This window comes from Pinus tabuliformis, chromosome 1_2, assembly GCF_031772625.1.
Source record: "Pinus tabuliformis cultivar Carrire ecotype Pingquan chromosome 1_2, CPIR1, whole genome shotgun sequence".
Taxonomy (NCBI): Eukaryota; Viridiplantae; Streptophyta; class Pinopsida; order Pinales; family Pinaceae; genus Pinus; species Pinus tabuliformis.
In genome coordinates, this window is record NC_142298.1 from 964,873,757 (window position 1) to 965,017,935 (window position 144,179).

A 144,179-nucleotide genomic window follows, 5' to 3' on the forward strand; every position below is an offset into this window, starting at 1 on the left:
CTGGAGGAAGGATGATGCTACTTCAGGAGAGGTAGTGGAAGTTATTGCAGTTTGTGGGTTGACTCATATACCTTGTGAACACATGACCAGATTTATGCTATGTAGTTGACCAGTTGAATCAAGCGATGGTTAGGCCTACCAAGTTGTATTGGAAGGCTGCAAAGCATGTATTGAGATATGTCAAGGCCACTACTCAATGTGTATTATGGTACAGACGGACAGAGGGAGTAAAGTTTTAAGGCTTCATAGATGCAGATTGGGCAAGGATTCCATCCGACCAGAAAATCACATCAAGAGGGATTTTCAGTATTGGGTTAGTGATAGTTTCTTGGTACAACAGGAAACAGAGGTTGGTTGCACTCAATTCGGTATAGGCAGAGTACATGGATGCAAGTCAGTCAACATGTGAGGCCATCTCGATGAGGAAGATCCTGGTTGGTCAGTTTGGTCAACAAAAGGATCTGACAGTAATTTACTACAATAATTAGATTTGTATCAAACTCTCTAAAAATCCAGTTTTTCATGATAGGTCCAAGCACATTGATATCCGATATCATCATCTACGAGATTGTGTATTGAGGCAGATCATGTTGTTAGAGTACATTCCCATGGAGGAGCAAGATGCTAACATTTTGACAAAGGCATTGTCAAGATGTAAATTCAAGTTTCAAAGAGACAAGATCAGGGTAGAAGATAATCCCTTTCTTGTTGACAGGGAGTGTTGAGAAATGGCAACAAGAAATGTGAATTAATTTGTCCTTGAAATAAAATGTGAATTAAAATCAGATTCTATTCTCATAGCAACTTGTAAATAGTTAATTAAGTTTAATTAACTCAATTAGCATAGGAATTTTGAGTTGGAAGTCTTTTGGAAGTCATGTAAGTGTTCTCCCTGAATTTTAGGGGTCCAATATGAGTTTAGATTCAGTTGTAATCAGTTAACTCAATTTACTGAGTTATAGTTAGTTAAACTAGTTCTAACTATTTGTTGAACTAGTAGACGATTAGTGGTCAGTTAGTGCACTGGTGCATCCACAAGTGCTACTCCAGATAATTGAAGATTCACTCATCAAAAACTCATGCATGTCAGTTCTGAGAAAGAACCAGTTGAGACTAGAGTACAAGGGCAATAAACTTCAGTTGTATGATTTACTGAGTTGTAAATATCATGCATGCAATCAGGAAGAGGACCTAATTAGGATTGTGTATTTTTGGAAGCATGAATTCCCTTTAAATACAGGCTATTTATCCTAGGAATTGTGCAAGGAAATAAGGGCTTGGAATGTAGTGGAAATTGGCTAAGTGTTGGCTAATATCTGGCTTGTGAGGTGGAGAGTTGAGCATACTTGTGCAAAATTTTTCTAGTGAGAACAAGCTTTTTATCTTCACTCATACTTTCTAATTAATGCAAAACAGATAGGTGAGGTTTTGAGTAGTGGATTTCCCTAGGAAAACTTATTGTGTTATGTTCCTTTGCTTGGTCTTATTCTTATTCATATTGTTTTCATCAATCTATTGGCTTCCGATGGTTGAAAGTAAAAGTAGATTCTTGTCTCTTGTTTTAGTAGATTACATGAGCTTGTGAATAGGTAGGAAAATCTAAAAATTGGCCTAGAGGAATTATACTTGAAGGCAGGGTTGAGTTAGTGGTAGGAGGTTGTAGAGGAGCTGGCTACTGTGAAGGAATACCAGACCATTTGTGGGCATCCCATGATGCCTGAAGCATGCAAACACTGGATGAGCGAGGCTCAGAGGGATAAGTGGTGGGCCATAATAAGCCTTAAGAAATGTGAAATATTTATAAACTCCAGTAGACACATCGATAATTGAAGTGATAGTCTTATTTCGAGTCAATGATGAGATAGTGTTCTGAGGAGATGTGTGAGACTGAGGTTCATAGTAATTCAATTGATCAATGGTGACAATCTTTCCATTATGAAGAAAGCACATCTTGTAAAACACAACAAATGCGACAACAAACATGGCATAGATGTAACTACAATCCAACAAGATGTTATAATCTAAATTGGAATCAATTACTTCGATATCAATCAAGACAATCTTGCCGGCAACAGTGAAGGGACAATTGTGATACAAACTGAGGGGCTATGAGGGGCGACCATCCTAAGCACAAAGAATGATATTGGATGGGGACAGGTCAGGGGATCCAAGTTGCTTCCGAACAATAGTGGTCATCACGCTGGTGGAGGTGCCTTCGTCTATGATACACTGTTGGACCATGGCGTTATTTATGGAGACCGATCTTTGAAAATAAATTAATGAAGGAAGGGGGGATGTTCCACTTTGTCAACATCAAAGACAATGAGATGATCATTAGAAGGACTCACAATGCCTAAAGTAGATAGTAGAGCTTTCTGTTTAGATGGGAATATTTGGAGAACTTCCAAGGTTGACATGGCCGCAGGGTACTGCGCCAAGTCATCTGCTATGTTATAGGTATGGGTAGATTTAGAAGAAGCAACATTTTGATGTAATGGAACTTTGGGGATCTTGGGGGCAACCTCAACTTTAGGTGCCTGACATGGTAGCAGTATGGATTTGGGAAAACACAAAATCAAAGGAAGAACTGTAAGAATTAGGAGAACCAAAGTCAGAATGAGGACTTAATGGAGGACTAGGAGGATGGACTTTAACTCAACAAGGAGGAGTAAGATGTCCTAAAGGAAACTAGGAGCGAAGGCCTTGAAGTCTCTATGAAAAATTCATAGGGGGCGTAATGATTTCAAGAAAAATATTATCAATAGAATAAAAGGGAATGATAGGAGAAAAAGAGCGACAAACAACAAGAAAGCACCTAGTGTAGTGGTGTGAAGTGTAAAGTAACTATATTAATATGCTACTATAATTCAAACAAACATGTCCTATCAAAGAAAAATAACCTCTATCCTATAGGTAATCTATATCCTCAAACAAGTCCTAAATCTACTATATTAGATGGCCTTCCAAAATAATTCTTACCTCATGGAATATTATCCCCACAAGCAGTGTTGTCTAGAGAAAGGTGGAGTAGAGAACCAATTGATGCCCACATCCAGTCCTATAGAGTGTTTTCCTACGATTGGTCACTACGATTACCTTCATCCCACAGGGGTGGTCGAGTCTTGAGCTTCTTGGTGATCAACCACTACACAGTATTCCCTACCATGGGTTGGGTAGCCCTAAGGAGAACCACTCACACGATGACCTAGCCTAAACCCCTCTAAATCGGGTTTTTGATGCACTCCATATTTCGACCATGGGATGTTGAAGGATTCTAAGCTCCTTAATATTCCAACTTCTATGTCTCAATGTAAGTGATCGATTGGTGTTACTGGAAGCCTATCCCACCGATCCTACACCTAACTACACAAATTGTTTTGGTCCTAGTGCCCAAGTGGACTTACTCTATGTGTGTTGAATTATTAAGGTGTAGTGTTTCAAGTCTTGGCTTGCCAGTGTTAACCAAACTCACGTTTTCTTAGAGTGTGTGTGTGTGAAAATAATGTTTCAAGTGGATTATTTAATTGAGCAGGTTTTATCATATCATGTGCTGTTGAAAATAAAGTGCTGAAAAATTGTAAATAATGCTAAAAATGGACATGAAAATGAACAACAAATCCAAGCACAAAAGCACCTACCCAAGAAGGCTATCAATTATCTAAAAGAGAGGTAGAAAACAAGCTACTCAAAGACACATAAATGGCCAAATGATCTAATATCTAAGGGAATGTGATCTAAAGGCACTAATCTAATATAAATGGTGCAGACAAATAACCAAAATTAGAGGTGAAAATGCTAAAATGGATAGGTAAGAAGCTCCAAAAACCTAGGAAACACAAGGGTATCCTAAGGGGGAAAGGCAACAACAAACTCTAAATGGAGTAAAATGATGAAGAAAACTATCCAAGAGGGTTGTAAAATAGTGGACAAAACCTTAGAAATCAGTGGTTGAAAGTGTTGCACCCTAGACTCCTCAACTCAAGACATCTCTTTCTAAATGATGGATGTGTACTCTAAACCCTAAGGGGATTTTTTATTCCTCAATGAGAAATTACTAAGAGAATATAGGCCTAGGGGTGGCTTAGGAATGAATAGAAACCCTTCCCAGTACACATGCAACAGAGTCAGTAAATTTTAAAAATAAAAAAAATGACAAAATGTGGATTTTGACTTGAAAAGTGTGTTGGAATACAAAAAATGGGCCAAAAGTGCGTTCCAGAATGTAGATAATGGGCCAAAAAGTTCGTTTTTCTCCTGTAACTCTCACTTGGCAAATTTCACCTAGATTTTTTTCGTCTCCTACTTGGTTGGTAACTCTGACCTGCAGAAAGATGCAGAAAACCAACATAAACCAAAAACATTTCCAAAAAACAAATTGGATCTAAAAATAGAAATTGAGAGGCTGAAAATAAATGGAAAACATTGAAGAAAACTAAAATGACAGTCACCAATAAAAGAAGACTTTAAATGAATAATCTCTTTATTATAAAATACCTGGTGAGGGAGGTTTACAACAAGGGTCTGCAAATGCCCCTCTGTGGGATGGGTCTTTTGATGTCCGTGTGCTTCAACAATATGTTTCTCTCTCTCAAAATGTAGAAAAACCCAAAAGCAAGATGGAACTCAAATGGGAGCTCAAATGTGATTAGACAATAATGGTGATGATGATAATGATCATGGTGAAGAATGAATGGAAAACCCTCTTATTTATAACAAAATATTAGGCTAAACTAGAAATTGGAAAATAATAAAATATTATTGACCAAATCAAGATCTAACCATTAGGAATACTTTAGTATATTTTTTGGAGAGGAAAAATATATTCAAAATAGTCAAATATATTTATTTATAACATGGTTGAAGTAATTAACAAATAAAATGATTTATTAATCACTTTGTGAGGATTAAGAAATGTGTGAATTTGATATAATTATTAAATGGTGATTTAACAAATATTCCAAAAATAAAATTAAGGAATAATAAATAAACAGTGATTTATTTAATTATTCTCATGTGTTTTTTTTTTTTTTTTTAAACAAAAATAATTTAATAAAAATTGTTTACTAAATTATTTCTAATGGTGAAAGTGATTTTACTATGGTAAAATTAATCCTACATGGTGTATTTTGATTCACCTAATAAGAAATGGCTAGGTGATCACTTTTTAGGTGATAACAACTACAATGCTCAAATTCTAGAAAGATGCCCGAGGAATAACTACACATGCCCAAGGAGAAATGTTAGCTACCGCTGGAAGGCAATTGGAGGAACTTATTTGAAGAGGGCCTATAATGAGATGAAACTTTGATGGTGGCCTCCTCACTAGATACGCATCAAGACCAATAAATATCTCATGAATCCAAGTGGTGTAAATGGTATTAGGGTGAACTTCCCCCTCCAATAACTATTGTTGTTGGATGTTGGATGGAACTAGGAATTCTTCCCTCATAATTTCTCAAAATATTCTACAAAATTAATCGTAGCCCCCTTTCACCAAACCCACAAAAGCCTGAAATGGATTTAGTCTAGATCCATAAGTCACCCGTGCCCCCAAAATGGTGCGGTCTCATCTCTCTGTTAGACAATACACATTGTTGGAAATAGCTTAGCCAATACATGACACAATCCTCATCGGAATGCCTCCCAAATTCCTGCAAATATCCCTAAGAAAACCACCTTCTATTCCCTGCCCATATCTCTCCACAAATTCTTCTCCCTTCTTCCCTTGCATAGGCTAATCCAAAAACCCCTATGCTATGCTCAAAGTGAGAGAAATTTATCCTAAAAATCCCTGCCTCATAGCTCAACAAATTCGCTACAAAATCTCTGGCTATTTGCACGAAAAAATCCTGCAAATCCTTCGCAACTCTAGAAATCTATAACTAATCTCAATTGGGGTGCTTTTAACAACTTTTGTGTCCAAGGAAAATACACACCAGTGAGAAATGATCTACAATGTAGCTCCTTTAGAAGTTCTGAGTTATAATTCTCTCTACTCTCCTAGGGTGGCACTCAAATTTCACCAAATGTAGAAGTGGAATTCACACTTGGGAAACCCTCATGCTAAACAACACCGATTGAATTGACTAAAAAACTCAAGAAAGTTTATGTTCAGAAGTTAAATTTTCAAAAGATGCAAATGGAGCCCTCTTCTCCATTTAATAATTGATGGCTTCCTTCTCTCCCTTGGTGGCCCCCACTCTTTCTCTCTCCTAATTCACACCCCTCCTCTTTTCTCTCTCCTACAAGAGTGTAATTTCCCTTCTTGGGACAAATTTCTCTCTCTTATGGGTCCCATGTTGTACTAGAGTTTCAATTTCCCTTTTTCCTCCTAAGTGCAAGTGTAGGAATTTCCTCTTCCAAAAATATTCTCTGATGCAAAAAATCAAAATTAGGGATATTACTAAGGAAAACACAACACCAAATTTTGGAGGTAGTGACGAAGGTGACCCTATTGATGACACTATGGGTTGATTTCCTAGATCGTCACGTGGTATTAGCATGAGGACAATTGTGTGCACATTTTTTGGTGAATGAGGAAGGAATTCCAATAAAAACACCAAAAATATCGATAATTTTTTAATGTTTTAACTATTTCATGTTGTCTATCTCAAACAAAAATCACATAGATTATTATTTTCAAACTAATCATCATATATTTTTCCATGTAGGAAGAAAATTGTTTTATAAACACATGAATGACAAATTGTTCTTGATTTTTGGGACCACCATATGCACTAGGTGGAAATCCAAAAATTCCAACCTGAAGAAAGTGCTTATGGACTACCCTAAACGTCTATTTGGGGTATATACCTTCAATAAAAGTGCATTCACCTCTACAGTCAGAAACTATTTAAAATATATACAAGACATGTATAGGGGTCAGCTAGAAAAGAACTCTAGGTATGAGAATATCTTATCACCTAAAAATAATCAGCTAGCCATTTCTTACTAGGTTGATCAAAGAACACCATGTAGGATGGGTTTTTACACATTAAAACCCACTTTCACCTGAGGAAATAATTTAGAGAACTATTTTCCTAAATTACTCGTTATTAAAACCCAAAAAACCCTTGAGAATAATTAAATAAATCGTTATTTATTTATTATTCCATATTTATCCCCTATTTCTCTCATGATATAATAATTAAATCATTATTTAATAATTATTTCTAATTTATCTTTGACTTTATCCACATAAAGTAATTAATAAAATTTTTTGTTAATTACTTTAACCATTTTCTAAATTAACTCAATAAATCATTAATTTTTTTGTTAGTTTACTTAATAAAGATATTTGGCCATTTCAAATAATCTTTCCCTCTCTAAAATATAATAAAATATTCGTAACATCTAGATCTTGATTTTGTCTAATAATTTTTTATTGTTTTCTAGATCTAGATCTATCATAATATTTTATTATAAATAGAGTGGTTTTCTCCTCATTCTCTACACTACCATTTCATCATCATCACTATCGTATTATAACATTTGAGCTCCCATTTTTGAGTTCAAGGCACCATCACTTCCTTCTTCCCACTAAATCCATTAAGAGAGAGTTGAAGCTGAAGCGTAGGGTATCAAAAAACCTATCCCATGGAGGGGGATATTGTAGATCTGAGTCTACATATTCTCCTCATCGGGTGTAATCTACTTTATTTTAATAACAATATTATTTTATGTCCATTGGTTTTACACTGCTATTTTTTTGTTGTCTACTTTTCCATTTTGCATAACTATTCTTTGCGGGGTATTCTAATGGGTGTTTTACAGATTAAAAAAGTGTTAGAAACTTCTTCACTTATTTTTGTTGTTGTTAGGGTTATTTTTTACCAGTAAATAAAGCGAGGGTTTTTGGTACACCTTCTAAACACTTTCATACTAACAAATGGAGACTCCATTGGGCCTTTAGTCATCAACAAATGGTGACTCCGCTGGGTCTTTAATTGTCAACAAATGGCGAATCAACTAGTTTAAAATTTAGAGCCTTGGTGCCTATTGTTTCAACTTTTTTTAGAATTTTTTTCCTCTCACTTTCTATTTCCATTTTTAGCTTTTTAGTCCTTTCTAGAAAAAAACATTGTACTTCTACATTTTCGTTTCTTTTTGCAAGTCACATGTACTAGTCAAGAAAGAGTTAGCATTGTCTATAATAAATCTATGAAGTGAGAGCTTCAGGGACCCAAAAAACCATTTGGATTATTATATACCATGTACATTAAGCAGCACAGAATTTTGGCTAGAAGCTATGCTACTGTGCAGGAAATAGGTCAAAAACTGCCTCCCTCCCTTTTCCAAATTTCTGCATTTTTCAAGATTTTTTTCGAGGGTTATGTCTACACGTTGGGAAGGATTTTATTTACTTTTCCTATTCATCCCAAGGCCTAGATTCTCTTAGTATTTTTTTCTTTAAGAGGAAGGAAACAACCCCTTAGGGTTTAGAGTACACCTCTGCCATTTAGTAAGAAAGTTGTTAAGTTGAGGAGTCTTGTTTTCATAACTTTTAGCCACTATTTTCTAGCTTTGTTTCCTTTTATTGTTCAATATTTTTAGGCCATATTTGCATCAAGATGTTTCCCCTTGAGACTTGTGTTTCATTTCTTCTTTAGGGTCCTCTTAAGTTTCCTTGTTTTTTGCAGTTTGTTTTATGTTATCTTCCAACACTTATCATATTGTTTTTGCTAGTTTTTATTGCACCATTTCAGTAGCTTTCGACATAGATCCTAGTCACAATAGAAATTTGATATTTTGAGTCATTTAGGTCTTTGGGTTGCTTGTTTTTTCATCATTTTTTTTATTGCTTCATAGCCTTTTTGGGTGGGGAATCGTGTGTTTAAGGTTGCTATTATATTATTGTTCATTTTCAGTATCATTTGTAGTTTTTACACTTGATTTCTCAGTAACATTGGCATCCTAAAACATGCTTTAAATTAACCCATTGAAATACACATTTCTAAACACACACTCACACCCTAAGTGAATGAGATATTGGTTAGCACTCCTAAGCCAAGACTTTTCAACACTCCACATTAATAACTTAACAACACACATAGATTTAAGCCCACTTGCGTAGTAGGGAAAAAAATCTATTAGTTAGGGTAGAATCAGTGGGATAGGATTCCAATAACAGCCATAAATAAATTATGTTATGACATATATGCTTTTCTTATAGGGAGCTTGAAAATCCTCCACCAGCCCATGGTCAAAACCAAAGCACATCAGAAACCCGTTTGAGAGGGGTTAGGTTTAGGTCACACTGCATCTGGTTCTTCTTGAGGCTACCCAACATGTAGGAAGGGAATCCTGTGCTTATGGCCGACTACCCAAAAGCCCAAGATTTGTGCAGCCCCATGATATGGAGGTAACATAGTTACCAATGCATTGGGATCATCAGGAGAATAAGCCATTTGATCAATCGTAATAATTATCCCTTCATTGGGGAAGCATAGGACATGAAACAATGATGAAACAATAGCATCCATTACATAAACCCAATTGATGAGCCTCATCATTAGGTAATTATATGGGCCTTAATTCACCTCCTAGCTTAGTCAAACCAACTATTCTCATAACTTATTGCATACTTTTGATTATATTTTGTTTATGAGATGAGTTAGAGTTGGATATTTTGCTTTGTGGTCTAATGTGAATTTAATGCAGGATTAAAGGAGAAAATCAAGGAATTTTGGCAAAGACCAAGGTCAAAACTCGAATGGGACAAGGGAGAGGGATTATAGGAGGTAAATCCTCCTCATTTACTACCCCTCCATTTGAATATTCCTCCATCAGCTTAGAGTGCAAATAGCCAAATCATGAGGACTAGAAGGCAGCCGAGAAAGTGAAATAAAAAGCACCAGTTTATCTCAAGTTTGGGAGCCGAGCCTCCCTAATTGTAAGGAAGTCGTTGGAGACTTCAGATGTATAAGCAAAGAGGCCTAGGACCTCAATAAGATTCAGATTTTCATTGTAAAACTCTACTCTATTTTAGAGTTGCAAGACTTGTGACAGTTCTTTTGATGTAATATGTTGTTTTGGTAATAAGAATGAGTTTTGTTTTGAGCCAGCACTAAGTTAACTCAGAGGGCTAAAGCTCTTGGGTTAGGGCCCAACCCTAGCAGCCAAGGCTCCTCTTTATTGTACATGTATACTTAGTGTATATTCATAGCTTAATTGTTAATTTGCTTAGTAGATGAATTTCCATTACAAGTAGTGTAGATTAGATTGGGTTTGTGATAGTTTTCTTCCATTTGTGCCTTCTTTCAAGTAGCAGGTTAGCAAGTATAAAAAACATCACCACAAGGTTGTTAGCAGGTGTCTCGGCATCACTTTCTCCCTTTGGAACCATGACTTGAGGAAGGGACCCTTCAGTAGCCCCAAAAACACAGATTTCTAGTTCTTTTATGAGCTTTGGAGTTTGTTGTCTTTAATTCAGTAGTTGGTTAATGTTGCAAGGCAGATTTCATTGTCATCTTTTTCCATCTCCATTTCTGCAATAAGATCTCACTCATGCTTTCATTCCCTTCAACAACTTTCTTCATGTATAATATAGGCAGTTGATTCATGCTTTTCTAGTTTATGAAAATGTATCTTGTTGCATAGTTCTTTTTGGAAGACACACATGTTTTATGCAGAGCAAGTACGTCAGGAGTAGACCAAGACTTCATAACCAGCAGTCACCTTCCACTTCATCCACCTTAGCCATCCCTTGTTTCACCATCACCCTCACTAGTTTTTCATCATTTTTCATTGAAATTCTCCTAAACATATTGAGTGAATCTAGCCATCTCTTATCTTGGATATTGAGTCCTGAGTGATCCTAGACCTTCTAACACTCCATTCCACTTATCACACACCTTTCCTAAACTTCCCAACACCTCCAACACCTCACAATTAGCTCTCAGTTGTATCCTGTAGGTTTCCTGTAATTCCTACACGATCATCCTGTAGGTTTCTAGTACATCCTGTAGATTTTCCTAAAACGGCCTCTTTTGAGGCCGAATTGATGGGAAACCTCTAGGAAGTCACAAAAATCCTCCTAGGACCACTCCAAACCATCCAAAAACTTCATAAACCTTATAGCCATCCTCAAACACCTTCCATTAACTTTTCACATCCACAAGGACAATTAGTTTGCATACTTGATTTTGCCTAAAAAAACCAAAAAAGTGAAAATAGATTTAGTTTAGTTTCTTTGCTTGCACATTAGTATTGTTTGATGCTTTTTGTTAGGTCTTGGATCTACCTCAGGCTAAAGGAAGGCAGGTCTAGGGTAACATCAAACCACGCTTAACCTGGTAGCTAGCCCTACCAGGTCGGGAGAGGGCTCTCTCCTTGTCAATCTCAATTAGAATATTGGCAACTAGGGCTTGAGATGACTGAAATGAATACTAATTTTAGGCTAGGTATATTAGGTCAGAGGATTTTGTTTGATTTTGATGGTTGGTTGCTGGATCAAATGAAGAAGGCAGCTTTGGGTCCGGGAAATCAACTCAGATTTGTAGGATGTTCTGTGGGGCGAGGTAGGTAGGTGTTTTGGCACTTTGAATTGAGTGTGATGGTAATTCTAATACCAATGAGGAATTAGAGAGGGCATGCAAAGTTCATGAGTCCTCTTCAAATAGTAGAAAACATTAAAAACTAAATGTATCCTCAAGGCAGAGCACTAAATATCAATGGATTCCACCTATTTATCTTGATTCATTTAGTTATGAAGAAAGAAATAGATGCTGGCACATATACACATAAGAGAAACTAAATAACAAAGGAAGAAACAATGCCAAGACACATTACCACAAGAATCCCACAAAATGCTGCAAAACCCTAGTTCATTTCCTTGCCAAACTGTAGAAGTGATTTAAAATAAAGCTCAAAGCATCCACAAGAGTCCAACCTTTACAAATGACTAAGAAATTACATAAGATAGGCATCAAACCACCTATACTAGCCATCAAGGGTCGAATCTACGAGTCAAGGAGCTATTTCAACAACATCTAAACTAGGACCTAGAAAATAGGCAATGGAACAGCTTGCCTCTAAAACTATGGAAATTGATTCATTCACCCTCAAACCACCTCTAATTGATGTATCTACCCCCTCAAGTAATTTTTCATCAAATTTACATCATATTACATCATTTACCATCACAAATTTACCAAGGAGAAGAGAAAAAGTCAACTGATAGTCAAACTGGGCGAAATTCTGAGTTTTAGGCAAAATTGGCAAAAACTTGCCTGATGTGCAATGCCCTCAGCTTGATACGTAGCACCGCTTCAAGGCTGCTTGTGGAGGCCTTCCACTTCACCAAATTAGGCCCACAATAGCTTGTTGGAAAGCTTTGCTTGTCTAGTTTCTGGAACACTTTGAATTTTCTGATTTGGAGTTGATTTTCCCCTTCAAAAATCATTTCTCCCAAGACTGGTTCCTGTGGGTCCAAAAAGTGGCAGAGAGGGCATTTTTTAGGGTTTTTTTGCCCTTTAGGTGACCCAGATCTCCTCCAAATTTTATGAAACTTTCTAGGTTTCATTGTTTTTTCATGAGGAATCCAAAACTACAAGCCATTTGGCAAAATATTGATCCAACTCAATGCGCAGCGCCGGTGGTGCTACGCATCAGCTGAAATTTCCTGTGTTTTTATTTACAAAATTGCAAAATGACAAAAATTTCCCAAAATTTCTTCAAATTTGGCAAGAAGCAACCATATTAAGAGCTTTGCTGAGCTAATGAAGCTTCAACCAAAATTTTGAGTTTATCATGCTCTTTCTTGACCCTCAAGGCTCTCCTTAACTTAGCTTTTAGCCTCTTTACCCTTGTTTTGCAAATCTTGTTCCGGGTTAGGTAGTGATAGGCCATATGGTGCAGCATTTTCTTCTCTTTGTTGGCTTTCTCAAGCATCTTCTCAAGGTGAATGTTCACCCTTTCCAACCATGATTCTCGGTCAGCCTCAATTTCTTGCTCAAGGGATGTCATCTTGATTTTTCTTCTCTTTGCCACTTGCCTATTTTCTCTAATCATTTGCAGCTCCATAATAGCTTGCTTATCTTCCAGTTGCTTGTTTTCCTGCTCAAGAAAGTTGATGATCCATTTGGCCCTCTCAAGGTCAAGTGATAAGGCTTGTATTTCAACCTCCTTCTCTTTGATAATCATGTCCTTGAGTCTTGATCTTTGAGAGCCCAAATCAGTGACATCCTCCTCAATCAAAACAAAATCCCTATCTTGCCCTTTAGTAGGGCCTTCTTCATGCATCTTTTGCTTTCCTTTGTCTCTACCCTGTACCTGTTTAGCTGGAGAAGAAGGCAAAGCCCCTTTCACCCCCGGTGAAGATAGCATTTTCCTATGGTCCGGTGAAGAAAATGAGACCCCTTCCACCCCTGGTGGAGATAGTACTCGCTTGGAAGCTACAAAAAGCATCCTAGTGCCTCTTTCATAAGTAACAAACACAGGAACATGAGCCTCATCTGTTTTAATTCCTGGCTCTTTTTGTTGCCCAAAAGGTTCACTTTCCTCTTGAGGATCTGAAAATATTTGAGGCCCCTTGAACCATTCATGGGCAATGAAAGTTTCCCATGACACTCCCAACTGAGTGAGCTGATGCAAAACAACAATTTTGATGACAGAAAAATGATAAATACTATTGAGCTGCTATGGATATGGTTTTCTTTTTGCAATCACTGTCATCCTCTCTATGTTTTTACATATGAAATAAGGAATGCTCATCATTTTGACCCTGGTGAAGTGCATAAGCAATCTGATGTGGTAGGCATAAAGTCTGGAGAACCTACCCTCACATGTAAAGTATTTGATGATAAGCTTCATGAGTGAAACATACCGGTCCTCCAATAATTTGAAAGGAAACACCCTGTTAAGTTTACGATGGTATTTGGCCTTGATATAAGGTTCATAATGCTGCTTACTAATATTTTGCCTTTTGTTCCACTTTTCCCCTACATCTAGCATTCTTGTAGCCTCTGCAATGATAGCTGGTGAAAGAGTGAAATTGACCCCAGCAAGATGCACCATATTATTATCCATGTTTATCACAAACTGCCTTGCTAACTCATGGTGATATTTGACCCTCTCAACCATTTCACAAAACTCAAAATAGGACTGATATCTGAAACATGTGGTGGCTAGAGGGCAAGCAAGGAGTTCACTCATGCTAATAGGTTCCTCCCTAATGATTTTTCCACCCTTGTGAGGTTTCTTGGACTGCACATTTCTTTCCCTTGAGCTATCACTAAGTGTTTCTTCTTCAAAACTTGATTCACTACTTCTTTCCATGATGCTTGTCATAGTGATGTGATGTGATGATGGTATGGTGAACAATGAAAAATGGGTGAGAACAAAGAAGATTAGTATGAAGAGATTTTTCAAATGTGAAGTGGAGTAGGGGAATGAAGGGACAGATTTAGGAAATTAGGGTTTTGACTTATGAGGGACTTAGGGTTTAATGAAGGGAATTAGTTTCTTAGGGGAATAGGGAAAGGGAAAATGGAATTAATGGGTAGATTAAGGGCAATGAAGTTTGGGAAAAGGGAAAAAGATGTTGGTTTTGTAATGCAGTGAAAGTTTTGCAATGAGATGAAAATGTATGAAGGCAAGCTAGGGTTTTGATTTTAAGAAGCAAAACTCATGAAGAAAACATGAAGAAGACTAATTTCAGCTCAAGATCAATGAAAACTTACTTGTAGGAGTGAAATGCAGCGTTTGGGAGAGTTTAGGATGAATTTGAGTGATTTTGGAACCTCCTTGGCCAATGCGCAGTGCATTGGGCCCAATGCGCAACACCTGTGTATTTTTACACTGGCAGAAACTGTCTGATGCACAGTGCTGGTCTGATGCATAGTGCCAACCCTCTGATGTGCAGTGCCAGGCAAATTTGCTGCAAATGTTGGGTTTTCTTCCTCCTTTGCTCAATTTCCCTTCAAATCACAATTTTGGCTCTCCACTTGATGTTTTGCACAATGAAATGAATAGCTAGCATGAATTCACTTTATAAATGATGCACTTTAATTTTTCCTCATTGCAAACCCACTTTTATAAAGTCTTAGTCACTTTTTCTCAAAAACTTTGTTTTTCATTTGAGGTTTGACGTTTTCTTAACAATTAGATGGACTGATGCCCTAGTGCTTTTGTTTTTGCAGTGGCAGGAATTGGCAAGTTGACCAGGAATAGTTGCTGAGCTTATTACATATAGAAACACTTAAATTACATGAAATTTGTATAGAAAATGAAAAAAACTTTGTTTTCACCTCAAAACAAAGTTTTGAGGTACAAAATATTTATTGAGCATATCAAAAGTAAATTTATGTTTCTATGAACTTATTTATCCTCCTCATGTCCCTGTTGACCTTTTTATTCAATTTTGGATGACCATGATGACAAACCCTAGACCTAGTGAAACTAAACCCTAAACTGAATGAAATGAACTGAAATGACTATAAATGACTGAAAATAGGTTTTGAATGAGCCAACAGGTATATGACATGAGGGAAACTGAAATGAAACCACTACCATCAGTTGATCCATGACCTAATGGAATGCAGTTGATCAAATGAGACACCTAATATGCATGCAAAAGAGCAATTTGATCACTGATGGAAGTGTGAAGACACTGACACTAACAATTTTTACTTCTACAACTTAGATAGTAGCATTTGTTTATTGTTGGTTTAGCAATTCTACTTAGCATAGCTTCTTAAATGGTTAATTAGGGTATGGTGTGGTTTAGCATTACATGTTGGCTTTTTCCATTACTGTGGTAAAGTAACTCTCTTAGAGTAGATTTTCCCTTCTTACATCAAAGAATCAAGCTTCTTCTAACTCTATATAAGTCCGGCTTGGAACCCTAGTGGTCTCTCGCCAGCTGAACAGTGACAACAGGCAAAACCATTACTTTTACTTGTGCATACGGCACTGCCACCTCCAAGTTTTTACGAACCCCGGGTTGATAAGTAAAGCTGGTAGCCCAGGAGTTGCAGCATCCTTGCTGCAATACTGGCACTCACCACTTTTTGGCGCCATTGTCAGGGTGGTGTCTGAGTAGAATTTGATTACTGCTTTCTCTTCTTCTACTTCTTGTCTTCAATATTCTGCCATTAGTTTATTTCTGCAAAAGTAATCTAGTTGTTTCCTTTCTTTCATTTTTCATTATCTGCTTTCCTTTCCATTCTGCAAGTAGGATTTCAATTCAGCAAGTAGCTTTTTCATTCTATCAGTAATTTTCATTCAATCAGAAATTTCAATTCTGCAAGTACTTTCCAAGTTTTAAAAAGAATACAAAACCAACCCAAAAATATTTCCTTTCATGCCTCGTAGGAATAGGGACAACTTAGGGAAATTTTTGCCAAATACCCCCACTGCACCCAACAGCCAACCTTCTCTCTTCTTCAGTGGTTGTGAACTGGAGGAACCCTTAGGTGAGCAACTTGACATATTTGAAGAACCTACAGGGGAAGAATAAGAAGAGGAACCCATTCCTACTGAACCAATGGCTGTAAACCGAAATGACGGAGAGAATAGAGAAAAAGTGTAGGGTGCCTTCCCCATCAGGGAAATCAATGGGGACACTAATATGAAAAATATAAGCCCCTCTGCCCTACCTCAATTTGATGGCCTGGCCACAGAGGACCCCATCTTCCTATTTGATTTTGTTGTTATAACTTATATGTCAAACCTATGACTATATAGATGATGAGAAAAAGTTAAAACTACTTCCATCCACCCTCAAGGATGCAACATTGCGCTGGTTCATGGGTTTACCTGGAGATAGCATCACAACTTGGGCTCATATGTAGAAGGCCTTTAACAAAAAATATTGGGACTACTGTCAGTAAAAGGATACTAGAGAAGAAATTTTCAGGATGACCATAGGCCATGATGAATCCTTAGAAGACTATGAAGAAAGATTCCAGCTTCGTTACAAAAGGGCCAGGTGCACACCTAACCCTGAGTCACTAAAGTTGGTCCTGCTTAGGGGAGTAAGAGAAGATCTTCTGGATACCTTACATTTGTTAGCAGGAGGAGATATCTACCAATTACCCTATGAGGATATCAAGACTGTCTTTAGAAACCATTCTAGGGCAACCAGGAAAAAGGGTAAGGGTAGTCAACCTATAGCCAGTACATCGTCTTCCAACTCATCCATCAAGGGTGAAATTGGAAACATGCTGGAAGATTTCAAAAGTGAGATGTTGCAAACCCTTGCCTTGAAAATGGACACCATGAACATTAAAAGGAAGCAGGAGGAAGCAGAGAGAGCCTTGGTCATATTTTGTCCTAGATGCACTAGGAGGCATCCTAGGAATGAATGCCCATTGAACTCTATTGAAATTTGCTCGGTTTGTGAAGAAAACCACTCCACAGACAAGTGTCCTTCTTTACCTAGACTCAAAGTTGTATATCAAGGAGATGAAGGGGTCACTGAGCAGCTTTGCTACATTAACCAAAGGAGACCTCATGGGCCTAGACCATACCAACAAGGCATGCAAGGGTCATCCCATGCATATTACAACCCCAACCAAACCACAACTATACCTTCTTAGGGACCCCCTGCTCATCCTTCCTGGTCTACACCCCCTCCTTGGTCTTATGCATCTCAGTATCATTCCTAGCCATCCAGCCAGTCATTTCAACCTTATGCTCTACCACAACCTCAGTGGAATACACCACCCCAGGGGTGGAGTCCGCAGTACAACAATGCTCTAGCTCTATTGCCTCCACCACCTACCCAACCACAACTCCTACACTCTGCTCCACCCAAGCAACCCCAGATGTCTGCCCAACCAAATCCGAACCTGAACAATAGGTAGGCTCAGCAAGTATACAGTGCAGAGACATCATGTCTAGCTTATGTTGTGGAAATTCAGGAGATTAACCTAAGATCTAGGAGAGTTCTCCCAGATAACAACCTCCCCCTCCACCTAGGGAGGTTGAGGAAGAAAGAGAGGAAAGCAACCTTAAAATAAATCCACCATTTCCTGAGAGATTAGCCCAACCACTCCAGCCTACCCCAGAAGAGACTGAACTTCTAGGAGAATTGAAAAATCCATGTGTAAAGATCCCCCTTCTCTAGGCAATAAAAGATGTTCCCATTTACAATAAGTTGATTAAGGAGAAATTCTTCAAGCATCCAGGGAGGTGAAAAAGGGATGCCCCTACCATTAATGTCATTGGGAAGCTATCTGACTTAATGCTAGGGCAGGTAATTTGTCCAAAATATTTGGACCCTGGAAGCCCTGTAGTAGATGTGCAAATCAATGGCACCATTGTCCCACACACTCTAATCAATCTTGGGGCTGCCATTAATGTGATGACCAAGGACACCATGCTCAAGCTCAACCTCCAAGGGTCATTGAGGAAGACCACAATAGTTCTACAACTTGCAGACCATTCCATAGTAACCCCTGAGGGAATTGTGGAGGATGTGATGGTCTCCATTGACTCCTGGGAGTACCCTGCAGATTTCCTAGTTCTCCAGCCTAAGGCTAAGCTTATTGGTTATCCTCTCATCCTTGGGAGGCCATGGTTGGCCACTTCCGATGCTTACATTAGCTGCAGAGCTGGGAATATGACCATCAAGAATGGGCATATGTCCAAGCAGTTAGTCCTATACCCTCCTGCTCAACCTTCTCTAGAGCATGATTTACCTTTATGGTTGGAGGAGGAGGAAGAAGATGAAGTTTATTCCACCCAACTTTATGCTTTGGAAGCAACCATGGGAGGAGGACAGCAATATGAGGATGAATTGATTGAACACTTGCTCCAAAGTCCAACTCCCGGTTCATTACCTTTAGAAGAAGTAGTAAAGGAAACCCAAAACAATCATCCAATTGACTTATGCTTGGCCGATTCCAACCCACTCCATGTCAAAACCATAGAATTCGGCCCAGAGAGAACCTTGAAAATCAATCCATCTCTTTCTTCTCTCAAAGAGGAGAAGCTATGCAACATGTTAAAGGAAAATCTAGAAGCCTTCGCTTGGAGTTACAAGGAAATGAAGGGAGTACACCCCTCAGTGTGTACTCACCACATATACATCAAAGAAGGTTGCAAGCCAGTCTGGCAACCACAAAGGAGGATGAATCCAACTCTTAAAGATATAGTCAAATAAGAACTGCAAAAACTGCTAGATGCAAGATTCATTTACCCTATCTCCGACAGTGAGTGGGTCTCTCCTTTGGTGTTAGTTCCCAAGAAAAATGGTAAGTGGAGGATTTGTGTCGATTACAAGGAGTTGAACAAAGCCACAAAGAAGGATCATTTTCCTCTACCCTTCATTGACCAAGTGCTAGATGGCCTGGTAGGGAAAAGGTTTTTCTCTTTCCTAGATGGATTCAGTGGGTACAACCAAATCTAGATCTGCCCAGAAGACTAGGATAAGACCACATTCACCTATCCTTGGGGTACTTTTTCCTATAGGGTCCTTCCTTTTGGCCTATGCAATGCTCCTACGACTTTCTAGAAAGCAGTATTGAGTGTTTTCATCGAATTATTCCATGATGCGGTGGAGATTTATATGGATGATTTTACACCTTATGGCTGTGATTTTCAAGAAGCCCTGTCTAACCTAGGAAAAGTACTACACAAATGCATTGAAATGAACCTGTCTCTCAGTCCTAAAAAATGTGAATTCTTAATGACTACAGGGACCATGCTAGGTCATTCAATATCTCAGCAAGGACTGCAGGTGGACCCAAACAAAATAGCTATCATCCAAAGGGTCCCACCTCCTCAAAAGCAAAGAGATGTCAGAAGTTTCCTAGGGTTAGTTGGATACTACCGAAGGTTCATAAAGGACTTCAGCAAGTTGGCCTCTCCTTTATTTGGTTTGTTGGCCAAAGATTCTGAGTTTATATGGTCAAAAAGTTGTCAAGAGGCCTTAGACATCCTAAAGGATAAGTTAACCACTGCACCAATTCTCCGAGGCCCAAACTGGACCCTCCCCTTTCATATTCATGCTGATGCATCACACAAAGCCATAGGAGTAGACCTAGGTCAAATAGATGAAAAACTTCCTTATGCTATCTATTTTATCAATAAGAACTTATCAAAGGCTGAACTAAATTATACAGCAACCGAAAAGGAACTCCTGGATGTTGTGCATTCATTAAACAAATTCAGCCATTACATTACAGGCTATCAAACATTTGTGCATATTGACTATGCTGTAATCAAATATTTAATGAACAAACTAGATGTGAATGCTCCAATTATAAGATGGTTATTTTTATTACAGTAGTTTGATCTAACGATTGTTGATAAGCTTGGTAAGGAAAATGTTGTTGCAGACTTTTTATCTAGGGTAAATTTGCCTGCAGGTGAAGAAGGAATGGTGGATGATCAATTACCAGACAAGCACTTATTTTCTATTTCAGTTCTCTCTCCATGGTTTGTGGATATAGCAAACTATTTGGTATCAGCACAGTTCCCACCAAACTTGTCCTCCAAAAAAAAGTGCAAGATAGTCAGGAAAACCGCCCCCTTCACTTGGATTGGGGGAAATCTTTTCAAACTTGGCCTAGATCAAATCTTGAGAAGGTGTGTCAGGGAAGAGGAAGTCTTTGACATCCTTCTAACCTGTCATGATGGGCCTTGTGGAGGTCACTTTGCAGCAAAGAGGATAGCATTCAAAGTGTTACAAGCAGGCTATTATTAGCCCACTCTTCATCAGGATGTGAAAAAATACACTAGTCAGTGTGATCGGTGCTAGAGGATGGGAAGGCCTACTCCAAGAGATGAAATGCCTCTGCAACCTCAAGTGACTTTCGAGCCATTTGACAAGTGGGGCATGGACTTCATTGGGCCTATTGACCCTCCTTCAAAGAAAAAATAGTACATTATTGTGTGCACTAATTATTTGACTAAGTGGGCTAAAACCAAGGCAATTAAGGCAACAACAGAAGAGAAGGTGGCTGAGTTCCTAAGGGAGAATGTATTCTACAAATTTGGGTACCCTAGAGAGCTGGTCACAAACCAAGGTAGCCAGTTTACCTCCAACATGATTGAAGAACTACTCAGCCATCACAAGATCAAGCATAGGACCTCCACTCCCTATCATACACAAATTAATGGGCAAGTGGAGGTGACCAACAAAGCACTAGAGAGCATCTTAACCAAGGTGGTAAGTAGTAGAAGGAAGGATTAGGCAGAAAGGCTAGTTGAGGCCACATGGGCCTATAATACCACATGGAAGACCACCACTAGATTCACACCCTATGAGCTGGTCTATGGGAAAAAGGCCTTGTTGTCCATTGAATTTGAATATAACACATTAAGGATGGCAGCCCAACTAGATTTGGATCTCAGCAGTGCACAAAAAGAGAGATTGTTCCAATTGAATGGTTTGGATGAATTCAGAATGTAGGCCCTCCTACATACAGAGGTAGTTCAACTTCAGAGGAAGATCTGGCATGATAAAAATATTAAGGAGAAGAAATTTCAAGAAGGCGATTGGGCATTTTTATATGATTCTAGGTATAAAGACTTCAAGGGAAAGTTAACGACAAGATGGATCAGACCTTATGTTGTGGAAAGATGCCATGATAATGATTCAGTGCAAATCAAAACCATAGATGAAGAAGCCATTCCTTTGCTTCTTAAAGGACACTGATTGAAAATGTACAAGAGACCTTTATCAAAACAAGAGTTCATTGATGATATCAATAAAATAGTGATGATAGTGGAGCAAGTTCTAGCTCCTCCCTCATCAAATCACTGAGAAAAAAGAAAAAAGAATAAGGACTCAGGTGAAAACCTCCATGAGGTGCCTGAGTCCCATATTTGGGTTGAAAACCTCTTGAGGCGGCCCAGTGATGACAAAAAAATAGAGAGAGAGAAAAAACAAAAACAAAAAGAGAATAAGAAGATCCCTGGGTGAAAACCTTTCTTGAGGCACCCAGGGCAAACAACTAGGGTGAAAACCTCTCTGAGGCAGCCTAGTTGTTCTTCAAAAAAATAATATCATGAAATTTCCATTTGCAGGTGGGCGAGAAGGACAGTTAAGGAGCAAAAGAGGATCCCAAGGAGACCCCTGCCACTCACATATTCATTTTTTCACTCCTTACCATGCATCCCTCCATCATTTTTGTCATTTTTCCACTCCATTGCTTCGATTTATACAAAGACTGTGTTTTCTACAGGATCCCCTGTATTCCTACAAGATCCCCTGAAAGAATTATAGTGACCCAAGAATCCTACAGGAAGAAATCCAAAGGAAAATGATGGACTTGTTAGGTCCCTAAAATTCACCCTCTTCATGATCTAGCACCTCACCTCGTCCACCATCATCATCCCTACACTCACCATTCAAAAAAAAAAGATCAGTTTCAACAGTTTTTCTAGTCTTCAAAGAAAAAAGGGAAACAGAGAGGAGTAAAGAGCATCACCTGAGTATCCTTTGCTCTCCACACTCCCACTCCTTCTTTCCATCCATGTCACCATCCTCATAGCCCCAATAAGAAAAATTATTAAAGAATTCTGAGGGAGAAGCAGCTACAGGACATCCTATAGCAACCTATCCCACAGAATACCAATCACACTTGGAACAAATCTTCACCAGATGATCTAGAAGCTCCAAAGCAGCGTCATCAGATCCTCAACCACAGATACCTGCAAAAAAAGAGAAGTCATTAGTAGACAGTAAGAGGAGGAAGAAGAATGGCATGCAGCAAATATACACAGCAACACATCTGGTCTTCGATAACTGCAGCATAGCATTGAAACCATAGGTAAGTATCCCGCTCGCTCTCTCATATGCATCATGTAGTCAAAAATTGTAAGGGTTACGAGATAGTTGGTTTATAAGTGAAAAGGTGGCCAGTTAACTTGGCCACCTTCGTTCAATCAGCACATGCACAACCGGGTGTCCTCTCACACGTGGCTGCAGTCAACTCAAATACAGAGAAGGAGTAGGACAAAAAGTAGTTAAACTATGTATCTACGAGGTGGGAACTGATTATGAGGAGTGGGAAATGATGAGGTAGTAGTGGGGACCAACAGTCCAAAAATGGCAATGTACCTTTGCTTCCAGCACACCACCTCACCTCGAATCACCATAAGAGGAAATAAAACATCGTTCCCATGCACTCATGCATTTCACCTCCTCAAAACTCCCTCACTCAAGTCACTCTCATAACCCAGGCCACCCACCAAAAGCAAAGATCCATCGTTCACTGCATAGGAATTCCTACAGGATACAGAGACTGTCTACAGGATACATAGAGATTTTCTACAGGATTGGTAGAGAAGAGTTCAGAAGGGATATCACGGGAGTTTGCCACTACAACCAATCTAAAGAGGTAGGCTCTAAAATTACATTCCCCTTTGCAAGTAAATGAACCAAGGATACTCTAAATTTGAGTGAATTTAGCAACTGTGTGAAGGAATTAATTACACAGTCATCTCTATTTTTCTCCTGCATTTGAAAAATTGTTTCAACCCTCTCACTTTCTCCTCAAGATTCACCAGCAAGATGACAAGAGGGTTTAATAGGAGAGAGCCCAAAAACACTGTGAGAATCCAACAACACCCCCAAGTGCTTGAAATATTCACAAGACATAACTGGATGGGGTTTTTCGAAAAATTCAGAGGGTATGATGATAAGGTGGCTCAAGAATTTTCTCTCTCCCTCACTCCACACACCAAAATCCTTGCCACTGTTATAATAAGGAGCCTCACTATAGATCTCACCCCTGATCTCATGAACAGGGTCTCACCCTTGATCTAATCAGCAGGGTCACCACACTTCCCCTAGGAATCCCATGGAGAAAAGAAGACAAAGGAGATAGCCAGGTTGCCAAAAGAAAATTCTTTTTAGAAGGTGAGGAACCCACTGAGGACAAAAATGGAGTAAGAAGGGAAATTATGCCATATCCATGAAGTGAGGTAGGCTACCAACTAATCAAATACATCTCATGTGAGGGTAGATATAGTTTTCTCTATGGCTATCATTTCCCTGATCCTTAAAGAATTAAGATTTGGAGTGGAAACACCCCCTCACCAAAGGCTCAACATACCATATTTCTTGCTTAAATCACTCATAGACTCAAGCATTAAAGTGAAGGAGGGGAATTCCCAAAAATTAGCACACCATGGGTTAATTAGGATCCTCATTGAAGATTCCCTTTAAAACCTTAGAACCCCTATAACATGGTTAGTTTTCAGAGACATGCTAGCAGAGGATGACATCAAAGCTCTCACTTATGATGTTAGTCCTAGTGTTAATGAAGAGGAAGATACAGAAGGAGATGAGGATGAGATGGATGAAGAAGGAGTTGACACAGAGGAACATGATGAAGATGAAGAAGAAGAGGGAGAAGAGAAGGAGGATGATGAAGAAATAGACGAAGAAATTAAGGAGGAAACTGATAGAGATGATGAAGATCTACAAGAAGAAGAAGACAGGAAAGACAGGGAGGAAGAACGCAATAGAATAGAGGGGACATAACATAATGAGGAGTCACCTAGGGTGTTTCCAGAGACCACTGAGAGAGAGGCAGCAGCTGCCATCACTGCTCTCAGCACCCCAATCAAGAATAAAGGAAAAAGGCATAGGCAGACCCCACAAAACCAGGGAAGCCACAAACATCAACCAAAATTCCTATTGAGATTGAAGATTCCCCTACAAAAAAAGACAAAATGCCTTCCCCTAAGTCCCCTAACACCTATGTAAGGAGGCCTACTACTAGATCAACTTCCTTAGAGGGTAAGGCAATCCTACAGGATCCACAGAAAAATCTACAGGAAGCAAAAACAGTCCTATAGGATACTCTACTGAATCTACAGGAGGCGCAGAAATTGGAAAGAAAGGTAGGGGAGCAGCAAGAAGCTACAGAGGAGGACCCAGAGACAAAAGAGCCCAGCCCCCAACCTAACCTGGACTCATATTACCAGTTTATTGAAGGAGTCAGGGTCATACCTCAAACATTTTCCATCCCACTGTTCTTCGAGCTTGAGAAGGAGAGGACTAGAACTCACTGATGGATGCAGATCGCAAAATCAAAGGGGGTGGAAGACATAGGCACATGGAGGAGAAACTCAAAGAAATGGGTAGAGAGTTAAGTAGCTTAAGGGATAGAGAATCTATAATGAGAAATCAACTAGAGACAGAAAATGCATGGCTGAGGGGACAACTGCAGGAAAGAGAGAACCAACTAGCATGTATGGCCAACCTCTCCTTGGAGCAATCCAGTGTAGGATGCCAGCTAAATTCTATGCTCTCTACCTTAAAGAACAATGGTTGCAGTTTCAGAATAAAGCACTAGCACATAGGGGAACCATGCCATTCCAAGACTACAGGCAATTTATTGATATTTGTGATCAAAGTACACTAGAGGATAAGGCCAAAATGGCTGAGTTTTATTTGCACAACATGGCCCTCACAGACATGAATGTATGGGACCCTAAAGCTAAGCTAGGAGATCTACAATTAATGGCTTTGGCATCATGGATGAACCATGAGGAGTCAAGGGTTGTAGAGATGAAAGGGATATTGGCAAGGGAGAAAATTGAACCTCTTTTGGTCAGAGCTGAACAATAAAATCCCATGGCCCTCATCAGTACCCATAATTTTATTGAAAATGATCCGTAGCTGGCACCTATATATCTCACTACCCAAGAGCAAGCAATTTCACATTTTGAGGACATGTTTAGGCTGCTAGGAGATGATAGTATACATGCTTGCCTAAGGAGATGGAACAGATTGCCATACAACTTAAAGATAAGAGAATATCACTCCCCTCAAAGGTTGAGAGAGGCACTGAACAAGACACTTTTGTATAAGAAATCTATGCAAAGGTTGAAGGTCAATTGGATAGGCCTAAAACTTAGTCCACCACTACTCTGAGGGATGCTAGAAGGGAGAAAAGAAGAAGAAGAAAAGAGGCAGTGGGAAGAGGTAGAAAAGAAAGCAGGATTCTATGAACAAGAAGAGGAGACCACAACAGAGGCATGGGATGTTAGAGAGGCTACCAGAGCCTTGAAGGATATGGATATTGACTAAGTTGCTCAGAGGAGGAACAAAACTTTCAGTAGGGGGTGATGATGAGCCTCATCATTGGGTAATTATATGAGCCTTAATTCACCTCCTAGATTAGTCAAACCAACTATTCTCATAACTTATTACATACTTTTGATTATATTTTGTTTATGAGATGAGTTGGAGTTGGATATTTTTCGTTGTGGTCTAATGTGCATTTAATGCAGGATTAAAGGAGAAAAGCAAGGAATTTTGGCAATGACCAAGGTCAAAAATCGAATGGGACAAGGGAGAGGGATTATAGGAGGTAAATCCTCCTCATTTACTAACCCTCCATTCGAATATTCCTCCATCAGCTTGGAGTGCAAATAGCCAAATCATGAGGACTAGAAGGTAGCCGAGCAAGTGAAAGACAAAGCACCAGTTTATCTCGAGTTTGGGAGTCAAGCCTCCCTAATCATAAGGAAGTCGTTGGAGACTTCAGATGTATAAGTAGAGAGGCTTAGAACCTCAGTAGGATTTGGATTTTCATTGTAAAACTCTACCCTATTTTCAAGCTGCAAGACTTGTAGAGTTTGAAGATTGTCCTACCATGACATCCTTTTTGCCTAAAGATCCTCTCTTTTTCATATATATTTACCACTTAAATAAAGGCATATCTACCATGTTTTGATGAAGTTATGAATTAGTATGTTTTCTTGTTCATATTCAACTGTAGACCCTATTGTTTTAATTAAAGTTACAATTGGCTATCGAATCAGTCTATTTCCGCAGCTCGTCCAGGATCCTATAGTTGTCTTCATTGTCTGCGAGGTTCTAGAGCTCCAGGTCAATAGAAGAAGGTGTAGATGGATAGAGGATGACTCCCTCATGGATACCTTCCTATCCACTCGAAACTTTTTTCCAAAAGAAGCACAGGAGATCACGATCAAACTACAAGTCAACCGCCGATTAACACATAATAGAACCCGAGACCAACTGAAACCTTATCATTTTGCTTTCAGAATAGTAAAACAATGGTTTCACAATATAAGTTTAGATAGGATTAAGATATATTAGGCTTTAAATATTCATACAGTTATTCCAAGAGACCTGCTATAAAGCTAATGGTCGCACTGTTATTTGGGTGTGTGCTAAATGATGTGTTTATGAACAAGTCTGTGAATTTTGTGTGAATGAAATTGGTTTTTGTGTGCAAGCATTGTGTTTATTTGAAGCTCTGAACTGCTATGTGGAGGGCCCCTACAAACAGTGGCAGGTTTTTAATCAAATACAATCTGATTTCATTTAATTCTTCAATTGCTCTGTTTTATGTAACAATGTTGCATAATGATCTAGCCAGCGAATTGTTATCTGCATAAGAACTTTAATTTTCTTTATACCTAGTTTAGACTACTATCTAATTTTCTTTATACCTGGTACTGCACAGTTCTTTCCTTTTCTTATTATCCAGAGTAATTTAAGTGTGTTCAAGTCACAATATAGATGTTGCTTGGGTTACTTTGTTTGAGCAGAAATTGAACAAGTGAGAGGACCTCTCCTAAAACAATTGAGTTCAACGGTATTCCTTCATAGATGATAAAATAGGTTTCTTTTTGCACTTAAGAGAATTAGGAGCTGTAGCATAGAGATTTAAGGTAAAAAATCCCAAACAATCTAACATAAGAAAAATCACTCTCACATCATCCATGAACTAATTGGATAGAGATTAATTCCTAGGAAACTTAATCAACATCCCTAAGAATTACAACACTAATACAATTGACAAACACCACCCCATATTGAGTTTAGATCTTAACAAATACATAATGACCTAATGAATAACTTCTAAGCACATATTGTGCACCCATACTTCATTAGTCTATGCACCCTGGTTGACAATTTATGATTGCCAATTCAAGGACATTGAATTGACCAAACATTTTGGTGCCGTTGCCGGGGAAGTACAATTAGAAGTAAAAAAAAAAAAAACCATCATTAATTTAAAACATGACATGCATAGGGATAGAGACTCTAGGGGTAGATTTGTAGGACGAGGAAGAAGTTTAATTCCCACAAATCCACTCACTCCACCACGATTTTGAGATTCCACACCACCTACTCAAACCCGAATTCCATTTGGAGGTTGAAAAAGACTTCCTGAAGTATCAAGATCAGAAATTCAATCTAGAACTTCACCTACTTCTTCTACTAAAGCTATAATTGAAGAAAATCCTACATCACCAACCACAAGAATAGTCTTTCTATCCCCCACTGGTGAACAAATTGTGGGAGAAAAATTAGAAATTCCTAGTGAAGAAGAGGAATTGGAAACTTATTCTGAACAACCATTGATAGAGGAACCAGAAAGATTATAAGAACATTATCTTAGCTCTGAAGAATCTATCATGGCTAAAGAAGGGGAAGGAGAAGTACACAATGTCCATGGCGAAGAAGATAGGATTGGAGGTAGAGGAAGAGGAAGAGGTAGAGGTAGAGGAGGGGGTAGAGGCAGAGGAAATCAAGATCCTTCGGGATTCCCTATTCTTGATGAAGATACAACCCTCACAATGAAAAATATATCACCCTCGATTCTTCCTAATTTCCATGGTAAAAGAAACGAAGATCCGGAGACATTTCTCTTCGAATTTGAAGTATTATGCAGATCATATGACTATCTACATGATGCTCAAAAGTTGAAATTGTTCCCTGCCACATTAAAATACTCAACATTAAAACGGTTCATGAGTCTAGGAGTGCATTCCATAACAACGTGGGCACAGATGAAAGAGGCTTTCTTAGGCAAGTATGGAGATTATTGTATGCCTAGTAACCTTAAAGATGAAGTCTTAAAAATGACACAAAAAGAATATGAGAATCTTGAAGACCTGGTAGAAAGATTTGTTTATAATGTTAAAAGAGAAAAAATGGATAATTTTGATGAAGAAACCTTAAAATCTCTTTTACTTAGAGCCGTTAAAGATGAATAGATCGTTCTCCTTAACCTAACTAGAAAAGGAGATATTTCCCAACTACCATTTGCAAATATTTGTGATTTATGTGTACATATCTCAAGGGGCAAAGCAAGAGTTGGAAAGAGTCCTAGGGACCCTCTCTTATCAAGAATAAACAAGTCTGCAACTGGGACAGTTAGTAGGGTAGAAATAGGAAATCTGCTTGACACCTTTAAAACAGATATTTTAGGGAGCCTAAGTGAACAAATAGACACCCTTAAAATACAAAACAAGCAAAATTCCAAAAATGTTGCATTATCCATCTTCTGTCCCAAATGTCGGAAAAAACATGCTCTGAGAGAGTGTCCCTTAGACTCAAAATCCATAGAAACCTATGTCATATGTGCAGATAATCATGATACAAAGGAATGTCCATCCTTACCAGGTCTTAAGGTTGTATTCAATGAGGAAGGAATCTCAGAACCAATAGACCCTCTCTACTTTATAGCCAAAAGACCATGGAAAAACCCCCAACCAAATCAATCACAAGGATTTAGACCACAACAATTTGCCCAGTCTTCACAAAGTAATTGGAATTTAGCCTGGCAGCCTTGGGCTTTGCCACAATCACAACCTTGGAATCAAGGATGGCAAAATCCTTATGGAGCCTATGCTCAATATCAACAATACTCGCCATCCTACCTTCCACCACAATTCTTAACCCCGTCCAATCAAATTCCTCAAGCTAATCAATTGCCACAAGTCCCAGTTCAGAATCAAAACCCACAACTTTCCCTACCATTTCCACAAAAATCAAATCAATTACCCGCTCAACCACTTCCAAATCCTAATAATAAGATACCACAACAACTAGTATACAACATGGAGGGTCAGAATCCTCAAATTTATGTGATGTGCTAGACCTAAACAATGTCCAATTAAGGTCTAGAAGAGTATTACCAAAAAACCCTCATATTGTCATTCAAAAAACAAAATTTGATCTTCAAAAACATAAGAATCAATCAGAAGAAGGGGGGACTTCTCTTCCTCAAAAAGAAAATAAACAAACAGAAGAAATTCCAATAGATGCTCCTATCATAGAACAACCTTCAATATCAGTTAAACCACCTTTACCAAAAAGGTTGAAAATCGATGAAGGAGTAGAGCAACAAATTATCTTGCCTGATTACAATATGATGGATGAATTGAGAAATGTTTGTATTAAGATTCCTTTATTGCAAGCCATAAAAGAAATACTAATTTTTGCAAAAACAATTAAGGAATTAAGTACACAACGATCAGGAAGAAGAATAAAAGATATAAAAAAAAATCAGTTAGTCAGAAAAATTGTAGACATTATGATGGGAAAGACAACAATTCAAAAACATTTAGACCCAGGAAGCCCCATTGTAAAAATTCACATCAATGGAGCTAAAATACCAAACACATTGATTGACCTAGGAGCAGCCATAAACATAATGAGAAAACAAGTTATGGACACACTTAGGCTTCCTAACCTTCAATACACATCAACCTTATTGCAATTAGCAGATAGATCTGTCATTAAACCATATGGTGAGTTAGAATATGTTTGTGTATCTTTAGATTCTTTGGAATATCCTGTTGATTTCATGGACTTAACACCCAAGAACAATCTACAAGGACATCCATTAATTCTAGGAAGGCCTTGGTTGGCTACAGCAAACACTTTTATCGGCTATAGGTCAAGTGATAGGTTTATCTCAGATGGAAATTCTACAAAGAAATTTACATTATACCCCCTTGCAAGAATAACAATAGATATAGAAACTGAAGAATGGATAGAAGATGGGGAAGATATACAACCTATTTTTTTCACTGAACAAGTAAAAGAGGAAGAGAAAATTTTGAATTTACTAGAAAATAATGAATCTTCCTCACATTACGAGTGTAGTCGAAATGAATATCTCACCTCTAAACAAGTATCATTGTTGTCCATGGAAAAATTTGGGAATTGCTCGATAGAAATCTTTCCAGGAAAAACCTTGAATATCAATGAAAATTTGGGAGACATGCAAAAGACATAATTGATAGAAATTTTACAGAAACATTCTTCTGCTTTTGCATGGGAATACACTGACATGAGAGGGATTGATCCTAAAACTTGCATACATCATATCTACATTGAACAAATGCAAGACCAGTTAGACAACCTCAACGAAGAATGAACCCAAATCTAAAAGATGTTAAGGAAGAATTGCAGAAATTATTAAATGTAAATTTCATCTATCCAATATCTTATAGCCAGTGGGCTTCACCCCTAGTAATCCTCCCTAAAAATAATGGAAAATGGTGAGTATGCATCGATTACAGGGAGTTGAATAAAGCAACATTAAAAGACCACTTTTCGTTACATTTCATAGACCAGGTCTTAGATACTTCAGCAAGGAAAAAATATTTTTCCTTCTTGGATGGGTTCAATGGATACAACCAAATTCAGGTGGCCTTTGAAGATCAGGATAAAACCACATTCACTTGTCCACGGGGAACTTATGCTTACCAGGTACTTCCCTTTGGGTTATGTAATGCTCCAGCAACATTCCAAAGGGCAGTCCTTGGCATTTTCTCTGACCTTATCCATGATTGTGTGGAGGTGTACATGGATGATTTCACAGTCTATGGGGATTCTTTCAATGAAGCACTAGAAAACTTGGAGAAAGTCTTAATAAGATGTTAAGAAATGAACCTCTCATTAAGCCATGAAAAATGTTTCATGATGTTTAACGAGGGAATTGTTTTAGGTCGCCATATTTCCAGAGATGGAATTAAGGTAGACTCATCTAGGGTGGAAGTCATTTCCAAGGTATCAGTGCCAAGTTGTCAAAAGGATGTTAGAAGTTTTCTCAGTTTTACCGGATACTATAGGAGATTTATAGAAAAATTCACAAAAATTTCATCCCCGCTTTTTAAATTACTCACCAAAGACTGTGAATTCAGTTGGGATTCAGAATGTCAAGTTGCCTTTGAAACATTGAAAAAGAGAATTTTTGAAGCACTGATCTTAAAAGGACCTAACTAGAAATTGCCTTTCCATATCTCAACAGATGCTTCAGATTCATCCTTAGGAGTTGTTTTAGGACAAAAATATCTCACTCCTTATTCCATTTATTATATTAGTAAAAACTTAACCCCTACAGAGTTAAATTATACTGTAACCTAAAAGGAGTTCTTAGCTGTAATTCATGCCATTAATAAATTTAGACATTATATAATTGGCTATGAAACCTTTGTCCACACATACCATTCTGCCATTAGATACCTAATGAATAAACCAGTCACTAATGGAAGAATAACTAGATGGCTCCTACTTTTACAAGAATTCAACATAACCATTCTAGATAGACCAGGAAAATAGAACACAATTGCCGATTTTCTATCTAGAATACAAAATGAAAACAATGATCGACCCGTAGAAGATAAATTTCCTGATGAATATCTCTTTGCAGTATCTACTAAATCACCTTGGTATGCAGATATTGCTAACTATTTGGCCACAAGAAAAATGCCATTTCATTTATCTCTTAGAGAAAAAAGAAGAATAGTCCACAATAGCACATCCTATTCATGGATAAATAATGAATTATATAAAACGGGACCAGACCTCATCATCAGAAGATGTGTTCGGGAGGACGAAATACCAAAGATACTAAAAGCTTGTCACGATGAGCCATGTGGAGGAAATTTTTCTGACAAGAGAACTGCTTACAAAATCCTGCTTTTAGGATATTATTGGCCTTCCATTTTTAGGGACACCAAGGAATATGTTAAGAGATGTGACAGTTGTCAGAGAATGGGCAAACCTACTCTTTCAAATGAGATGCCACTACAACCACAGGTACTTATCGAACCATTTGAAAAATGGGCACTAGATTTTGTTGTACTAATCAGCCCACCTTCAAAACAAAAGAAGTATATTCTAGTGTGTACTGATTATGTCACTAAATGGGTAGAATCTAAAGCACTTCCTTTTGCTACTGAAAATACCGTAGTTTCATTTCTTTTTGAGGATATTTTTACTCGTTATGGTGTTCCAAGAGAAATTGTAACAGATCAAGGGACACAGTTCACATCTAGACTAGTGCAGAAGCTAGTGGACTAATACAAGATAAAACATCGGAGGTAAAATCCATACCATCCATAAGACAATGGACAAGTTGAGTCCACAAATAAGGTGATCGAGGCTATCCTTACAAAGACTGTACATCTACACAGGAAAGACTGGGTGGAAAAGCTTCTAGAAGCCTTATGGGCCTATAGGACTACATGGAGGAATACTACAGGACATACTCCCTATGAACTTGTTTATGGGAAGCAAGTCTTACTTCCAATAGAATTCTAGATCCAGACCTATAAGACAACAGTCCAGTTAGATATTGACTTGTCAGAAGCCTAGAAGCAAAGGATGACACAATTAAATGAGCTCGATGAAATCAGACAAGAAGCCCTCCAGAGGACCAGCCCTGCGCAACAACAAAGGTCAAGATGGCATGATAAGTACATTAAAGAAAGGAAGTTTCATCCAAGAGATTGGGCAATCATCTTTGATTCAAAATTCAAAAATTTTCAAGGAAAATTCCAAACCCATTGGCAATGGTGCAGTTAGAATCAAGACTATTGACGAAGAAAGAACTCCTATATTAGTAAATGGGCATCGACTCAAGCTTTACCAGAAACCATTAACAAGAGAGGAATTTGTTAAAATATTTCAGGATAATTCAGAACTAAAGATGGTCAAGAAGAATTCCTCTTCTTTTCCACCTTAGAAATTTTCATTCAGTTTGTTCTTCAAATAAAATAAAATAAAATAAAAGAAAAAAAAAAAGAAAAAGGAAAAAAAGAAGAAAAAAAATATAATAAAAATATAATAAATAAATTATATGTGTATATATGCATATATATACATATAATAATATATTAAAAAAAAAAAAAAAAAATAGTAATAAATTTTGTATAAACATGAAAACCAACATGTTGTTGGCATGTTTATACAGAAAATTTAAAGTGAAAACCAACTTGTTGGCACTTCAAATTTTCTTTTCAAAAGAAAAAAAAACAACAATAAAGTTCATCTACTAAAGCTTTCTTTCTCTTAAGCTGTAGAAACAACAACTTTTCATAGCTTGGACAACTTTCTGCAGCTTGAACAACTTTCCGCAGCTTGGACAAGTTTCCATAGCTAAACAAATTTCTGCAACCTAAAAATTTTGAAGTCTACAAGAATACTTGGTGATCTGGATTAAAGGACAGTTGACAACAAGGCACCTGTAGGAGATTAAAGGACAACAAATAAGGTTAGCAACAGAAAATTAAAAGGTACGTGCTACTTTAATTTAACAATAGGGAAGGTTATATAGCATGTATGAGTAAGAAAATATAGTACTAAAGTGCAATCATTATAACCTAAGGGTAATGGCCGCCTAACGAAATATCATATGCCACAACTCTAAAAGTCATATCACGACCTTGTGCCAAATCTGCCAAATTAAATACCAAATCATAAGTTTGAATGCGCCTAACGGTCGAATTCATTCCCATAATCCTTTTGATAATCCATCTATTCTTCCCTATTCTTACACTCCTCTGTTCTTTCACAGTCATTCCATCTTTTCACTAGCTAGCAAACCCTACCAGTCCCATTTTCCTGTCAAGGTAGCCAATCTTCAAGGCAAATCATCCTTTGGCATGGGGGTAATTGTTTGAACTGAGCTAGCAGGGAAGCAATTCCTAGAGGGGTACCCACAAACTAGGGAGCTACTACAAAGAAGACAATGGCTGCAGTTCATTGAGAAATTTAACAGCTTCCACAAAGAGGTAACCAAGACATTTGCGTGCTCATTTGATGGAATGGAGGCCAAAATTGGGGACATAAAACTCACAGTAACAGAGTCTATGATCGCTGAGGCCACCGAGTTGCCAAGACATGGAGAAAAATGGTTTAAAAACAGAGGGATTGATAGCGAGGACTGGAAGGTTTTCCTCAAGAATCTGAACATGGACACCACGGTCTACAAAAAAGGTATTCCAAGCTCTTCTCTTAAAAACAAATGGAGAAACTTATTACTTGTGCTTCAAAAGTTTATCACTTGTGAGGGTAGGTTTGGGCAAATGTATTTTTATCATGTTAGAATGATGATGCACTTCCTTGAGGATCATCAGATGAACCTCCCTTATTTCCTCTTGAATAACCTCAGGAAAATGGCTACAAATGTTCAAAAAAAAATTCAATGCATAGAAAACACCATGTATCATCATGGTTTGGTGAAAATATTGGTCGAATTTCATCTCCGAAGTATAGGAGATGACTGGGAGAGTTTCCTAATAAGAAACCATTTTGAGGAAAAATCCCCAGAAAAACCAAGTAGCAGCAGGGCCCTCAGAGGGAGAAAGAGAACCATAGAAATGATAAAGGAATAGGCACCTCAAACTTAGACAGAGGTAACAGAAGAAGAGCTACCTATAGTAAAAATTTTGCAGAGAATGAAGAGGGGAAACCCTAGAAGAAAGAAAGCTAGCCCAAGTAAAGAAGAATTCTCACAAACTAAAACCTCTCCTCTAAAAGAAAAATCAGAGAATAAGAAGAGGAAAGTGCAGAAAACACAAACCCAAGGGTTAAGAAGGAGCACGAGGTTGAGCACGATTCCACAAATAACCTCAAAGACTACAGACTACATTAACCTTGAGGAAAATGAGCCAAATGAAAAGGAGCCAACTGAAGAGGAGCCAATAGAGAACACTCCAACAGAGATTGAGCCAACAGAGAATACTCCAACAGAGATTGAGCCAATAGAGGATGAGTCAATTGAAATCCCTGGGAATTCTCCAAAAGGGTCACCAAGATCACCACCATAGCCTTACAACTCACCTTTAGAAAGCCCGATACAGAGTCCAGGAATTGACCCCGCACAGCAGGAAATCTATGACTACATAGAGTCACTGGAAAGGAAGGTGACAACAACAAAGGAAACAATACAGAGCCCTGGAGAAGGAAGCAACCAGGTGAATGAACAATTGGCCTCAAACATCTTGAAGCAGGAAATATTTGAACTAGAAACACTGAATCGGTATCTTAAAAATGAAATTCAATCCCTGAAGACACAGAGTGAGATACAGGTTGCCAAGAGTGACAATCTGATCCTACATCTAAGCTTGTGGTATAAGAAAAACAAGAAGCTAAAGAAAGAGAATAGAATTATGCAAAGAGAGATAATCAGTTTAAAGTACAAAATTCTAATGAGGAAGCCTAGAATGCCAATCTCTGCCAAAAAGAAGAAAACAATGAAGCAGGGAGATGACAAACAAGAGGTACAAGCAAAAGACAAGGAAGAAGTGTATGAGGACATACAACATCTCCAGTCTAGGGGAATGTAGAGTCTGAAGATTTTCCTACCATGACATCCTTTTTGCCTAAAGATCCTCTCTTTTTCATATATATTTACCACTTAAATAAAGCCATATCTACCAGGTTTTGATGAAGGTATGCATTAGTATGTTTTCTTGTTCATATTCAACTATATACCCTATTGTTTTAATTAAAGTTACAATTGGCTACCGAATCAGTCTATTTCTGCAGCTAGTCCAGGATTTCGTAGCTGTCTTCATTGTTCATGAGGTTCCAGAGCTCTAGGTCAGTAGCGAAAGGTGCAAATGGATAGAGGATGACTCCCTCATGGATACCTTCCTATCCACTCGAAATTGTTTTCCAAAAGAAGCACAGGAGATCACGGTCAAACTCCAAGTCAACCGCTGGATTAACGCAGAACAGAACCCGAGATCAGTTGAAACCTTATCATTTTGCTTTCAGAATAGCAAAATGACAGTTTCATGATATAAGTTTAGATAGGATTAAGAGATATTAGGCTTAAAATCTTCATACATTTATGCCAAGAGACCTGCTATAAAGCTAATGGTCGCACTATTATTTGGGTGCGCGCCGAATGATGTGTTTATGAACAAGTCTATGAATTTCGTGTGAATGAAATTGGTTTTTGTGTGCAAGCGTTGTGTTGATTTGAAGCTCTGAACTGCTATGTGGAGGGCCCCTACAAACAATGGCAGGTTTTTAATCAAATACAATCTGATTTCCTTTAATTCTTCAATTGCTTTGTTTTGTGTGACAATGCTGCATAATGATCTCGCCAGCGAATTGTTATCTGCATAAGAACTTTAATTTGCTTTATACCTAGTTTAGACTACTATCTAATTTTCTTTATACCTGGTACTGCACAGTTCTTTCCTTTGCTTATTATCCAGAGTAATTTAAGTGTGTTCAAGTCACAATATAGATGTTGCTTGGGTTACTTTGTTTGAGCAGAAATTGAACAAGCGAGAGGACCTCTCCTAAAACAATTGAGTTCAACGATATTCCTTCATAGCTGATAAAATAGGTTTCTTTTTGCACTTAAGAGAATTAGGAGCTGCAACATAGAGATTTAAGGTAAAAAATCCCAAACAATCTAACATAATAAAAATCACTCTCACATCACCCACGAACTAATTCGATAGAGATTAATTCCTAGGAAACTTAATTAACATCCCTAAGAATTACAACACTAATACAATTGACAAACACCGCCCCATCTTGAGTTTAGATCTTAACAAATACATAATGACCTAATGAATAACTTCTAAGCACATATTGTGCACCCATACTTCATTAGTCTATGCACCCTGGTTGACAATTTATGATTGCCAATTCAAGGACATTGAATTGACTGAACAAGACTTGTGACAATTCTTTTATTGTAATATGTTGTTTTGGTAATAAGAATGAGTTTTGTTTTGAGCCACAATTGAGTTAAATCAGAGGGCTAAATCTCTTGGGTTAGGGCCCAACCCTAGTAGCCAAGGCTCCTCTTTATTGTACATGTATGCTTAGTGTAGATTCATAGCTTAATTGTTAATTTGCTTAGTAGATGCATTTCCATTACAAGTAGTGTAGATTAGATTGGTTATGTGATAGTTTTCTTCCATTTGTGCCTTCTTTCAAGTAGCAGGTTAACAAGGAGAAAAGGGATCACCACAAGGTTGTTAGCAAGTGTCTTGGCCTCACTTCCTCCCTTTGGGACCATGACTTGAGGAAGGGACCTTGAGCAGCCCCAAAAACACATATTTCTAGTTCTTTTATGAGCTTTGGAGTTTATTGTCTTTAATTCAATAGTTGGTTAATGTTGCAAGTTAGATTTCATTGTCATCTTTTTCCATCTCCATTTCTGCAATAAGATCTCACTCATGCTTTCATTCCCTTTAAAAACTTTCTTCATGCATAATATAGGCAGTTGATTCATTCTTTTCTAGTTTATGAAAATGTATCTTGTTGCATAGTTCCTTTTGGAAGACACGCATGTTTTATGCAGAGAAGGTACTTCAGGAGGAGACAAAAACTTCATAACCAGCAGCCACCTTCCACTTCATCCACCTTAGCCATTCCTTGTTTCACCATCACCCTCACTAGATTTTCATCATATTTCATTGAAATTCTCCTAAACACATTGAGTGAGTCTAGCCATCTCTTATCTTGGATATTGACTCCTAAGTGCTCCTAGACCTTCTGACACTCCATTCCACCTATCATACACTTTTCCTAAGATTCCCAACACCTCCAACACCTCACAATTAGCTCTCAGTTGTATCCTGTAGGTTTCCTGTAATTCCTACAGGATCATCTTGTAGGTTTCTAGTACATCCTATAGGTTTTCTTGAAATGCCTTTTTTTGAGGCCGCATTGATGGGAAACCTCTAGGAAGTCACAAAAAGCCTCCTAGGACCCCTCCACACCATCAAACCACTTCATAAACCTTCTATCCATCCTCAAACACCTTCCATCCACCTGTCACATCCACAAGAACAATTAGTTTGCATACTTGATTTTGCCTAAAAAAACCAAAAAAGTGAAAACAGATTTAGTTTAGTTTCTTTGTCTGCACATTAGTATTGTTTGATGCTTTTTACCTCTGCAACTTAGATAGTAGCATTTTTTTATTGTTGGTTTAGCAATTCTGCTTAGCATAGCTTCTTAAATGGTTAATTAGGGTATGTTCTAGTTTAGCATTACATGTTGGCTTTCTCCATTACTACAATAGAGTAACTCTCTTAGAGTAGATTTTCCCTTCTTCCATCAAAGGATCAAGCTTCTTCTAACTCTATAGAAGTCTAGCTTGGAACCCCAGTGGTTTCTTGCCAGCTGAACAGTGACAACAGGCAGAACCATCACTTTTACTTGTGCATACAACATTGTCACCTCCAAGTTTGTACGAACCTCGGGTTGATAAGTAAATCTGGTAGCCCAGGAGTTGCAGCATCCTTGCTACAATACTAGTGCTCATGACCAATTCCAACCCAATACCAGATTATAATCCAAATTGGCATCAACTATTTCTACCTCGACATTGAAAACCTTGCCCCCAACACAGACGGGAAAGTCTGGAAGAATTCCATGAGGCTTATGAGAATGACCATTGAATGTGGTAAGGAAATTAGGAGAAGGAACAACTTTTGGAGATCCAATAGCCTTCCAACATGACATCAACATGACACATGTGGAATCCCCTTCATCAATGACATTTCGAAAGATATTCATTTTCCGATATGTAGATTTAATATGGAAAGCCATGTAATGAGGGAGTCCCTTCTTAGAAATTGACATATCAAATGTTATAACAAGAGAGTTTTTCAGATCCACTGCTCTGATCGCAGTGAGAAATGAACTCCTTTGCGCATGACACAATTGGCGTACCTTTAACACTAACATCACACAAGGGCTTTGAGCTAGATCTTCAACAATAGAGTAGTTTTGGGAAACCCTAGCATTGGGATTAATAGTCAAACATTTTGTAGAGTCTTTCAGCATCTCAGGTATATGCTCAAGTACGAGCCTCTCAATATGGAGTGGCTCTAGAATATCAGAAGAATTCTTAATGTTAGAAGGTTACAGTGCACCATAATCATGTGATCTTGTAGCAACATTAACATGGGACCTTACCATATAGAAATTCAAAGTAGATTTGCCTTACTGGTTTCCCCTTATGGGGGTTCTAGTACCAACATGAGCGCCAACAAACATTTGATGCCCTTGGTGAAAAAGGGTTAGTCAACACAGCTTGGGAAATCAAAGAACCCTATTGCGCTGACAAGCACTGATGATCCAAAATTAGATCCTGGATAAACCTCTAAGTCTAAAAGACTTCATGTAAGAGGTGAAAGGTGCCAAATGGCACACATCCTTTGTAAATCAAAGGAAAATCAAAGTCGCAGGCTACTCTCAGAAATAGTCTCATGACAGGGATCCCTCCATTCTGAATCCAATGCAACTTGAATGGGTGAAAACGGATTTCAGATGGGAAAGCTATCATAAAATGAAGCTACCCTTTTTCAAAATAAAACGAGGCAAAATCCCTTGCAAATGGGTCTAAAAAAAACAAAACCCTCTAAGTCTTCCAAATCTCCCAAAAGGGAAAAAACAAGTGCAAAAGGAGGAGTTATGGACTCATCAAATAACACTATCGGAGGCTTAAAAACATGAGAAAACAATGAAATGAGGCATATCGGGAGGCTGGCACAATGGTTGCACACAGGCCGTCGAATCTGGTTGATCAATGGTCCAAATCCGATCGGCATATCGCATTGGTGGGTCGGAGCGGAGGCATGGTGTGATGGACTAGGGTGATGCGATGGAGCGATCACTGAAATCGGTGGATCGCCATCGGCGAACACAATAGAGTGGCCATGTTATATATATGTGTGTGTGTGTGTGTGTGTGTGTGTGTGTGTGTGTGATAGTCCAACTGCAATTGCCGATATCAGTAGATCGGCGTCAACGATACCAAAGGGGAAGCCAAAGGGTCATTGCGACTAGCGATGCGATATGGCCGGACCCGATAGGGTTCCAGAATGGAAATATATATTTTTTGAAATCCACCAAATGTGATTTTTAATGTATTTCGCCTATTTTGTTTATTAAACAAAAAAACAAAGGGGCAGGCCAATTGCAATTGCGATAAGCGATCCCCAAGCGGACCCGATAGGGATATAAAGTGGGATTATAAAACTTTGAAGTCCGGAACTGTGTGTTCTATAGATTTTTCCCGTGTGTTTGCAGCGTTTTCTTGTGTAGCAGAAAACGACTGTTTCAAAGGAATTTTAAGCGTTGATTGCCCTATCCGTTACCAAATAGGTGGCATCCATCCTAGGAAGCATTTAGCAATGACTTCTAATGCTCAGAGGAGGAAAATGAAGGGACAATGACTTGAAGATAGAGAGCCCGAGAGGGGAGATAAACAGGCAGCGCGATTTGGCTTAAAAGCCACAAAATGGCAGAGAACAGTGGCTACTAGGTTGTAGAACAGTGGCCAAATTATGTTTGCTGCTGAGTTAATTTTCATGGCCGAGTTGGTTGCTGCTGGGTTGTGCATGGTTTCTATTATTGATCCTTGAGGGGTAACTACTGAGCAGAAGCCAGAGAGGAAGTTGAAACCAAAGGGACGGCACAGAAGCCAAGGGAGTCACTTGGAGTGCAAGTGAAAAACCCAAAGAGAGTTGTAAACAATCAAAGGGCAGAACGAAGCCAAAGCAGGAGAGCCAAAGAGCCAAGAGTCAGAGCCAAAGAGCCAAGCGTCAGAGCCAAGAGCCAGAACTAGAGCCAAAGAGCCCGAGTCAGAGCCAAGAGCCAATGAGCTAGAGCCAAGAGCCAAGAGCCAAAAGTCAGAGCTTCAAGAGACAAGGGATAAAAAGGTGTCTGAACCCACTATTTATGTGTAGAACCGCAGGAATTGAGTCAAATACTTGTAAAAGACTTACACCATAATCCCAGCTTGCCAAGTCAAATTGACAAGAGCTCACGAAGATGTAGCCCAAGAGTTGTGGGTGAACTCCAAATTAATTTGTTGTCTTATGTGTCTGTTGTTACTACTTCTTTATTTACTGTTGTATGCATTAATATATCAGTTTAATCACATTCACATATCAGCACCAACAGTAGATTTTAAAGTAAATAATCAGCTGAAACAAATACAAGCATACACCCATATTTTCAAGCATTTCTTATTTCCGCATTGGTTAATCAATAAGACTTGGGAAAATTCAAGCTTTGGAAGTGGGAGAGGTTCTTGTAAGCTAGACAAGAAGCCTAAGAGCCCCATTTTCAGATCAGGTGGTATCAGAGCTTAAGATTTATTAACCACACCTTTAGGAAGGTTATATCAGAATGCTTGATTGACAAAGCAAAGATTGCTTGTCTGAAAGTTGTTTGAATAGCAAGAGGTTGATTGTATGCTTGTTTTGCAGACTGACTATTTACTGAGTATGCAGAGGTGAAGGGAAATTTATTGATAGCTCAGTCCAGGAAGGACAAGAAGGAGAAGGGCTGAAGGAATTATTCTATCCCAAAGGACCTCAAGGCAATCCAAAGCACAAGCGGTTTGTTGCAAAAGGTTGCTGAATAAGCTCTTTAATTATCTTGTTGAAGTTTTTTTTGTTCATTGGCATAATGACAACTTCTACAAGTGGGTCCTCAAATTCTGCGTTCTTCACAAGATTCCTTGATGAAGACATGAGGCAAGAATTGTCCACCATGATGGATATGGTGAGAGAAATGTATGAGGATGGAAGGAAGAGTAGTATGCTTAGAAAGCAGTTGAATTCCATGAAGGAAGAGAAGCAGTTGCTTGCTGACAAATTGCAGGAAATGCAGAGGCAACTTCATATTGCAAATATGAACCTGAAAAGGATGCATGAGTTGGAAACATAGCTCTTTGTTGCCCAAGAAGCCTTAGTCAAGTACCAGCTTGAAGAAGAGGTAATCCATTCCTGTTTGTCTTAAAACTCCTCTGAGAATTCTTGTATTAGTTCTTTTGAGAAACATACTAAAGGCATAGGTTCCAAGCTAATGTCCAAGATGGGCTAGGAAGGAAAGTGTTTCCAGGAAAACTAGTGTCTATTTGATCTGCTAGTCCCACTAAGATGGGTAGCTATCTTAGAAACAAACAATTCAAAGTAACTTGTGTTTTCCTTTATGTATGATAGACAAGAGAGAAGCAGAGAGCACCAACCTGAATCTTTCGCTTGGCTCCTTGCTTGTTTCCTCTCTCCTTTGATAGAGCCTGCCACTCCTTTCTCACTTGTCCCACTTTAAAGAACACTTGTAGAGGCAAAGCAACAGAACACCATCAAAGCATAGAGATCTATAATACCATAAACAATGCAGAATCAGAAGTACATTAACCATACAATTGCATTCACAAATAACAAGGTTCACAAATACACAAGTATATGGAGGAAAACTCAAATAACTTTATTGATAGTAGAAGTAGAAGAGAGGATTAAAACCCAACTATCTGATCCACCATCATCCTCCCAACATGAAAGCCCTCTTCACCTCATGAAAGGCAAGATCACCCAACAATGCAATGTCTCAAAGAGAAACCAACAGCACTTCCTTACAAATTACAAAATTCCAGCCTCTAGATCTCTGTGATGAGGGATCCATTTATAGATATTTGCAAAGGGGTGAGTCAGCTTCTGGGTTTTTTATTAGTGTCATTTCATTGATAGTTCTTGGTTCCACTTGGAGATTTCATGATCTCTTACTCATCCTTGGGCGAATTCAGAGAGGCAAGTGTCATAGGAGAAGTTTCTAGAAGATTCCCTGGGTTTCCACTTAGCAAACTTCCTCTGCCATTTGTCTACTCTCACCCATCGCACCCCACAGAAGGTTCTTTCAATATCCATTGCACCTGGCTAGTGTAGCAGCCAGTATGCATCGCACCCTCAGCATGGAGTAGTCTGTATGGTCCAGTTTTGGCAAATTCTGAGTGGTTTTTTAGGTGGAACTTCTGGGAAATGATGTAATCAGTTGACCACGATCCTTGAGGGTGTTGAAACAACACTTTTAGGGGTTTAAGAGCCCTTGGTTTATCGACATATGTGATTGGGGTCGCAGTGCCCAAATATGTCTATAACAGTTGCCCCCTAAAGCATGAGGTCGTAAATCTTCTGATGTCAGGTGAAATTCTTTATCATGAGGATCCGAGGTTTTTCAAACTGGAAGCTGAACTATATAAAATAAAATACAATACATTATCTTCATATTATTTTCATGATCTAGTTGAGGCGGGCATTCTTGTGCTCAGCTTTATAAATTCATTTTCATGTACATAGGACAGACAATCGTCTATTGTTGCAGACTGGTGATTCTTGTAGAGCCATCATCCCTTAGCTTGGATGATCATCTGTGCAGCTATGGTGTACATTTGATGTCTTTATTTTCCTGAATATATCGCAGCTTGGATGGATGAAACTAGATCTGGGGTCTTCAAACTCGTTCAATCTTCGCCCGATGTACAAGTCGATCCATGTGAAAAGATGTTCTGAAGTCGAACATGGAAAGACATCGCCTGATTACCAACCAATGATGTAAGTTGTTAACAGGCACGAGAGGAATCACCGATAATGATAATGACCCTCAAGGTACTATAGTACAATTCACGTGGTGTGAATATATGAGTTGATGTCGAAAACCATGCAAAATATTTCGGTCGAAGGCCATTGATGTAAACCTGTCGCTGGAAGTGAGAAACTTGCCATTGAGGCATGCAAGTTTCAAAGTACTGAAAGGGTTGTTCCTAAGTCAACTTCTTGGATAATGAGCTGATGTTGACAAGAAGTGACCCGTCGTAGGAGGGCCTTAATGAATCCCACATCTACGACACAAAACGAAGCAAATGATTTTGTGGAGGTGAAAACGATCTAATGATACAAGGTTCAGGAATGGCGGTCATGAAAAATGGAGAGTGAAGGTATTGCAGTGGATGAGGCATTAGCTAGCTTGGTGAATTCTCTAAATGACGTCTCTTGAACATATCGGGGACACTGAGATGGATTGGTAGCGTTAACCCCAAAAATGGATGGTACGAAGGACCAATGGTGATGTTACTGGTGAACGGAATAACCCAACCCGACTCAATCATGGTGATGGAGTGAAAGTGTCATGTTCAAGAGCGACCTGCTACCAATGAAGTTCTTCAAGTTTTCTTCCCTTTTTCCCCAGACCAGTACCTCTTTATTTTTGTCAAGCTTGAGGAGGATAACATATGCTTGTTCTATAATTTTCCCTTCGGGCAAACCTGTCGCTATGTTTTAGCGAGCCTAGTGACAGTGAAACTCGCTCTTGTCCGGATGGACAAGTTTGTCACTATTTTTTTAACGAGTTTAACGACAAAGATAACTCAGTCCTTTTCATGTTTAGAGAGTTTGAAAAGAGACGGAAAGGAAACTCCAGTAGTCCTTTTTCGTGGCATAATCCCTTAAGTCCGAAAAAGTATAAAATAATACGAAAGGGATGACTTTTTGATAGCTTTAGTGAGCCGAAAAAGACAAGCGCTTGATCTTTTTGTGGAATGATCCCTCAGGTCCAAAAATATTAAAATGTAGAGGAGGGATGGCGCTTCCCCTTACTTTAACGAGCTGGAAAGGCTAGTAGCTTGGCAATATTTTCATATTTTACGAGTCTAAAAAGAGCTTAAAAGAGACTCGTTTTTGAGGAACGAGTGATGTTTTCGGGTAGCAACTGGTTCCAGGTAAGTTTGGAACTTCTCAAACACGGTAGTGTAATGAGGGTGGCTAATGGAATCACTTGTCGCAACTATTCCTCAAAAGGGTAAACAATCAAGTGGAGGCGTATGATCAGCCAAAAGAATGGAAGTGATGGTAAGAACACAACCAAGGCTCAAAAGGTTGATAGCAATATAATCACAAAGGTTATTTACCAATGGTGGATTCATTTTTTAATGAGCTTGAATCTTTGGAAACTATGCTCAGTGGTGGGTTTATTTTTTAACGAGCTTGAACCCTGCGGTAACATTGCTCAATGGCGGGTTTATTTTTTAATGAGCTTGAACCCTGCGGTAACATTGCTCAATTTAGTCGTCTTTAAAGATGTCTCTTATTAGTAGGTTCATTTTTTAGTGAGCTTGCCCCATGCGAAACTTTGCTCATTGCCTTTTGTATGCAGGCTAGAAACGACCAACTACAGAACTAACTACACTAAGAGTTAATGAACTACTGAGGTTAGGTAGGATAGTTTAGATAAAACATTTCCTTTACTTTGCCTGCACGCCGCCGACAAAGGTGAATGGTGTGAGCTTCCATTCACCTAACCTAAGCAGTTGAACTAAAAGTTAGGCTAAAATACTATGAGGTTAGAGTTACGCTGGTCGCTTTTCACTTGCATAAAAAAGGTTTGCATGCCCCCAGGTATAAAGAAAAGTAGAGTTTCCAGGTCACCATATGGAAGTCCTTGCATTTAAGCAAGATTGTTTCGTCCGCGGAGCAGACAAAACACTTCCTTGGCTTTGTCCATCGAAATAGACAAAGGTGAATGGTGTGAGCTTCCAATCACATAACCTTCGAGTTTCAGATTGATACTCAAATCCTACAAGGAAATGGTGTTTCATATCAATCATATATCCTACGAGGAAATCTATCTTTTCAGCTGGGTTCGCCTGCCGAAGCAGACCAGGGTGCATGCCCCCTAAGCTTCGTTACATCCACCAAATCACTCGCGGTAATTAGGTGGATGAACTGGAGGTTGAAGAGACATTCCTTGTGCAAAGAGACCATTTAGGGATGGTGTTTGACTCGTAGCCGTGTTTGAACCGGGAAATGAAAGCTGGTCGACAAGTTGCACCATTCTGCCTTCATGCAGGAAACACATCACCCGAAAGAGTGTGGAAACAATAGCTCCCATGCTGTAAACGTAGTCACGCCCAAGGAGTAGATTGTAATCTAGTGGCCCTTGGACTACCATCACATTCAAATGAATGGTTTTCCTTCTCAAATTTATAGGCAAATTTGGAAGGATCCCTAATGGTCGACTGGTTCCTTTGTTGAAGCCTGACAAATTTCGATTCTCAGGTAGAAGTGATGGCGAACCAAGCACTTTCCAAGTAGTTGAGGAAAGGATACTCATGAAAGCCCCTTCATCTATGATAGTGCTAGACATGATCATTCTGTAAACTTGTACTATGATTCGGAATGGTACATTAGATGGAAGGCGGGGTCCCGCTAGTAGATTCCAATCAAAGGAAACGACTAGATTGCTTGGAGGGGGGACCGAATAAATGGCTAGATGAATCTCTTGAAATGGGGAACTTCCCTCCTATGGTAAAGGAATGGGTAGATTGCCCCCATGTTCATCAGACTCTGTATTAACAAAAAGAATTTGAACGATGTCGTTCTCATTCTCTTTGGAAATTGTATCATCTGAAGGTAGACCTTCTGAAGGCAAGACTAGGTTGGCTGTCATCCCAACCTGTTGACTTTGGTCCGATATGGACTCAGAAGATTTATCTTTAATGATAGGCATTTTGACCGACAACTAAGGTATGTCAGTCGGATTTTCAACTAGCGATGGACTTGGCAAGAGTTTCTTGTATCCAAGCGGAAGTCGCTGCGGTGAAGCAGGACGGTTATCCAAGACACTTTTAGCTTCATCCAGAAAAGGACAATGGTGGAGGGCATGATCGCCTTCACACAATCTACAAGGAAATCTGAATCTTCCTTTTTGTCCATTGACTTCATTTTCACTAGTCGATGGTGTGTTCTCAACATGATCGACAAAGGTTGATGACACCAGGTGGTGCAAGCAGGGAGACCAGTCTCTCAAGATCCACAGAATGCAAGGACAATCTCGATGAAAGTGGTTTCCTTTGAAAATTATGCATGGAGATTTGGGTTTGGAAGGTTCGGTGTGTGGATTTTCGCCAGATGATGCATGGTTAACCCCTTGCTTGATTGGTTTCTTCTTCTTCTTCTCCTTCCCTTTCTTCTTCTTCTCAGTTACTTGGTTTTTAGTATCACTAGTTTCACCAAGCGAAGAGGAAGAAGGAGAGGGAGAAACAAACGAAGTAGAAGGTGAGGGAGTAACTCCAGTATCATCTGGTTGCTGATTCGATTGCTGAGGAATTATGGTGTTTTGAACGATAGAGGTTGAGAATAGCCATACCGGCAGACCAATTCTGATTCCTGGAAGGGACAATGTAGCCATATATGGAGCATTAGTATCTCCCCAAGAAGAGAAAGGACTAGGATTCCCCCCAAGGGGAAATCCTTGATTGATGGACTCCATTACCTCAACCTAAGATCAACGAAGGAACAGGGATGTTATTCCGAATTAAATAAATTTTATGATGCTTTGAAACAACTTGCTTTTTCAATTTTTAAGAGTCGATAAAAAGCTGAAGGTGACTCTAGTCACCTTCGATTTTTAATGAGCCTGAAGTGACAAGTGCTCAGATGGACCTTTTCTTTTAGGGAGTCGAAAAGGAACGAAAGTGACTACTCTGGAAATCTAGACAGAGGGATTACCAAACCAATCGCAAAACTGCAATATACACCTTGGTGGTAAATTAAAGAGAAATTACCAAGGACTTTATGTACAGCAGTCAATCTTCCCGAATGCTGTGTTCAGTGCATTGTGATCGATAGGGCAGCAGACACGGCTTCCTAAGGATAAAGGATATCAGCCTATTGTGGTCTCCCAATATATACTCGACGGTACAGGGAGCACAAGTCCATACTGGCACTTGTCATATCAAAGAGGAGGAATCACCTAACCTTCGATGAAAACGATAGTTACCAGGTTTTATGACGCCGGAACACGTCTCTAGCCTAGACTTCTATATGTTGTGCGTTAGGTTCCAAAGCATTTTTATGTTCATTGAGGTTTATTTTAGAGTTGATCTTTCTTAGAAGTTTGTCTTTCAAGGTTCACCACGTGATGTAGATGTAAAATTCCTAAATATGCAATCTAAAATGATAAACAGTCATTTGTTTTCTTTTAGCAATGAAAATCCTAGCTACTAAGGAAAGAAGAGTGTGATTCTTTCAACAGAGAGCAGAGAGCACACACTAAATGCACTTTTCCTAAATCATTTTCTGCATGCAGTCTAAATGCAAATGCACATGCATGTATTTGTTTTTCCGTTTCCTTAATGTGAGAATGCCAAAAAGGAAAACTAAGTATAGATCTGAACTATTTTCTTCAAAGCGACACTTCAACAATTTCTTTTCAAAATGAAAGGAAGACTAAAACGACACTTTCAATTTCGAATGGAAAACTGTTTTCGACACTTCAAATATTGACAATTCAAATCAAATACAATGAAAAAAGTACAATCAACTATCTAGAAGAGGAAGACTTTACGACACTCTTCTTCTTGACTCAAAACGACAGTTACGACACTTTTGAATCAAAAGACGACAATTCGATTAAGCTACTTTTTGCAAAGGAGGACTGTAAATGATGAAAAATACATAAAAAAAATTCACAATTCCTGATCAATGGAGGCTGAATAATGTAAAGGAAGAAGGCTTCAATAATGATATACTGATCATAAGCAGCAAAACTACTAAATAGAGCTGAAAACAAGGAGGAAAAAACCAAATTCTAGAGATAGAAATAGTATCATTCAATCATCGCACCTGTCCTTAAGGGAAACAGGGATGCATCTCACCTGCAACACATGGGAGGTGCGATGCATCTAGGCTGCCAGTTACAGACAATGCGATGGACCAGGGAACGAAACTGAGCTTGGTTTTTGCTCAAAATTTGTAGCTAAGTTCAGTGATTTAGGTTGAGCTATGATAGACAGTAACAACAAAGTATAGGGGTATGATCTTATGAGGTTAATGAGCTACCACAAGGGCACTTAGGATGTTTGCAAGTCAGATGTTCAGTTCATAAACCAACCCAGAGATTGACTGAAGCAGCGTTGATCTACTTTGCAGTTGCATAGCAAAAGCAGTTCGAAGGCTAGCTGGCTTAACTTCAGGCTCTGTCTGTAGTTTATAAAGCAAACAACAGTAACAAACAAACAAACTATTCGCTCCCCAGTGGAGTCGCCATTTTGTTTCTAGGAAAACTAGTGTCTATTTGATCTGCTAGTCCCACTAAGACGGGTAGCTATCTTAGAAACAAACAATTCAAAGTAACTTGTGTTTTCCTTTATGTATGATAGATAAGAGAGAAGTAAAGAGCACCAACCTGAATCTTTCACTTGGCTCCTTGCTTGTTTCCTCTCTCCTTTGATAGAGCCTGCCACTCCTTTCTCACTTGTCCCGCTTTAAAGAACACCTGTAGAGGCAAAGCAACAAAACACCATCAAAGCATAGAGATCTATAATACCATAAACAATGCAGAATCAAAAGTACATTAACCATACAATTGCATTCACAAATAGCAAGATTCACAAATACACAAGTATATGGAGGAAAACTCAAATAACTTTATTGATAGTAGAAGTAGAAGAGAGGATTACAACCCATTTGTCTGATCCAGCATCATCCTCCCAGCATGAAAGCCCTCTTCACCTCATGAAAAGCAAGATCACCCAACAATGCAATGTCTCAAAGAGAAACCAACAACACTTCCTTACAAATTACAAAATTCCAACCTCTAGATCTCTGTGATGAGGGATCCATTTATAGATATTTGCAAAGGGGTGAGTCAGCTTCTGGGTTTTTGATTAGTGTCATTTCACTGATAGTTCTTCGTTCCACTTGGAGATTTCATGATCTCTTACTCATCCCTGGGTGAATTCAGAGAGGAAAGTGTCATAGGGGAAGTTTCTAGAAGATTCCCTGGGTTTCCACTTAGCAAAATACCTCTGCCATTTGTCTAGTCTCGCCCATCGCACCCCACAAAAGGCTCTTTTAGTATGCGTCGCACCTAGCTAGTGTGGCAGCCAGTATGCATCGTACCCTCAGCATGGAGCAGTCTGTATGGTCTAGTTTTGGCCAGTTCTGAGTGGTTTTTTAGGTGGAACTTCTGGGAAATGATGTAATCAGTTGACCATGATCCTTTAGGGTGTTGAAACAACACTTTTAGGGGTTTAAGAGCCCTTGGTTTATCTACATATGTGATTGGAGTTGCAGTGCCCAAATATGTCTATAACAGAAAGGGCTTGGGAAAGCATGCACAAGGTATTGTTGAACCAATAATGGTTGAGGAAAGGCCTAAATATTTGGGTCTTGGCTATGGACAGTCTTATGGAGAGAATCCCAAAGCTGCCATGAATGCCATTGAAACAGTCCCAAGAAGGAGTTTCATTTCATATCCTCTACCTCAGAAGTGTGAAGGTTATATCCAAGAGGAATACAATAGCTTGAAACATCAATTGCAGGATGCAGGTTTTTAGAAGCACACACTTGAACCAGAGAGTTGGGGAGACTCTAACAGCCTTGAAGAGTTTGATGGTGTTCCAAAGGGAGCCACTTCTTCATTTGCTTCACCTCCTCATGAAGGCAATAAAGGTGAAAGAGGCAGGTATAAATCTGGTTCTAATTATATTCCTTTTGATTTTGTAAAGCATGATAAATTTCCACATAAGTATGGGGAAAGAGTTGCATGTTCCTTTTGTGGTTTGGATAACCATGATGTTTCTAGATGTTGGAAGAGAATGGCCGCATATAGGAAGCAGAAGAAGGAAAAGAAGCAAGAAGCCAAAGGTCCATTGGACAAGGCAAATCATGCTATCAAGAGGATGCACATGTGTTGCACTTACTACCATAAGCAAGGACATCTTGTTGCAAAGTGTTGGACACTGAATCCAACAATGCTTCCACCAAAGCTGAAGAAAGTAGAAAGAGAAGATGGAAGAAATGGAAGTGAAGATTCCATGAATGATGTGTCTCAAAATGATTCACATGATGATGCTGATGTGTAGGCAGAGGTAGTACCTTTGAAAGGGATTGGTAAGGAATAGTTAGAGTTCTAATCCGATTAAGATTGCATGTCTATTGATGCATCTACATTATATTTCATTTCAGCTTTGAAAGTACAGTGTGCTTAAGTGAAAGTTGAGGGATAAAATGCATGCATTGCATGTGATGCCATGTTGACTTGAAATAAGTTAACTTGGTCTCCAAATGGAGACAATGATGAAAGTTTCATCTTTTGGAAAAAGTGTCCTAATGGTATTTTTCTACATGCTTGACTTGAAGGCTCATTTGTTAAAAGGAATGTTTTATGGGCTTGTTATCTAGTCCATCATTTGTATGTAAATATAAGACATGGAGGTGTTCACAAGTTGCGAAAATCTATTTCTTTTGTTGAAGCAGGATTTTACGCCATCCAGTTGTTGTCTGTATGCCTGTTGTTGTTAATAGTTGTTGTTGATAGCTTGTCAAATAGGTACAAATGAAAGTTTTGTGGAGTAGATGTACTTCACATTTGTTTGAGCCACCTTGGATCAATGATCAAGGCAAAGAATCTCAAAACTACCTTCTATGACCATTTCAGTAGAAGTTCTGCAGGAAGGCAAGGAGGAAGATAATTCTTCTCAGGAAGACCAGCCCATCCAAGAGAAGGGAAGTGGTCAGAAACTTTGGTTCAGAGGCACTATGCAAAGGCAAGTGTAGGGAGGCTGAAAGAAGAGGGTGAGTCACTCTCATTTACTGTTCAGATTAGTATATCAGTCTTTTGGAGACCAAAAGTTCTTTTAGTGGGAAGGCGTGATCCAAAATTGGATCTTGGATAAACCTCTAAGTCTAAAAGACTTCATGTAAGAGGTGAAAGGTGCCAAATGGCACACATCCTTTGTAAATCAGAGGAAAATGAAAGTCACAGGCTGCTCTCAGAAATAGTCTCATGGTAGGGATCCCTCCATTCTGAATCCAACGCAACTTGAATGGGAGAAAACGGATTTCAGATGGGAAAGCTATCATAAAATGAAGTTGCCCTTTTTCAAAGGAAAAAGAGGCAAAATCCCTTGCAAATGGGTCTAAAAACCCTCTAAGTCTTCCAAATCTCCCAAAAGGGAAAAACAAGCACAAAAGGAGGAGTTATGGACTCATCGGATAACACTATCGGAGGCTTAAAAACATGAGAAAATAGCGAAATGAGGCATATCAGGAGGCTGGCACAATGAATGCACAGGGGCCGTCGGATCTGGCTGATCAATGGTCCAAATCCAATCAGCATATCACATCGGCGGGTCTGAGCGAGGGCATGGTACGTTGGATCAAGGCAATGCGATGGAGCGATCACCGAAATTGGCAGATCGCCATCAGTGAACACAATAAAGTGCCCATGTTTTATATATATATATATATATATATATATATATATATATATATATATATATATATATATATATATATATATATATATATATATATATATATATATATATATATATATATGCTATAGTCTGACTGTGATTACCGATATCGGCAGATCGGCGTCGGTGATACCAAAGGGGAAGCCAAAGGGTCGTTGCGACTAGTGATGCGATATGGCTGGACCTAATAGGGTTCCAGAATGGAAATATATATATTTTGAAATCCGCCAAATGCGATTTTTAATGTATTTCGCATGTTTCGTTTATTAAATGAAAAACAAAGGGGCAGGCCAATTGCGATTGCGATAAGCGATCCCCAAGCAGACCCGATAGGGATATAAAGTGGGATTATAAAACTTTGAAGTCCGGAACTGTGTGTTCTGTGGATTTTTCCCGTGTGTTTGCAGCGTTTTCCTGTGTAGCAGAAAACGATTGTTTCAAAGGAATTTTAAGCGCCGATTGCCCTGTTCGTTACCAAATAGGTGGCATCCATCCTAGGAAGCATTTAGCAATGATTGCTAACACTCAGAGGAGGAAAATGAAGGGACAGTGGCTTGAAGACAGAGAGCCTGAGAGGGGAGATAAATAGGCAGCGCGATTTGGCTTAAAAGCCACAGAACGACAGAGAACAGTGGCCGTTGGGTTATAGAATAGTGGCCAAATTATGTTTTTTGCTGAGTTAATGTTGGTGGCCAAGTTGGTTGCTGCTGGGTTGTGCATGGTTGCTATTATTGATCCTTGAGGGGTCGCTACTGAGCAGAAGCCAGAGAGGAAGTTGAAACCAAAGGGACAGCGCAGAAGCCAAGGGAGTCACTTGGAGTGCAAGTGAAAAACCCAAAGAGAGTTGTAAACAGCCAGAGGGCAGAATGAAGCCAAAGTAGGAGAGCTAAAGAGCCAAGAGTCCAAGCCAAGGAGCCAAGAGCCAGAACCAGAGCCAAAGAGCCAGAGTCAGAGCCAAGAGCCAGAACCAAGAGCCAACGAGCTAGAGCCAAGAGCCAAGAGCCAAAAGTTAGAGCTTCAAGAGCCAAGGGATAAAAAGGTATCTGAACCCACTATTTATGTGTAGAATAGTAGGAGTTGAGTCAAAGACTTGTAAAAGACTTACACCATAATCCCAGAGAGCCAAGTCAAATTGACAAGAGCTCACAAAGATGTAGCCCAAGAGTTGTGGGTGAAGTCCAAATTAATTTGCTATCTTATGTGTCTGTTGTTACTGCTACTTTATTTACTGTTGTACGCATTAATATATCAGTTTAAGAAAATTCACATATCAACACCAATAGCAGATTTTAAAGTAAATAATCAGCTGAAACAAATACAAGCATACACCCATATTTTCAAGCATTTCTTATTTCCACATTGGTTAATCAATAAGACTTGGGAAAATTCAAGCTTTGGAAGTGGGAGAGGTTCTTGTAAGCTAGACAAGAAACCTAAGAGCCCCATTTTCAGATCAGCTAAGTATCCTGAATCTTCGGGAAAAAATTGGTAAGATGATCCCCACTGCACAACTTGCATGGAAACTTTACTATCTTTTTTGATTCCTTCTTGGCCTCTCTAGTATCATTACTGGAATTAGAGGAAATTTTAATTTAAATGTGCCCATGAAATTTTCACGTAATTTCCATGTCATAATATGTAAACCAATCAAAATCCTTTAAATTTAAAAAGAAGTACATGTAAATATTTTGGAGGGAAAAGAAAAAAAACTACTTTTTTTAATTGCATTTTTGGCTTATCTCCTATAGGTTTACTCAAATTTCAAGTGCATACACTCATTGCATGCAAAATTTAATTCTTCATCTAAAGAGTACCCATTATGTATACTTTTAAGAAGACCCACAATGATAAAAATTGAAGATACATTAAAAAAGCGTGTTCAACACACGTTTTTAATGTATCTTCAATTTTTATCAATGTGGGTCTTCTCTAAAGTATGCATAATGGGTACTCGTTGGATGCAGAATTTAATTTCGCATAGAATGAGTGTCTACACTTGAAATTTGAGTATACCTATAAGGAGATAAGCCAAAAACACAATAAAATAAAAAAATAGTTTTCTTCTTTTCTCTCCAAAATTTGTAACTCTTATTTTATTATTTTAACTATTATTTTATTATTTTTCCTTAGGAAGCCACTTTTAGGATGAAATTTCCTCTAATGATCTATTCACATTCCCTTTCCCAGCCTTATCTTTCTTCCTACCACATCCCTTCTTCTTCCCATCGGATTATTGGTCTCCTTCGGGGTTTGACAATTGGACAACATTAACTGTTGAAGGTTGGGAAGGCATATGCACTGACGAGGATGCCTAAGCTGGAGAAGCAAATTGTAAAGACAACTTCTGCAATTGATTTAGCAGGTTAGCCATGATACTATTGACCAATACTACAATTCCATCGGCATGGGGTCCCAGCTTGGGTTTGGCTAGATCGATCTTTGATTGAAGAGCGTCAGGAATTTTTTTATAGAGGACTCCAGATTGAGAATATATAAGTTCTAACTGTTGGGATCTAAATAAGGCTTGTTCTTCAGTGAACACTCTAGAGAGCAACACATCCTTAGAAATTCCTGGTTGTAGATATTTTAGAAACCATTCGAGGAGGAACTCATTAGGGATATAAGCCTTAATCAGCCTCTTCCTTCTGTGCCACTCCTGGACATGGTCAGAAATATGAGTTGCTTTGTCTTGGTGGAAACTAGCTAAAATCTCATTTTCAGCATCATATCAGATAGGCAACTAGAAATGGTTTAAAATCATAGTATCCAACTTGCCAAACGTAGCAAAGGTGCCCCCTCTTAGCTCAATATACCATTATGGTGCATTGGAATAATCTCAACCTGATCAAATCGTCGACCAAGGAGTTCGATGAACACCATAAGTGGAACGTGGTTATATGATATTTTGGATCTTCCTTAGACTTCCCTTCAAATTTAGGAATATCAGATGGAAGTTTGGTGGGAACCAGAGCCCAAGCCAAATTGTATTGGATCAGATCATTTGTCAACTTCGAAATATCTAGCAAGATTAAGGTTTTCAGGAATAGTAAGCGTGAAGGAGCTTCCACCCACCAAGAGTAGAATTTTTTGTATTATGAAAAGAGTATCCTCGATTTGAAGATGCACGAGTTTGCCATGGATTGCTCGTATAAGGAGATGAACCATAAGGAAATCCTTGAGGCCTAGAAGTATTCGGAGGGTATCCACCCCTTGACGCAGGGTTACCATACATAGGATAGTTTCCACCTAACGGGACATTGAAAGAAGGGGATAATTCTTGATAATGATTCCATTCACTAGCTAGCGGAATAAATACTTGTGAGATTTCGGCATAAGGGAAAGGAATACTCCCCTAGTGATGAAATATATGGGACGAATTCCTAGCGCCTAACTCACTAAGGGAAGGATTTGGTCATCCTTGAGATCCTTGGAAAGGATTAACATTCTGAGCCTTTCCCGAGTTCAACGACAGATTGGAAGGAGGGATATGACCACTTCCAAAATCAAAACCCTGAAAGGATGTTGAACCACTTGGCATAGAAGTCATAGATGTGGAAAATAGATTGAAAGGTTGAGTGAACTAAGGAAATCCCACTAGGTGGAATCCAAAAAGGATAGGTACTAGTGAAAGAATGGAAAGGGTGGGTGCCCCCACTCGGAACTAGAATGGAGGTAGAGCCAAAAGTTACTATACTAGGTGTAACAATAGAGATAGCAATAGTAACCCCTCCTGCAACAAAAGGAGGGGTTTGCACACTAGACATATCCGCAGCCATGGTTACACCACAAACATTGTCCATTTGGAAAAAACAAGGAGAGTGAATAGGTCTTGCCAGCCTATGAGTCGAGGTACCCACATATGATACAACGTAAAGAAGATGAGAAGGAAGGGGTGTTGAAGGAGTCATGGGGGGATGTTGACTTGGTTTGGGTTGAACCAAGTTTGGTCTATACTGTGCACCAACAAAACCCTCAATCATTGGCCCTTTTGGCAATGACCTATAAGAAGATCGCAGTCTCACCCGAAGTGACTATGGGAGGATGAAAAACTAGGTTTATGCAACCTTGAAGGATGTGGAGATGTGGTATTATTATGTTATTTTATTCTAAACATTCATAAATCACTTCCCCACATTAGATTAAACACTTAAACATGTCATGTAAAACCATAAACCACCACTGTGTTGAAAGTAACTGCAACTGTAATAATTGTTACTCTACAATAGATAATAAGAAAATATACACATAAAGACACCAAATTACATGGTTCACCCCAATGTGGGGCTACGTCCTAAAGAAATGTTGCTAATATAATGAATATTTGTACAACAAATTGTTCTTAGCCTACACACTAAGTTGCATGCTGTCTTCTCACTCAGCTATAGACTTGGGCCTCTGCGCACTCACCTGCAAAGTCTCTCCCTCATTTTCAAATGACAAATCAAAATAATATAACCATAACATTGATTTGTATCCAAAGATAGATGATTATATTCTTATTATTTTACCCTATATATACTATTTTTTGGCATTATGATACAAGTGTTGTCCTTGATGGCAACTCACACAGATGACAGATCATAGTGCAGCAGGTCAATAGAAAAGAATTGATGATCAGACTACAAAGAATGAAGAAAGAAGAGTATATACGCAGGTTCACTATATACCAAGTCGTGTACACACGCAGGTTCACTATATACCAAGTCGCATATATACGCAGGTTCGCTATATACCAAGTAGTGTATACACGCAGGTTCACTATATACAAAGGCATGTATACACACGGGATTTCTGATCAAAAGTCGCGTATGCATATACACGCACTTTCATGCACAGAAAAGCGCGTACATGTGGGAAAGCTTATTTTTGGTTCCGTGGTATTTAGACCTATGGTTTTGGACCTTGGTATTTGCGTCCGAAGTGTTGAACCCAGGTATTGGATCCCTAGTATTGGTTCTAAATGGTTTTGGACCATGGTATTGAGTAAGGCCTAATACTATAAAAGGAGAAGAAGATCATTAGGCAAAGGCAATGTCATGCGGAAAGAGTCAATTTTGTGGACAAAACCGACCTCCCTAGAAGCTAAGGCTTTCTAGTGACAAACAAGACAATCAAGCACTATCTTTCCCTAAATATGCATTTAAAATACAAGCAACCAAGTGTTTAAAGCATACCTTTAGTCCAATGCTGTTTGTAGCAGTCTAGCTTCTCCGATCCAGATGAGCTCCTCCTTCTCTTTGAAACCTGCATTCACTAACAAGAAAACGATTACATAGCACCTGAATAACTCATATAATAAAACATATTCATCATAAAGACCAAGGAGTATATGAAACAAATTATATATAACAACTTGTTGAGAAAAATGAACTTAATTGTATTAATAAGAAACAAAAGAAACCATTACAACCAGTGCCTTGGTGTTGTGCAGGTCCCTCCCAGGGTCCAGCAAGAGTTTTCCTTTACTTTGATCAGCTCACCCACTTCCAAATGAAGCTAAGAAAGGATGGGAATCTCTCCTCTCAAGCTCTATAAGGGAGTCCTAATTTCAGCAGCATCTACCCTTAGGAATGTTCAGCTTTCAACCTCTCCTCCCTCTAGCCCAATACCTGTATTTATAATGCTTTGGAGGAAGTTAATCAGGTCCACCATGAATGGGATAAGCCCCTCTTTAGAAGGGATAACTCCCCTCTTCATGGGATAAGTTCCTCTTTCTTTGGGATACATGAACCATCTGGAGGCGCTCAATACACGTCAAACCATCTTCTAGAATGCTCTAGAATCGACCACAAGTAACTTTTTTGAAGTAAAACTTGTGCCTTTTGACCTTTACAGGAGTACGCACCCACTCTTTTACAGACAGAGCGTACAAGTACGCAGGTATTATGAACTTGAGGTGCGTACACGCAGGTAAGGGTAAAAGAAACTGCGTAACCAGAGATATATTGATTTTTTAAAGACTTTCTCTCTTTCTTGGAGTTTGATATGAGGAGCAGAGGTATAAGACTTTCCAAGGAGGATAGTATGACAGTTGATGGAGCCATACTAACTGAAAATAGTCATGGTGACAAATTTTAGTGTAACAGATTTCCCCCTAAAGTGTGAAGCCTGTAGTAGATTAGGGTTTCATATCATCTAGGAAGGGTGAAGTACTTTATCATTTCAAGGATTATCTTGTGGAGAGCCCGGTCGAAACCTGCAAATATTCAACACAAAATACATATATAAGCTCATATCATCGCTGAGGTAAGCATTCCCATACTCAGATTGAAAACTTTAACTAACAAACTAACTACTGCTCTGATATAGGAATGATTTCGCAGTACATCATAATCATAGACTCATGTAGACACAGTATGGACGCAGCCATCTGTTTATGATTAGTCTACTATATAATGAATACAAAACTCCTCGCAGCCTGGATGGTGGAAACTAGATCCAGGGTCTTCATTTCTACTTCCTGAAATAGTACTATTCTATCCATGCGAATAAACGAGTTGATGTCGAACATGGTAGAAACCACTTGATTACCAATCGGTGATGTAAACTGTTAACAAGTGTGAGAGAGACCACCAGTGATGTCAATGGTTCTCAAAGTACCTAGTACAATCCATGAGATGTGAATGAATGTGTTGATGTCGAACATGTCATGGAATCCTTCGATCGAAAGTCAATGATGTAAACTGTCGTCAAAGGTGAGAAACCTGCCATTGATGCATGCAGATTTCAAGGTACTGACGATTTCTAGGTCATATTTCTAGATAATGTGCTGATGTCGATAGAAAGCGACTCGTTGTAGGCAAGCCCACAACACGAAATCATAGTTCAAGTTGAAGAAATGTAGCTGTAAGGACTGACTCAGGGATGGTCAAAATGGATGACAGGTATTTTGCAGATGAATGGTTTATTTGCAGTGACCCCTTGAACACATAACGACACGATAGATGGCTTGGTGACAATTGACCCAAAGTTAATGCCCGGAACCGGCTGAAGATTTTCAATGTGGTTTGATCAACTGTTAGGCAAAGGATTTCCCAACCCAGGTGAATGAAACAGTGTCGTGTTCAAGAGTGGTGATAAGGTTTCTCTGAGACAAAGGATAACGAATAGGCTCATTTTTCTCTCTTTTCCCCCACCATTTCTGGCAAGTACCTCTTTATTTTTTACAAGCTTGAGGAGGATAACATATGCTTGATTATAAGCTCATCCTTCGGATGAGTCCAACTTAGTTTTGATTCGAACCCTAAGAAGGAGTGGTCTGTTCCTGTTTGTAATCGAACAGGTCCTTTACTGTGAAATTTTAACGAGTCCAGTATAGGAGAAACTCGGCGTTTTTCAATTTTAGAGAGTCTGAAAAAACTTAAGAAGACTCCAGGGTTGACCTTTTTCGTAAATTGGTGTCTCCCAAGCCCGAAAAAGTATAAAATAATACTTGAGAGAACCGCTTGATCTTTTACGACCAAGGAGTACTTTCATGATTAGTGTCTTTGACCTGAAAAGTAAAAAGTGATCAAGGACACGTCGTTTTATTTCCAATATCGAATTTGAAATGACAAAAATCCGGCAATCTTTTCGTGTTTTTACGGTCAGAAAAGGGCTATAAGAGGACCATCTTTTAATTTCGTTTTAACGAGTGTAAAGAAACGCTCGGCAATCTTTTCATGTTTTAGGAGTCAGAAAAGGGCTTAAAGATGACTCTGATGTTTTTGTTTGTGAAAAATGACAATTTTCCCTGAAAATCCTTTATCCTGCACAAAAACCAACACATTACTCATACCTGTTTAAAGATAGATAAAAATACTTTGAAAAATACCTTTTCATGGTGAAAAATAAACAAATTTAACATTTATTTACCCAAAAAACCTATAAAAAGGGCTTTTACCAATTCATTTTTACCATTTTACTGTTGAGGAGAGAAAAAGGGCTTTTGGAAAGAAACTTCCCGTGGACATTGCAGAGAATCCGACCGTCGAAATCGAACACCATCTCTTTCAGGTATTCTACAACATCCTCCTCTTCATTTTCATCCGTTTAGAATTTGTTTTTAGGTCCTAGATTTCATTTTTTGGAAGCTTTGGGGTTTCAAGATCTGCCTTTCGGGGTACGCAGGTGCCACACTAGGGACCTGCGTACCTCGACATTTTCTCAGTTGGGAAAATGCCGGGCGTACGTGCCTTGCCTTAAGAGAACCCGCGTACAGACGCTCTGTTCCTAAAGGCGGAGTGCGTACTCTGCGGAAAGGGTTTACAAACCACAAATTCTCCAAATTAGACCAATTTTTTTTGATTTTATGGACTCTAACAGATGTTTTATGGTGTGTAGATTGCCCATCATGCTTGATTGGCGTGAGAGAGAGCACGAAGATGTTGATTTGGCCGCCATTAATCATCAACCGTCAATTGATGCTTTGAAGGCATGCGGCCTTTACAAATACTGGGCCATACCTGGCATGAGGACCCAAGTGCGCTTTCTAGAGTGGCTGGTAGAGAGATGGAACGTTCAGGACCAGTGTTTTTATATTGGAGGGCACCAGCTCGAGATAGAGCCCTCAGATATCTACTTTCTCACTGGTTTTCCCAAGAGAGGCGAACACTTGACTCTGTCCGGGACTAGGCCGAGTGGCCAGTCCATTGCTAGTCTCCGACTAGAGTGGTGTAACACTCAGACTCAGGAGAAGGGGATAGAGATCAAAACTATATCCCGCCCTTAACTTAAGGTGATTGCTTTTACAGTTACCAAACTTTGCGGGGCTGCTGCTTTACACATTGCTACTGGATCCCAAATGCGGATGGCGATTGATTGCTATCGAGGCACCATTTTCAACTGGTGTGATGCTGTGTTGGCCAATTTAAAGGGCCAACTGACTAGGGCCAAAAATGGATAGCTAAAGACTTTTGGTTATGGGCCTTTAGTTGTGAGTTTTGGCTTAGAGAGGGTTCCGATGCTGATCCCACAGCAGCTCACTGTTGAGGCTGGGCTTCCCTGAGAGCCTAAATTGATGCGATGGGTTGCGGTGATGGCCCGTCATCCTGATGAGGGCACGAAGGTTGTCCGATTTACTCCGGAGTACTTTCACTGGTTAGAGGACCAGGTCTTTTCTATACAAGATTTTCCTTATGCCGAAGTTGATTTTCGTGGAGATCCGGACATGGTTCTTCCACCGGGAGAACAATGGGATGACACAGGTACTTCATTTTCCACAAGTTTTTAAATTATCTATTTTTTTTTGTTTTTTTTTTTTATATCGTCTCAAAACTGACAGTAATAATTTTCAAAATGCAGATGTAGGCCCACGTCGTCCAGCCAATCTCCGGCCTTTCAAGAGGAGACTACCAGTTGCACCGGCACCGGCCCAACAGGACGAGGCCACAGAGACTTTAGCTGAGTTGGAACAAGACCTAGAGCGTCTTATGGCGGATATACCAGAGACTACTATAGACGATATTCCTATCAGGCTTCAGCGCTATGTAGTCGCAGTCCCAGGACCTTTTAGAAGGTTCTTGTGTAGGGTAGCCCGTGCAGTGGTGTCGTATAGAGAGCATCACCAGTGATTAGATGGTCGCTTTGTAGACACATGTGACATTTTGGTTTTTTGTACTTATCATTTTTGCCGATCATAAGGTGTTTTTCAACCTATGATCGAAGACGATGTATTTTTTGACACACTCCTATCTATATATATCATTATTACCGGCTTATCTGTTGAACATGTGTGATGAAATGTTTTTAAATTTACATGTATGATTATTGCAAATGTCTATTTAACATTCGAGAAGCAATTGCATCTGCTAATGTATTTAAAGACCTTGGAATATGCTGATATTCAATGTAATCAAATTCACGTTCCAAGAGACGCACTCTCAAAAATAACCTTAATAACACTGGATTTCTAATGGCATACACTCTATTAAGCTGTAATACAACAAGTTCAGAATCTAACCTCACTATCAAACTCCGAATCCCAAATGAAATAGATTCAGACAATAACTCAATCACTGCACTGTACTCGGCAATGTTGCTTGTTGTTTGACCGAGGCTTACCCCATGCATAGAAACTAACTCGTCAGAGGGCGAATAGATAACCCAAGCTGCGGAAGAGATATTCCGTGTACTACGACAAGCACCATCAGCAAATCCAATGTATGTTTGGAGAGGCATCGACATCTGCAATATCAAGGGTAAAACCAAGATAAGCCAGAATAATGACGAAAACACACTTTCTAAGCTAAGCACACTGTCTAAACTAACAAACACACCAGCTAGAAAGAAAAACCTAACCCAACTAAAATCTCCATACCCATCATTTAAGCATAATACCTCTTTAAGTAAAGTCCATTTCTGGGTTTACCTAAAGAGTCCCCGTCAAAGTCTACCAGCTCATAGGCCCCTTTTGCTAGCTTTCGCTTGACAATGTAGGGCCCATGCCACATAGGAACGAATTTTCTAGCACCTAATTTATCATTAGCTTGATCATATAATAGCACTAGGTCTCCTTCCGAAAAATTTCGAGGGGTCACATTTCGATCATACTGAGCTTTCATACGTTTTGCGTGAGTCTCGATCGCTAATGCAGCATCACGTCGAGTCTCATCTAATTGAGCTAAGTATAATAAACACTTCTCCTCTTCGGAAGTAGCTGGAAGTAACTCGATGGCCATTTGCAATGACGGGATTTCGCATTCAATGGGCAGCACAGCTTCCAAACCATAAACTAGTTGGAAAGGAGTGAACCCTGTTGATGTTTTCACTGAGGTTCGGTATGCCCAAAGCGCTGAAAATAACATGTTATGCCAATTCGACCAATGAATACCAATGATTCGTCGGATCATGATAACTAAAACTTTGTTGATGGACTCAACCAGACCATTCGCTTGTGGATAATAAGGACTTGAGCTATCGTGACGCAAACCAAGCTGGCCTGTAAGTTCTGTCATCATAACGTTTCGAAAATGGTGCCCATGGTCAGTGATTATCGCTTGTGGGACACCAAACCTAGCAATAATGTGATTGAATACAAAAATTGCAGCTGTCTTGCCATCTGCCTCGAATGTAGGCATCACCTCGGCCCACTTAGTAAAATAATCTACCGCAAGGATGATATATGCATGCCCCCCAGCCGAGTGAGGGTTACATGTAATAAAATCGATACCCCATTTAGCAAAAGGACCAACAGCAATTATAGGGTGGAGAGGAGCAGGTGGAGCATGCATCTTTTGATCAAACACTTGACAGTTGTGGCATTTTCGGACCGCAGTAATACAATCTTTAAACAAGGATGGCCAGAAGTAGCCAGCGCGCAATATCTTTTGGGCTGTGGCATACCCAGACATATGACCGCCACACGCTCCAAAGTGACAGTCATTCAGAACCCTTTCAGCTTCCTCATGTGTTAAGCAATGTCGAAAAACCAAGTCTGCCCCACGGCGATAAAGAGTATCTCCAATAATTTTATACTGTTGGGACTGGAATCGAATTTTCCAACGTTCCGTCTTTGAAACTTCGGGCCGAAAGGATTGGGTCTAGAGATAGACACTGATATCCCCATACCACGGATCTAAAGTGCTGATTAGAAACAAAGATTCGTCCGCAATGGGCTCCTCTGCCACAGTTTCCGTGTCAGCACGCGGGAAGTCACACATTAACTCTGCAAAGACTAAAGATTTCTTAGACTTAGATTTCTCAAATTCCAAGTCGAACTCTTGTAGGATAACAATCCATTTAGAGTACTTGCCCCCTAGCAATTGTTTAGTCAAAATGTAGATCATAGGGTTGCAATCCGAAATGACTGTAGTTTTACGGAGTAGAATGTAGTGACGAAAACGCTAGACAGCTTGAACGGCTGCCAGTGCCAATTTCTCCACATGTGAGTATTTTAGCTCAGTTGGATTTAATGTCTGACTAAGGTAATATATCACATGTTCCGTTCCGAATTCATCTTCCTAAACTAAGACCATTCCAATGGTGGAATGGGAGGCGGCGAGGTACAAAAAGTAATCCTGGTTGTAGTTGGGAGGATGCAGCAACGGTGCATGGGTCAACACGTGCTTGAGTGCATCAAAATATTTCTGAGCTATCTCATCCCAAGAGAATTGAGCATTCTGTTTCAACAACCGGGTGAAACCCTTCGTAACCTTGGCGTAGTTAGGCATGAATCGTCGTAAAAAGTTTGCTTTCCCCTGCAAACTTTGGAGTTGGCGAAGACTCGAAGGAGGAGGCAATTTGATGATAGCTTCGACCTTCGAGGGATCAATGCGAATGCCGGCTTTTGAAACTACAAATCCCAGCAATCGTCCCACTTCTATGCAGAAGACACATTTGTGTGGGTTCAACCGAATTCGATAATGCCTACACCTCATAAAGATTGCTCGTAAATGGACAAGGTGATCAACTCGATGTAACGAATGAGCAGGCAAATCATCGAGATATGGTTGCACAATGTGTTTGATGTCATGAAACGCATAAGACATTGCCCTTTGAAAAGTTGCTCTGGCATTCTTGAGCCCAAAAGGTAATTTGCAATAAGCAAATGTCCCCCATGGACAAATGAAAGCCGTTTTTGGTTGATCGGCAGGTAGAACATTGATTTGATTGTAACCGGAAAAACCGTCCATAAAGGAAAATATTTCCCTGCCGGCACAATCATCAATTATTTGATCGATATAGGGTGTTGGGTAGTTGTACTTCGGACAAGCTTGATTAATGTCTCTATAATCGATGCATATTCTTATTGTTCCCTGTTTTTTGTTAACTGGAACAATATTCGATACCCAATCCGTTAACGCGATCGGATAAATGAACCCTGCTTTCAACAGCTTCTCAACTTCTGCTTTAATTGCAGCCGCTTTTCGTGGGTGAATCTGACGCAAACGTTGCCGGACGGGTTTACCGTCCGGGTAAGTCTTGATCTCATGAACAACAATCGCGGGATCAATTCCTGGCATTTCCTCATAGGACCAGGCAAACACGTCGCGCAATTCTTGAAAAAGGGCCTTGTATGTCTGAATTTCGTCATCTGAACACGAGGCACCTATATGAATGTGCTCAACAATTCCGGGCTTGACTGAAATGTCAATGGGAATAGTGCGAGAGATGTTTCCCAAATTCAGCTCTGAATCAGGATGTTTCATTGGATTCTGAGCTTCTTTGACATATTCAGCTGTAAAAATTGATGAGAAATCATTTTCAAAACAATCATCCTCAGGTAAAAACGAAGATCTGTGATGGAGATTTTCCCATGGTAAATCGTCTACACACAGGACTTCACGAAGTTGCTCGTCAAATGACACAACTTCGGGAAACGCTATTAACTCCGAGGTTGATGTGAAAAGTGATTCCTCACGGACCACATTCACTTGGTCGATTTTGGTTGAACGCGGGTCGGCAAAAGACTGCACGGCTTCATAGGCAATTTCATATGGACTCAAAGGCATAGCATCACCAAATGAGTCTATCTCAGAGTCAGAAGGAACGATCCAAGGATTGTCATAAACAATGGTGTCTGATGTAATCATATGAATGGATGCAAACGAAGACAATGCGTTGATTGGAGGAAAAGGAAAAGTTCCTAGTAAACCGGCATCTTTAACTAATCCTACTCCAACATCCTTATAAGGGATAGTCGTTTTACCGACATGCTGAATACTCTCTGAAGAGGCTGGGTCGGATGAAAAGTAAGCCAACTGGTCTATTGTTACGATCTTTCCATTATGTGGAAACTTTATTACGCGGAAGACCGATGAAACGACCGTTGTCATAGCGTAAGACCAACTTCGACCCAAGAGAAGGTTGTAGTCTAGAGGGGCATCAACCACCTCCACATCTAGACTAACGGTTTTTCCTTCAACCCCTATAGGCAAATCCTGTAGAATGCCAAACGGATGAAACCCACGACCATCAAAGGCCTTAAGAATTGTCGGGGATTGGTTTAGTGAAGGAGAACCAAGCGATCTCCAACACTGTATCGACATAATACACATAGAAGCTCCCTCATCAATTACAGTCCGATGAATAGGCTTGTTTTTTACTATCACTGGGATCTGGAAAGCCATTTGATGAGGTAAACGCGGTGTACTATTTTCTAGATCAAAGATTATTATGTTCGGGTCCTGAACATCAACAGCTCCTATAGCCGACAAAAGTAATTTGCATTGTGTTGGGCACGATTGCAGCACTTCCAAAGCCGACATTGCTGAGGGTGAAAAAGCTAAGTCCTCAACAATGTTATAATTCTGAGCCGCTCTCGCATGTGGATTGAAAGCAGACTTTCGAAGTATACCCTTGGCGGGCGGTTTGATTACTAAGTCCGGGTTAGGTTTCTCGATCTGTAGTGGATCGGAACTGGGAGCTGAGGTTGATGGATTAGATTGAGAAGATTCTGCTTCTTTGCCATCAACAGGACTTTTACTACCATAATCTTGCAATCGAGTCGCAATCCGTACATGAGACATCATCAATATGGGTTCTTCACTGGCACTCGAGGAAGAACCTATCATCTTACTCTCCTGCTTTGGAAATGGATCTTTCAAAACAGCAGGAGTTGGGGAACCTTTGACGATTTTCACAACCTCTGCCCGATGAGGGAAATCTCTTGTAAAATGATCCTCTTCACAAATAAGACAAGGATATCGAGGTTTGCGCTTTTGGTCATTGGTTTCTGGCTTTTTAGTTTTCTCCTTTGGAGTTTTGTCTGCTTTATTCTTCTTCTTACCTTTCTTTTTCCCACCGGATTTTGATTTAGCCGTAGATGACTCTACAGCGTGAATATCAGTGGAAACTTCAGCAGAAGATTCTCCTGTCGGGGAGTCTGGTAAGGTTATAATAGGAGAAGAATTCTTTGAAGACTTCTTCTTACTTTTAGTGTTCACCGTACCAATCATACCATCAGCGGCATGAGACCCCGAAGGAGCAGCAGCGATTTGATTTGACTTAGGAAGATCTGGGATCTTTTCGTGTAACGTACCTGACTGAGTATAAACTAAGTCAAGGTACTGCGCTTGAGCAATCACTTGCTCCTCAGTAACTACGCTGGCCTTAGCTACGTCTTCAGTAATCTTCGGTAACAATGATTTAACAAACCATTCAGCTAAGATTTGGTCCGGGATAAAAACTTTCACTAACCGCCTTCGACGTCTCCATTCATGAATATGATCGGAAATATAAGTGGACGTCGATTGCTTTAACGAAGTTAGTAACTCCGTGCCATTATCATATCTGACCGACAACTGAAAATGAGTTAAAAACGAGGTAGCAAACTGGCTAAAATTATAAAAAGAGGCCTGTGGTAACTCAATGTACCACTTGGCTGCGAGACCAATGAGAGTACACTGGAAAAGACGTAAGCAGATCGAATCATCCGAGATGGAATTAGAGGCACACCAGAGGTGGTAAGTCATCACATGATTCGACGGGTCCTCTCCAGACTTACCTTCGAACTTGGGAATGTCACTGGGCAACTTATTTGGCATTGGCGGCCAAAACGGAATATAATTTATTGGATCGTTCGTTAGGCGCGACAAGTCTGGTAAATCCAAAGTTGCGATAAACGGTAACTGCCGATTAGGATCCCTAAAACTCTGAGTCATTATACCAGCCCCAGGAGGAGGATATCCAGGATAACTAGGAATAGGAATCGCGTTCGGGATATTGTATCCTCCCGGAAAACCAAGATTAGCTGGACCGTACTGGGGTTGTTGTGGTTGTTGATAAGTGTACCCAGGATACGGTTGATACTGGTAAACTGGTTGCTGGACAGCAGGACCGAATTGGTACTGTCCCTGGTACGATTGATAAGTGAATTGTGGTTGACTAGTGACAACCGTACTTAAACCAGGTTGTCCTACATGCATCTGAACCGTAGTTTGAATTGTGGATCCAAACAATGGTAAAGATGTCTGAGGAGTAGTTACAGAGACAGTAGAAACCTGAGCTGTCGATACTCCAGAAGTAAGTGGGGTAGATTGAACAGATGTTGCGGTAGTTGCAGCAGTCGTTTGAGATGGAGTACTAGGTGTAATAGGCCCAGACTGAGAAACTACCGAAGGTACAGAAGTTTGAATATTAGACTGGACTGGTTGCTGGGGTGAACCAGAAACTACGGGTTGTCCAGTTTGGGATGACAACTGTACACCTGGCTGCAACACCTGTTGAACTTGCGATGGATCCCACACTAAGTTCATTCTGGGGTACTGACCCATTACAGGTTGAGGATATAGGGGACCATAACCAGGTTGAGGGTAGGATTGATAATTAAAAGGTACATTTCCCGTTCCTTGAACATAAGATTGACCTTGGGGTGGTTGGAAACCTTGATTTGAGTACTGACCTTGGGGTAGATACCCTTGAGGCATGTACTGATACTGGGGTTGACCTTGAGGTATAAATTGATACTGAGGTTGACCTTGGGGTACATATTGAGTCTGGGGTTGACCTTGAGGAACGTACTGTACCATGGGTACATATTGTCCTTGAGGTTGGCCCCCAGACACAATTTGTGTACCTTGAGGTTGCCCCCCAGGCGGTAACTGGCCACCTTGAGGTTGAGAATTGGGAATTGAACCTGACATCATAAGAATGTCCTCTATGCTCAACGGTTTATTACCATTGTTTTTAGTTAATAACCCATGTTCAATGGGTTGAGGAGATGCTCCCGCAAAAGTACCAGAAAGTGACTGATACCCAGAGGGAACAGAAGGACCGCCGTACAAAAAAGATTCAGGCGATTGAGTAAACATGGACGACTGACCAGACATATTTACAGGAGTATGAAAACCTCTAGGTGGATAAGGAGCACGAGGTGGAGAAAAACTTAACCCTGAGTTGTCCAAATAATTAGTTAACGAAAGATACCAAGTAGTACTTCTAGGTGGACTGTAAAAAATGGATTCACGCTCCCTTAGATCAATAGCAGGTTGATTTTCAGGGATAGGGACACCTATTTCTTCTTCTGGAGCAAGTTCTTCAATAGCTATCAAACCAAAAGGAAGATTTTCGGTGATGACTCTTTCTACCCTAGGTGAATCAGGAGCACTAGAAGTTGGAGTAACAGGTTCAGATATCTCAGGTTCTTCGCCTATATCACTAGTAGATGAAAAACTACCAGCAAGCTCGGAAACTGCAATAGCTTCAGGATTATAACCTGTTTCTAGACTTTGGTAATCAGGATGAACTACCAACGAAGACTCTCCTTCTTCAGGTGAACCTACTTTACTGCCACTAGGAGTTACAAGGACTTTCAAACCTTCATAATGACCCGGGACGTCTTCAGGAGGTTGGCCCCGAAGTCTATGGGACTTCTGATGAGCCCCAAAAATGGACAATTATTTGGGCTCATTCAACCTCCTAAGTTGACTTAATCCACCATTCTCATTGGTTTATTGCATGTTTTTGATTATTTTTATGTTAATAGAGTGAATTTGGTTAGTCATTATGCCAACAAGTCTAATGGGTGCTTTGTGTAGCCTTTTTGGTCAACTTGGAGACAAAATTGAAGGTCTTAATGAGCACTTGGCAGCCAAATTCGTGGGAGAACAAGCTAGAGGATTTGTAGGAAGGTGTCCCCCTCATTTATGGGCCCTTACCTCAAATTTTCCACCATCAGCTCGGAGTTCAAAGGCCACCAAATCAATGAGCACAAGGGCAGCCAAGCAAGTCAAGTAGGACTGCTGTTAACTACAAGTCTTGGGCAGCCAAGTCCCTAAATTTTAGGAGGACTGTTGGGTCCTCAATTTGTATAAATAAGAGGGCTTAAGGCCTCATTTTAGTTAGTCAATTTGGTTAGCCAGTTATTCATTTTGTTTTAGCCATTAGTTAGCTAGTTTGTAGTTCGATTTTTATGCAATACATTAGCTTTGCTTTCAGCTCATTCTCAAGTTCTCCTTGTGGACAGTTTTGATGTAACTCTTCATTTCTTGATCAATAAAGATGAATCCAGCTTTGCACCAGCTCTAAATCTCTCTTGGGAGGCTGTAGCTCTTGGGGTTGGGCCCATCTCAAGCGTCCAGTACCTCCTTCGTTTATCTTTATGTGTTTGCTGCGTTCTTAAAATGAAATCTGCTCTTTAGATCTTGCTTTGTTATTTTGGTGGTTTTTGATGGTTAAAGTAGCTTTTTATGGTTAGAATCGATTGGTAGGAGTTTGTCATGAATTTAGATCTTTTTGAATGTTCTTACTCACGTGATGTACATGGTTCTCTTTCCAAACAAAGCTGTTGTTTATTCATTTCATTGACAGTTGGATTAAGTTAGCTAGGACTTGGGTTGTTTGCAAGGATTCATTGATTTGTTTGAATGAGCATTGTGCAGGGCATCTCTATCACCTTCATCACCTCCTCGTTCATCTGAGCCTCGTCCAGATCAGCTCCTCCATCACCAAGTCTGTTTCCTCATCTCCCATCTGCTCTTTTGCCACGTAATGCTACCTTCTTGCTTTTCCATTGCCTAGACCTTCGTTGATGCAAGTCAGCCTTCCACATCATCTCACCACTCCATCCATCAGTTCCTGGGTCACTTCAGATCCCCCATCCTACCTCCATAACCATCCATGCATCTTCCATCAACCATCCATCCTCAAAAATCCCATTTCGAAACATCCTGTAGAAGAATTGCAGAACATCCTGTAGAAACCCCTGCAGACTTCCTGTAGAAGTTCATAAACACGGTTGCATGTCATCCAGACTTTGTGAAACTTTTAGAGAGAATGTCAGGTATCCCTTAGACCCTCTCTGTACCATCCCAACCTTTCCCAAAGCATTTCATCCCTTGATCCATCCCTGCACAGTGGAAAACTAGTTAGAAGCACATGCATGATAATTTCAACAACTTAAGCAAAAATACAAAAAGATGTTTTCTTCATATAGTGATAACTTAGATACATGCATTTTACCTTCTTAGAAGTAATGGCATCTCTTTCGGTAGTTTGCATTCTCTCCTTTGCATCAGTAAGACTAGCTGGTAGAATTAGGGTTTGCTAGGGTTTGCGTTTCTTTTTGGCTTTCAGTTTCTTTTCGCAATTAGATTAGCTTCTTTCGAGTTAGCTTTCATCCATCAATTAAAAATCTTCTTCTAAGAGCTCATAGAAGTTGGCTTAAGCTCCTAGCGGACTTGTGCCAGCTGACCAAGTGACAGCTGCGGCAAGAGCTAGTACTTGTGCATACAGCACCGTCGCTTCCAAGTTTGTTACGAACTACCGGGTTGATAAAATTAAAGAAGGGAGTTCCAAGAGTTGTAGCATTCTTGCTACAATACTGGAGCCCACCAACTTCATCAACAAATCGGCCACGGTTACAATCTCAGGAGACTGGCCCCGAAGTCTACGGGACTGTCTCAGTAATTCAACCACAGTTAAAAACTTTAACTACTGCACACGCAAACAAAGTAAAATCTCAAAGCAAACCGCCTAAAGTCTCTAAAGAACCAAACAAATTCGAATCACACGCCTAAAGAATCTAGGGCGTCAAACCACACACAAACAGTAACCTTCCGGACCGAAAAAACTAGTTGGTGATGAAGCCCAACATCGCAAAATTCAGTACAGAAGTGGCGGGTGGAACAGTTACCCCAGCAACCTGCTTAATGAATAGACTGGCACAAGTTCCTCCACTTTAACCGTCTCGAGTGAAGTGAACCCCCCAGAAAATCAAAGTGAGTCTAGCTGACGTCTGCTCCAGGTATAGTGGGATCTTCCCTCCACCGTCACCTTGGGTAGAACCCTAAAGATAATGGTCACTAAGGTCACCAACAGCAACAAATATACCTGGGGGAATAGTCTACGATCCGATACACATGCAAGGGCAGAGTAACAAGCTCAATCCCCTTGCCGGCTCCTTGACAATAATCCAAGGTTTACCGACAAGTGACCCCAGGCTCCTCGACAATGGTTAATCTGAGGTTTACCGTTTGTAGTACGTGCATATCTGGCATCGTTCCCAATGAAGGAGGATTGATCCCCTCACTGGTTCAGACACGATCTCGTGCTTCTCCTTTAAGAGGAGCTTTCCCAGAGCATAAATGTAACAGTTGGATTTATCCTATCACAAGATGAGCTACTTGTTTGGTTTTGCTGTCTTGGAGAGTTAATTACTCTCCTACTCCAAGACACTAGCCTGATCTATATTGGTGTTTCAGAGCCCTAGTAAATAAAAAGTTACTAAGTTAATTTTACTTTAAGCGTTAATTTTTATGGCTTTTCTTTAGGAAAAAAGGTAGTGGAGATGAAACTGATGGTGTGTAGACTCGACTCAAATCCACTAAAAAGATGCACCTAAGATGATTTAAACTATTTTTCCTTTTCAATGAATTCCCTAGCTAAGAGAGTTGGAGAATGCAAAATTTATAAAAACAACTTTCTTGGCAATGAAAATCAAAGAAACAATCTCTTTATCTTTTCCAAAGCATACAACACATGACCACTAATTATTTCACGAAAACTTCCTTTCTCTTTTCAAAGACTTCAAACGCTACTAAAACAAACTTTCTTCCAAAAGAGATTTTTGTTTTTTTTTTTATATTAACAAAGCATATAAAACTACTTAACAAAAATCAACTTTAAAAAATCTATGACAATCAAATCAATTTTACCTAAAATCAAATCTAAGAGAAATTTACCTAAAAGCAAATCTAATGAGGTAAAAGCCTACAAAATATAATTCCAGGATGTTTTACTCGGTTACAATTCAACCAAGGACTAGTTCATGCAGAATCATAAACCAGTCAAAAACAAAAATCAAAATCTTTTGTTCTTTTTCTTAAGAATGAAATTCACAGCTTAACCAACAAGCTCTCTCGAAATTCCGCAAAGAGACAACACAAAGGTAGGTTTCTCAGAAAGGTGGACTTTATGAAAGGTCCGACTCCTAAGAAGACTGAAAAGACCAGGGATATCCAAGGTTTTTACAACTTCTAAAGCCAAAGTCACTACAAGACCAATACAAAAATCAAACCTAGGGCTAGAACTTCTATGAACTTCACTAAAACCCTTGATGCTAATGAAACAAGCTTAGATGAAGACTTCTGACAGGTAACCAGTGGATCTGGGTAGCAAAAAACAAATTATAAACAAAATCTAAGAGGCAAAAAAGAAAAAATTGGAATTTTCTCAACTTTTGACAGGGTACGCAGGCAGCCTGTTTGCACAGGTGCGGCCACGCTCTGTGTACAAAGCTGCAGTGCGTACAGGTACGCACTGTGCTTAACTCAGAGGGTGCGTACTGCTCTCAAAACCAAGAAAAATAAAAACTAACTCAACCCTAAGCTATTCCACCCAAATTCACAGTCAATCAGTCAAAAACCAGAAAGAAATCGATTTTTCTCAAATCAAAGTATCAATCAAAAGAGAAATCAATCAAATCCATGGATTCCCCAGTGGAGTCGCCATTTTGTCATGCGGAAAGAGTCAATTTTGCAGACAAAACCAACCTCCCTAGAAGCTAAGGCTTTCTAGTGACAAACAAGACAATCAAGCACTATCTTTCCCTAAATATGCATTTAAAATACAAGCAACCAGGTGTTTAAAGCATACCTTTAGTCCAATGCTGTTTGTAGCAGTCCAGCTTCTCCGATCCAGATGAGCTCCTCCTTCTCTTTGAAACTTGCATTCACTAACAAGCAAACGATTACATAGCACCTGAATAACTCATATAATAAAACATATTCATCATAAAGACCAAGGAGTATATGAAACAAATTATATATAACAACTTGTTGAGAAAAATGAACTTAATTGTATTAATAGGAAACAAAAGAAACCATTACAACCAGTGCCTTGGTGTTGTGCAGGTCCCTCCCAGGGTCCAGCAAGAGTTCTCCTTTACCTTGATCAGCTCACCCACTTCCAAATGAAGCTAAGAAAGGATGGGAATCTCTCCTCTCAAGCTCTATAAGGGAGTCCTAATTTCAGCAGCATCTACCCTTAGGAATGTTCAGCTTTCAACCTCTCCTCCCTCTGGCCCAATACCTGTATTTATAATGCTTTGGAGGAAGTTAATCAGGTCCACCATGAATGGGATAAGCCCCTCTTTAGAAGGGATAGCTCCCCTCTTCATGGGATAAGTTCCTCTTTCTTTGGGATACATGAACCATCTGGAGGCGCTCAATACACGTCAAACCATCTTCTAGAATGCTCTAGAATCGACCACAAGTAACTTTTTTGAAGTAAAACTTGCGCCTTTTGACCTTTACAGGAGTACGCACCGACTCTTTTATAGACAGAGCGTACAAGTACACAGGTATTATGAACTTGAGGTGCGTACACGCAGGTAAGGGTAAGAGAAACTACGTAACCAGAGTTATATTGATTTTTTAAAGACTTTCTCTCTTTCTTGGAGTTTGATATGAGGAGCAGAGGTATAAGACTTGCCAAGGAGGATAGTATGATAGTTGATGGAGCCATACTAACTGCAAATAGTCATGGTGACAAATTTTAGTGTAACAGGCAATTTGAGAAAGTCTTGAATATTTGATGAAGTATGAGATCCAGTATGCAGGTTATGGGTTCATGATGCTTTGCTTGATCTAAGCTAAGGAGGAATCTCAGCGGTTGATGGAGAACAAGATCTGAGGATAGATTGGGATCCAATGACTTGGAATGAATCATCTCTATATGGTTTGATCTTGTTTAGTCTAGATCTGTATACTAACGCATGTAATGTTCTGTAAATGTTATGATCTAGGTATAACTCAAGTTTGGAATAGCTGCAAATCATGAATGAATATTTACAGACATATACGATGGTTGACTATGATAAAAGCGCGTACATATGTAGGTTAGATACATCTAAGTAGCGTATACCATATGAGCTATGATGCTTGAAGTTACAGGTGGTTCTGATTGTTGATGAGTTCTGATGACTGTTTACTGGTGTCAGTATTCTGCATATTCAGTTTGGTTGATTGTATTTAGCTTCAGTGTTGATGGATGAGATCTAATAATGGATCAGGATCATAATGACTTATCTTTATGTGATCTGATGGACCAGATCTGGTTGCTAACACACATATTATCCTTGTATATGTAATGATATGGGTATGTCTAAAGTCGGGAAGTGCAACGAAGTTATAAGTAAGTATTTGATGACATATACGCTGGTTCGCTTTGGTGAAGTTGTGTATACACACTGGTTCGGCTCTTCCAAGTAGCGTATGCACTCTGATGCATGATTTCTGATGATACAGTTGGTTTTGAATATTGTTGCAGAGTTCTATGTTCTGCTCTGTGTTCTGGTGACTACATTTTGTTGACAGGGTTTTAGTGATTCAGTATTGGGTGATTCAGAGATTGATGATGCTAGTGTTGATCGATTGTGTGCTTCAATGATATTGATGGGTCCAGTATGAAAATTGGATGAAACGTGGCCTTCATATTATGGTGTTGTGCTTCAGTTGTATCCAGTCTGGAAATTTATGAAACGTGGTACCTGGACGAAGAAAGAGAAGGTTGTAGCCTTCTGTAGGTCGGCACCTACGTACTAGTACATCAGCTAGTAGAATAGCTAAGGGGGTTGTAGCTCCCTTCCAGGAGAAGCTGGAGAACGAGAGAAGGTAGTAGCCTTCTGCAGGTAGAAGCCTGCATACTGGTATAAGACTGCACCAGTACAGAAATATTGTAAAAGGAAGTTTCTTATTAAAAGAAGATAGAGACGAATTGCAGCAGGTGGTTTTCACCCACATTGGGTTTCCACCTTACATCTTGGTGTTCATGTGTGTTGCTTATGTGTGATGATCTATTCTATTTTACTGCTCTTGTTTATTGTTCATATGGTTAATAATGTTCTGATGCACTCATAAAGGATCAACTAACTGAATCATAAGTTTACTGGATATACGCTTATTGCATTACACACAGTTGCGTATACACATAGTTTGCCTTAACTGAAGTAGCATATATGAATCTGAATATGGAAATGAAAAAGTTATATTGATTTGATAATACTGATTCACCCCCCCCCCCTCTTAGTATTATTTCCAACAATTGGAATCAGAGCAGGTCCTTTGGTAGAAGCTTGATCGCTTGAAGGAGATCTATAGAAAAATGGGAAAGAAGATTAAGAAGAAAGTGCTTAAGAAGAAGAAGACATCTCAAAGGAACTATGACAGTGGAAGAATCGATTGGGAAATATGTGGAAGAAGCACTTCAGATTCAGAATCACTTCAGAATGAAGATGAACAAGCAAAATAACTATCAGGTATGAATTTGTTATCCTCTGGTGATACATTTATCCATCCATATGAAGATGATGAAAGTGATAGCGAAACAACTGAATTTGCTCTTATGGGTGAGCAAGAAAGATATCAAATAGAGGCAGAATTTAAAAAGCTTACAGACAAAATTAGAGATCAACAAGATCTATTGAAAAAAGGGGATTGTGCCTTCAAAGAAGAAGCTACCAAACTAAAATCTCAACTGGAGGAAGGAAACAAGGTAAGGAAGTTATTCAAGGACAAGGAAGATCAATGTAAAAAGTTGCAGGATGAAGTGACATCATTAAGAAATGAAGTCAATGAAGGGAGCACAACAATCAAGAAACTCAGAGATAGATCCAGTTACTATGAAAGTCTTGAAGCTAAGATCCTCTCACTAAAAGAAGATCTTGAAGAATCAAATAAGCAGAATAAAGAACTACTCCAAGCTCTTAAAAAACAAGAAAACGAAGTTCTTGAATTAAGACATCAGTTGGAAGAAGGAAAAAAAACTGAAGGAAACATGAAGAAGCAGTATCTTGAAAAGGAAGAGCAACATCAGTTTGAGGTAAATATTCTAAAAGATAACTTAGAAGAAAAGGATAAGCTCTTACGATTTCAAGATAGTACTAAGGTCTTGGATGATATTCTTAGTAATCAAAGGTCTCCTGCTATCAAAACTAGTCTTGGTTTTCATGAATCTGTTGAAGGTGAATCCAGTTCACAATATAAGACAAGGAACTCTAATGCACAATCTGAAATACTCAACAAGGAGATGAGAGGTCAATCCCATCAACAACTAAGGAAAGAAATTCTTCAAAGAAAATCTTTTACTCCTCCGATGAATAATGTTGAATGTTATGTATGTCATAATCTTGGACATGTTGCAGCCAGATGCAGAAGTAGAATGGTTCAAGACCATCACACAGAAAGATCATCACGTTCCAGGTACTTTAAGGGATATTGTTTTTCTTGCAATATGTTTGGTCACAAAGCTGTTGATTGCTACAGAAGGAATATGAAAAATGTAAGATGTTATGCATGTAACAAGCTAGGACATATAGCAAAGGAATGCAGGAACAAAGTACGGGCACCATACCAAAAGGAGAAAACATCATCACACTTGAAGATATGGAAGAAGAAGGAAGCACAGTTTGAAAGATGTGGCACAGCACAATGTACAGACATAACAGACTCAGAGGAAGCTGAAAGTGTAAAACTTCAGTGTTCTCAATCTCATACGCAAGTTTCATAAAGAGAAGTCGCATATATACACGAGTTAGACTCTACACAGTCACGTATATGTTAGTTTGAGAAAAGTAGTGGGACAGGCTCAGGAAAAGGGTCTGATATGATTCAATTCATTATTTGCTCTGTTTGATAATGGTTACAATCTGCTGATGATGTGTGGAAATGTCTTGATACTTTTAAGATGTTTAGAAGTGTTTTGATCCTAACTTGATGATGATGATGCCTTGATACTTCTTGCTGATATATGCATGATCAGATCTGACAGTAAACAAGATGGCACATGTTCAGGGGGAGTTTATGTTTTGAATAATGCATTGTTGGAATTATGGTTAGAAGTCCTTGGTAATTATGCTTATATATCTTGCTATGATATGGTTATGAGTTGTCCATGACAAAATCTCATATGATTCTTGGGGTTACATAGTTGGAGTTCAGATCAGATTTGTGGTTGATGATGCATATATGGTGCTTACATGGTGATCTTCATAAGGATAAGGAGAAGTACAAAGCTTGAATACACAATTTCATTACTTGATGATGAGTCACTCATATGCTGTTGTCAACATATAATATAGTTATGATGCAGGATTCCTATAGTTCTTGGTGCTCACATGGATGAGGATTGCTGCTGTTACATAGTGCTATATACAGTATGCTGGATACATGGATGATTACTCAAAGTTGCATTGTTGGAGACATGATGATGATGATTTCTTACCTATATGATGATAGGTTGATACTTACATATGTTGATTGATGCAGATGTTCCCAAGTGATGATACTTGGATGATATATAAGATCATGCAGATCTTGATGTTGATGAGATGGTTATGGCATTTTTCACATATGATATAATGTGAATGATTCGGTTGCTGGTCTAGAAGATGTTGACAAATACTTATGGAGCAGATCATACATTGTGTATGATAGTTGTTGATGACTATCATGGTCTTATTTAGATGTTTGGTCTCCATTATAAATGTCATGTAAAGGTCACATCAAGACTCATGATGTAATAGTTTGTCTCTATCTATTATAGTCATTTGATGAATCTCTTTTGGTCATATGATGTAATTTGTACCCCCACTATGCATGGGAAGGATGATGTAATATTTCAGTCATGTATAAACAATTAGTATCTAGTGTATCACCACTTGGCTGGGTGGATGAGTCAATATTGGTATATCCCCTCTTGGTTGGGAGATGGATGTATGTATGAGGCTTTGGTGATAGGAAGGTCATTTATGATGTATAGAGTCATGTGAACATCTTCTTGCAGACCTTGCTTACAATCAGGGGGAGCATGAACAGCACACTTCAGTAGAGCAGAGATTTCAGCATGTACTCAGAGGGAGCATAGACAGATTGGTACACCTTGGCATATATAAAGGGGGAGCTCAATCAGAGATTTCAGCAGGTACACAGGGGGAGTATGGACAGTGGAATGTATATCAAGGAAGAGAATATCTTGGTCCACCCTTTGCCCTTGATGTCAAAGGGGGAGAGTGCTTGGTATGGTTGTTGCCATCAAGTCCAAAGGGGGAGATTGTTGGCATTATGATGCATGTGTTGTACTTGATGGCAACCCACTTGTAGAAGAACAACTCACTACATAAGAGATATCAGATGTGACAGAATACATGGGATGCAGGACAACTCAAAGGAATCAGTTCAGATGTAATGAACAAGGACAACTCATTAAGATGACAATTCTCAGTATGGCAAGTTAGCTTTGCCATCAAGTCCAAAGGGGGAGATTGTTGGCATTATGATACAAGTGTTTTCTTGGATGGCAACTCACACAGATGACAGATAATAGTGCAACAGGTCAATAGCAAAGAATTGATGATCAGACTACAAAGAATGAAGAAAGAAGAGTATATACCCAGGTTCACTATATACCAAGTCACATATATACGCAGGTTCGCTATATACCAAGTAGTGTATACACACAAGTTATACACAAAAGTTCACTATATACAAAGGCGCGTATACACGCGGTATTTCTGATCAAAAGTCGCGTATGCGTATACACGTACTTTCATGCACGGAAAAGCGCGTACATGTGGGAAATCTTATTTTTAGGTCCGTGGTATTTAGACATATGGTTTTGGACCTTGGTATTTGCATCTGAAGTGTTGAACCTAGGTATTGGATCCCTAGTATTGGTTCTAAATGGTTTTGGACCATGGTATTGAGTAAGGCCTAAGACTATAAAAGGAGAAGAAGATATTTAGGCAAAGGCAATTTGAGAAAGTCTTGAATATTTGATGAAGTATGAGATCCAGTATGCAGGTTATGGGTTCATGATGCTTTGCTTGATCTAAGCTAAGGAGGAATCTCAGCGGTTGATGGAGAACAAGATCTAAGGATAGATCAGGATCCAATGACTTGGAATGAATCATCTCTATATGGTTTGATCTTGTTTAGTCTAGATCTGTATACTAACGCATGTAATGATCTGTAAATGTTATGATCTGGGTATAACTCATGTTTGGAATAGCTGCAAATCATGAATGAATATTTACAGACATATACGCTGGTTGACTATGATAAAAGCATGTACATACGTAGGTTAGATACATCTAAGTAGCATATACCATATGAGCAATGATGTTTGAAGTTACAGGTGGTTCTGATTGTTGATGAGTTCTGATGACTGTTTATTGGTGTCAGTATTCTGCATATTTAGTTTGGTTGATTGTATTTAGCTTCAGTATTTATGGATGAGATCTAATAATGGATCAGGATCATAATGACTTATCTTTATGTGATTTGATGGACCAGCTCTGGTTGCTAACACACATATTATCCTTGTATATGTAATGATCTGGGTATGTCTGAAGTCAGGAAGTGCAGCGAAGTTATAAGTAAGTATTTGATGACATATACGCTAGTTCGCTTTGGTGAAGTTGCGTATACACGCTGGTTCGGCTCTTCCAAGTAGTGTATGCACTCTGATGCATGATTTCTTATTGTATAGTTGGTTTTGAATATTGTTGCAGAGTTCTATGTTCTGCTCTGTGTTCTGGTGACTGCATTTTGTTGACAGGGTTTCAGTGATTCAGTATTGGGTGATTCAGAGATTGATGATTGTTATCGGGAAATCTAGTGTCTATGCAGAGCTACTAGTCCCACTAAGACTGGTATCTATCTTAGAAACAAACAAATCAAAACTACTTTCGTTTTCCTTTATGAAAAGTAGATAAGAGGGGAATAATGGAGACCAACCTCAGTCTTGCGCTTGGTTCCTTGCTTGATTCCTCTCCCTTCTGATAGATCTTTGCCACTTGCTTCCTCGTCTACCCAGCTTCAAAGAGCACCTATGGAATCAAAGCAGCATAATACTATCGAAGAACATAGATCTACAATCATGAACAATATAGGACCAGATATATATTGACCACACAAATGCATATATCATCAAACATACAAGAATGTGGAGGAAAACTTGAATAGTTTCATTAATATCAAGAATAGCAAAGAGGATTACAACCAATTGTTCTGACCCAGCGTCATCCTCTCAGCATGAAAGCCCTTCTTCACCTCATGAAAAGTTTAGATCACCCAACACTATGATGTTGCACCAAGAAACCAGCAGCACTTCCTTACAAGATACAAAATTCTAGCCTCTGGATCTCTAGGATGAGGGATCCATGTATAGATGGTTGTAGGGAGGTGAGTCAGCTTCTGAGATTTGATTAGTGTCCTCTCTCTGATAGTTCTTGATTCCACCTAGAGATTGATGATCTCTTACTCATCCCTGGGCGAATTCAGAGAGGCAAGTGTCATAGGAGAAGTTTCTGGAAGATTCCATGTCGATCCACCTTGCAAATTGTCTCTGCCATTTGTCCACTCTCGCTCATCGTACCCTATAGAAGGGCTATCCAGTATGCATTGCACCTTTTACTCTAGGAAGGTGGGATGCATCGCACCTTCTGCACTGGGCAGTCTGTATGGTCTAGTTTTGACCAGTTCTGAGTAGTTTTCTGTGGAGAACTTCTGGGAGATGATGTAATCAATTGACCTTGTTCCTTTAGGGTGTGAAGCAATGCTTTTAGGGACTTAGGAGCCCTTGGTTTATGGACATATATGATTGGGGTTGCAGTGCCCAAAAATGTCTATAACAGTTGCCCCCTAAAGCATGAGGTCGTTAATCTTTTGATGTCGGGTGAAATGCTTTATCATGAGGATCCGAAGTTTTTTCGAGCTGGAAGGCAACCTGTAATAAGATACAATACAATACATTATCTTCACAACATTTTCATAATCTGGCTGAGGCGGGCATTCCCATGCTCATCTTTATAAATTCATTTTCATGCACATAGGACAGACAATCGTCTGTGTGCAGACTGATGATTCTGGTAGAGTCATCATCCCTTGATTCGGATGATCATCTGTTCGACAATGATGTACATTGGATGTCTTTATTTTCCTAAATATATCACAGCCCAGATGGATGAAACTAGATCCGGGGTCTTCAAATTCATTCAAATTTCACTCAAAGTACAAGTCGATCCATGTGAAAAATGTTCTGGAGTCAAACATGGAAAGACATCGCCTAATTACTAGCCAATGATGTAAGCTATTAACAGGCACGAGAGGAATCACCGATTATGATGATGACCCTCAAGGTACGACAGTACAATTCATGTGGTGTGAAAAAGGGACTTGGTGTCGAACACCACGCAAAATCTTTCGGTCGAAGGTCATTGATGTAAACCTGTCGCCGGAAGTGAGAAACTTGCCATTGAGGCATGCAAGCTTCAAAGTACTGAAAGGGTTGTTCCTAGGTCAACTTCTTGGATAATGAGCTGATGTCGACAAGAAGCAACCCGTCGTAGGAAGGCCTTAAGGAATCCCACATCTATGACACTGAATGTAGAAAATGATTTTGTGGAGATGAAAACAATCTGATGATACACGGTTCAGGGTGGCGGTCATGAAAGAATGGAGCGTGAATGTATTGCAATGGATGAGACACAGGTGAATTCTCTGAGTGACTTCTCTTGAACATACCGATGACACTGACATGATGGATTAGTAGCGTTAACCCCAAATATGGATGGTGTGGTGGACCAATGGTGATATGACTGGTGAACGAAACAACCCAACCCGACTCAGATGCGAAGCGAAAGTGTCATGTTCAAGAGCGACTTGCTACCAACAAAGTTTCTTCAAGTTTTCGTCCCAATTTTTCCCCAATCATTGCTGACCAGTACCTCTTTATTTTTGTCAAGCTTGAGGAGGATAACATATGCTTGTTCTATAATTTGCCCTTCGGGCAAACCCGTCGCTATATTTTAATGAGCCTAGCGACAGTGAAACTCGTTCTTGTCGATACGGACAAGTTTGTTGCTATCCAGTTTTAACAAGTTTAACGACAAAGATAACTCAGTCCTTTTCAATTTTAGAGAGTCTGAAAGGGACGTAAAGGAAACTCCAATAATCCTTTTTCGTCATATAATCCCTTAAGTCCGAAAAAGTATAAAATAATACAAAAGGGATGAATTTTCGGTAATTTTAACGAGCTAAACAAAACAAGCGCTCGATCTTTTTGTGTAATAATCCCTCAGGTCCAAAAAGATTAAAATTTAAACAAGGGATAGCACTTCCGGTCACTTTAACGAGCTGGAGAGGCCAATCGCTCGGCAATCTTTTCATATTTTACGAGTCAGGTGAAAAGAGCTTAAAGGAGACTCGTTTTTTGAGGAATGAGTGATAAATTCAGGTAGCAGCTGATTCCAGGTAAGGTTTGGAACTTTCCAATCACAGCAGTGTCACAAGGATGGCTAACAGGATCACTCTTCGCAGCTATTCCTCAAAAGGGTAAACAATCAAATGGAGGCATATGATTGGCTAAAACAGAGTGGAGGTGATGATGAGAACACGACCAAGGCTCAAAAGCTGATGATAATGCGCTTACAATGGTTATTTACTGGAAATTGGTTCATTTTTTAATGAATGAGCTTAAACTCTGGGGGAAACATTTGCTCATTGCTTATGTTTAATTTTTAACGAGCTTGAACTCCACATAAAAACTGCTCGATCCAATCGTATAATAAGGATGTCTCATCTAAGATGCCATTTTTTATGGAGCTTGCACCTTTCAAAGCTTTTCCCCGGATCCTTTATTTATGCAAGTTAGGAGACGACCAATCCTACGAGTTTAAGGGTTCGAGAAACTACAAACTACGAAAATAAATGGTCACTCTTTGCTTACATGCAAAAAGGTTTGCATGCCCCCAGGTATAGTGAAAAATTTCCAGGTTACCATATGAAATCTCTCCATCCGCGTCGCAGACAAAATGTTTCCTTGGCGATGTCTACCGAAATAGACAAAGGTGAGTGGTGCAGACGCCTCCACTCACATAAATTTGGCGAGGGAATCTTATTCCAGTCTAATCCCATTTCCTATAAGGACGGGTTTTGGACCAGTCATTTTCCTCCACGGAAACCTACCTTATATCTAGAGTTTCCCTGTCGAAACAGACCAGGGTGCATGCCCCCTGGGTTTCAGTCATGCCCTCCTGAATCACTCGTGCTCATCAGGTGGATAGACTGGGGATTGATGAGACATTCCTTGCATGAAAAGACCATTCAAGGATGGTATTCGACTATTTGCTATGTGTGAGCCAGGGAATGAAAGCTGGTCTACGAGTTTGACCACTCTTCCTTCATGCGGAAAACACATTACTCTAAAGAGCAAGGAGACAATGGCTCCCATGCAATAAATATAGTTGCGTCCAAGGAGTAGATTATAATCTAGAGGTCCTTGGACTACCATTACGTTCATGTGAACGGTTTTCCTTCTCAATGTTATCGGCACATTGGGAAGGATCCCTAACGGTCGACTGGTTCCTTTGTCAAAGCCTGTCAGATTTCTCATCTCAGGCAGAAGCGATGGTGAACCAAGCACTTTCCAAGCAGTCGATGAAAGGATACTCACAGAAGCCCCTTCATCTATGATGGTACCGGCCATGACCATTCTGTATATTTGTGCAATGATTCAAAATGGTACACTAGCCAGTAAACGGGGTCTGCCTAGTAGATTCCAATCGAAGGAAACAACTAGGTTGCTTGGAGGTGGGACTGAATAGACGGTCGGATATGACTTTGACGAACTTCCTTCCTACGGTAAAGGAATGGGTAGACTATCCCCATGTTCATCGGATTCTATGTTTACGAAAAGAATTTGAACGGTGTCATTCTCATTCTCTCTGGTGACTGTATCATCTGAAGATGGACCTTCTGAAGGCAAGACTGGGTCAACTACCGCCTCAACCTTTTGACTTTCGTCTGGTGTGGATTCAGGTGGTTTATCTTCGATGATAGACACATCGACCGACCACAATGGTGTGTCAGTCAGATTTTCAACTAGTGATGGACTTGGTAAGAGTTTTTTATATTCAGGAGGAAGTCGTAGCGGTGAAACCAGCCGGTCATCCAAAACTCTTTTAGCTTCATCTAGGAAGGGACAACGGTGGACGGCGTGATTGCCTTCACACAGTTTACAAGGAAATTTGTGATTCCTTTTCTATCCAGACACTTCGCTTTCACTAGTTGACAATGTACTTTCAACATGATCATCAGAGGTTGTTGACACCAGATTGTGCAAACGAGGAGACCAGTCCCTTAAGATCTGAGGGATGCAAGGACAATCTCGATGATAGTGGTCTCCTTTGCAAATGACACATGGAGATTTAGGCTTTGACAGTGCAATGTGTGGATTTTCACTGGATGATGCCTGGTTGCCTCTTTTCGCCTTTGGCTCCTTCTTCTTCTTCTCTTTCTTCTCCTTCCCCTTCTTCTCCTTCTTAGTTACTTGATTTTTGGCTTTACCAGCTTCATCAAGCAAAGAGGAAGGAGGAGAGGGAGAATCGGGCGAAGTAGAAGGTTGGAGGGTAGCTTTGGTATCATCTAGTTGTTGACTTGATTGCTCAGGAATCACAGTGTTCTGAACAACAGAGGTTGAGAAGAGCCATACAGGTAGGCCGATTGTCAATCCCGAAAGCGACAATGTGGCCATATGTGGTGCATCGACATCTCCCCAAGAGGGGAAAGGACTAGGATTTCCTCCAAGGGGAAATCCTTGGTTGGTAGACTCCATTTTTCTCAACCTAATACCAACACGGGAAAGGTGATATTATTCCGATTAAAATAAATTTTAGACGCTTTGACACAACTTGTTTTTTCAATTTTTAAGAGTTGAGAAAAAACAAAAGATGACTCTAGTCGCCTTCGATTTTTATTGAGCTTGAAGTGACAAGTGCTCAAATGGACCTTTTCCTTTAAGGAGTCTGAAAAGGAATGAAAGAGACTACTCTGGAAATCTAGGCAGAGGGATTACCAAACCAATCACAAAATTGCAGAATAATTTTTACGATACAGTAGTCAATCTTCCCGAATGATGTGTTCAGTGCATTGCGATCTATAGGGCGGCAGACACGGCTGCCTATGGATAAAGGATATAGCCTATTGTGGTCTCCCAATATATACTCGACGGTATGTGGGAGCACAAGTCCGTATTGGCACTTGTCATCTCAAAGTGGAGGAATCACCCAACCAACAATGAAAGCAATAGTTACCAGGCTTTACGATGCCGAAATACGTCTCTAGCCTAGACTTCTAAATGTTGTGCGTTAGGTTCCAAAGCGTTTTTAGATTCATTAAATTTATTTTATAGTTGATCTTGCTTAAGAAATTTGCCTTTCAGGTTCACCGCGTGATGTAGATATACAATTCCTAAAATGCAATCTAAGATGATAAACAATCGTTTAGTCTTATTTTTGCAGTGAAAATCCTAGCTACTAAGGAAAGAGAGATGATATTCTTTCAACATAGAGCAGAGAGCACACACTATATGCACTGTCCTAAATCAAACCAACAAGTAGTCTAAATGCAAATGCACATGCATGTATTTGTTTTCAACCTTCTTAATGTGTGAATGATAAAAAGAAAGCTAAGCACAAATCTAAATTATTTTTCAAAGCGACATTACTAACAAGTTTCTTTTCAAGACAAAATGAAGACAATGACAACACTTTGCGATTTGGAATTGAAAACTTGCTTTCGACACTTGAAAAAATACTAATTCAAATCAAATACAAGAGTAACAGTGTAATCGACTTATCAAGAACAATCAAATTCTCTTCTATGACTGAAAACGACACTTGCGACACTTTCAAATCAAGAAATGACAGTTCAATTACGCTACTTCTTTGTAAAAGAGAACTAAAAATGGCACACAATACATAAAAACATTTACAGTTCTTTGCACAATGGAGGCGGAAAAATGGAAAGGAAGGGGGTTTCCACAAAGGTGTACTGACTACAGACAGCAAAACTCCTTAATAGAGCTGAAAAGAGTGAAGAAAAACCAAAATCTGATGGCAAAATTAACCCTTTCTGACCATCATGCCTGTTACATAGGGATTCCAGTATACATCCCACCTACTGCACACGAGAAGTGCGATGCATACTGATTGCCTTGAAGAGAGGGTGCGATGGTACAGTGCGAGACTTTTGATCCAGTTCTTGATCACAGTTTGCAGCACAGTTCAGGGGTTTAGGCCGAGCAAATGATAATCAGTAATACAAATCATAGGGGCTGATCTAATGAGGTTACTAGAGCCACGACAAGGGAAATTAGGATGTTTGCAAATCGATTGTTCAGTTTATAAACAAAACTCGGAGATAGATTGAAGCAGCATTGATCTACTTTGCACTTGCATAACAAATGCAGTTCGAAGGTTAGCTGGCTTGACTTCAGTCTCCATATGTAAGTTTATAAAACAAACAAGTATAGAAAAGCAAACAAGTTATTCATTCCCCAGTGGAGTCGCCATTTTGTTATCAGGAAATCTAGTGTCTATGCAGAGCTGCTAGTCCCACTAAGACTGGTAGCTATCTTAGAAACAAACAAACCAAAACTACTTTCGTTTTCCTTTATGAAAAGTAGATAAGAGGGGAACAATGGAGACCAACCTCAGTCTTGCGCTTGGTTCCTTGCTTGATTCCTCTCCCTTCTGACAGATCTTTGCCACTTGTTTCCTTGTCTACCCAGCTTCAAAGAGCACCTGTGGAATCAAAGTAGCATAATACTATCGAAGAACAGAGATCTACAATCATGAACAATATAGGACCAGATATATATTGACCACACAAATGCATATATCATCAAAAATACAAGAATGTGGAGGAAAACTTGAATAGTTTCATTAATATCAAGAATAGCAAAGAGGATTACAACCAATTGTTCTGACCTAGCGTCATCCTCTCAGCATGAAAGCCCTTCTTCACCTCATGAAAAGCTTAGATCACCCAACACTATGATGTTGCACCAAGAAACCAGCAACACTTCCTTACAAGATACAAAATTCCAGCCTCTGGATCTCTGGGATGAGGGATCCATATATAGATGATTGTAGGGAGGTGAGTCAGCTTCTAAATTAGTGTCCTCTCTCTGATAGTTCTTGATTCCACTTGGAGATTGATGATCTCTTACTAATCCCTGGGCGAATTCAGAGAGGCAAGTGTCATAGGAGAAGTTTCTGGAAGATTCCATGTCGATCCACCTTGCAAACTGTCTCTGCCATTTGTCCACTCTCACTCATCGCACCCTACAGAAGGGCTATCCAATATGCATCGTACCTTTTACTCTGGGTAGGTGGGATGCATCACACCTTCTGCACTGGGCAGTCTGTATGGTCCAGTTTTGACCAGTTCTGAGCAGTTTTCTGTGGAGAACTTTTGGGAGATGATGTAATCAACTAACCTTGTTCCTTTAGGGTGTGAAGCAATGATTTTAGGGACTTAGGAGCCCTTGGTTTATGGACATATATGATTAGGGTTGCAGTGCCAAAAAATGTCTATAACAATGATGCTAGTGTTGATCGATTGTGTGCTTCAATGATATTGATGGGTCCAGTATGAAAATTGGATGAAACGTGGCCTTCAAATTATGGTGTTGTGCTTCAGTTGGATCTAGTCTGAAAATTTATGAAATGTGGTACCTGGAGGAAGAAAGAGAAGGTTGTAGCCTTCTATAGGTTGGCACCTACGTACTAGTACATCGGCTAGTACAAGAGCTAAGGGGGTTGTAGCTCCCTTCCGGGAGAAGCTGGAGAACGAGAGAAGGTAGTAGCCTTCTGTAGGTAGAAGCCTGCGTACTGGTATAAGACTGCACCAATACAGAAATATTGTAAAAGGAAGTTTCTTATTAAAAGAAGATAGAGATGAATTGCAGCAGGTGGTTTTCACCCACATTAGGTTTCCACCTTACATCTTGGTGTTCATGTGTGTTGCTTATGTGTGATGATCTGTTCTGTTTTACTGCTCTTGTTTATTGTTCATATGGTTAATAATGTTCTGATGCACTTATAAAGGATCAACTAACTGAATCATAAGTTTACTGGATATACGCTTGTTGCATTACACACAGTTGCGTATACACGCGGTTTGCCTTAACTGAAGTAGCATATATGAATCTGAATATGGAAATGAAAATGTTATATTGATTTGATAATACTGATTCACCCCCCCCTCTCAATATTATTTCCAACACTATTGCATCGGAGGGTTACATCATCAAAATACCATGGCCCAAATACCATGGACTCCCTAAAACAAGAAACTATGGTCCAAAACCATTGATCCCCTACAAACGTAGTGCTCTTTTACAAAAAGGAGGGGCTTCGACCCACCCCAAAGTAGTTACACCACGCGGTATATTTAATTCCTAAAACTACACTTTGCTTCTTCTACTGGGCAGTTCTCTTCACAAAATGTGGAGTCTTTGCCAAATATAGGCCAAGTTGGGTTGCGCCTAACAGGTCACCAACACTCACATGTGACTTGTCCTGAGTTACTAAGTCGATTTTCCTCTGTTATTTGCTGCAATGTTATTGTAGGCACTGTTAAAGTGCTGCATAATTTCTGTGACTTGCTTCTCTTTGTTGCGTACTTCCTCCAGTAGTGATTCTATCGCAGGTTTTGTACCCTTCTTTTTCATTGTTGTGTCCCTCTGCCAAAGCTCTTGAAGCTTCTCATCCACTGCTTGGGACAATTGGAAAGCCTCATCCTTCCATGGCTGAGTTCTCTCTATCAAAACCTGTGCTTTGTTCCTCAACTCCTCTATCTTCTTCTAGAGGGAATTTCCCTCATTGATCTTGTGAGCTTCTCCGATATTGGTAAGGTCTTGACAGTTTCCCGAATCTCTTCTAGCTGTTGTTGATTCTGCTGAACATCTTCTTGAATTTTCTACACATTTGGATCTTACTACAACGAAGTCCAAATCTATATGATCTCATCCAAAATCTTCCCACAATCTACCACTCTTGCAAAGATGCTGACCATTGTAGCCTTCAGTTTGGTCTCCCTCTACTCCCACACTTCTTGTGGTGTGGCTGATTGTAACTTGATCTGCAACTCAATGATCTTCAACTCATATGAAAATTGTACTTTGTCATTTTTGTCCTTATATCCTTTCACTACAAGTCCAAGCTTCGCGACCTTGTCCTCCTGTAGTTCCTTTTCTTAGACATCAAGGTCTAGAACCTCTCGAGATGTTGCTTCAACCACTTCCTTCAACTTCTGCTACTACTGTATTTCCTTATCCCTCTCTTGGATCACTTGGTCGAGCTTCTACAGTAGTGAATCTCGCTCTCTTTCTACCTAAATGTTCAACTGCAAGGTGTGCTATTCATGCATCTTCAACTCATCTATTATCTCCAGATCTAGCTTGTGTAATCTCTATAATGGTATTGCTACGATGTTCATGTTAACATACCTCCATTCTTTAACCTGCTCTTGGACCTCAACGGAGTCAAACTACAGGGCTCCAACAAGTATTGGTGTTATCTGTGCTGCAAGTGTAGGCTCTATTGGCCTTTCCTCTCCAATTTTCTCCACTACCTATGTTGGATGTCTAACTGTTTGTGCCAATATTTTAAGTTATTCGATGCACTCCTTGACACCTGTTAGAAGTGTGTCGTCGTGATCCTATAACTTATTCCATGATTTCGATGTCACTTCCTAAATTTTATCCCCAATCTGATCCAAGTCTCCCTCGGTGAGGACCACTCGTGTTATGTCCTTTGTCTTATCGACCTTCTATTTCTTTTTGGTTCTTGTGGCAGCTTCAGCACCTGACTTCCTCTTCTGTATGATAGATGGGTATGTCTTTGTCTTTTCAAATTCTTTGTTCTGCTCGTCACCTTTAATAGGATCCTAGTGACCCTCATTATGTTTCTCCTCGTGTTTTGATTCCAGCTCATCCATATCCTTCCCACTTGCTTCCCTGTGCTGTGTTGCATCCCCCTCTATCGAACTATCCTCTTCTTGTGTCTTCATCATAGCCATCTACTCTGTGGGTCACTGCTATATTTTGGCTAATAGATCATCTCCTATCACTAAATATGGGAGGGGATTCCATGTCTTCTTTGTGTCCCTGCGAGCTTGTATATAAACTTTGTGGAAATATGCCTTAAACTTCACAACAGAGTTATACTGCTTGTATAGGCTCAACAAAAGGCAAGGGTGCTAGTTACCAAAATGTGTAAGCCCATATGATATAACACAAAAAAATCTTGTTTTCTTGTGCTCGCAACAGTTTAGCAGTATACTACAGTGAGGAATACTATGAGGCTTCACAAATGTCCAAAGCTATCAGAGGGAACTACAAGTCTTCTGGTTCTCTCCATGCCAGCATCACAATTATTAAAATCAACCATGCATAATGAAATGTAGTACCTTTCTCCTGGACCTCGCGACAGTCGTCTAGAAAATCCTGCCATAAATATGTGTCCCAATTGTATTTAACCCCATTGGTGCACTACACAGCTAATGAAACTACAGATGTAGGGACTTCATTAGCCCAACACTTCCTCATGATCTTATATTGAGACGGGGTCCCTGGGTTAGATTTTGTTAATATTTTGTTAGATATTGTAAACTCTCCATATTTTGAGGAGCAGAGCACGAGTAGCGTAGGTCAATAGTAGTCAAAGGGGATTTAGGAAGGTCAAATCCCCTTAGTTTGTTAAAGTGAAGTTTTTTTAAGACCTTCCCATGTTTTGCAGACCATGGTATTGTAATGAAGAAAGAATATAAATCATAGAAGAGTCATAGGAAAGGAATAGGGAAGTACAAGATCTAAGTCTGATTTTGTCTATTATGTACTTGGGCGAAGGGGAAGGCTCCTATACCTATGTGCGTAGAGACCTTGGTAAGTCTGCAACTGAGTGCGTGGGCTCATGCCGGTGTGTGTGCAGGGTTGGCAAGGGTTTTATCTGAGAATATAAGCATAATAAAGGCATATTTTGAAGTGATATCTATGTATCTGTGCATTACTGTTTATTTCTGAAGTTACTATATTTATGATCTGTTGAATGCATTTAATCAGGAAAAGTACTTAATAGATTCGCGAAGACATAGATTTGTTTATTTATATGATGTTATGCATGTTTAGCACAATCGACGATGGATAGGAATCTATTAGTTATTATTTACTGTAAGTCCTAGATTTCAAGGGTTAGGGTTCGTGAAGGTCAACGTAAAGCCCTAAGTTCGCAAAAAAACACATCACATAGTCCTATGGATGCAGAAACTTGGTTCTAGCATCCCCCAATACTACTCGGGTGATATTGTAGCCTGCGCTACATGGGTTGTTGCAAAAAGGGACGGTAGTGTAGGGTTTTGTTGGTTAGCGCAGCTAACTCCGAACCTGGGTCCAAGCCCCCTCAGGCCAACAAATGGTTCCGTTGTTGGGACTAGGATCTATCTGAGGGACGTGTGATGTGGGGTCTATGGAGACCAACAAAGAATGAAATTGAGAAGTGGATAGATTGGAAGCTTCACATGTTTTTAGCTCACGAAAACAGGAATTTGTGCTTGTTGAAAGAAAAGTGGTTACAGAGATATCTGTATACAGATGAACACGAAGTTTTCTTTTGCACCTTTCCATGTGAATTATATGAATGGTTGGCTAAATTGGCAGATGGTCAACCTACTTGGAAGCATGATAAACCTATTGTGTGGAATCTAGAGTTAGTGAAGTGTCTAGAAGGATCAGAATACAAAGTTGTGAAGGTTGTCGATTACTAGATTGATAGTATTTTGGGTGGATTTATCACTAAGTTCGCGATTGATACGTTTTCCAGTTATAGCGAAGTTGAATGCCAGTTTTTCAAAGGACGAAGAGGTAAGTATCTGAAGTCTCTGAAAACCTAGATTAAAATGCTATTGTGTGAGAAACAGGTTATTCCACTAAATTGATGTTTAGAAGAGGCTCGACGAGAGCTATGTGAAGTGGGAAACAACTCATAAAATACCTAGATAAAATTGCTGAGTATAGTTGTCTATTGGGAGAATCATATAGCGAAGAAGAAAGTAATAGTCCAAAGATGCCCTAAGGTGTGCATCAGTTGATAAATCAGGGCACTGTGGGAATTCCACATCCATCCACTCCACCTCCACCATCAGCTCCACCTAAGACACCTACGTCTCCACCTCCACCATCAGCTCCACCTAAGACACCTACGTCTCTGCCTCCACCTCCACCTCCGCTATTCAGTATGGTGAACATTATGAAGATGCCTATATTTAAGGGTCTAGGGAAAGAGGACCCTGATCAATTTTGGTTTGTGGCAGATGTTGTGTGGAAGTCACAACAGATAATGGATGATGATTTGAAGAAAGCACGACTGGTCACAACATTGCAAGATCGGGAACTGTCTTGGTATATCAAGTACAATATAGCTAATCCAACTGCGTCATTAAAAGACACAAAAGATGCGATGAATAATGAATTCAGAAAGCCAAAGTCTCAAGCCCAATATGTTACTAAGGTCAAGGAAATTAAGTAGAAGGTGAATGAATCTGCATGAGATATTGATCAAAGGCTGAAATGTCTACTACAATAGGCTAATCTACAGATTTTTGACGAGCAACATAAGGACTGGTATATTGCTATGTTGTTGCCTCATTTAAGATTATCGTTATCACATCAGAAGATTACATCACAGGCTGAAGCACTGGAAATTGTTATGAAGTTGGAGGCTTCACTTATTCAGGATATGAATATGGGAGTGCAGCAGATTCAAACGCAGCTGGCTAGCCTGCATATGGAGTTGCAGGATATCACGAAGGAGAAATAGGTCAAAAATGAAACCTGTTCTTAACTCTGAAGCTTAAAGTGCAAAGGAAAGGTCATGACAAGGAGAGTTACCGAGTATATTAGAATTATCTCATTGGGGGAGGTCCTAACCCCCTAAAGCCTAAAACTTACGCTGGATCAAGTAATGGTGTAGTGCTCTAGTGCTACCTGAACATCGTACAGTACATAAAGTAGATGAAAATAAGAAAAGGACTAGTCAAGAGATGAGATTGACTACACAGATCAAAGAATTTGAAATGGACTAGGTGATCTTAGACTTGGGATCTAATGTGAATGTTTTACCTAAACAAACTTGGGAAAGAATGGGAAATTCGGCGCTTCAGTGGTCCCCCATTCAGCTACAAATGGTGAACCAACAGAAGATTATTCCTATGGGATGCCTACATGGAGTAACTGTAGACATTAAAGGGGCATGCACTATAGCTGATTTTGAGGTAATCGAGATAGTGGATGATAGTAATCACTACCCGACACTACTTGGAATTTATTGGGAATTTGATATGAATGTGGTCATCAACCTAAAAAAGCACAGCATGACGTTTGAGAAGAAGGAACTAAGAGTCATTGTTCCACTATATCCAGCCGAAGGTGCATGATATACTGAACCAATCTGAGATTACTATGAGGAGGATGATATCGAACAAATCTATAAGCTTATTGTGCAGAATGAGGATTGCATCAATCCTATGGTGGATGAAATAATTAATTGAGAAAAGGAAAACTCTTGCAACTCGGATTCAGATGAGGAGCTCGAGCATTGATAGAATAGATTGCATGAAGTATCAACGTTGCGATGAAACTGACTTACTAAATCAATCTGGTGTATATCCACTGAGGTATGCAATTTACCATATTATGATGGTTTAGAAGATGTAATTTTGTTTCTTGATAAATTTGAAATGGGTGTACTAGAGGAGAATTCGTTCCAGGAATTAGACATCACACTGAGAGCCATGCCTGCCAAATGGTGGGGTACACATAAAAACAGCTTTGCAGACTGGAAGGAGTGCCGAAGAATGATGAAGTTGTGATTTGGCTATGAAAATACCCGCATTACTGAAAAATATACGGGAAGGATGATCCACATGAGCATCTGGCTCATTTAAAGAAAGCCTGGGGTGAGGAACCACAGCATAATGGGTATATATATTCAGCCACACCTTGGATACTATTCCAATGAATTGGTACTTAGAAAAAGAGCTGCGACATGGAACCACGGAGTGGGACGTTTTGAAGGAAAGCTTCTTGCTAACAATGAGCTTTGAGGATGGATTCAAATTTATTGATGAAGCATTACAATAAATCAAGGTTGTGATATTCAAAACACCTATAGAGCCTATCACCTGGGTACAACCTGACTGGAGTATGCAGTTGTGCTATGCTCTGGAATGCTACAATGTTACCACAAAAGAAGGTAACGAAGACCCCAGGAATGTTAGTATCCCTGAGTCAAGAGGGACAATGCGAAGTCATTGGGCCAAATGTAGAGGTTCCTGACATTTCAAAACCGTTAATGACCAAGCAAGTGAACATTGGGTCAGAAGCACAATCGAAGTTCGTAAATATAGGTGATTACCAGGATGAGGATACAGTTGACAAGGTTGCGAAAATGTTACATGAATATCAGGACTTGTTTCCCACCAAAATCTCTGATTTAAAGGGGATTGTAGGTGATCGGGGTGTTATGAATATCAATCTGAAGCCAGATGCAGAGCTAGTAAAGCAACACCCATACCGATTGAATCCTAAATACAAAGAAAAGGTGCACAAAGATCTAGATAAGATGCTCGCAGTAGGGATTATTGAGCCTGTAGAAGAATCAAACTGGGTTAGTCCTATGGTAGTTCAAGAGAGGAAGACAAAGGGTGAAATCAGGATTTGCGTAAATCTAAGGAAGTTTAACGATGCTTGTGTACATGATCCATTCTGTACACCATTCACAGATGAAGTATTAGAGAACATTGGTGGTCAAGAAGCATGCTCTTTTAGATATGGATTGTCAGGATATCACCAGATAAAGATCGCACAAAAAGATCAGAGTAAGACTACCTTCACCATAGAATGGGGCTCTTTTCAGTACACAGATATGCCCTTTGTACTTAACAATTCCCCTGCGATCTTTTCTAGGGTGATAGTCGCTACCTTTAAGGAATTTATTCACAAGTTTTTGGAGGTTTAATTTGATGATTGGATGGTGTTTGGGTTAGTTAAAAAGCATGCTTCAAGTCTTTTCCTGATGCTAGATACTTGTAGGAAGTGTCAGATCTCCCTCAATCTAAAGAACTGTATATTTTGCATACCATATGGGATACATTTGGGCCATTTTGTTTGTAAGGAAGGATTGATGGTGGACCTTGCTAAAATTGCAATAATTATCAATTCGAAGCCCCCAAGGAATGTAAAACAGTTGTGCCCAACATTGTTCCATATAGGATACCATCGAAATTTCATTAAGGTATACACACAAATCACTACGCCCACGAAGAAATTATTAAAGAAGGATGCGAAATTTTAATGGGATGATGATTTCCAGAAAAGCTTAGATGTTTTGAAGGAAAATATGGTTACAACACCTATTCTAGTGTTCCCCGATTAGAAGAAAGAATTCCATGTACATGTGGATGCATCCTACATAGCATTAGGAGCAGTTTTAACCCAACTAGGTGCAGGAGATATCGACCATATGATTGCATTTGCGAGAAAAAAACTGTCTAAGGTAGAGAATAATTATTCAACCACGGAGCGCGAAGGGTTGGCAATGGTATATGCACTCCAAAAATTTAGGCATTATTTGTTGGGTGCGCACTTAAAAATGTATACAGACCATTCAGCTTTGAAGTACCTAGTCAACAAGCCTATGTTGGGAGGGAAAATTTGTAGATGGTTACTGCTATTTCAGGAGTATGCCTTCGAAGTAATTGTGAAGCCACGATGACTAAATGTTGGCCCCGATCACCTTTCGTGGATTGAGAATGGCGAAGAACCTACAAGCCTTGATGAAGGATTTCCTGACACACAACTCTTTGTTGTGTGCATTGCGGATGAACATTTTACGGATATAATCCACTTTCTGTCTATGGGTACAACTCCTAAAGGATATACGATGCAGCAGAAGAAGGAATTGGTGGTCAGGACTACGGATTTCTCCGTAATTTCAGGGCACTTGTACAAAATGGGGTTGGATGAAGTTCTGCGTAGGTATGTGCCAGATTATGAAAGACAAAGTATCCTCGCTGAAGCACATGAATGAGTTGCTGGAGACCATTATGCTGGGAAAGCAACTGCACAGAAGATCCTACGAGCTAGTTCTTGGTGGCCTACTGTGCACAAATATTCAAAGGCATATTGTAGGGCATGCAATGTCTATCAAAGGACCATGAAGCCATCATGAAGGGATGAACTACCTCTGAACCCACAAGTCTCATTACAGGCATTCAAAAAATGGGAAATAGTTTTTGTGGAACTTATTAAACCACCAGGAAAGAAGACAGGAGCACGCTACATCATCACGACGATAGAATACTTGACCAGGTGGGCTGAGGCATAGCCCGTGAAGGATTGCAGTGCAACTACAGCTACGAAGTTTATATTTGAGTACATTATGTCTAGGTTTGGTTGTCCTAAGATTTTGATGAGCGACAGGGGTTCACATTTTTTGAATTAAATGATCACTTCTTTGCTAGAAGAATTCGAGATGTATCATCAGAAAAGCATGCCCTACCATCCTCATGCTAATGGAATTGTTGAAGCTTTCAATAAGATCCTAGAGAATGGTCTAACTAAGACCTGTAATGTGAATAGGAACAATTGGGTTGTGCGCATACTAGCTGTTATTTGGGCATATAGAACTACATGTAAGAAGTTGACTAGAAAGACACCATTTTGATTGGTTTATGGACAAGAAGTGGTGATTCCAATGGAATACATAGTGCCCAGTTTGAGGATTGTTGCAGTCACAAAGATGGTAGATTCAGGTTATAATGGAATAACACCTTGCATAGATACTTGAGTTAGAAGAAGATCGATTCTTGGCAGGTTTTCATTAGTAGGTGCAGAAGGCTAGAGAAAAGGCATGGCATGATTGCCACATTAAACAGTGAATCTTTAAAAATGGAGATTTAGTACTACTGTATGATATCAAGTTTACTAAATTCCTAGGAAAGTTTCAAATGCATTGGCTAGGACCATACATTGTCAAAGAAATTACGAATGGAAGTGCAGTTCAGCTCACGAAGCTAAACAGGGAGCTATTTCCAGGAAGACTCAATGGAAGCCGATTGAAGTTGTAGAGGGGTGATCTCGCCCCTACGCAATGACTACATGGATGCAAGAGAATCTTATTACTTTAGACAGTTGCAAGGAAGTGTGGGACTCTAAACTAAGCTGCCAGAAGAAAATTTGGGCGAAGAGAATGGGCTGCGCTATGGTTAGGAGAAAGGCATAGATGGGAGTTGTGACAAAGGAGTTGTGCTAGCAAGGTAGGTTCCATGCAGTCTGGCCCTAAAGTGACCGTTGCAAGAACTGTAGATGATTGGATGGTTATTTTTCTATTAAAGGGAGCAGGGGGAAAGCATTTAAGGAGCATATATTCTTTCAAAATATTCCGCCAAAAGAGCATTAATGAGGGATATCTAGAAGGAATCAATGGATTTGAATTGAAAAAGAGCTATAAATACAACATCCTGATCCACATTCGAACACTTTTCTTCGAGAGAGATTGTCTTGATATTTTTCACCTATATGTGAGCATAGATGATTGTTGTATGTCCAACGAGATTGACAAGAAGTAGAGAAGGAGTTTTCGAAGAAGGGGCTTGAGTTTGAGGTAAATTTTCCCCAATGGAAGAAGAAACTATTATGGGAGAGCCTTGAGAAGGTGAGTACATATTTTAGAGCTACAACTGAAGTTGTAACCAATCACATCTCCGGAGGTCAGAGAGTAACGCAAAGCTAACATTAAAGCAGATATGACAACTCTTGTTGCTACATTCAAGGACTACAGCCAATTATTTGAGTAGACAATGGAAATGTGGACCTCATTGAGGGAGCACCCACACTTGTAGATGATCGAAACTGACATCTGCGAAAAGAAACTATAGTTTGATGATATCAAGGCGACAGTGTGGACCTTAGCACCTATGCAGAGGTTCACTAGACTCCAAGAAGGGAAATTCATACAAACCCAGATTGATGAGCTGCGTCGGAAGGCCTCTATCATTTCCTCAAGGACACAACCATGGGCCGACGAAGCAAGCTAATTGTCACAGACCATCCAAAGAAAGTGAAAATCTCTTTAATAGACACAGAGAACCATGGACCTTACAGTCGAAGGTCCAACAACGGAGAAGTTGGTCGAAGAAGTTTGTGAGGCCAACTCAAAGGGAACAACATATCTTCAAGCATTGAAGATAGAATTCAATGGCCTACAAGCAAAATTTGAGGCAACACCAACAGAGTGACTCAGCACGAGTCACGACTTTGTGTTGGGGGCTTGTTTGGACAGGGTCCCCTGGGTCATATTTTGTTAAAATTTTGTAAGATATTGTAAAGTCTCTACATTTTGAGGAGCAAAGCGAGAGTAGCGCAGGTCAATATGAGTCAAAGGGGCTTTAGGAACGTCAAATCCCCTTATTTTGTCAAAGTTAGGTTGTTTTGAGACTCGCCCATGGTTTGCAGACCATGGTATTGTAATGAAGAAAGAATATAAAACATAGAAGAGTCATAGGAAGGGAATAGAGAAGTACACAATCTAAGTTTGATTTTGTCTATTCTGTACTTGGGCGAAGGGGAAGGCTCCTGTAGCTGTGTGTGCGGAAACCTTGGTCAATCTGTAGCTAAGTGCATGGGCCCATGCAGCTATGTGTGTGGGGTTTGAAAGGGTTGTATATGAGAATATAAGCATAATAAAGGCATATTTTAAAGTGATATATGTGTATCTATGCATTACTGTTTATTTCTAAAGTTACTGTATTTATGATTTGTTGAATGCATTTAATCAGGAAAAGTACTTAATAAATTTTTGAAGACATAGATCTCTTTATTTATATGATGTTATGCATGTTTAGTGCAATTGGTTAAGGACAGGAATATGTTATTTATTATTTACTATAAGTCCTGGATTTCAAGGGTTAGGGTTCACAAAGGTCAAGGTAAAGCCCTAAGTCCATAGAAAATGCATCACATATCCCTCTGGATGCAGAAACATCATTCGATCATCCCCCAATGCTACCTTGGGTGAGACTGCATCCTGCGCTACACAGGTTGTTGTTGAAAGGGCCAGTGGTGTATTGTTTTGTTGGTTAGCACAATGTGGTGCAAGTAAATTCTCAGTGTGGACACAAACAATTACTCTGGCTTGAGAGATCGGTTCTAGCCACAAACAAAAAATCTATGGAAAATCTCCTTAATATAGAATCAATTAAGAGGGCCTACCTCTTAGAACATTATTCCACATGGTGATGATCCTGCTTCCTCACTCTAGCTATCTTATGTTTCCTTCCTTCGAATACCTGAAACAAGAAAAAAAAAGAACAACAAACTTGATAGCATACAATATTGTATTCAACCTACTTGATAGGTCAAGGAACATTAAGCCATAAAGATGTAAAATGACACTTCATGTAGGAAATCAATCAATATTTCCATTTATATAAATCAGAAAGAGATTACAACCAGTGCCTTGACGTTGCTCGTCTCCTACGACGTATTTGGGTTTTCGCACTTATGTTAGCACTTCATGGATAGCCCCAACAATAGAAGTTTTAAGGCCTCTTTCCCTCTAGTCTCAAACCAAACCAAAATCACACTATTCTCCCTCAAGCATGCACTAGAAAGCTACAAGCTATAGATGACTTGTTGATTATTTAAAATTGCTCAAAAACTCCAACTAGCTTTTGCTTGGGAAAAAGAGAGGTTTATATAGCTTGGATGGATGGGAGATGGTTCCTCTCATCATGGGAGAAGGTCTTATCTCTTGAGGTTGTTCCATCCTAATAAGGGAAAGGAGCCCAAACTAACTTCCTCGACTCTATCTAGCCCAACCATCTACCAGACTTCCGTTACAAAGCTTCTAGACATGGAAGCTTCAACTCCTTATTTAAAAAACCTTCCAAAAGAGGATCAGCATGACTGGAAAAGGGCTAAGTTGATCTGATCAATGTGAGGGCTAGCTTTAACCAATGTAAATCAGCGTGAGGAGAAAACTGGTCAATAGCGCTGGTCTTGTAAACTGGGATAGAAGGAAGATTCTTGGGAAATGATGCAAAGGGGAATTATTTTGCTCATAAAGAGGGACATACTTGGAGTTTCTTCATGATGGGAAAGCATGTCGGGTACACCGTAGAGGTTCTCCAGGATCGTAGGTGGGGAGTACAAGGACAGTGACAAAATATTGTGTAACAGATGCCCCTAAAGTGTGAAGGCCGAACTAGAGTGAGGGGTGAAATTCTTTACAAGTGGAAGCAGGGAACCGGAGTCCGTCATTGGAAAAACTACAAGAAAGCATAGATACATATACATCACTGAAAACTCTAAATAATGATACATGAATCATGGTATGGATGCATCCATCTAGAGAATGATCATGTAAATGGATCCAAGGTATGGGCACAGCTTTCCAGTAGAAAGGATCATAATGAAACCAAGGTATGGTCGCAGCCATCCAATGAGAAGGATTACATATAACAACTCATGGTATGGTCGCAGCCATCCATCTGAAAGAGAGATGTATATCAACATGACCATGTCACATTGCCTCGCAACCTGGACTTGTGTAATCTTAGCCCAGGGTCTTGGGCTCCAGACAACCTAATCAAAGTACAAATCCTAACATGTGAATGAATGTGTTGAATTTGAACATTCTAGGAAGTCGTTTGATTACCGGTCAATGATGTGAATCGTTAACAAGCGCGAGAGAAACCACCAATAATGACAATGGTTCTCAAGGTATAGGAAGGATATTTCACAGAATGTGAATAAAAGAACTGATGTCGAACACCCATGAAATCACCCGATTGAAAGTCAATGATGTGAACTTGTCGTCGAGTGTGAAGAACTTGCAATTAGGGCATGCAATCTCTAAGGTACTGGAAGGGAGTCTCTCGGCCAGCTTCCTTGATGATGAGTTGAAGTCGACAGTAAGCGACCGTGTCGAAGGAGGGCCATGATGTATCCCACATCATCGACATGAGACAAAGGGATGAAAATGATTTTAGATGATACAAAGAATCAGGAGTAAGTGTAACTGCAGAAGGACTGACTCTTGAACATATTGGTGACACGATTCCAGAGTTTGGCAGTTGTTGGATCCATAGGATCGGTGGTCATGATGACATGGCAGAGATCAAATGGAAGGAAAAAATGAGCGGCCCAATCTAGGAAGGTCAAATGAAAAGGAGGACATCCCAACTTGACACGAAGCAGAAAGTGTCATGTTCAAGAGTGAGCTACCGACACGACTGATAGAATTTCCAAATTTTCCCCCACCATTTCTGGCAAGTACCCCAATTATTTTTTATTGCAAGCTTGAAGGGGATAGCATATTCTTGCACTGTAAGTTCATCCTTCGGACGAATCCGACCTAGTAAGTTTAATGAGCCCTAGGAAGGAGAAGCTCACGTTCATCATGGCGACGAATCCAATGTTGTTTAATGTTTTAACGAGTCTAACAAAGGTGTAACTCGGTATCTTTTTCATGTTTAGAGAGTTTGAAAAAGACATGAAAAAGAAAACTCCACATGGTCCCTTTTCGTACATTTGTGTCTCTTGAGCCCGAAAAGGTAGAAAACGATACTTGAGAGAATCGCTTGACCATTTCAGTCAAGGAGTACCTCTTTCATAAATAATCCATCCTAGCCCGAAAAAGGGGTAAACATATACTTGGTGAATGACGTTTCACAGCCTTTAACGAGTTCAAAATGACAATTGCTCAGCAATCTTTTTGTGTTTAAAGAGTCGAAAAAGAGTTGAAAGTAGACCCCCCATTTTTATTCTCTTTAAAGAGTCAAGAGGCTAGCTAATAAAACCACTCATTGTTGCGGTTCCTCAGGAAAGGAAAAAACAACCAAGTGCAAGCATATGATCAGCAAAAGAGATGGTGGTGATGGAATAAAACAACCAAGGCTCATCTAGCAAAAATCAGCTGATTAAAATGGAAATCACGAGATGTAAATTAGGCATGCGTTCATTTTTACATAAGCTTGAACCATGGAGAACTCTGCTTGAATTCGGTTTCATGTTTACACAAGCTTGAAATGAAAAACTATGCTTGAGTTTAGTTCCATTTTTACACAAGCTTGAAACAAAGACAAACGATGCTTGACTTAATTTCAAGGAAAATTTTAAGGATGGAAAATTTTCTTGAAGTTTAAAAACATTGGCGAATCTCACTAATCCCTAATATGCAAACTATAAAAATTTTATTGATATATTTGTAAAATTATTCAAATTTATAATGATTTTATATATAGTCTCTATATAATGTTGGTGATTTTTAAGGTAAAATAATTTTATATTCTAAAATTTGGGTGAATCGTCTTTTATAAAATTGGAAATTGGCGAATCTTTTTTGTGGAAAAATCATGGAAAATTAGCCCACTGGGCAAACATTAGCCCCTAAAATTTTCCATGCTTAATTTTATATACCCCCAGCATAATGACTCAATTCGAGGTACATGCCCCCCAAGCTTCATTTCATTCAGCTAGGTGAATGGAATGAAGGTTCACTTTTGAGATCCAAGAAAGACTCGATTGGGATTTTACGAGATCTTAATCAAAGACTCGATTTGGAAAAGGGAGGTGTTTCATTTTTTAACAAGGTTGACACAGTAAAAGAACTATCCTCAGACATATGTTTCATTTTTTAACGAGGTTGATATAGGAAGAAACTATCCTCGAACTCCTTGATTCATTTTTTAACGAGCTTGACACAAGACAAGGAACTATGCTCACATTCCTTGTTTCATTTTTTAACGAGGTTGTCACAAGACAAGGAACCATCCTCATGACTTCTTGTTTCATTTTTTAACGAGGTTGACACAAGACCAAGAACTATCCTCATCACATCTATTCATGAACCATATGAGAACATGGCTCCCAAGAGGTCTTCACTAGATGGAAGAACCATGATCTAGGAGGAATACATGTCAATTGGTACCATAGATAGATTGAGTTCCAATTCCCCCAGTACATAATGTACTATACCATCTATGTGATCATCAGCAGATGTGGAGGTGGAATGGGTAGCCACATAATTGACCTATGGTAGGAAAGGTACTGCTTGCAAACAAGATACGATAGGGGACGATGGTTGCAAAGGAGGCACTTGGTGACCAATGAACGACAATTGATCAATAGTCACAATTCTCCCTTCGTGCAGAAAACAAACCACATGGAAAAGAGAAGAAACAAGAGCTCCCATGACATAAACATAGTTGTGTTCAAGGAGAAGATTGAAATCTAATGGCCATTGGACTACCATCACGTCTATATAGACAGTCTTTCCTCCCAAAGTAATAGGGAACTTTAGAAGGATTCCTAACAGTTGACTGGTTCCTCCATTGAAAGCCAACATATTCTAAGTGACAGGCACAAACTGTGGGGAACCCAAAGCTTTCCAAGTAGTAGAAGACATGATGCTGACAGATGTGCCTTCATCTAGTATAGTGCCATGTACTACCATATTATAGGCTTATACTATGATCTGTAAAGGCACATAAGATGGAAGGCAAAATGCAGTCAATTGACTCCAATCAAAAGAAATGACATAACTACTTGCTGGGGGTGTCATATGGTTGCCCCCATGCCCTATAGGAATAGGAGAAGGACTCTCTTGAACAACTAGGATGGGAGGGCCACCCTTCGATTCATGAGAATCTGAGGAAATGAGAAGAACATGAGCATTATGATCACCACTCTCTTTCGGACCAGAGTTAGCAATTGGAGGTGGAGCCAAGTCGACACTCTTTTCCACCAATGGTTGGTCAGGAACAGACACAAGAGAGTCACGCTTAGGAAGAGCAGGACAGGCAAGAGATGAATCCAAGTCAATCTCTTTACCAACAAGGAGATGGTTAGAAGAAAGCCTCTGATAACCAACAGGAAGTTGGGGTTGAGGAGCTGTAAGGATTTCCAAAACTTTGGAAGCTTTATCCATAAGAGGACAAAGGTGAAGAAGATGCTTCCCTTCACATAACCTATAGGGGAATCTAATCTTCCCTTTCTTCCTGCCATCGCTAATCGAGGGTGCAACATTGACATGATCTCCAGAGGTCGATGGGGATGGTCGATCTAGATTCTGAGACCATACCTCTAAGACTCTGGGAATGCCAGGATAGTCTCGAAAGATATGGTCACCCTTACATAGCCTGAAAGGGAATCTGACCTTCCGTTGAGGATCGAAAGGTTTGTGACAGGAAGTGAATTTAGATAAATAGTTGCAGGGTTGGCCTCTCGCTTATATGACCTCTTCTTCTTAGTCTCCTGGCCACTAGATTTCAAACTTTCACTGGGCGAAGTAGAAGAGGAAGGTGAAGAAATAGGGGAAGAAGGTGAGAGGTCAACCTTAGAATCATCGTGATGTGATTCAAATGAAGGAGATGGTTGGACAGGAGTTGGGATACTTGGGACCACCAAGGTTAAAAATAACTAGATAGGTAAACCAATGGTTAACCTAGGAAGGGACAACGTCGCCATATAAGGAGCACCATCATTTCCAAAAGAGGGAAAAGGACCAGGATTCCCATCTAAGGGGAACCCTTGACTGGTAGACTCTGGGAATGTTGCCATTAGAATCAACTTTTAAAGAAACACTAAGGAATATAACTTTAACAAGGAATATTTCGTGGGCAGTTAATTTTAAGACACTGAAACAAAACTTTTCCATTTCATATTTTAAGAGTCGAGAAAAGGACGAAAGGTGACTCTAGTCACTTTCGGAATTAACAAGCTTGAAAGGACAAGTGCTCAATGATCTTTTCAAATTTAAAGAGTCAGTAAAGATAAAAAATGACTACTTAGGGTACTATAGGCATAAAGGATTACTAGGTAACCGTGAATTACAGAATACCTCTCGGTGAACCGAGAAGTACGGGCAGGCAATATCCCCGAATGTTGTGTTCGGTGTATCACATTTACAAGGTGGCAGACTTGGCTTCCAACGAATAAAGAATCGCAAACCTAGAGGGGTCTCCCTTTATATACATGACGGTACGAGGAGCACAAGTTCGTACTAGCATTGTCTAATGCCGAAGCGAATGACAACTACTAGGTTTAAAGACATCGGAACACATCTATATCCTAGACCACTAAATGTGAGCGTTAAGTTTCAATGCTTCCTTATGTTAGTTCAATAAATTTTAATAGTTGATCTTGAATTAGGTTTCAATTATAAGGCCCTACCACTTTCATCTGACAAAACTCCTACATGCAACTATATGAGAATAAATATCTTTGTCTTCGATGAAAGTTAACACTAATTGAGAGATAGGGAACACAAAATCAATGCAACAATCAAAGAATGAAATATTTCTCTAATAAATCTCCTAAATGCATTGAATCTTCCCTTAACAACAAAAGAAGGTTCATTTCATTTCCAATGCTTATGATGATACAATTCTAGCTTCTCAATGATGCTACTAATGCAATATTTTTGCTTAAGTAAACTAGAATGATGTTCTTCTTTTCATAAAATGAAAAATGAATCTTTCACATAAAGCACTTTAATGAAAATTTTCACAATTCTGAAAATCAAGCATCGATCAAATCCAAAGCATGATAAATGAAACTAAAAGAAACTTCTTACTTGAATCAAACAAACCAAACACACAAATGCTTCAATCGACAAACCAAGCAATGTAATCTATGCTCGGAAAGAGAAACGAGACACTCGAAATAAGAGAACAAATGAGACCCTTTCACTCATTCAATTTGAAAATGAAGCAATGAAGATGATGCGACTAAAATATGGATTAAATGAAGCAGCGAATTAGAAACTTGACATAATGAGTAAACAAACAAATGAATAGTAATTGACCTAGATGCCCTAGGGTCATAGAAACCATCCAACAAACTCAAAAAATCAAGCAATGAAACTTCAAGCCAATCAATCAATCAAAACCAGCAAACAAAGCATCCTAGTCACTTCTGGGTGGAAGAAGAGAGTCTGAGGGTCAAGACACACTGGCACTAGAATGGGAGAAATTCTGATTTTTTTCTTAACTCAGAGACCAGAGTGAGTGCCTAATTAACAACTAGCGTTGATCAACATGATCAACATGACTGGCCAGACTACAACTAGCGCTGATGGGCTGATCGGCATGACTGACCAGGCTACAAATAGCGTTGATTAAGGGATTCAAAGAAAAAATAAAAAAGAACTTCACACAGGGCCAGACTTAACACATCAGAGGGTGGGCTAAACCAAACAAGCACACAAACTAAACTAATGAAGCTTTCCATTCAGGGAGAACACTGGAAAAATGAGCTAAGAGGCAGAAATTAAGAGGGCAAGACACACTGGTTATGATCAAGGGGAAATCGTGATCTTCACCTACAGGAATCGGTGCGATTGCCTAACTAAAAACAAGCGCCAAAAGGGGGTCGGTGCGACTATTTTTGAGAAACTCGCACTGATTGACGCGATTGTCAGAAAAATAAATGCACTGACCAAGGATTCAAGGAAAAAATAAAAATTTTGAAAAGCTAAGGCCAGACTTGCCACTGTAAATTTCAGGCTTAGAGCAGTAAACCAGGAAAAGCAGAGAACACTAAAGGGAAATTGTGATACTAGAAAAGTTCACACAAAACCATAAAATGACAATTAATCAAACAAAAGGATTGGCTTCCCCAGTGGAGTCGCTAATTTGTGGTGCAGGTAAATTCCCAGTGCGGACACAAACAATTCCTCTAGCCTGAGAGAACGGGTCTATCCATAAACAAACAATCTATGGAAAATCTCCTTACTCTAGAATAAATTAAGAGGGCCTACCTCTTAGAAAGCTATTCCCCTTGGTGATGATCATTCTTCCTCACTCCATCTATCTTATGTTTCCTTCCTTCGAATACCTGAAACAAGAAAACAACAACAACAACAAACGTGATAGCATACAATATTGTATTCAACCTACTTAATAGGTCAAGGAACATTAAGCCATAAAGATGTAAAATGACACTTCATGTAGGAAATCAATCAACAGTTGCATTTATATAAATCAGAAAGAGATTACAACTGGTGCCTTGACATTTCTCGTCTCCTCCAACGTATCCAGGTTCCCGCACTTCTACTAGCACTTCATGGATAGCCCCAACAATAGAATTTTTAAGGCCTCTTTCCCTCTAGTCTCAAACCAAACCAAAATCACGATATTCTCCCTCAAACATGCACTAGAAAGCTACAAGCTATAGATGACTTGCTAATTATTCAAACTTGCTCCAAAACTCCAACTAGCTTTTTCTTGGGAAAAAGAGGGGTTTATATAGTTTGGATGGATGGGAGATGGTTCCTCTCATCATGGGTGAAGGTATTATCTCTTGAGGTTGTTCCATCCTAATAGGGGAAAGGAGCCCAAATTGACTTCCTCAGCTCTATCCGGCCCAACCATCCACCATACTTCCATTAAGAATCTTCTAGACATGGAAGCTTCGGCTCCTTATTTAAAAAACCTTCCAAAAGAGGATTGGCATGACTGGAAAAGGGCTCAGTCGATCCGATTGGCACAAGGGCTAGTTTTAACCTCTATAAATAGGTGCAAGGAGAAAAATGGTCAGTAGCGTAGGTCTTGTAAACTTGGATAGAAGGAAGATTCTTGGGAAATGATGCAAAGGGGAATTATTCTGCTCTTGAAGAGGGACATACTCGAAGTTTTGTCATGATGGGAAAGCATGTCAGGTACACTGTAGAGGTCCTCCAGGATCGTAGGCAGTGAGTACAAGGACAGTGACAAAATGTTGTGTAACACACAACTAACTTTGAACCTGGGTCCAGACCCTCTCAAGCCAACCTCTTCCAGCTAGTATATGTGTTGTGAAGCAAACTCCCTGGTCACAGATTGAATTGATATCATAACCTCGCTTCCCTTTTATCAGTCCAAACTTCTTCTTCATGTTCTCGGCTATTGCTTTGTCCTGATCTTTCCCAAAAAATTATTTTGTGGGGTTATGCCCTTGATATGACAATATTGTGATTCTCCATATGAGAATTTGGTCTATAGGGATCCTCTTCCCCATCCACAGGCATCCATCATGCACCAACACGAGCAGTTATCTCACACAGGCTATGCTCCCTGGACTTCTGCCGAAGTGCGGCACATTCAACATGTTCAGTAATCTTGATTGCACCAATCCAGCTGCCCACTGCTATGGTTCTAACCTCGTAACACAACTCTTAGGGTAGTGCACCTGTTTCAATTATATTTTTGGTGCGAACTGCGAGTATTTATTCCTGTCATTGAAATCATAGTTCGTGAACTTTAGCTGCAAAATTTTCCCAAGCATTTCTCCAGCAAATGGCATTGACTCTGGCAATAAGGGTGTGAAGGTGCCACACTTCACATCCTTCGACTCTTTTACTAGTTTTGCGTATGGTTTTCTAGGTATTAGAGGCGATGGAAATGTTGCACCATCTATTTCCATCTGCACCTGCTTTGCTTCTTCTTCACTATCTCTTACTTTTTTGGGCTCAACAGGTTTCTTGTCCTATTTCTTCTTCATTATCAATATCAATCTCGTCTTCCAATTGGAAGAGCACCCTAGTAACGACAAGAGCATTTCTGTCCAAATTACGAACCGCACTAGGTTCACCTTGTGAAATAAGAGCCCTTAAAGCAAGATTAATATCTGATGTGTCAACTTCTACTGGTTGAAAATCACCAACAAAACTACTCCTATGCCTTCTAGATGAAGGCTCGGCACTCGCAGGTGAAATCCCACGAAGCCTCCTAGATCGATGAACCTGTCGATCAACCAATTTTAAATGTTAAGAGAACTTTTTAAAGACTCAAAAAATAAAAACTTATGGAAATCTAGGAGCAGAGAGAACTCACTAAAAAAATCCCTAAAGATACAACCAAACAAGCGTCTTCTAGGTATTTCTGCTCCGGGTGATTAGGACCGGACATCAAAATACAAGAAAGTGAAAGATAAGGACCTTCCAAAGATAGTTTGGGATAATTATGACCTAAGCCTACCAATGAAGGTATCAGAAATAGTTATGCTGACCTCCAGACTATCCTTTGTCAATGTAAGTATTGAAGCTTTGCAAGGGCATCCTCCAGAAGTACTATGAAAGTTTTACAATGCTTGTCTCAGGTACCAGGGGTATTCCCCCCCGTAGTTACCTATGTGTTCCATAGGATAGGAAACTAAGGTTACCAATTCGTAATCAAAAGTTGGGAGGAATGGTCGTGGGTATGGGATCCATCAAGAGGGAGAGGGGATATCTCTCTCTCCCTATCTTCACTCGTCCTCATGCTTAACTCATGTGTTAGAAGAGATTTCTCAGAAATCTTAACGAGATTGGATTTTGTACTCTTTAATCAACTTTTATGTTTTAGTTTAGGGTGGCATTGGAGAGTTTACTCTCCACACACCTACTGCAAGGCCCTAAATTTCCTAGTCTAGTTGATGTATCAATGACAAAAATAAAATGTTAGTTCATTTTAATTAAGCGCTTATTTTAAGTGGTTATTTTTTAAGTCAGGGGTAGTGGAAGTGAAACTTATGATGTTCTGACACAAAAGAAATCAATAGAAAACTAGGCTACATGTGATATGCAACTTCTTTTTCTTTGATGAAAAGTGATCTCTACAGGGTTCTATGAGAAACCTATGAAAGAAAAAAAAAAATCTCTTTTTAACCACGCTCACACATTCATCATTTATCTAAAGAGACTAAAAGAAATGCCTAGAATGCAAACTACTTAATGCATACTAGAATGCCTAAGTGAAAGATTCTATGGAATTCCCTAAACAAACAAATGTGCTCTTTAATATCCTAAAGTCAAAATTTGACCAAACAAGGAGAAACAAACATCCAAGAAAAATATCTCTCAAGCCAAGAAAATTCCAACTTCAAACAAAGATTCACACATTTGTTGGTAAACAAAAAACCAAATCAAAGAAAAGAAAGGCAAAAACAAATGTTTTTTACTTTTTCTTTTAAAGTGCTTTGAATAAAATATTTAAGAAGAAAAAAAAACTAATGACCTTAAGATCAAAATCAAGTGAAAAGACACCAAAGTTCATCATCCATAAACAATCACCAAAATGATAAGACCAACAAAAAGGTAAAGAACACTTGAATGACTTGATCTAAAGGACACACAAAAGATTCAACAAACAAAAGATCTCAGAAAACCAAAATCTTTCACTAAACCAAAGTTGCAAATATTTCTCAAACCAACAAAAAGAAACAAAAAAGAGGCAACTTCAAGAATGAAAATGAAGCAATGAAAAGATTGGATCTTAAGGCAAGTTGAAAAATAACTCTTTGTTCCAGATGTATAGAACAATCAGACACTTTACCAAAAGGTCTAAAATCCAATACTCAAAAGTACAAAACTTCACAAAATAGCAAACCCTAGGTTGACAAATTCTTTTTGCAAAAAGAGACCAAGAAACTGACACCAGCAAGAAACCAGATCATTCTAGACAACAAATGACTCTTAGAAAGCAGGAAATCTAGGCTACTTCCCAAAACTAGAGGAAAATTTTTGAAAAATTCAAATTTTCCCAGATATACGCGATTATGTATCAAGAAAGTCATGTGTATACACAACTATGATTGAGGAAACATGTGTGTATGTGATTTTCTTTGGAATATACCACACGTGTATGCAACTGTGTACAAATAAAAACACGTATATGCAGAAAAATAGGATAAAATAAAAAGTACAGGCCTGATCCAAAAGATCAGACTGACTGCCCAGACTACAAATGAATCAATAAGACTGGAAAAATCAAGAAACAAGACAAAAGAGCCCAGATCAAGAATAAAACAACCCTTCTAGGAAATACAAGACTGTATTCCCCAGTGGAGTCACCAATTCTGTTAGCGGGAGAAACCTCCCTTAGGTAAGGGTTGAGAACCTTAACAAATCGAAGGCAGAATATCAACAAGAAGCACTCATTCAAGCAAGAAAACTATGAAAATTGCTAAATTTGGGTTTAGGGAGAATACCTGGAGGTCCTATGTTTGATGTCGATCCCATAGGGTCCAAACCCTCTACTTCCTCCAATGCGTTCAGACCTGCAACATAAACCAGAGAATGATATACATAGAAACTATTTCTAAGAATGTGAGTATTAAACATGTTAGATCATCAAGTATAGATATATAAAGCATGATATGTTAGACATGAATTATAAAAACATGAGATCACAACATTTCAGGAACAAGACAGAGCTTCTTTATTGACAGCAGAAAATAGGAGTGGAAGAATACAACCTGATCCGACCACGGCACCAACAAACCTTCCTCTAGATCTGTCCAACCCAAGCCTCAAAGATCACCTCAATATGTGCAAAAGGATGTCATATAATGGAAGATGAACATCTCTGCAAGGAAACAAGGGTTTCCTATGACTGGGAGTGCAGGAGGCACAGGGAAAATCAAACTTGATCTGGGGACAAAAGGACTATAATGTCAATATCCTATCTCCTTCTATGTTTTAGGCCTTCCCATGAGGTGTATAAATACCACCAGAAATCAGTTGATTCAGTTAGGCCATGGGCTCCTGTAGGTGGGATTTCAGTGAAACCCATAAACCTCACCCAAGAAATAGGAAATTATTTATTTTTTTCATATTTTAAATTATGTATGTGGGTTTGGTATTATGGTACCTGCATGTACACGTGATTTTATAAGGGCAGAGTCACGTATGGAATTTAAAAAAATGTTTTTTAATAAATGACCAAGTCTGAATGGGAAAGGGTTGCCCAAGGCCATATAAGAGCATCATAACTACAGGAGTGTTGAATAATGCTATAAGAAATTTGGGATCTATCCCTTCCAACTTCAAAGAGGGATCTCTCTGTATGATTTTTAATTTTACTTTATAGATCTTAGGATAGGTACGAAAGGTCAAGATAGGTTTTTAAAATTTTGGTTGTAGAATGAAAGAAAAATCAATTGGGCATGGAGTCATAAAATCTATAGTAATCAATAAAAAATAAACAGAGTTCTGAAATAGGGCGAGGTAGGAAAACTCTTAGATCTCATAAATTATGTGTGGTATGAATAATATGAATAGGAGGTATGATTCAATTAAATATAAAGCATACTTAAAAGAATTTTATATTTAGTTTTAGAAGGAAAACATTTAAGATTGTTTAACAAGCCAGAGAAAAGTACTATAAGTAAATTCAACTCTTAATATTCTTGTAACAACCAGGAAAGAACATCCATGTGAAAATTTAGAAGGAAAAACACATTAATAAAGAGGAAAACATCACCATTTATTTTCCACAAGAATCCTGAAACAATACTGCCTCTGTATTTCTGAAATTGATTACTTCAAAATATAGTTCACTGCTTACAATCAAAGAAAATATCTTCTCTTTTTCATAATCCAACCCTTTCTAAATATTTTTACAAAATACTTATAGAGTTTCTCTCGAACTAATTTGGACCTCAAAAAAAATTAATTACAAAATAATATCTACAAGAAGATGTAGATATTTCAAAAATAGAACTAAGTAATAGGAAATCTAGACTATTTCTGATGTTTTGTTCACACTTTGAGGAGAATTGTTGCTAACTGTAGCTACATTTATGCTTCTTTTGTTTGCCTGCTCCCCAATTTGTAGGATTCATGTTTACCCTTATTCAACAAGCTCCAACAATTTATCCCACTGCTCTTCACTAGGAATGGAGAAATTTACCATGCTCCGAAATCTCTCATCTACTTTTGTATATGTCTGAAAAGTTGGTTTGTTTAGAAATAGATGATGGATTTCATACTGAATGAAGAGATCATATTGCAGTCCTTCCATGAAAGCTTCTCCACTTATTATTCCTCTTACTTTAGTGAACTTGGATGTGTCTGCAACTATATTACACAACTGATCTTGATAATTTTCTAATGGAATCAATTTTCCATTAGAAGCTCTTAGGGTTGGGAGTCCTTTATCTTGCAATAAACCAAATTTTATGTTAAATATTTTCACTTGAAGTTCTAATTCTTTGCATTTTTTCTCTAGCTGTATCATGAGGTTCTTCTTTGTTAGGACTCTCTTCACTTCCATGATTGTGCCTGTTCTGTCTTGAATGTGGAGTTCTTCAAGCTCCTCCTTAGTTTTGGAATTCAACATTTTAATAATTTTGTGTGCTTCTGCTAGCCTGTGTTCAATCTCAATCTTTGTCTGCTCAACTACTGCCTTGACATTCTGCACTAGTTCCTCCTACTCAAATATGATCTAAATTGATGACCATAACTCTGTAATATTTGCATTTATATTATGCCATATGCTCTACTTGGCCTCTACCAACATTTGAGTTGTTAAAGACTGATTCTCATATTTTTCAATTGCTGAGTCAGTTTGAAGTTTCTCTGCACCTCTGCTAGATATGCATTGTCAAATTTGATATTTTTTTCCTCCATCTTTTTCAATTATTCCAGTAACTTCTCGTTCTCACTATTTGTTAATGATAGTTCTCCCAAAGCTTTGACTAGATTTTCAGAAGAATATGTAGTGGATGTTTTTGTTGTTTGTTGTAATTCCTGATGTGCTGATGTATCTGTAGCTTCTAATTGTTCCTTCTCTTTTAACAGTGCTTCCATGTATATCTCCATCCTTTGAATTTGAATGTTTTGTCCAACTATTAATTTGAATATTTTTTCCTTTTCTATCTCTAGATTAGTTATTTATTTGGCCTAAGGGTGCTCTGTTGTTGGAATCTTCATTTGTTTCCTCAGATTTTGAATCTCTGCATCTTTATTTTTAATTGTCTCCTCACCTTCTTTGATGTTAATAAGATCATATCCTAGTTTAATCACTAAATATTCTAAATCTTTGGTTCCAGTGTCTTTGGCCAAAGATGACATTCTCTCTATCTTAAGTTTTGAATTCATACTATTCAAAGAGGCCTGCAGTTTTGAGGCATCCATGGCTAAACTTTTCAGTGTTGAATAAATCATCTCACCTACCTGTTTATGAAAATCAATTTCATGGATATTTTTGGTATCAAAAGAAAATACTGAAGCTTTATAGTCTTTTCCACTTTTGGGGAATGGAACTGTGGGTTCCAAGCAGGCCAATTGGAACGGTCCCTTATCAGTGTCTAGTGCAGACATTAACCTGTGTTGAGTAGTAACAGTTTGCTCCCAAAACTATGAATATGGTGTAGCCTTCAATGCTTCATTATTATTCTTGATCTCCCTGTATTTGGAAAAAATGGTCCGCTATGTTGCAATAAAAAATGTAGAAAACATAGGCGAATCTATTGTATCCTCAACATATGGGAATGAAGAAGTGGGAATACATGTTGAAGCGAACAAAGTTCCTTCTGTGAATTAATTACTCCAAAAGACTTGGAATGTCAGGATATCCATTTAGGATATAAATATTATATTAAATAAAATGAATAAGAATGAGAATCAATTACAAATGAGAACGAGAGGCTTGCTTATATACCAAGCAAGTGTCTCTTCATGAAGAGTCATGTCCTATTAGACATGCCTCTTCAACCTAATTACTAGCTTAACTAACTATTATTTATGATTATTATCTTTTACATTATATTTATAATATCTATATATATATTATTCGTTACATTGCCTTCTTCCTCAAAAAGCTTTGTCCTTAAAGCTTGTCGATGAAAAAGGCTTGATCTCTTTTTCAGCTTCGACATCTTTCTCTCTCGGAATAGTCATCCTCGTCGATACAAGTTGATATGATCTTCTTAGTGACAAAAAAAATTGTCGCACTAAGAAGGGATCAAACCATCCGAGATTAATCTTCTGTATTGTATTTTGATCACTGGAATTTTGTAACAACTTGTTAGCATAATATTGGATTGATTTTACATCATTATTCTCTGAAACATCAATTTGTTGTTTTCGGTCTGAATGGTCCCGATACGTAGTATGGTTGAGTTGTCTACTCTCGTGATTCAGATGTCGATATAAAGTTTTTAGATTTTCTTCTGGCGAAGATGTTGTTGAATTGGTTATGGAACATTCACTTGGGATGTCCATTGTCTGAACTGCAACATCTACGTGTGTCATTTCTTCAACTGACTTGTCTTCTTAAGTTGTCATATTCACTGGATCAGTATTTGTTCCCTTATTTTCAACTTGAACTGTTGTGACTGGAGATTTTGATACTTCTTCTTGAGTGACTTGTTCCAACTTATCTTTTAATGCTTTCTTAACCTCCTTAAGTTTCTTAATTTGAGTGAGTAGACTTTTATTATGGTTTATGAGACATAAAAGTTCTTTGGTTTCTAATTCATCAATATTAGTTTCAGTGTTTTGGATTTTAAGTTTTTCATCTCTTAGATCTTTGATTTATTCTAATAATTTTTTATTAAGATTCTTTAAATGCAAAGTTTCCTCTTCTTGTTCTGATAAATGTTGCTTGAGTTCCTTCTTTGAGACTTTAGTCTTCTTCACTTGTGCCAGTAATTTTTCGACGTGATCCTTGAGACAAGAAATTTCTCCATCCTTTTCCATTATTTCTTTGTAATGTATATCCACAAGATTTTTATGTTCACATTTTAACACTTCCTTGCTTTGTTGAATTTTGGCTATTTTGTCATTCTCTTGATCTTTTAGCTACACTTTCTCAGTACATTGGATAACATCATTCTGTGGAAGTGATGATGGATGTAGAGAATCGAAGAAGGAATCCATTCTCTTTCTCTTCTCAATCTGTCACTCAATTATTGTAATTAATTGTTTTATATCTCTTGTGATTGATTGTCTTTGTTCCTTACTCATGGATTCCATATTTTTTCTTTTTCTTCACTTTTTTTTTTCCTCAACAATTTATTTATTTATTTTTTTCTATTTTTTATTTTTTATTTTTATATGATATATTCTCTCTCCTTTTTTTTTACCCTCTTTTTATATAATTTCTATTTTTTTTATAAATTCTTTTAATCTATAAAATATATTTCCACTTCTCTCTTATAAAAATCTAATATATATATATATATATATATATATATATATATATATATATATATATATATATATATATATATATATATATATATATATATATATATATATATATATATATATTTCAAATATTATCTTCTTCTTCTTCTTTTATTCACTCTTTTAATAAAAATTTTATATAATAAAAATTTTTTTAATCTATATAATTATAAATTATATATATTATATAATTTTAATTTATATATATTATAAAATTATAATTATACAGAAAATTTGGATGAGACGTGACTCTTGGTCACAATCTTTAGATTTGAACAATTAAAATTATTTAGATCACACCTTTTTTCTCCAATGTTATCAAAATATCTTTTACTTTTAAAATACCATGGGCAATTACCATGGGTTGTTTCTAAAACCTCGGTTAATGTTCTCCACGTAAAATGTAAAACTTACCACTAGTTTCTAAAACCACGGGCAATTACCATTGGTTTCTAAAATACCATGGGTTGTTTCTAAAACCTCGGTTAATGTTCTCCACGTAAAATGTAAAACTTACCACTGGTTTCTAAAACCACGGGCAATTACCATTGGTTTCTAAAACCACGGGCTTCTCCACGTAAAAAGTCTTAAATATACTTGAAAAGATTCCCGCTTATCTTTATTATGCACTTTTTATCAATAATGCAAAACTTTATATATATATATATATATATATATATATATATATATATATATATTCACTTTTCTTTTCTTTTTTTGTTCAGAATATATTATTTCCTTTCCCCTTTTTTTATATACCCTTCTCCTTTATTCTTTATTATTTATTTATTTTTAAATAGTAGCAAATGGCCAAAGACCTAAAAAATGGAGAATCTCCCAATGTGTGGAAAAACGCTGCTCTGATACCAAATGAAGCGAACAAAGTTCCTTCTGTGAATTAATTACTCCAAAAGACTTGGAATGTTAGGATATCCATTTAGGATATAAATATTATATTAAATAAAATGAATAAGAATGAGAATCAATTACAAATGAGAACGAGAGGCTTGCTTATATACCAAGTGTCTCTTCATGAAGAGTCATGTCCTATTATTTTTTTCTGAATTGATCTACTCCTATATTGATACAAAAATATGCTTACAACGAGACAGAGGCCTTGAGAGTTCTAGCCCAAGAGATGCCATGCTTACAAAAAATGCTTGATAAATTGACCAGAGGACCTACATAATGACTTGCTTCAGGACTTGAAATAACTGAAAACCATAACGGAGAACTCAGTACCAAGACAGTGACCAAAATCTGACCTGTAAACAACATGAACCAAGACAGTAACCAGCAAACAGGGAAATGCCACCCACGCAGGGGAAACCGGCCCGTAAAATGATGGAAAACCCTGATTCTGGGAGCTAAAAACATGAGATGACCTTGTATCCTGAGGGGATTGAGCAACTGCCTTCAGCATTTGAACAAAACCAAAAGACGCAAACCTGTTCAATCTTAATGCTATGTTGGAGGCTGCTCTTCAACAATGCGGCACCCGAATTGATCTGGTTCTTCAAACTCAGAGGGTTGGCCCTTTTTACTTGAAGGACCTTCTCCTGCTGGAGCGCTCGGGCTGGCATGGGTGGTCGAATCCTGAATTGCAGAGCCCCCTGTGTCCCTTCTCTGAGAAGTCACAATCGGCGAGGAAACGTTCTGGTCTTCCATCCACTGGTACTGTGGAGCCCCTGGACTGACTGTCCCCAAACCCCCAGCATCCTCACTCAATTCTACAGTGACCGACGTAATGGAGGAGGAATTGCAAAGACTACAAGGGAAGCGGAAGCGAGCCGTGTGCATACTGGAGTGGTGAGAGCACACCTCTGACATGAATTGCCCTCTTCCTCTGCCACGACCACTTCTGGTCGCAGGATAGCTATTAAAGCCGAAATCCGAAGCCTCAGACGAAGGGTCCGAGGTTGTTGAGGAAGGCTGGTGGGAGACCCGGCCACGAGAGCTACCTCTTCTGCAGTCCATCCTTGTGCACTCTCTGGGCATGTTGAATTGAGGTGGAGAAGCAGAACAAACAGCCGATGAGGGGATGGCGAAGTGGCAACAGAGGAAGATGCAAAACGGATGAATTGGAGCGTGAAAGCACGGATAAGTATGAGCTCCTCGATCCAGAGCCAGACAGTGCCCTAATCTATCTCGAGAGCAAGGAGCTTCAACCTTGCTATACCAGCATGAGCGAATGGGGGGAACAAAAGTGAGGACCATGTAGAGCGCCATTGCAGTTAAGCTGTCAAACTGGCGAGAGGGAGAGAGCTACGTTAATGCAGCATTAAAGATGATTGTAATAACTCCTGCCTCCTGCACTTCCATCTGGCGGTAGTGAATGGCCTTGCGCCCACCCTCCACGCCACCTTCGTACTACGCTTCGAACTACTCACCCGCATTCGGGAAAGAGTCATGTCCTATTAGACATGCCTCTTCAACCTAATTACTAGCTTAACTAACTATTATTTATGATTATTATCTTTTACATTATATTTATATTATTTATATATTTTATTCGTTACACTTGTCAAAACCACTATGGCTTGCTCCTGTGAGAAATTTTATTCTGAGGATTCCTCTTGAATATTTATTATATGAGCATCACTTTTAGTATCAGTCTTAGTATTGGTCTTTGGATCTTTCTTTCTCCTCTTGAAAACATGAAATTCTACAACTTGAGATCCTGAATCTGTAGGGGACATACTTTCCCTTGGTATCTTGATTTCTTTATCCTTTGGAATAGGATTTTGTAGAGATGATAAATTGATAATTATCTCTTCAGCCTCTTGTGGTATGTTCTCTGTCCACTGCTCTTGATTCGTATACTACTATATCTCTGGCCTAGGTGTATGTGCATATGGTGTGGTCTTTTGCTCGACTCTTAGTCTTGAAATTATCCCTAATGGATCATAAGACCATGTGAATCTTAGCTTAAATTTAATTTTCTTTAGTATTTCATCCACTTCCTTTGTTGTTTCTCTAGTATTTACAATATAAGGCCCAACATGTGCCTTCAATTTAAATTGTGCCTTCTTTTTACTTGATACAAAATGTAGGTCATCCATGTTTAACATCTGTCTAATGTATTCCAAGGAAAAAATCCTCACTGGTACAAATACTGGAAATTTATAGGGAGGAAGCTCACACCCATAGATTTGAATCTTTGTATAATTCTGGTAAAGATACTAGTCTCCAACTTTAGCATGTTTTGTAAGATGAAAAACCTTTTTGATCTCTGGTGAAATTCTTGGTATAATATCGCTACTAAGAAGACACATAGATGTATGTAAAAACTGATCCACCAAATTGTTGAATGAATAATCTTTTGAATTCCTTCTGACTAAAGAAGTCCAATGAATGAATGATACTGGAATTCCCTATTCATCCACCTTCTGTAGCTAGAACTTGAACCTATATGCTTGATAGAATAACATTAAATATAAACACATATTTCATTAAAATTAGAAAAAAAAAAATATTACAAGGGCATCACTAGAATTGAGTTTTTTTCTTATTTTGAAATTCTAGATCCACTATTTAATTCCAAATTTAATGAAATGTGTATTTATACTAGGATTGGCTGGTGTTTGAATGCACCTACAACTTTAAATTTCAGAAATTGCTCATGAATAATATCTGCTACGTATTGACTATAATTGAAAATGATTGATGGCTTCTGACCAATTGAAAATACTGACAAAAACCCTAGAACTACTTCATCCACCCATTAGTATGTGTGATAACCTAATATGTAAGTGACCATGGAAATAACTTGCCTTGACATTTTAGGGAAAATAGAAGCAGAGTATGAGGGATTATTTCTAGGCTATTCAGAATTCTTAGGCAGAAAACATTAAAAAATATGGCCTCACTAGGGAGAGGTAAGATTTTTATATATTTCCATGAGTGCATCAGTGGAAAATGGGTGTAAAGAAGTTTGAGAATTAATCTGAAGGGCTTTATAGATAGCTTCTGGGGTAATTGAGAATAGGATTTCATTATTTTAAGCAATTACCACTTTCTGGTTGGGGAGGTACCTAAGATGACACCATGTAACGAAATCTGGGAAAATACGAGTATGGGGAAAGGTAAATTGAGGTAGAAATGATTCCTAGATGCTTAAATCATCACTATTATCTAAAAACTTTTGATTCACCCAATTATGAAGCTCATACAAATCAAATTCACATTGATTTTCTGCTATCTTATACTATGTTTCAACTAAAGGCATCTCATTTAAATTGGGAACAGAGGGTAAGACTGGACTATCGACTAGAATTTTCTCTTTTCCCTTATTTGACGGCATTTCATAATGTAAAGAGGCCCAAGGGAAATTACCTGATTTATATTTGATTGATACTAGAAGAGAATGGTGATTGCAGAGGGAACTGGTGCAATTAACAATCTCTGAGCATGAACTTGCACAGATACAATGAAATGGTAAAGGGATAAATGGTAGGAAATGTGGGATTTTTAAAGTGAAAAGGGGAAAGAAATCAACCGCAAAATTATTTTTTTGGAGTGTCTCAATTAATGGTTTTAAATGTCGGGGGGAGTTAATGACCAACTTCTACTTGACTATGGGTGGGAACTTGGCCAACGGTAATGTGACATAAGAGGGCGATGTGATGTGGATGGGTGTGATGGTGTGGCATGGACAGGTGTAATGTGGTGGAACGGTATGAATAGAGAGGGAGCTAGCAGAAGTGGGGGCAAGTGGAAACAGGAAATGGTTTTCGGGGGGGGGGGGGGGATCGGGGGGTAAGTGGTAAGGGAGGAGAGGCCCTCGAAATACCTATGGGGCCACCACATGGTTGATGGTGGTTTCAAACAAACAACTTTTCAGACCCCCCCTCCGCATTAACCTTCAGGAGGTCGAGGGGGGGGACATCGTTCCCTGTCGTTGATTTTGGCGGGGATGATCTCATTTGTCCAGAAGCGCTAGTTCTTTATTACAAAATGACAAAACATCATGTCGTCCTTTATTCACCCTTTAAAACATACCTTTGCTAATTTTAATCAAGCTTTAAGGATAATAAACAAAATAATTTAGGCAACATTTTGGTTGGTACGCCCTTTTGAGGATTTTTATTTCATTTATTTTTCTTTAAATACTTTTTCTTTTATTCCTCTTTTCATTTTTTTCTATTTTTCTTTCTTTTTCCATTTTCCTATTTTCTTTTTCTTTTCTTCTTTTTCTATTTTTCTATTTTTCTTTCTTTTTCCATTTTCCTATTTTCTTTTTATTTTCTTATTTTTTTATTTTTCTTTTTAACAGCTAAACAACTTAAAATGAAAAATAATTTACAACATCCCACTAGGATAAATGGCTAGATAATCATACCTTGATCACTATATTTATAGGACCCTAACAGTGGCTCCAATGGGGATGGCATCCTCCCTGTGAGGTGCCAAGAACACCGTAGACTAGTAGCCTTCTCCATTGGGCATTTATTTAACCTTCAAACAATTGAAATTGACTTGATTAACTAGAAATTCATTACATATGGTAGCAATTCAATTTGAAACTTAGGGCCTTCACTCCGGGCTTCAATTTCTGATGACAGCCACCCACACCTACAGTACTTGGAACAATAAAATGGTATATACAATGATGTTGTTTTAAACCAGCTAAATTTAGGTAAAGTAATGTTTGAGTAACCTACCATTAACAGGCCCTCCAAAAAATGATTCTCCTATTAGATTTTTTAACAAAAATACATTGGTCCCATGAAAAACTTCAATTTTATAAGGCCCCTTCCACAAACTATCAAATTTTCCATGCTTTCCCTTTTCCTCATTTCTGGCATCCCATTTTAACACAAGGTCATTAAGCTAAAAATCATCAACTTTCACTCTCTTATCATGAATTCTTTTGATCTTATCCTGAATTATCTGTGTGTTGTTGTAGACTTCTTCTTTAGTCTACTGCAATTGTACCATTTGATTTATTCTTCTCTGCACATCATTTGTTTCAACCTCTAATTCCTACAATAATTTCAACACTGGAATTCCTAGGGAGGTAGGGAAAACTACATCAACTCCATAAACCAGTTGGAAAGGTGACATTCCAATTGATTTCTTAGTGCTTACCCTATCAGCCCATAGAGCATTTATCAAATTTTTGTGCCAAGACTTCTTATTCTCCTGTAACAACTTCTTTATTATATTGACCAAGCTCTTGTTAGAAGATTCTGCTAACCCATTTCCTTGAGGATAATAGGTAGTAGAATGTCCTAGAACTATATGATATTTATTGCAGAAATCTACCATCTTTTTAGATTTAAAAGCAATAGCATTATCAGTGATGATTTTGTGAGGACAACCAAACCTAGAAATAATATTACCTTCCATGAATTGAATAATTACTGATTCTATGGCCTGCCTAGTTGGAACTACTTCTATTCATTTGGTGAAGTGATTTGTGGTTGTCATAATCTAGTTGTGTTGGTCTAAAGAACTAGGATGAATCTCCCCAATATAATCCAAATCCCACTACTAGAAAGGTACTTCTACTAAAATAGGCTTCAAAGGAAAAGGTAAATTTTTCCTTTTTCCTTCAAAAATATAACACTGATGATAAGTAGAAATACTTTTGTGCACATCAACAAACAAGGTAGGCTAGTAAAAACCAGCTCTCAAGATTTTATTTGTTGCAGTCTTCCGAAAAAGATGCCCTCAACAGTTACCTTTTTGAAACTCTTCCATCATCTTATCTTCTTCATCCTCTAACAAACAGTTCAATAAAATCCCTTCAACATCCTTCCAATATAATGCTTGATCTAGAATGTAGAATTTAACATATTTTAATTTCAGGAATATTTCTTTAGTCTTTGTCAAACCCGGTGGAGCTTGTAAATGTTGTAAAACATAAACAATGTCTATGTACCAAGGGGAAGTAGCAAAAAACTCTTATACTTGTTGGATAGACTCTTCTTCACTGTCTAGAGAAACAATAAAATTGATGTCCAATGCATGCAAATTTGATTCAGCCATTAATTTGGCCAATCCCTGACCCTTAATAAGATTTGTGGGCTTAATATCAATATCATATTCTAAAATAACAACTATCCACTTACCTCTCCTTCCTTCTGGATCATTTTGAGTAAGGATGTCCTTTACTACTGCATTGGGAACAAATGCAATTATATGAGAATGAAAAATATACACTCTGAAATATTTCAAAGCTTTTACCAAGGAAAAAGCTTGCTTTTCCATAATATTGTATTTCAAAGAAGCATCTCTTAACCCCCTACTGAAAAAGGCTATGGGCTACTCATATCCCTCCTTGTTTTTCTGCATTAGTACTGCTACAATAGTATGTTCTAAAGCAAAAGAAAAAATAATGAAATCCTTAGTGAAATCAGGATTGGCTAAAACAGGAGCATGAGTCAAGCTTGACTTTACCTCACTGAATGACCATTTTTCTTTTACATTCCATTTTATTTCATTGTCCTTTCTCAACATCTTGGTGATAACTCTTAAGATCTCAGCTAAATTTGGGATAAACCTCCTAAAAAAATTAATTCATATCCTCCTTTTCCATGCCATGTAGATATTCTATTATGAGATGACTATCCACTTGTGTTCTTAGAGGATTTTTAGGTAGGCATCTCAAAAATTCTTGAATCTCAGGTTCTAATGGTTGCTCTCCATTAGATGTGGTCCATGATTCTTTAATATATTCGACAATATGGCAATGGTGAAGATCTTATTGTGGATTTGGTTCATGGATTTGTTGTTCCTCAATCACTTCTAGAGAGGTAGATAAGTTCTTGACTGTTGTCAATATTTGTTCTCCCTGAGAAGCAGATATCCCAGCTACCACTAGTATTTGAGAGAGTTCTCCCAAAATCTTGATCATCCTTGCATGCTACTTTGTCAATTGCTAATCCCTGTCATGCACATGGATTAGTGTATGGAGTTCTTATTAAAAATCCTAAAAAAATAATAATAAAACACACTTAAAACAAATGCAAGCAAACCAATCATGTACTCAAAGAGCTACCATGCTACTAGGATCTTGTTGTCACCAAGTTATCTCTACACACAAGTTAGGCTTCTCTTCTTTCCATGAAACAATCTAAATGAAAACACACTTGCAAAGAAAAATGAAGCTTTAGATCCTACCTTTAATTCTATGCATATGAAAAAGAAACTAGAGAATCAATTAGAGACAACTAGACTTTGGAGAAACCCCACCATAGTGGATGCGTGGCTCTTCACTCATGTCTTACCATCTTCTCTCCTCCCTTAGGTCATCCCCAATATCACTCAAAAACCATAAAAAAAACAAATCTTTACCTATTACCGTTTACTACTCCCAGTCAATGATGTCAAAAATGTTGGGGCAATTATATGAATGATATATCGCCACAATATTAAATTGTCAACCAGGGAGTCGTAATCAGCAAAGCTGATGCACTATATGTGCTGATAACAGGTAAGTTCCTATGTATGATGAGTATAGCCTAGATAAAAACCAATACTAACTTCCTCACACAATTTGAAAGAAAAACTCATAAATAAAATCTTAATAAGCAATGTAATCTAATGGTTCTTTCTCAGGTAACAAATTTGTCCATTTACAAGCTCATGAAATAAAAGTATGTATTCAACTCTTTTTTCCTATAGGAGCTAATCTCAATCACTACATTAGAATCAATTCACTACATTCAAACATTAAACAAAGAAACCGGGACTAGTTCTGAAAGAAACTCTGCATTCTAATACAGGAAATGTATGAGAAGAGTCTTCACTAACAGTGCATGTAGGTGAATGGTGAGATCTCGGATCTTAACTTCCCATTTCTTCAAAATAGCAATCAACAATTAAATTTGCATCTTAATAAGTAAAGTTTGCATTCATAAAACTAAGGAATTGTCACTCAGAAATTACTTACACAAAACAAGACTAAAATTGCATCAAACACTAAGACACTCTCAAATTATATAATAACTTGAAGAAGAACTAGCCTTGATGTCTTCGATGGGCCATTGCTCAGCTACCAAGGAAAGTTTGAAAAACTTACAGAACTAAGAAATGGATTAACACACTGAACTTAACAATCGCTTCTCATATCATTAATTTAAAGAAACATTAGAAAATCAAGTCTCCAACATAATAGTAAAGTTAAAACGTTGTTTCTCTATATTTCTCTAATCTCCCTCTAATCTCTCTTCTCTAGCTATTGTCTACAAGCCTTCTCTTATAGATAAATGACATTACATCAAGGCTTAATAAAATAGTAACAAACCATACAAAATATTATAGTTTAGCTCTTTTACATATTTGACTTCATCCTCATGACATGTAGGTCATGAGGAGGACGCATATCTTGATTTGTTGTAACAAAATGATGCCTTTGCCCAACAATTTCCTCAACCTCATTGAAGACAGTTCACTCAACCACTGAACCTGGAAAGTAGGATCTGGTACTGGAATAATATAGTCAATGCAAGAACATAGGTACCGGATGAGCACAAGTACCGGATGCATGCAAATACCGGACAAGCACAAGTACCAGATGACCGCAGGTACCAGAAGAGCATAGTTGGTACCAGATGAACATAGGATTGGTACCATATGAACACAGGTATCAGATGAACACATTTATTAGATTGTTGATGTTAGTTCCGGATCACAGTGGTTGGTTCCAGACAAGCACAGATGTTAGACCACTGTTGTTGGTGCCAGATAAGTGCAGTACATGGTTGAACGTGGGTCAGCAGGAACATGGGTAACTGTTGTTGGGTATTTTATAGGTAAACGCACAAGTATCGGATAAGAGCATGTGTACCGGATTGATAATTCTTATACTATATAAGCAGGAGTGCCAGTACTTGACCGATAATGCTGGTACCAAATGAATAGGAGCATGAGTACCAAATCAATACATTGGTACCGAATGAGTAGAATCACCATCTAAACATTTATGTGAGGCAATCCAATTAATTAGATAGTAGAAAGGATCAATAATTCTATTTCTGCTACAAGAGAACATAAAAACCATGCTTTAAAATATAAATTATCTCATATATACACAATGAGGCTAAAAGTCATGTTTTTGAAGAAGGTAGGCAAATGGTGAGTAGATTTCGAGGTAAAGTAGGTCAAAATAGAGGACAGTATGGGGTATGAAAGGCATCAAAAAGGAGACTCAACATTCCCCCATGCCTAAGTCATTGCATGTCCTCATGCAAAAAGTATTGAACCATTCCTCAAAATTTCAAAAATGGAGCCTTCTTACAACTCCTTGTTAATATTTACACCCTTGAAGTATTTTTCCCCTACAATCGGTAATCTTGTAGCCTCTTCTATAGTAGATTTTGTGATCTCTAACTGCATACCTCTAGCTAAACATGTTTTCCATCATAGATTTGAGTGAAGGCATGAGAAACACCCTCATGATATCCCTTAAACTTCTCTAGGAATGGAATCCAACCAACTTGCTTGAATTTCTCTTTGCATGTTTGATATTCCTTTGTTTCTTGATAAAATTGGAACATAGGTTCATGCTTATCTACCCGCATTCTGTATTTAAGAGTGGGTCTTAGACTCGAGAAGGGTTTTAGTATTGGATTTGACCGAGTACTAGAGATGATAACAGAGTACCAGAAATGGTGATACCGAGTACTGGAAATTGTATTATAGAGTACCGAATGAATGAGTGGGGGTTCACGAAATGAATGTTGAAGGCCAAGAAAAAGAGAAAAGATGTTGATCTCGATGGTGAAGTCATCTAGAGGAGCATTTATAATTTGAAAGTGAATGGAAACGGTCACATTGTTTCCATAATTACTAGGCGAGCTCATATGGGATGATGGTGATACGTTGTATGTGGAGCTGATTTATATGTTCATCTTGGTTAATGATGACAAATTCATTCAAGTGCAGGTTAGATACGGTGGAGAGATCGTGGTTGATTGGTCCAGTACATTGGTATGGGATGGTGAATATCAAATTTTCATTGATCATTTGTCATAATCATTCAGTTTATGGTTATGGGGTAGTGGTAAAATTATTGTTTAAACAACCCACAAAGGTAGAATCGCTCTCATGAGGCATTCAAAATATAACACATTTGCTTGAAATTATGAGTGGCATTCACCCAATCACACTTACGATTACCCCATTTAATCATATTAAAAAGGAATTTTTCTTGGAACAACCGGGGAATGAAGGTAAGTACTTTAGGATTAGGATAGGGGATTAACAAGTGATGGTAATAAAATTTCATGAGGATAATTATATATTCATCACATGATTAATATGAATCTTAATAGAAAAAAATAAAATATTGATCTCATACCTCCATTACCGGATCACACATAAATATTTTCAGTACCGGATGAAAACTGTTTTGCAGTACTGGATGCACACAGGAAACTGCTTTCCAGTACCAGATGAACAAAGTTTTACAGTACCAAATGCACACAAGAAACTGCTTTCTAGTAAAGGATGAAATTTTAATAAGATGCCCTGATGCATAGTCTTCAAATTGGAATCATGTAGGCTTCTCCTTGTAACATGTCCTGAAGGTCAAGCTAGAGTAGCTTCTAGTGATTACTAATGTTGCATGTGAATTTGTTCTACTAGAAAAACTACAAACAACGCACTGGTACAGGAATTTTGAAATTGTAGTGGAAGTGTCAGAAAATGAGGCAAAGTAAGGCTGAAGATCCTAAATGATCTAGAATACCTGGAGTTGATGAGTGACAATTTGGTAAGCTAAAGAGAATGAGATGAAGATGTTGAAAATGGTCCCAACAACCACTCCCCCATGGCTAAGGTTTTGCACGTTCTGATGCAAGAAAGGTGAGGTACTAAAGAATGAGGAGGGTTGTTGAGATGATTCAGTACAAAGGACCCTAAAAAGAAAAACAATGGAGCTAATGAGATGAATACTGAACAAAAATAATTCATCTCAGATTTATTAAAATGATGCTACATTAACACCAAGCATAAAAGAAATTTCAAATCACTCATTACATAATATTTCATTAATCTTTAACAATTTTATGCTCAAGAAAGAAACCTTTTATAAATTTAAGGGGCTCTCCTTCCTTGTAGGTAGGAGGCCTGTTACGATCATGACAAATGATGAACCGGAGAAAAATTAGTTATTACTAACCAAATCCCAAAGTCTTATAGTCATCCAAGTATTACAGATAAGATTTGTAGTTGAGTTTTATTAGTTCTTTGTAATCATAGGTCCCACTTCTAAGACAATTAAATCCTAGATATAGTATGAAAAACTAATGATAGACGACTTCAAGTTTACCTTAAGGCCATCCTTCAACAGTAAATTTATGGAGTTGGTTTTTACCCTTGACTTCATCCACACCTGCTTCCGTTTTATTGTAACACTATAGAGTAACCATCATACATGTAGACAAAATCCTTGGTTTGGTTGACACTTATTTAGGTAGAATTCCCCATTGCCCACGAGCATCCATAGCCCCGATGGGTTTACCTATTGGTATCATAGGCCAATACCCATTGCCAGCATGCATCCATAGCCTCTACGGGTTAAGCTCTTAAACCTATTTTACACTGAAGGCTCTAGTCCCATGTTTCCTACCATTTTAGGTTTAGCTTATGAATATTTCTTTTGCAATTGGTAGATGGGGTAAGAACTTCAGAAAGCCCCTTAAAGGCATAGGATGATACCTTTCAGAGTAACTTAGATTACCTGCATAATTTCTTAGATGCATAAGGTACTTACAGGTACTCAAAGGACATAGCATGAATGAGCCATTTTTAATGTGAGATGGATAAGGCTAACCAAAGAATAACCAAAAGACACCTAAAGTCCTAGTAGTCATATTTTTCTTGTATGCTTTTGCTTTTAAAGTACTATTCCACTATGAACAAAGTGTTGGCATGAAAGAATCATCAGAGGAGAAGACCCCGGGTTCAAGTGCGGAGGGCCAACAATGGATTGTTGTCATCTAGGACAACGCCAACATTTTCACCTTACCCAAGGGGTAAGGAGTCTCACTCGAGCCGTGCCGCAACCATAACTAAGAAGGGTTCATCATGGGATCAAGGATGCATCCGCTAGTAATATATAAACAACATCACATACATAATCAAGATAACAGCATACCATCCAATACTAAGAAACTACTACACGCATGAATCTTACAAAATATTTAAACTTTTAAGAGGGTTGACATATCATAAACAACCATACACACCATGCTAAGAAACCAATCTGGACTTTACTTCATATTAATTCAACAGTAGACTATTACATGACATATCGGCATTCGCCACAGATGATTACAAGGAATACCTAGTTACAAACTCACAGGCTCGTTCTTTAACTTAGGGGTCATGCTCGGCCATGTCCTTGCATTCTAGTTTTGTCCTGCCATAGCCAATTATCCCCTCTGCAACTCCAACAACAACAACCAACCTCTCTTCCTTATGGGTCTTCTCCTTTTGTATTTCCCCTACCACCTGGACTGCCAGTTCCTGCTCTTCTATTCTTTCCCTCAGCTGTCACTTCTCCTTCCTATCAGCTCGTCTACCTCTGTGTTCTACTAACACTTTGCCGCAATCACTCTGCAACTGCCTATTCCTACTTTTCCCTCCAGTTGTCCTCCCCGCAACCTAACCGTTGCTGCTGCCACCCATTTCCTCCTCATCCTTTGGCAAGCCAAAATAATCAAAAATATTTTCAAAATCAAAACGAAGGCCCCAACAGGCCCCAACCACAATTCTTTGACTCGTCCCTGAGTCAATTCATTTCAATCTCAGCCGGCCCTGCTGGTATCTCTGTGGGTGCTCCGGTTGGTGGTTGCATTGTTGGTTGTGTTGATTCTGCTAACTGATGGGTTGGTGCTTCCTTTGTTTTGGCCAACACTTGTAGGGTGGCATCTGCTCCCATTGCACTTTCCTCCTTCTAAGGCTCCCCCGTTTCAAACGAAGGCTCCAACTTCGGAACAACTGCCGTGGTTTACTACCTGAATTCTTTGTACTTCTAAAGGGTGGCTTCCCATCCGGCAAGGATTGTGTCAGCCCGTTGAGTGAAGTCCTCAGCTGTATTAGACGTTAACTCAGTTGGTCACTGAGTTTGCATATTGTCCCATTATTCTCCACTTGTGTCGCAAACCTCCTTTAGAGTTAGAACCTGTAGATGGACTAGTGGGCGCAGGTCTCTAATCACCTTCTTAGTTCTTGCTGACTCTTCCTCGATCTAATTGACCTGTGCTTGGATTGCATCAATCTATTCATTGATACATTGTAGGTAAATAGAATCCATGCAGTCCCTGGTGCTGGCGAACAATGCCTGTATCTACTCTCTCATGGGGTATACCAGATGATTTTTCAATGCCAGGCTTCCTGTCCTGTCATGGACTCTATTCAATAGGGTGTAGTTGTCCATGAGAGAATCGGCGAGTGCTTATTTCTTTGCTTCTACTTCACTAATTTTTCCTTCGACTATCCTTGCGTATATCTCGACTAGGTCCGACAGCACTAATCTTCCTGTCTCCAGTTTCTTTCTCATATCAGCATTGGTGGCTACTATATTCGAGCATGTTGCTTGGATATGGTCGCAACAGCTTACCAGTGTGCAGGTTGTGATATCCATTGGGGCTTCCATGTTTGCGTCAATGATCGTTGGCCATAATGATCAGAATCTCTGCGTGACCTGGTCAATCTGGGCTTGTAAATCTATGTTTTCCCATCTCAGGTGATCTCGCTCTTCCGTCACCTCTTGCAGTTGTTGTCTCTGCTGCTCGTGCTCTTTGGCCAGATCATCATGGATCTTTTCAGCCCTGTGTGTTGCTTGTTGTATGAATGCAAATAGTTGCACCGACGACCAATGTTGTAGTGTGTCAGCTTGCATTGTGCTGGGCTTTGGAAAATGTTGTTGTATGGGTAGGTCATTGGCTATGGATTTTTTAGAGTGGGAGGCGGGAAAATGAATGTCCTATGACTGTGGGGTGAACTGGGGAGTAGGGGAACAATGTTAGGGTTCGGGGCCACTGGGGAAATTTATAGGAAAAAGTGGCTGGTACAGTTCATCCCTTTCCTCTTGCGGAATAGTTGTGCTTGGGCTTTTCCCTTCTAGTGGGTCCGACCCAAAAATTAGTGATACCAGTGATGTTTGCTAATAGCCGCTGGTAGATGTGGTGCCCTTATCCCGCTCTGCTGACTCAACTTCCATTTCTACAATTTTTCGTTATTGGCCGGACGAGAGGGTTTCTGAGAGGGTCGTGGAAGTAGAGGCTGTGTGTGGGGAAGATTCTCGCGACTGATGTAAGGTGGTGGAGGTGGTGGGGGGAATTTCTTCAACTATTGGGGATGCAGAAACTAAGTGTCCGACCTCATCAGTAAGGTCGACAATTGGGATTGTCGGAGTAGTTCTCAGCTTTTTAACAGCCGAGTTGTGAATGACTCTTTTCTTCTTCGGCTTGGGGACTATTGGCTGGGATGGAGTGTGAGCGACTCCAATGGGAAGTTTCATAGCCAACGGAGTTGTAATGATGGGCAAAAACATAGTGGAACCTTGAAATTGCAAGGGCTGGTTACTCTCACCTGATTGGCCTTCGAAACTTGCAATTGTTTGCCTCAGCGTGAACATTTTCTCCTCCATTTGTAGCACCATCGATTGAAGGTCATCCTCAGCTGGTCTCTTTCTGTTGCTTTCTGCTACATCTCCCTCTTGCCCCTGTGGCTTTAAGGCCCCAAACAGATATTTGTACTTCCCATCAGTAATCTCACAAGCCACCCCCAACCATGATCCCAACTCACTATGTAGTGCCACTTTAGTCAGAATGAATTTCTATGGCCTCATCTTGAATGTTTTAGGATGGATGCACCATGGTCTAAGGTAGGTGTGCCCATGTGAGGCTCCGAACCAGACTTCTCTAGAAAATTCATCTAGCAGATTTTTGGGTATCCTCTATGTCGATCTTACTGCAATTAGTATCATTTCATACCATCTCTGAAAGGAATTCATAGGATTGCAAAGGTTGACATTAATCAACTTGAGAAGTTTACCAGTTTTCAGTAGTCAGTTCATTTCCATGCAATGTACTAAACTACTAGCCAGCAGAATGCATGGGGGATCCCTGTGGCTTGACAAAGAGTATGCATTCACGTAGACGATATTCATCATCTAACATGGCTGTCAGCCGAAGGGAACAGAGTAACCACAATGTTCCAGGCAGGTTCTAAAAGAGCCAAGAAGCAGGGCAAAGATAACTACTATGCTAAATATGGAATTGAACAAGGTGGAAGAGGAGAAAATATCGACATGACAAGAAGAGTTGACATCAGATTTTCCTGCTGCATCATAGCGGGGAAAACTATGAGACACTTCTCGAGGAACGAATGCACAATGGATGAAATTTTGGTTGTAGAGCATTGCTGCAATGGGGAGGTACTCAACTGGTCTACTTTTGTTCTCAACAAACATTTTGAAGAATGCGAAGATGTTTATCGACGAAGTACCAATTTTCTGTTTGGGTACATTCTAATGTCTTTGGCCATGTGGAAATGGAGGCCACCAAGAGGGAGGTAAATGATGCCTATCATCGAAGGATAGCCATTAGCACTCTATGCGAACCATGGAGAGTGTCGGGGGATCCAAGCACGAAGGCCCCAACAGGCCCCAACCACAATTATTTGACTCTTCCCTGAGTCAATTCATTTCGATCTTAATCGACCATGCTGGTATCTTCGTGGGTGCTCTGGTTGGTGGTTGTACTGTCAGTTGTGTTGATTCTGCTAACTAATGAGCTGGTGCTTCCTTTGTTTCGGCCAACACTTGCAGGGTGGCATCTACTCCCATTGCACTTTCCTCCTTCTAAGGCTCCCCCATTTCAAACGAAGGCCCCAACACAAAGACTCATTAACTCTCTTGCAAGGCTTAATAAATATGCTCAAATATCCTCCCATGGTGTTATGGTTATACTATTCAAGTTTCTTTTTCATTGGTATCACTGTATGGACCTCTTAACTTTGTTTTAATCCCCTTTGTATACATTGGTAACTATATTTTGAGGGATTTTTTTGTATTGATAATCAAAAATCTATATGAATAAGAAAAATGAAATTCAAAAACATGAATAGAAACTATGAATAGTTTGGAATTATCCTTCAATTCAAATTTTATTGAAATTATTACTTATATCATCTTTGTGAAATAGCAATCTTAAAATGGATAAATCACGAATGCATCATTTTTAATAACTTAAGGAAAAGGGAAATATGCCATCAAATACTCTCCTAAGTGTTCCATTCCATTGATGAAGATATCTTTTCCTCTTTTAACAACATCCCATATGAACAATATCCTTGGATCTTGCTTTTACTTACAAAATAGAAAATTGGTACTAGAATTCTTGATACTTGGTTTGATTAAACATGGTACTAAACAATTGGTATGCAATACTAGATGATGTTGCTATGAAATAATTTCCAACTTTACCTAAAAATCCAAACATAATGGTCATTTCTTGCTTTATTAAAAATAAAAACTAGAAACGGATCTAACTGAAAAGAAATAATAAGTGGGAAAGAAAAGTAATAGTTGAACCATGTTGCACTTGGAAATAAAGTTGTGTGGCAATCTTCATTAAAACAATATGCAGCTGAAAGTACCCAAATGAAAATATGTAATGGGAACATAGATATCCTATTTTCAACTAATTACTTTAACCTATTAACATCCTTACTTGTTGAAAACAAATGAGAAAGATGTTGCACTATAAGTTATAACTAAACTAACGACTATATGCAACATTTATTTATTACCCTACTCTACTTGAGAAAACTAAATTCCTCTCCTCAAGTATAGGAGTATTTCCAATGTAACCATGTGTGTAGTAGGTGTAAAAATGCATTCATACTCAAGTTTAAAATATAATCTTCAACGCATACATATGAAGAACTAGTTGTTTTGATGATGTCAAGAAGTAAGGAAGAATGGAGTGGTATGGCCTTACAGTTACTTGAAACAAATTTTCAATCAAATGAAAATGCACTTGGTTTACCTTGTTATTTGGCTCATTTGGCATATCCTCTTTTTCCATGCCATGCGGATCTTCTATTACGTGATGACTAAACTAACTACTATATACAACATTTATTTATTACCCTACTCTACTTGAGAAAAATAAATTCCTCTCCTCAAGTATAGGAGTATTTCCAATGTAACCATGTGTGTAGTAGGTGTAAAAATGCATTCATACTCAAGTTTAAAATATAATCTTCAACGCATACATGAGTATGAAGAACTAGTTGTTTTGATGATGTCAAGAAGTAAGGAAGAATGGAGTGGTATGGCCTTACAGTTACTTGAAACAACTTTTCAATCAAATAAAAATGCACTTGGTTTACCTTGTTATTTGGCTCATTTGGCATATCCTCTTTTTCCATGCCATGCGGATCTTCTATTACGAGATGACTATCCACTTGTGTTCTTAGAGGATTTGTAGATAGGCATGTCAAAAATTCTTCAATCTCAGGTTCTAATGGTTGCTCTCCATTGGATGTGGTCCATGATTCTTTAATTTCTTCGACAATATGGCAAGGGTGAAGATCTTCCTGTGGATGTGGTTCATGGATTTTTTGTTCCTCTATCACTTCTAGAGAGGCAGATAAGTTCTTGAATGTTGCCAAGATTTGTTCTTCCTGAGAAGCAGATATCCTAGCTTCCGCTAGTATTTGAGAGAGTTCTCCCAAAATCTTGATCATCCTTGCATACTTCTTTGCTAGTTGCTAATCCTTGTCATGCACATGGATTAGTGTATGGATTTCTTATTAAAAATCATAAATAAATAAGAAGAAAACACACTTAAAACAAATGCAAGAAAATGAATCATGCACTCAAAGCGCCACCAGGCTACTAGGATCCTACTATCACCAAGTTATCTATTCACACAAGTTAGGCTTCTCTTCTTTCCATGAATAAATCTATAGGAAAACAAACTTGCAAATAAAAATGAAGCTTTAGATCCTACCTTTAATTCTATGCATATGAAAAAGAAACTAGAGAATCAATTAGAGACAACCAGACTTTGGAGCAACCCGATCATAGTGGATGTGTGGATCTTCACTCACATCTTATTGTCTTCTCTTCACCCTTAGGTCACCCCCAATATCACTTAAAAACCATAAAAAGAAAATCTTTACCCATTACCATTTACAGTTCCTCAACAACAGCGCCAAAAATGTTGGGGCAATTATATGAATGATATATCACCACAATATTAAATTGTCAACCAGGGAGTCGTAATGAGCAGAGCTGATGCATTATATGTGTCGATAACAGGTAAGTTCCTATGTCTAATAAGTATAGACTAGATTAAAAGCAATACTAACTTCCTCACACAATTTGAAAGAAAAACTCAAAAATAAAATCTTAATAAGCAACGTAATCTAATGGTTCTTGCTCAGGTACCAAATTTGTCCATTTACAGGCTCATGAAATGAAAATATGGATTCGGCTCTATTTTCCTGTAGCAGCTGATCTCAATCACTACGCTAGAATCAATTCATTGCATTCAAACATTAAACAAAGCAACTGGGACTAGTCCATAAAGAAACTATGCATTCTAGTACATGAAATGTATGACAAGAGTCTTCACTAACAATGTGTGTAGGTTAATGGTGAGATCTCTGATCTTAGCTTCCCTGTTCTTCAAAATAGCAATCAAAAATTAAATGCGTAGCTTAAGAAATAAATTTTGCAGTCATAAAACTAAGGAACTGTCACTCATAAATTACTTACATAGAACAAGACTGAAATTTCATGAAACACTACAACACTCAAATTATATAATAACTTGAAGAAGAACTTGCCTTGATTGCTTCAGTGGGCCCTTTATGAGCTACCAAGGAAAGCTTGAAAAACTTACAAAACTAAGAAATGGATTAACACACTGAACTTGACAATCGCTTCTCATATAATTAATTTAAAGAAAGATTACAAAATCAAGTCTCTAATGCAACAGTAAAGATAAAACATTGTTTCTCTATATTTCTCTAATCTCCCTCTAATCTCTCCTCTTTGGCTATCTTCTACAAGCCTTCACTTATAGAGAGATGGTGTTACATCAAGGCTTAATAAAATAGTAACAAATCATACAAAATATTATAGTTTATCTCTTTTACATATTTGGCTTCATCCTCATGACACGTAGTGCATGAGGAGGAAGCATATCTTTATTTTCTGTAACAAAATGATGCCTTTGACCAAAAATTTCCTTGACCTCATCGAAGATAGTTCGCTCAACCACTGAACTTGGAAAGTAGGATCTAGTACCAAAATAATACAATCGGTGCAGGAAAGAAAGTACCAGACGAGCACAAGTACTAGACGCATGCAGGTACTGGATGAGCACAGGTACCAGATGACTGCAGGTATCGGACGAGCATAGTTGGTACCAAATGAGCACAATTGGTACCAAATGAATGCAGGTACCAGATGAATGTGGATATCAAAGTGCAACTATTGGTGTTGGATCACTGTGGTTAGTGCCGGATGAGCGCAGATGTTGGACTGTTGTTGTTGATGCCAGATGAGCGCAAGTACACAGTTGAACATGGGTCAGTAGGAACACAGGTAACTATTATCGGGTATTTGATAGGCAAACGCATAGGTACCAAAGGAGAGCATGAGAACCAGATTAATAATGTTGATACCGAATAAGCAAGAGCGCTAGTATTAGACCGATAATGCTGGTACCATATGAGTAGGAGCATGAGTACCAAATCAATACACTAGTACCAGATGAGTAGAAGCATGGTCTAAACATCTATGTGAGTCAATCCAATTAATTAGAGACTAGAAAGGATCAATAATTCTCTTTCTGCTACAAGAGAACATAAAAACCATGCTTTAAAATATAAATTATCTCATATATACACAAGGAGGCTAAAATTCACGTTTTTGAAGAAGGTAGGAAAATGGTGAGTAGATTTCGATGTAAAGTAGGTCAAAAATAGAGGAAACTATGGGGTATGAAATGCATGAAAAGGAGACTCAACAAATACTCCAAGTGTTCTAGAGTGTATGAGAGAGAGAATGAACAAGAGCTCAACTCAAAATTTTCAAAAAGCTAGCAACTAATTCTCTTATGCCTTTTTATCATCAATTCCTCTCTTTCTCTTCATTTTCATTCATTTTTCCTTGAATTTCCCTTGCATGCAAATTTATGTCTCTTCACCTTACCTTTCTCTTATTTTCCTTTATTTTCAAAATTAAATGCCAATTAATGCCTCTTTGCCTTTGCCAATTTCCATAGCCATCAATAACAACAAGTGATTACCACTATAATGTATCACCCACCATTCATCTTGAAATATATGTCCATGACCTTGGACCTATTTTATTTACATGGAAAATCAAACAGGGGCCATTATAAACCCCCCTTGGGGGAACATCATCCTCGGTGTTCAGTGACGCTTATAACCAAAAAAAAAATGTTCCCAATGGAGCTTTATAACATAGATCAGTGCAACATTTACATCAAACCAAAGTACTAAACAGTGAAAACATTAACATCATACTCCTTATTAGAGTTTTATAACACAACTTGCTGTAATATTTACAACATATTTCTCATTGGAGCTTTATAACACAACTTATTGCAGTGTTTACAATACACATGCATATATAAACATAAACCAAAACACATAAGGTAGACACATTACAACATACTTCTTATTGGAGATTTATAACACAACTCATTGAAATATTTACAATACAGATATGCATATATATAAACATAAACCAAAACACATAAACCTGTTGGAAACCTTCGAGTACTACTAAGAGGGGGGGTGAATTAGTAGTGTGAACTATATACAATTTTTTCCTTTTACTAACTTCACCTACTAAATCACACATATATGCACCAACTACACATTAGATTGTCCATGCATATAAACATATAAGCAACTAAAACAAGATAACAATGAGAGCAACGAAATCATCAAACACAACCATAAAAACCATCACACAAGAGACACAAGATATCTAGTGGAAAACCCTTCACAGGGAAAAAAAACCACCCTTGTTGTTGGTGCTCTGCTTTGAATTTCTATTAGTCAAGAAATTGGTATTTTACATAGATTTTTGACTCCCATCAGCATGGAGACTCGACCTCATATACAAAATTCCAACACCCATCAACTAGGAGATTTGATACTACTGATCAGCTCAGAAAAATTTGTTCTCTACGAACCTATGGACTACCATATACTGAAGGCCACCACGATCAACGATTGTCGCCCAACTCTGATTGGACTATCCAACTACCATTGGACGAGAAATTGTTCCTTTCATTGAAGCTTCACTATAATTGTTCCTCTCTCTTGAATTCATTGTTCCTCTACCACTATGTGGACCTCCTTTCATCTATTTTCAAACTGGATCCCAAGACACTATGCTCAACAAGAAATTAGTTGTGCATACATGCTCTCAACAAAAAGATCTCATCATCAAATCAAATATAAATAAGTAATTTATAAAGTCATGGCCACAGAAAATATGAATGCAATCAAAACCTTACATAAAAATAATGTTTCATAGTACAATTAGCAACAAAAGACACTATGGTTGTGTGCCAAATGCATCAGAAACTCCCACAAAAAACAAGTGTGAGAATCACCATAAAAAACACTACCCAACAACATACATAAACTCTCCAAACAATCTCTACTACAAAAACTTCAATTCTGAACTATTCTGCATTATGCTTTAGATCTACTCATTATTTAGCCATTAAACCTCATAGACTAAAGGATCTATGCTCTCCAATAGGACTTGTTGGGATGGGATCCCTAGGGTCAAGTTTTGTCAATTAAGTCCATTTTTGTAATATTTTTTTAAAGAATGTAAAGTCTCCGTGAAATGTGGAAGCGGAGCATGAAGCTAAGTGGTCAAAGGGGCATTAGTCCCTTATATGGGTAGGTGATAGGATGGTTTTGAGACTCACCCATGGTTCGTGAACCATGGTATTGTAATGAAAAGGCTATATATAGTTGAGTCATAGTGAGTCTAAGGAGATAACTTTTTGGGAAGAATTATTGTAAGGGCAAGGTGCTAAGGCAGGAAAAGTTTGTTTCATGTACTTAGGCGAAAGGGGAAGGCTCTTGCAACTGAGTGCGCAGAGACCTTGGTAAGTCCGCAGCTGAGTGTGCAAGCCCCTACAGCTAGGGGCGCAGTGATAAGAAGTTTGTATCTAAACATTTACATCTTAATAAAGACTGTTTCGAGCTGAACATGTGCATTTGTGCCTTGTTTAGTTACTTTTATTTAAGTTTATGTATCTTTTCTCTGTGATCTATTTATGTGAATTAATGCTTAATTTTTGCATGAAATAGATAGATCTGTAATAGTTATGCATAATAAGTATAAATAACCACCTTCGTGGAGCTCGAGAAGTTTTTAAATAGATCTGTTGTAGTTAACTGTTCAGAAAAGGTAGATCTGCGTGACGACATATTTTGGGCATGGAATCCCCCCAAGGCATTTTTTGGGGCTTAAAGCCCATGTTTTGACCGAATAATGTTGTAAAGCCTCGCGAATTGCGGGCACGGAAGTATGTTAGAGTCATAGGGTTGTCTGCCTTAGTTTTGGATGTAATGTTGGCCTACCCATGGTCTGCGGACCATGGGATTGTATAAATAGAGTGAGGCTCTAAATGTAAAAGAAAACTAATAGAGAATAGAATGACATAGAAGAATAGTGAAGCAAAGTAAGAGTTTGAGTAGCTAAGTGTGTCTTGGGTCGTATAATAGGAAAAGGCTCTGCAGCTGAGTGCGTAGAGGCCTAGTAGTCCGTAGTTGTTGGCTTGTATGGGCCTGACCTAGGTTCAGAGATGATTTAGCCAAACAAATGCCGATACTACTGGCCCTTTCAGCGACAGTCCACGGAGTGCGAACTGAGGTCTCACCCGAAGTAGTATGGGAGGGTGCTAGAACCAAGTTTCTACACCCTAGAGATGTCTGATGGTTTTTAGTGGTCCGCAGATTGACCTTGTGTGCACGTCGCTACACGCACCTATCAATACCTCACAGCCTGCAATGTTGCCTTTGCCAAGTCCTGTTCAAGGTGAAATCTATGTTATTACCCAAGTCCTTACAGTTAACCCAATATTACCTGTTTACTTAAATTATCTGTGTGAGCCCAATTATACTTAACCGTGTTCAGTATTATAAGTGCGCGCGATAAAAAAAGAAGTATAAATGCATAGAAAGTGATACAACAACAAATACACAGTATTTCGAATCAAACTTATCTTTATTACTCCTCTTCTTGGGTTACAGACTCAACTTCACCCTACGCACTTAGCTGCAGGGGTCCGCGCACTTAGTTACAGACTCTACTAGGCCTCTGCGCACTCAGTTGCGGAGCCTCTTCCTACTACTATGACCCAAGACACATAGACTTCTTCTCTATCAGCTACTAGATCATTTCATTTCTCTATCTCCTAATTATTCTCTTTACAACTTAAAGCCTCGCTCTATTTATACAATCCCATGGTCTGCAGACCATGGGTAGGCCGACATGACATTACATTACATTACAAAACTTAGGGTGAACAACCCTATGACTCAACATACATTTTGCACTTCGCGCAATTCGCGAAGCCTTACAACATCTTTGACCAAAACTTGGGTTTTGAGCCCCAAAACATGTTGTGGGGGGGTTCCATGCCCAATAGGCCCCCAACACAAACATCGTGACTCGCCCTCAAGTCACTCTATCAGCGCGGCGATCTTGGTGCGGAGTCCCTCCAGCTAGCCCCATGCTGCTCAAAGGTCCACAGCACACTGCTCTGCAGTTTGCTGGACCTGCTTCAAGCACTCTTCCAAAGCCTCTTTGTCAGGATCAAATCCTTGCCTTAATGCATACATCCCCTGCATCTGTTCAAGCTTTCCTTCGATATCTACCATAATGGTGAAGGCCTTGTCAATCCATGGCTAGATGCGCGCTTTGAGAACTGCCTCTTTCTGTCGCACCGCATCCACCTGCTCCTTCAGTGCCTTAGCTTGCTACATCTTCACAAGTTGTTGAGTGAGGACTATTGTCTATGCAGTTCCTTGAACATTGTCATATTGCTCCTGAAGTTTGTGCAACTCTGTTTCTAGGTGTTGTATGTTGGGGTCCTCCTGCAAAGATGTGAGGACCGCAAACGCTTGTTCCAACATACCGGTACAGTCTTGTACTACACGTCCAATTTATTCCAACCCTATTTGGATAGTGCTAGCGTGTTGTTCTCTAACTTCCAAGGGAGTGGAAGGCTGTGCCTTCAACCGTAGCTTGGCAATTTGAAGATTCAGCTCCAGCTGAACCTTTGTCATTTATGCTCTGGCTTCGCAGACGCTGGTCACCAACCTGTGGATCCGCTCTACTGCTGGTATCTCTGCTGGGATGGCTAACTTCTAGATGCATTTACAAGCATCGTCTACCACCTGTTCCAATCGCTGAGTCTATGATACTAGTTCATCATGCTGCAGGATAAGCTGTTTGATGTTTATATTTTTCTCACTCAGAACCTGTATTGTGCAGCCCTCCCTAGTGTAGATTTCTGCTGTTATTCCATCGTGTAGTTGGTACAGTGTTTCTCGCAAAAGGGTAGCCAAATTGAGGTGAAGTCCTTTGATCCTACCAGCCATAGCTCTGTCGATCTCATTTGCTGTTGCCAGTGCTCTGTCCGGTAACACTATTGTATTGGCCATCCTTGCGTGTAGCATCTGTTATGCTATTAATGTACCTGCTACAACATAGGTGGACAAGGGACCTTCCTGTGGGGGCCGCACCTGTAGTTTTTGCAGTTGCGCCCTTAGGGCCCCCAACATAGTCTATTTCTCCATCATAACTTCTTAGAGTGCTTCCTTGGTGACATTGCAAACTGTCTCGCCGATGTCATAGAGGTCTCCTTCAGTTAATGTAATCGGGTCAATGGCCAGCTTCGAGGTCTTGAAATTTTTCCGTGGACCCAATCTCTCTGGCATGTGCGATCATTTGAGTTGGGTCGAAGTGGTTCTTAGGTCTACGTCCTCTTCTGCAAGGTCTTTGTCCTCTGCCTCCTGTCTTGCAGACCCTTCTTGGCCCTCCTTTTCCTACGATGTTGCAGCCTCTGTTGTTGCTATTGCCTCAGCGGCCTCCTTTTGCTTCGCGGCTGCCTGTGCCACTTTGCAGGCTGCCCTGACCTTGACTGCCACTTTTTCATTGTGCCTTTTCTTGGATAGTTGACACGCTATTATCTTCTCCAACTTTGCCAAATCTGGGGCGCGCCACTTGGGAGGCCATGTCTCTAATACTGTAAAGATCACGTCGTCAGTGGCTATGAATGGGAGTTTTGTCCACTGCTACGCCAGATCCTTTCACACCCTGATGT